Here is a 144,179-nt window from a genome sequence, read left to right on the forward strand (position 1 = left end):
ATTTATTTATATATTTATTAAAACGTGTGTAAATCTTGAATTAAGATGTGTAAGATGTTTGTACAAATGTATGTATGTAGACATTTTATTAACAGACAATCTGATTATATAAAGTCTTAACATAATTAGTTGTTATTCTGCATTTGCTTGTGATGATCGTCGGTAAACAACGTGTAATAGTAAAGTTTGCTGGCGAAAGTGGACTTTACATTTGCATTCAAGCATCCATGTGTTGACGAGAATCGTAGATGCAATGCAGATTAACTTTCGTTGCATCTACAATGCTCTTAGCTTCGTATATTGTCGGCGACCAACAATAAACTACACATAAACAGTATCTGTCATAGAATTACAGGCACCTCCATGTGTCACTCGCGAACTTTTTGTAAAAAGGAAATATTTTATAAAAGCGTCAGATTAATGGCATAATTAAGTAGGTGGGAACGTAATTGGGTCGGCATTTGTGTTAGTTAAATATTTAAGTATCCCATTATACTGCATAGGTTACGCATACACTCGTCTCGCACAGGTAACACTATATTTTGCATGCATACGTATATTCAGTGTTCAACATTTTGATTTAAAGACCGGGTTATTTAACATTGTGATTAGCATCGGAAAATGAGCAATGTTAAAGTTGCGTAACGCGTTTTATATTAGTGAAATTCTCCCGGTGCAAAATTCAAATTCCACTAAAATTTTAATAACTTTTTTTACTTATAATATACTGATTTTCCTAATTAAATTCTCAATTAAGCTCTCAATGAATGTTCATATAATGCGACAGGTTCCGCATTATTCATTCGCAATCACGTTGATAGCCATATATTTACATATAATGCGATTGTTAACGGATATTCAACGAATAGATTCATTGGCTATGGCACTGTCCAACCTTTTCATATGCATATATTCGATATATGATTATCTAGAGTGGTAATTAGCGGTTCGTGGTCTCATTATGACGATATATGCGTCGCCTATCAGCTGTTTCAAAGCTGCCAGATAGCAAAGCGTCCGCCCCCATCCGCCGCCGTCCGCAAATAATTAAGTCGAAACTCTGAAATAATGTCTCGCTCGTGGCGCATGAATATTTTATGTTTCGCCGAGTTGAGCACATGCTGCAACTCGCACATAGTACATGTAACCTAGGATCCGCAGCTTAGAGCGAAACGCTTTTTCTCGCTGAGCATACAGTTTTTCTCCGTTACAGAAAGCACAGCCGGATTTATGCCGCTGCATTCGCATACGCTGCGAATCATATGCGTAGTTCGTCTTATACATTCGTGCTTTTAATTATAAAAACGCAGTGGCGACGAAAACGAGAAAGCGTTTTACGGTGAGTGGATAAAAGATTGTAATCTTGTCTTGGTTAAGCGCGGAATATATTTGCGCGAGAACTTCCTTAAACGTCTTTAGCTACATATATATTAGTTTAAATAAGAGATTTAATTATTTTTTAAATAGAATCATTTATTATGAAAATTTTATATATATATCAGTTTATTTTGCGATAACGTACAGGATTTTTTCGCAAGATTGAAATTAAAAAAATTAATGTATTTTGCAAGATCTATTTAAATTGGAAGGAATCAATGTACAATATTTTGCTACGCACACAGAATTATCGTGATAATGTTCTTATACATGTTATTAGTTCTTAGTTACTTGCAACCTGTCGCGTTGTAAATGTTTTTAGCCCGTCAGACAGAGAAAAAGGAAATAGCGAGCGTATTCGCGATTCCCGGAAGCTGCCCGCGGAATATTCATGACGCGGCGACGTAATCCCGAGCGTGAAAGCCTGGGTGTATCCTCGAAGACTGTACTATGCATATTCCGGAGACGTTACGGCATTAGTCAGAGAGTTACGAGTAAAGGCGCGAGCCTGTTTATCCGCTTGTCCGTTACGGCGACAATTTCCCTGAAAACCGGAAGATCTCTGAAATCCGCCAGCGGAGGCAACTAACTTGCTACGTTAAGTAGCGCGAAACGAGATCGAAGGAGATCAGGAATGCCGTTCCCGTGGGGGGATACAGACGCGACTTGAGAAGCACGTACACCCCGCGATATATCGCTGATGATGCTAAGTAAGACTCCGAGGACTTTACACGAGGATGCGCGTGTAAAAGTGGACCCGCCATAAAAGTGCGGTGGTGGATGAAATCACAATTGCTTAATGAATTTGCGGGGGAAGGGCAGAGAGGGGCGGTGAGAGGGCACGGTGGAATTGGGGCCGGCGCCGCCTAAACTGCGCTCTCGCATTAGCTCGTTACCCCCGCTAGGAAAGGGGCTCTCTTGCTGTACGAAAAAGAGGGAGGGAGAAAGGGTAGGTCAAAGCGAGAAACGAGTGAGAGACCATTACACCGAATTCGCTCCGGAATTTGCATATATAGCGCGGGACCACGACGAGATCGAGGGTGGCCACTGTGGGACGAGGATAAGTGCTTGTCTTTGAGCGGCTCAAACCTTAGGATTATTCAATTAATGAATTCATTGAACCAACGAGGGCAGCACGCTCTGAATGGCTGCCTTTAGTATTTCGGGCTAGATTTTGCACATAATATGTTTTAATTCCGTCATATTTACTGCAGATGAAAGAGAACAAATTCCTTTGCTATATAAAAATTGAAAGATTTTAATTTAATTATTAACTTTGAAACATTTTGTAATATTTTATATTTTGTGCACGCTTTATCAACTTTCCGCCTGCTTATTAGTTTTTATTGAGTTTTATATTGGATAACGAAAAAGTAATGTAAAAAAATATTATTAAATTAATAGATGATAATGTGTTATCAAATAATGACTATACATACAATTTTGAGCATAATATAAAAATGAAATGAATAAATAATTCATCGTATATATAGAATAACGTACAAAACTAATTAGAAATAAATTATGAATTGATATATGATTAATTTATATTAATTAAATGAACACCAAGCAAATATCATTTAATATATTTCTCAGTATGATAATGCTTAGTTAATAATGGATTTGCATTAATGTGTAATCAACGTTCTGACAATTGATGAAAGTATCGCGCAACATATATACGTTAAGACTCGCTTATATCATTTGTCTAGTTTATGAATTGATATATTATTAATTTATATTAATTAAATGAACATCAAATAAATATTATTTAATATATTCCTCAACATGATAATGCTCAGTTAATAATGAATTTGCATTAACATTTAATCAAGGTTCTGGCAATTGACAACCCTCGCAACCTATACAGGTAAAGACTCGATTATCATTTACCTAGTACATTATTTCTATAAATTATTGAAATTTATTAATTATATCGGATATTATATATTTTACAATGTGATCAAAGGTACAACATGATGAATGTCATGAGCAGAAAGGCAGTTAAATTTGCAGCACCGTGTAGTTTTAAATTAATTATTTTATCGACTTAATAAAATTATTGCCATTATTTTTACATCCAGCATATAATCACATCCGTCTGTTATTTGTCAAGCAAACGGAAGCTTGCGTTTAAATGATAAATATGCGTCACGATATAACTCAACAAAAAAATGGTTTTTGTTGAACTCGTATTTTAAGCTTGCGAAGATAAATCTCGCGCAAACTATCACGTACACAACTTTTTTTTTCGTAAAAAGTAATGATCGATAACGTAAACTGGATATATATTTAATAATTTATTTCAAATGTCTGTCTAACCATACATTAAATCTGTATAATATTTTAATCGACATATGTGACGTAATACAATATACATATTACGAATCGTCAGTTCTTTTAATAGCGTCATTAACAATATCATATACAGAAATTGACACTTGTATTGCTTTTTACTGTTAATCCACGATTAATTTCATATACGAGTCTTTCTGTATTAATTTGTAAATCGTTATTTCCTTTTTAGAACATCTCTGCATCAAATGTGAATATAATAGATGCGTTTGATTGTCGAACAATGTATCGCGTGTATGTACGTGAAACCCGATAAACTGATAATTTCTTTTTTGGAATTGACATACATTTGAAGAGTTGGATGCTCTAACAATGCCAATGGGTAAATTAGCACGGTTACGCACATATCATAACCCGGTTATAAAAGCCGCGCGCCTCCACGAATACATTAATCGAACGGCCGCGGCGTGAGTGTTCATTCGACATTCCCCGTATCGCGAGACTTTTATCTGGTAATTACGCAAAAGAATATAATCGGTTGAAATAATCGTAGCGGCTAAATATCGATGCTTTTCGTGATGCACGGCTGGTAACGCAATATTTAATAATTATTCATTTTGTTGTTATTTTTTCAAGAGAAAAAAAATTTATCCGTCAAGCAACTATGACGTAAAATTCGAAAATTGTTTTAGTTTTATTTCTTTTTTACATAGCTTAGTATTAGTATTTGCATGCTATATTGATTCAATAACAATAAATGTATAAATTTTTTTTATTTTTTAAATAAAAAATGTAAAGGTCGTATTAGACGATCGATAAACCGCGATAAAAATGAAAACAAAATTCTATTTACAATTTTAATTTTACGCATTGCATGTCCTCTCTAAATTTGTGCGTTTTTTATTTTATGTGATATATAAAACAAAAAAGTATAAATAAAATTTTGTCTTGAAATTTTGTTGCAAATTTACAGATTTATATACATATACAAGATGGTTTTAACAACTATTTGAAATTTTATTGAATATTATATAGTGTAATATAACATTTATATATTATATATTATTTGTGTGCAATCTTCTGTTATTCAATAAATCATATGCGATGTAATAATCAATTTAGTTACACTTTAGATCGTTTCTTTAGATCTTCGCCTTTTCTATTACCATCTCTATGGGAGAATTTCACAACGAATATAAACCTCGGTATTTACCGCGCGACTCGGCCAGACGGTAATATCGTGATTGCTTCGGAAAAATTGGCTTACTCGCCGAGGGAACAGATTATGTACACAGATACACGACGGCGACGAGGAGACGGCGAGCGGGACGAAAACGGAGAAACCAATTAGCATTTAGACGGGTTTCGCAAAAAGCAGGAAGGATGGTAACCCGGAAGGAAGGGGACGCGGAAACCGCGTCTCTCGTTCTCTTCCGCGCGGCGTTAAAGCGGATCATCGAGAATCAACGAGACGATCCAGAAAGAAAATCTCCGGCGACCGCTCTCGCCACGAAAACCGATGGTCTTATCTCGTTCCTGCTTCGTGATATAACGGTGAATTACCCGCGGCAACGAAATGAGAATTCTCACGGCGACTCGGCACAGAATCAAAGGCGCAAAGCAAGCCAGTCACCCATGACAGTAATAAGTTGCACAGGCAATTAACTTTTAATCACTCAGATAGTTCGGCAAATGGTGCGGTATTGTACTTTGACTATAGTTTACGAGTTTCGTTTTATAGCTATTTTAAGTAGTACTGGCTGCGTAACTTCTTTTCAGACATGTTCTTATTTATCAGGGATTTAAAACACTCTATACGAGACTGTCGTCCTTGAAATTTTACAACTGATACGATAACATATTATGGTTAATGACATTTTTTATAAAGTTTTTAATATTAATGAGAAATATATACTGTAGATATAAAAATGTGCTCCATATTAAATAACTGGGACATAGCTTTTTTTCTTCTTACAAATTGAATGAGAAACTGGATTCAACGAAAAAATTAATTAAAGGAAATATAGTATTTTGCGAAATTAATTAATCGTAGAGTAATATCAAGGTTGAACGCTCGGGATATTTCTTAGCTTTGTTACGTGTTCGTCTAATTAATGAATAATGATAAAGAATTTGTAGAATTATTCGCAGCTGTAAATGTTAATTATATCGAGCGCGTATAAAGCACGTTGCGAACGTGATAAACTGGCTTGTCCGATGGTCATCTTAAAATTGACAAATGTTTCGGCATCGGCCATTAGATACGCGGTGCACGCGCGGCTAAAGTCGCCACAAAAAGCGATATCTGTTTAGCACCTACCGCGGCCGATACAGTACGCAAAATGGTGTGCAAAGTGCATTAACTTCCCCGGATGCAAATTCCCAGAACTATAAATTATAACGAAGTAATTTCTGTACTGACCGCGCCACGATAGCGGAAGCGCCTTGGGAGCGAAACAGGGTAATACGAATCTCGAATTCCGCGTGCGGATGCATGAAATGATTTGAATCGCGCGGCCGTCGCAGTTTATCGTTATTTCGCGCGGAGTTAATTATTCGTTATCAGAAGTTATTAGCATCTCTCGATTCACTGAACGAAGAAAATCGCGATGAATCGATTCGATCGCGTCTGCTCATTATCTTTCGTCGCGGTAATTTGTGCTAATCACATTCCGTAGTCCTCGGAGTCCGATAAGCGCGCGAGAAAGAAAGAGATTTTTTTTTTTCTATTATATTTATATTATTAGGGCCGAAGAGACGTCTCTCGGTAACGAGAGAAAAAACATATACATTTCGCACGCTCGTTCTTGTTTATAAAATCGTGCGCACAGCATCGTGTACATATGGCGAGTTCATAAATTATAGTGTAACCTAAACGAAAACGTGTTACAGTGGCAGACGCGTTTTCGCACCCGCATTTACGATTTCAGAAGGCGAGGAAGATGGCGATACGTGCCTTGCATTTAAACAGGAACAAGAAAATTATAGCGCTCGCGTAATGTCGCGAGGGGGTGTTGTCCTACTTTTGCTGTAAATACAATGTTTTCGTAAAATAGCCGGCCTCGAAATGGTCCTCCCGGAATCGTACGTTTTTCGAGGTTGCCGCTCGTAGATTGCTATGTAAATGTAGCGGTAAAATGTTCCCTCCCCTCCCCCCCCCCCTCAACTGTCAGACGAGTCGTAAATTCGCGAACAGACGGTGTCACGGTGCGCTCGCCCCACTTATCTCCCACCACCGTGTAAATCGAAAATTTGCGAGCGCGGTACCCGCGTAAATTTCGTCCGATCGAGATTGGATTGATTTGCTTGTTTTTCAAAAATGGCACATCCAGAGTTGTGTTGTTTGACAAGAGAGATGAACAAACTATGTGACATGTTTTATGGGACCTTTATTGCTCATCAAAAAATTAGATTCAACAACGAATAAAAACAAAAGATAAAAAAAAAAGCATTAAAAGCAAAATGCGAAGAAAAATCCATGAAGGGAACGTTCCCCTGTTTTTAAAGAGATAAATATAATTTTCTCTCACAGAAAGCTCTTTTATATATAAATCAAAGTGCGGCGCTCTTATGAAAATATAATATAATACGCATATAATAGGATGCAAGCGTTTTTTAATATCCGACAATTTTTAATTATTACGTTCAGCCGCGCGCGCGTTTCACGTCGTTTCCGGAAACTGGCGTAGGAACTCACTAATTGCAGCACGGAAATCTAGAGGATATTATGAAAACTGCGCCGTGAAAAATTGTACGGCAACTTTAACGGGGTACATACATTTAAATCGCACATGCGAGAACAGCGCATCGCGGAACCGTGCGTTTCATCCACGATAATCGGATATATATGGGACAAACAATCGAAACACCGACGCGATTCACGAAGGCATGCGTGGATATGTGCGATTCAGCACACGCGGTCGCAGCCGCACTCGACCCGAATATTTAGTTAATAAGCGACGCCCAATTGAAACTAAAGTGCCCGGGATACGAGTTGTTACGAGTACAATTATTCAGCGCATCGACACTATAAACCGTGCGTTTGTTGTTGTCTTCCCACTCGAACGAATCTGATTTCTGTTTGATCGACCGTCCGCTGCTCGAATCTCTCGTTTTGACAAGTCATTGGACGTAATTAAATGCCAGGAAAAAGGAAGAACGAAATAATTCTCATTAAAGGGGTTTGATTTTATCATTTATACAAATTTGCATGTCACGTGTTGTTGAAGCCTGAAAATTAGTTATTTGTTGAATAAAATTAAAGAGTTTTGTTCAATCTCTATTATGCAGCGAGACAAATTTCAACTTAAAATGTACACGTATGACATATCTGTGATTGCGAAAAAAATCGTACAAACTACACATATATATATATATAAAACTTGCTTTACAAATTATAAATCACAACACGACATTAAAAATTTTTTCTCTACTACATATCTCTTCTACTTTTTATGTATCTCCATATAATTTTGATTATTACGAAATAAATTTATATGGATTACCTCACAAAAAACACGAGAGAAGATATTTTGACTGCGAAAAAAATAGTATGAAAGGACTACATAAAACTTGCTTTACAAATTACTAATATTAGTCACAATACGATATTTACAATTTTTTTCTATCATATATATCTCTTCTTATTTTTACACCGTTTTACATCCGTTTTAGTTTTTATTATTATTATTTTTATTATTATTAAATAAATTTGTATAAATTATCTCACAAAATACGAGAAAATATATATTTTTAGGAGGACCGGTTAAATTGTTCCTACATACAAAATCTGTTTTTATCAAACTTTTTTTTATATTATACAAACAAAAAGAGTTGTGTTTTTCATTGAAATATTATATCTCAATTTGGATGCAACTCGCACACGGGCGTGATGTTTGAATGTACGTATGTCGAGAATGTTTTATTCAGCTGCATCAATGATGTATAACCGCATCAAAATTCCTATTTGTTTTTAATGCGACAAAATTATATATATATATATATATATATATATATATATATATATATTGGACGGAATTAACATGGCGGTTATTCATTATCTCTTGCTAATTATCACACAGTTCCTGAGTGCTTAAAAATTGTTATTGTAAGCACTCGTACTCGATCGATGAAACGTTGGATTTATCGTCGGACTCATCGCTATTCGTACTACTTGAGATCAAATTTTCGAATGACATTTCTCACATTATTAAAACAAGAAGATAAATAACAACCAGAACTCGTTCAAGTTTATCAAATTTATTCACAATATTATACTTGTTCAAATGTTATATTGAAAAGAAATTTGCCAACATCTAATTGTTTATCAAACCGGAACAAGAGCGCAGAAAAGTGAGAGAAAGCATACATCGAAATACTTGGGCGATGTAAACGAGAGTGCGGAACGAGCTCCCGTTATACTAGAATCATAATCATGGCCTTAATTAAAAGAGCATTAATTAAAAGCGTGCGCCGCCGCGAGTCTGCAATTAATAATGGTCCAATTTGTTCTCGTTACCCGACAACGCGCGGTCCAGCGACACAGTTTACTCCTCTCGCTTTTACAATGACAACGCGCTGAATACGCATAAATGTTACGAAAAATCTCATGTATTTTTTTTCTCAAAAATGTTTTTTGTGTTGTTCACATGTAGACATCTTTTTTGGTTTGCGATAATACTACGATTATACTGTCGCAAAAATTCAATGATAACGGAATTCAATTAAATGTCAAAATTTCCGAGATACGAATATAATTTAACGCACGAAAGAAACTACTTAGCGTACATTCGCAAGAACTCTGTATGTTTCTATTTGTTAACCTGGAAAACTGGCGATCCATCGTTAACAGGAAGGAGGGAAAAGGAGGCAGATATAGTATAATATTGACATAACATTAATATGCGGGCATCGGGCTATTGTTAACAATACAATAGGCGGTTTATATTCATGTGAGATAATCTCATGCTGATAATTACCGATGAAGCCGTATTGCGATATGGAAGCGAGATTATAAATAATAGAGCAATGAACAATTTGTTATAATCAACGATATTTATTATGTCGATTCGCTGCCTGTATAATGTACGTGTGCATTCTTTCACGAACAATTGCAATGTCATCGATGATGTGATGATTCAATGGCCATGCATGTTTTCAAATACCACAATGTATAAAACAGCGACATTGATTTCGTTATAGAAAGTCTGAAGGGAATCATTAATATTTTGCGGCTGATAACGGACGATAATCGATATCAATTGATGCGGTTAAAATTAATTCAGCATAATTTAAATGTCGAATACAAGTATTATCTTATATTCTTATACTTTACTATTTAAAAAATGAGCGGTAATAATTTTTGTATTTACTTATTTACTATTTAATTTGTAATTACATAAATTGTATATATACGTTTCAAAATATATATCATTTATCACTATAAATAATCGAAAGATGCATAAAAAAATCTGAAAAATTTATAAAAGATACTTAAAATAAGAAATTTTTTTCCACCTAATTGCCGTGTACATTTAAGCACTTATCGTTACATAAAATGCGTCTTAAGATCCACTTTTAAAGTACCGTACATCCAACTTTTTGAACCACGATAAGATACCTTCTTGAAGCTCTTCGTCGATCCAAAACTGTTATCCACTCAAAGTAAACTTGAGGAAGAGATAAAAAATAAAAATCAGAGGACCAAGTCCGGCAAGTACGGCGGATGATCCTTATCGTGTATACAGCTTCACGATCAGCTATGAATTTCTCTACCTTCGAACACGCAACATGTATCGAGCATAACATTTCTACTATAAACTTGCTATAAACGTTCGTGAATTTAAGTGCACAAACAATTTTCAGCTTCTAAAAAAACGAATAACGGTACACACTTCACAATTTCGTTAACGCGAATGGCAACTCTACCTTCGTCTTTCACTGAATTCGTAATTGTTGACTATTTCACTTGGTTTTTTTTTTCTACAAACTTGTACAATTCTACCAAACATACACTGCTAGTGTCGCATCAGTATTGCCACAAGCGAAGAAAATATAGTGACAATGACTTTTAAAACGTTCCTATATAAATAAATAAATAAATAAATAAATAAATAAATAAATAAATAAATAAATAAATATATATATATATATATATATATTAAATATATTAAATAAACTGTAATTTATGTTTTTAATTATAAATAAAATCATATTATCTACATATCAATTTATTATGTTACGATCTTTTTAGCAATCTAAAATTAGAATATTAAATTTTAAATTAATAGCATTTTTAATTAAATTATCTGTAATTTTATGAGAAGTACAATTTTCCGGTGAATATTTCGCGGAGATTCGTAGAAATTTGAGTGACGAAGACGCAGCTGGATCATAAATTCGGTACGTTCATTTCGAAGGAAACCCTAACATCTGCCTAACTAAGTGCAGCTTTATCTCTGTTGAACGCTTGATTTTCTCGCAAGAATCTCGCACGATTCTTAAAATTAATACTCATCCGTATCCGTGTGTATAATTGTTTGATGTCTCATCTAATCCCTCTTTTATTACGTCACGTTGGCGAAATATAAATGACATTCCAAAACATTAAATTCTCATTTTAAATTAGCTTGCGTCAAATATTATATTGTAATATAGCGGTTTTTTGGATTTAATTCAAGATAACTAAATCAAATTTTGTATAATAAACAAAATCAGTTATATTTAATTATTCAAACAATCCTATTTATCTCTTAATTGTAGGGGAAAGGAATTTACACGCGTGACATTGATTCTCTTTATATTTTAAGTTTAGTTAAGTATACGTGAAATTGTGTATTTTCTAATTTACCTTATAATTTACATATATTATACGCGTCTCTGAATTATAGACAACGTATGAAACGTTAATGCTTGCGGAAGGAACTAGAAATTGTGTTGATCACTCGTTTTAATAATTCACATCGTGTAGAGTTATAGAAACTTACCTTTTATGTATTATAATATTTATATTTTTAAATATTTCCCTCTTCAAATATTATGGACTTATGTCGCTTTTTACGAGACACACGCGTGAAAGATAATATTTTGTTGCATCCTTCAAGAAGCCGCAAGACAAACGATACGTCTTTTCACGACAGTCGGCGGTCGGGTTGCTACTACAGAGCATTGCCACTGCAATCAGCTGGAACGGGTGACTGTAACCGCGGATCCGAGCAGAATACGCCGCGAAGAGAAGTCGCTGTAGGAAAAAAAATAGAAAAAAAAGAAAAATCCATCGTGTAGCCGCATGTAAATGGATTGTTTTAATAACTTTGAAAGCCGCGACGCGCATCGAAGCGTTGCCATCAGAGTAAAATGGTTTTACGCAACAAGCGTGAACGTGAAGGGCATTTTGTAGCTTCTGAGAGAGTAAGAGAGCCACCCTTGCAAGGGAGAGGAAAACAAACAGCCATCTCATTGACGAGGTTCGCTCGCAAAGAATGAAACTTTGTCTACGTATGTTCGGAAAAATCTTCATTAATCTTTGATAATTAATGTATCGCAATTTCCCACCGTAACTTTCAACAACTTTCAACAAACCCCCAGATATGCAAACTATACAAACAAGTCGCGCAAACAATCATGCATGTACATACTTTTTTTACATTTGCAATATAAAAGATAAAAGAAAATAAAAATATAAACGTGAAACTTTCCGCAAGAGATATTTATAAACTTTCCTCTTTCGATTTTAATAAAACCTAATGATGTATTTATAGAAAGAAAATCTGAGACTTGTTCTTTTAATAAATAAAGATCATGACATGGAAAAAGAAGAAGGAAAAAAGTGACCGATTCAATGATTGAATGATGTCTAGAATTTAATGATGTAGTAGAGTACAAATGATTTAAGACAAACGATAATTAATGCAAATGTATGCAACCATTAACTATATTTTGTACAACAAAGTAAATGTTTAAAAAAAGGGAGATTCTGTCAATTGTAAATGCATTATATATATATATATATATATGTGTGTATGCATGATGTTTCACAAGTTTAGGCACTCCGCTTTCTGAAGCGGTTCAACGGGCTTACCACGGTTTAATGGCAGTCGAGTGTCCCGTGTACGGTCCACTTTGCAATATCGCGTGTTCAGCTGTGATAATTAAGTGTTACGGTTCTTGGTTCGTTATCCACTTAGTCGCCGCAATTACACGCCGGATTACGCCGCACATTCGGTAAGCAAAGTAGCAATTTGTTCCAAAGCACTGGCAATCCGGATGAAATATGACACTGAATGCGGCTCTGTTACTTGATTTTAAGACTGTTATTATCTAAGATTCATTATTTCTCCTTTCACTGAAAATATTTGCAAAGATGTTTCTACAATATTGATACGTCATGTATTAACGAAATAAATTATAAAAATTCAATTTATATACATAAAGAAAAGAGAGAAGGTAAACTTGTGACATATAGGTGCGTACGCATGCATGTGCGGATATATGTATATTAAGCAAAACGCTTAAAAAACAAAAAAAATGTATATAATTTTTTTTATATTGAAAAGAGGAACACTCTTATGTATGAAAATATGTAAGATATTTTTTTAAAAATTTATAAAATATTACATGTTAAGAAAAATAGAGGATATATAGAGTATGTGGATGTGAACGTGTGGAATATTAAGAAATAAGGTAATAAGAAATGCAAGAGGACTATACAGAAGAATATTTTCTATTTAATGTATACAGATCGAAGATATAAAATATTTGATAGACAATAGACAGCTTTAACGATTACTGTATAATATTCAAGAATAGAGATTAGCCTTCTTTTTTATTCTCTCTCTTTCTTGTGAACAATAAAGTTATCAACTATTTAGTTTATCAATGGCTTATAAACATGTACAACATTAAAATCCTGATTGAATTAAAGACAACAGCGAGATTTTATATATATTATATATATAATATATAATATGTATAAATATATATATATGTAAATATATATATACATATATATATATATATATATATATATATTTATATATATATTTTTATATTTGTTATATTATATTTATAACAGCTAAGGTTTCAACTTTCGTGCTATCTATGATATTATAATTCTCTTCTTTGATTTAATAATTGAATGAATTTTTGATTCTGTCCGGGAGGGGGGAACAAGAGTAGCAATAATATAGTCATGATAATAATTACTTACACTATATGTCAAAAAAGTATTGAGGAAGTGGCGAACGTTGCTGTTGCACAAAATTGATTTTTTTATAATAATTTTGTTTTATAAGATATTTCATGTTAAAAATCAATCCATAACCAGGCTTTAATTACATAAAATATCAAGATACTTATGTACAATATTTAAGAGAAACATTCATCGACAGATCATCTTGAAGAATAATTATAATATTTAGCGTAATGTACATTTGCAAAAATCAAGCTTATTCAACAGTCACCGCCGCGCACTTGAATCTCTATATTAGTATGATTGATACTTAGTTAACATTTACTCACAACCAGCTGATGATTTGTGATCGATTAGTATTTGGCTTACTTTAGTCAAAGGAACATCATTGCACACTTACAAGTATATGTCAACACGCAATTTTATCCTTACACGCTCATTTTACATAGCCACTTACACGATAATGACAATATTTCCTTGAACAGATATTAGCGATAATTGCTAACCATAAAAGAGAAACCAAGCACTCTTTTATAAAGATTTCAATTGGAAAATTCGGAAATAAATCCGCAAAATCGCGTGCAAGAAAAACAGAAGAAAAAAAAATCACATTGAAATTGTATGCGCATTCGAGCTATTAAAAATGTAAAATAAGTTGCTTTTCAAATATTTTGCTTTTGAGTGTTTGAACATTTGAAATTTTGCATACAGAATTAAAGATTTTAAATGTAATTATTATTTTCTCTTTAAAAAAATCAATACAAATTCCCAATAGATATTTTTTTATGTTATACATATTTTTTTTTAAATAATTTGTATCTCTCCTCTAATTACATCATTGGAACAAGGAAAAGTAAAAAGTTCGCAAAGTAAAATATATATCAGATATCAAGATATTCTCTTAAGAAGTTACGATTAGAGATATGCACGCAAAGATTTTCAAGTGAGAAAAGAAGGAGAATTACGGATTTTAAAGCGCTCTATGCGTTCTCTTTTAACAATACACTTCTCATGCGTACTACTTTGAGTGCTACTCAAAAAATAGAATAGCAGAAACTTTTTACTCTTGCGGTATTTCCCTACCGAAAATCCTTTCTATCGTGAATCTCTCTAAGCTTTCGTAGCACTTTTAACACGTAAGCACTTTTAACCCGTACAATCGGAAATATACGAAAAAGAATCCGCAAGGTATATATGTGAACGTAATACAGAGTGTTTCAAAACATACGATTTTATTTGTGTGCGAGGATGCGTGATTTCTCAATGTTTTTTCTGTTTTAATATCTCTAAGAGATATCTTTAAGAAATAACTCTGTAATTGATTACAAAGAATTTTAAACAAATTGCTTAAATAATTACAATATTTTTGGTAGAATTATAAAATTAAGAAATTTCTGTAAAATTAATGTACTCAACTTGGCGTGTGCATTTCCATCATTATTTTGTACATAATTAAAAAATAACTATGGAAAATTGTCACAAGTCTTATTCTCTTCTGTATTACGCTTACGTTTACCGATGAGTAATTCTTTTATCTTTTTAGTCTTGCGAAAGAAAATATAGATCTTATCGTATTAAAAGATATTTTGAAATATATTTGTAAAATCTTTTAACTATGTGCTATCGCAATTGGCGACTGATTCAGACTGATTAGTTCTCATTGCGAGATAATTTTAATCCAGACGAAGTAAATAACACAAAAAATAACATAGACAATTATTAATATAGACATATATATATATATATATATATATATATATATATATGTATATATGTATAGTGCCGCATCGATATTAAGGAATGAGGTAACTTTGGTTAGACGATACTTTACAGTATCCGCAATTAGTCGTAATGATTACATCCTAGTTTTTATAATGACAAATTACATTTACGGAAGTTGAAAGATCGTAATTTGTGTGACTAAAGTACAATAAATGTTCTCTGCGTATTATTTTAATGTTTAGTTTGACTAATTCTACGTTCAGATTAATGTTCATATCATACAAAGATATTGCGATTTGCTTTCTGAGTTGATAATTTTAAAGCGATGTTTTTATTCAAACATCCTCTTTAAAATATTCATGCAGGATACAAGGATCGATATTTCTATTTTTAACATTGAATCGTACCTTCAATTATTAATGTAACTTTTTTACAATTGTACGGATATGACAAACGTGTTAGCCGCGTTTCCATTTAAAGACCTTTCATCAAATATGAATCAAGCCGTTGTTATTCCTTTTTGCATTATAAATCACAGCAAAACTTGGATTGCCGTGAAGAATTCGAGAGTGCTAGATAAATCACTGATTAATGAAATTTCATTCGAGAATTTGCACCTGCATGAAAATTAAGAAGAGTCTAGAAATTTTGTATCGGTAATTACGAGTGTCAATTATGCTGTATTTTTTTTTTGCACACACATACAGCGGTTAAAACGAAAGTCTCGATGGAGACGCCATTCGATAAACTGTTGTCTTATGATTATAGCTTATTTCTCGATAGCTTAAAAGTACAGTTGTAGATAAGAGAAATACCATAAATTATACTAAAAATAAAATATATTAAATAGGTACTTAAATAGGTGAGTACCGCGTTTTTGCACTGATTCCGAGATCTTAACCTCCCACTCGTCGTTTTTTGGATACAATAAAGTGACATATCTTATTCGTATGTACGCAATAATGCAATGTTACATTTGCGCGTTTTATTACATTAATAGTAATCGCATCGATCGATAATCATCATCCTCCGTATAGTGAGATCTATCAACAACGATAATGGCTGCCTAGTGCAACGCATGTTCAATATGTAACTAGAATTATATACAAGGAAGTGTATGTGACACATATCGATATCTATTACGGCGCTTACGTGAATGTCACAGTATGCCACGTAAATATGTATATGTATATATCTATAATAATATGTGCGCTAATGAAATCTTCAACTTTTATCTCTAAACGAGATCATTCAGAATGCTTGAAGGTACTTGGAGCACGATTGCCGGAACAGAAGAATTACTAACTTTATTGGCACTTTTTGACAAGAAAAGAACGTGTTTGTTATGTAATTGCATGATACATGACATGATACATGACACATTAGTAATTACAGTTAAATTATATCAATTATGCAATTTAATAATTAAACCAGCAAGTTATTTCTAGATTGTTACATAAAATTCTGTAACACATGCATGTTTGTTAATTACTTTAATAACATTAAGAAATATGAAAATTCCGCGAAATAAGATAAATTTTCCGTGAAAAAAAAGAGTAAATTGTTAAATGTGTATAATGGCCAATTGGATTATATGTATTTGAAGGATGACCAAGAATTGTTATAATAACAATTCGTAGAAAATGTTAGCCGATCGTTAATTCTAACTTTGTTATAACATACCCTAACACACCTTAGAATTAGAAAATATTCTTCCATGTTATACGACAGAGTTTTGCGAGCGAACAAATAGAAGACGAGGAAAAGAGAAATGCAAGCTCGCAAACGGTTAGATAAGAAACTCTGCGGCATTATTTATGGCAATCGGATACACGTTGAAGTATTCTGAATTTAACAGATCTTTTTTTCAAGTATACGAGACATCTCAGAATTGGTTGCATTGGCTATTATGTATTAACGCTATTCATAATCTTAAAATTTGTTTTTTTTTAACGTTATCGTAATTTAGACTATGATCTAAAAAAGGAATTTCTAATTAGTTGTTCTAATAAAAATTGCCGATTCAGTCGACTCTCATTTATCGCGTAATCTTCTCTTACATTGGCACACGACTTTGATAAAAAGTAGATAATCTCTTCAATGACCAACAACTTTAGAAGCTATCTCGTGAATTACGCAAATGTTCAATAAAATTAGAACAGAAATCTAATTTAAAATTTGAAATTTTATTTTACAAATTTATTAAAATGAAATTGTGTCTTGATATAAAATAACTCTCTCTAATTTATTAAAGTAACTTTAAAAAATTTATTAAATTTGTTTAACATATAACATATGCAAAAATGCAATTATATATTTTATATATTGCAAATCATTAATATTTATCTAATGTTTTTATTTTAATAAATCATAGTATGACTACTATAAATATATTCATTCTATGGGTTAGGATGATTAGATTTTGTTTAGTAGAAGGGGCTTTGCGTTCCTCACTCTTGGTTTGGATCGTACGCGACGATGCAATGATGCAGTCATAAGAGGAACTGACATTAAAATCACAGAGAAGACAGCGACAATGCGCGGTCGGAATAAAATCGCGGGAACGCGAATTGCATAAATTTTAATATTTCACAAATACAATTATGTTATATCAATGTCGAAAGAGCGATGAGTTTTGAAGAGCCAGATATTTTTCGAATTTATGTATTTTTACATTCATATAAATTCGAAGAAACTTGTCCCGAAGCACATAATTATGTGAAATAATTTAAATTGCACGAGTTTTTGCATAATGCATTTTAAAAACGGTTTTATGATCGAATCAGATCAATCATCGATCTTTATCGAGAAGAATTATCACATGCAGTATCTCGAAATTTATAGCCGCTTGAGCGAATACACACACGCAGAAATACTTGGATCCTAAAGGGCATTAATAATTATTACGATATTGATTGTGACAGTGATATGCTCCGTCTAATTGTAAAATTATCCGCAAACGGATTCGCGAATTCTGTTTCTCTACCTTTCTCTTCTTCCTACCGTACCTTTGAACTTTCAATAGGGAATACTTGTCTTCTCATTGGACGCTTTGTAGTTATCAAAAGAATCTACACATGAACACAAGATTCTGGAATAATTTTCCCTGTTACAACGAACGTTTAACGTTGCTTGCGCAACATGCGTTTAATTACGTTAATTAAAACATTGGTGGATTCTGCAAGTAAGTCGCAATTTACACGGTTAACTCGTTCTCAAATTACTACAAGCAAAAAATTTTGCGCTAAAAGAAGAATATTATTTTGTTCAAATTTGAATTAGTCAATCTAATTAACGCAAAATTATTAGGAGATTAATTAATCGTGCAAATTGAGAATTATTTCCATTTCCGTATATTCTACGTCTATAGATAATAATATATCACATACTGAAAAATGAGACTGAATGTGCAAATCATTATAAGCGATATTTTCCGAAGACGTAAGATGCACACATGATCTGCGGATCACACCCGGAGATTATAGTCGCATCGACTTTTAACGATTTAATTTGATAAGAATAACGGGAGGAGGAAGTTTGATATATTTACAATTAATTGGTCGCACGTCGTCTTCGAGCGCAGGCGTAAAGGCAATGACACAAAAAGTCGCGAAAGGACATAGGTACTGGGTTTTTATCATTTCGATGAAATGACACCCAACTGCCATATATTACAGGATTTACTCCGAATGCTTTGAGAATAAACTCTGATTGCTTACGTACCGTACGTGTGTTCTAACATCACCTCTGCATGGCACGTTGCCTTAAAATATATTATACTTGCGCTACTACTTGTGTGTACTACTTGCACGTTGAAGATGTAAATGCGAGCAATTTGGATTTTGCTCATCGCCTTTTCGAAGAGCGGCACTTCGAAGAAAACCTTTCATCATGCACTTAATTATAAGTGTGTGGTCCGCGCGCGATATATGTATGGTTTCCATATTCGGGCTCAAAAGGACCGTATACACCTCGCACGACGGGAATGTCAAGTATGCTGATGCAGAAACGCATCCAAAAGTCTTTTAATAAACGTAAAGTTAAAAATATATATAGAGAGATGTGTGTATATATATATAATATATGTATATATAAATTTTTTCGCGCTTAAGATTTTTTTCTCGCCTCCTTTTTTTTTTTTAGTGCACCTTAACGAAGAGAATGCCAGTTTGCAAACTACCTGGTCATACATATTTTTTACTATACATATATATGTATATGTCGAATAAAAAAAATAGAGGCGGGCGAGAGAAACATTGATTTCGAATTATATTAGATATAGTTGATATGTGTGTACCCCTCTGTGTATACAAGACATTTACCTCGGTTGGCAAACAGAGAAAATCTCTTGTAGAGATGCATTTGTAAATATTATTTTAGCGATAAATGCTTACAAAATCGAAATATATATAACTGAAAATTTAATATTATGAAATGTTGGTAATGTGGATTAATAAAAATATGAGATATAATAATATGATTAATAAAATATAGAATTGTTTCTCGAAAATAATAATTGAGATGATTAAAAAATTGGTTTTCAAGATGCTGGACAAACTGACGAGTTTTTTTTTTCTTTTGCTTCGATACTCGTAACGACAATTAAAATTAGAAACGGAAAACACAGCGATATCTTTATGCTATTGATTGTCAAAATACAATCTCCGTTCACCTCTCATGCTTCTCATCTATTTTCTTAAAAATATTCGTTTGAACTGTTTATGTACTCCTCGCGTAATAATACTGGCTCGATTGAACTGGGTTAAACTTAAAATTACTGATGACTTTTTGTTGTTTTAGAAATAATTCTATCAATGTTAACGACAGCTTTTATGTTGTAAAAAATTCAGATATTCTTTGAAATATGCGTTTTCTAGAGAACAGATCAAACTGATCACATTTCTGAGCGCTTTGAATCATTTATTCGTGAATCAACAATATGGAAAGAGAGGAGAGCGAGAGCGAGAGCGAGAGAGAGAGAGAGAGAGAGAGAGAGAGAGAGAGAGAGAGAGAGAGAGGGAGAAAGAGAACATTAAGCATAATTATGCATAAGAAAGTCTCTTTCATCGCTCGTTACTAATCTTGTACTGTTATCATCAGCAGATTTTACAGCCACGCCGTATTCAATCTTCTGAAATCTATACTCGTATTACTATTATATTTTATTACTATTAAATTCTTACTAAAATCTACGATTTTCTTTTTTTTCAATATCTTCCCATGCAACTTTGGATTACGATAGAGAGAGAGAGAGAGAGAGAGAGAGAGAGAGAGAGAGATAGCACTATCTCCCTTAAAAATTTAAAAACAACATTAGAATAATTAAAAGATGGAAGAGATAGCAATTCTAGTAACATAGAATATATTTTGTCGAAATCTAATCAGTTTTGCTATGTTTCAATTGCTCTATGCCTATCAAACAATTCCGATAAGTTTCCTTCCGCGAATAAAGAGGCCGATTCTGTGTAACGATGAGATCATTGTTGAGCTTACTTATCTAATGTTTACGCAAATATCTTGTAAAATGTGAAACGCAAATGATAACGGAAATGGACGTCGAACGTTACGTTATAAGCGGAAGTGGACAGAAATAATGGACGGGGCTGTGAAAAACGCGACAAGTCGCATTTGCGATCGTCCTAAGGATCGATCGCTTACAACAGAGAATTAACTCTTTTGAAATTTCAGTATTTCTTGATCGCTCATTAAAAAATAAAGTTGAATTGCTTTGCGAGAGACAAAATTCACTTCGTAGATGTGTGGCTGACCGAAAGGGGCAGACCGATTATAGTAGAACTACTCAACCTGGACTGTCTGGGCTCGATCTCCAAGGACATGCGATACAAGTCTTTTTCGTTCAGTAAGAGTGACGTATCCAATAAATAGTTGGTTACCTTAGAGATTAATTCGATCTTGTAAGGGGTTTGCTGGAAATGTCGTATCTCGCGAATAACATGAGAGATCTGAAAATACACGTCATTTCATTCAATAACATAGATAGTATAAAATAATTAATTAACAATAATAAGTGACATCATTAAATTTAAAAATGCTTTTTTTTAATTGTGCTTTGAATTTTTTTTTTAAATAAACAGATTTTCTTTCTGTTTTATTTTTTTTCTATTTTTTTATTTCTAATGTCAAAAAGATTTATAAAGTTGAAAATAAATTTATTTCTCTTAAAAAGTGATTTGAAGAAATATCACTTACCATTCGCATTTTTGAGAAATTTAAAAGACCATCGTCGGTAATATTATTAGTGCCCTCTTCAATAAATGAGAGATCGGTGAGATAAACTCCTAAATAAGGGATACATGGTGGATCACATCGATGTAAAGCGTCCCGCAAATTTCTGAAGCGACCATCCGATGAGACGATATGTTGTAACCTGTCTATCGTCTGCTTTGTCTGGAAATTAATATAATAATTAAGTAATAATTTGATCGTACCATTATCAGTTAATTACAATACTTTATTATCGACGTAATGGAAAGCTATGATGAAAATCTATTTATCAGTCATTTATCAATGGCTTTTACTTGTTTGAGAGATGATTTTATAATTATTCAAGAATTCTAGCTTACCGTTTTGGGAACTTTCTCCCAGGTTTTCTTCAGCCTGTATACGCTGCTATTTGTGAACGCTGCGCAAATTTGTAGCACGCCATTGTAGTTATGCAAAACCCTGTTAATATCGGCGACCGCGGTCCATTTCTCGATAGCCGCAACCCTGGCCGACATGTTGGAACGACGAATAATTTCAGAAACGACTAATTGCGATACCTCGTTGAATCGTTTCGTCATAAGAAGGATATGAGGCGCCCGAGTTGCCTTATCCGTCTTCATCCACGCTTGTCCAAGAAATTCCCTGAGAAGTAAATTATGTATTGAAATAGCAGCAATATATATACGATTTAATAATTCGTTACTTACTCGCTGGTGATCGAGACGAATATCTGATAATCCAGATATGTCATCTGTTCTGCAATCTCGAGCGCAGATAGCGTCTCGATGCTCTCCTTACTCTGAATCTGAAAATAATTCGTAATCGAATTTAAATATATGGATGTGCACGTCTACCTTTCCTAAATAGGTTTTATTAAATTAAATATTACATTATTATATTATAAATTAAATTTATAGTACCTATTTTCCAAATAATAACAAACCTCATAGAATAAAATATCTTTCTAATATGTATTTATAATTCATAAATTTTTTTTATTATATATTTTATTGGACGAATAGAAAGAAAGAGATGATTATTCGTTACTTACTGACGGCGGAGTTAATAATTTCTTCAAATCGACCTTATTGGTATCGGATTCTTCCTTAGTAATTAATCTCAACAGTTGACTAGCCGCCTTGTATTCCGCTGGCAGCAGATTCGGGGTGTAATTGATGTCATCCAAGAACTCAATGGTCATACTTTTTAATTTCTGATCCATCTCGAAATCCTGGGCGTGCTTGGATACCCAATGTCTTAGAACGTTTAGTACTCTCATCGTCGCGGCGGTTGACATCACCGACTCCTTCCTTCTACCTTTGTCCCGGTTACGATTATTCGCGTCGGTCATGGGTCCTTTGTCCGGTGGATTGCTCGAAGCAGAAGTCGCGATGGCAAATGCGGTTGCCGCCGTAGATGTGCTACTCCTAAATTCAGGATCAATTTTAGTAACATGTCGACGATTATATTGAATGTGAATAAAAATTGCGAGTCTCTTTCGTGAATTAATTTTCATCTCGATGATCTACGCGTCCATTCTAGGCTCTACGGTTTAATTTGTGAATTCATTCGCGATGCATCTCTCAAATCGCTGTCGTGCTGAAGGAAGACAAAAGATTGAGGAAAGAATTTAACACACGATTATCATGTCTTTTTATGATAATTATATTTGATTATGTTTTATGTCATCATATAATACGCATCGTGAATGATTTAAGCGAATAATATCCAATGTGCATATCGATTCGCAAAAGAAATTCTACTATATTGGCAAGTCAGCGGTGTAGAGTCTTTGATTTATTATTTTCACTATTGTGCCGCTATACAAAGTACTAAGTATTGGAAACAGGTATTGCAACTGACGATTTAGGTGAATTCCAACGTTGACGCTATCAAATAAAATATGCATCAATAAGAACGCTAATTGTCATATTTTCAATGTCGTGAAAAAATAAAGAGATAGCATCGAAATCCGAATTCACCAAAATTATATTGTTGATTTCAATATGTATATCTGGCATATTTAGCACTATTAAGCATATATATCAAGTGAGACAAGGCGGCTATCGGGTAAAAACTATTTCTATTTCGTTTGATCCATTCACTCGTTTGCTTTGAAGTGCATTAATAAACGATCAAATAGACCGAATGAGATGTCGTGTGAGCAACAGTTTCATCATTTTAATGTAATTAAATGGCAAGGAAAGAGCGATGCGTGTGAGGATTACGTGAGCTTTGGAGTCAATAGTTCTAAGAGTTTAAACAGAGAGAAATCTTTCTAATAATAGAATAGAACACACAAAGCGGATATTTCAAGCTTGTTTTAACGATGTTGCAAGCAGAAAAAGGATAGCCATGCCACACGTAATAAGTGGATAATGACGCTTTCAAAATGAGCCCACTTACCAGATAGGTTCAGGTCCAATGCTATGAATGACACAAAACAATACATGAAATACAGTTGAGTAGAAACAGCAGGAATATCTTTCTAATTTAAGGGATCACTTTAGTTCGATCTTGAAGATGGTGATAAGAATATAATTTATCGGACAAAATGGAAAAAATTTTAAATAGGGCGGTAATTTTTTGCATTATCATTGTTGTTAACATTTTACTTATTAAAAATAAAATAAATCAAGGTATTAAGATATTTACAAATTATTCAAAAAATATATATCATATATAAATGAATTTTAGATTATTTATAAAATGGCTTTTAAAGGAGACGGACATAATTTAACATATTTACAATATATTTACAATTTTTGAAATACAGAAAGATACTTGCTTATGACTAGAAATTTTCAGATTGGGTTTTAAAAAATAAATTTTTGCAGAGCAAGGAATTATGTTAGAAATTTATCTATTTTACGGATTAGACTATCAAAAATACTATAGACTATAGACTATTTCTATTTCTCTTTAAATTCCTTTTCTCCAAAAAATGAATTTAACTGTGAATCTGGTAAATGAAACATGATATCGAGAAGAAGCTCTCATGCGTTAGAAAGCGAAAGTCGCCATCTGTGGCACTCAACATTCAGCTAAAACGAAATAGAGATAACTTTTATCGATATACAAACGTCTTTAAATTTAGAGACACGATAAAATGCAGACACGATAAAATAAAACCATATTTAAACGAACCTTCGATGACTCTGGCGGAAGCTAGTTATTACCACACCGGCTTTACTGGATACTTGTTGAACGTCATGTTGATAATTGCTATGCTGAGATGATACCTCTTCATGCATCGATCGCCTGCTTGCCCAATAATTCTGCAAAATTACGGACATTTATTAAATCACACAAAAATCTTTCGATTATTCTACAAATGAATATAGAGCCACTTTGAAAATTTTATGTACGTTTAATATACATTTAATAAATTAAAAAAAAATTGATTGAATAAATTTACTAAATTTATGAAGAGAAATTTTCAGATTTTATTATCACACATACCCCAGTTATGGTGGAGATCGAGCCGCTCCTTGCGGTACCTGGTGGAGCAGAAGCGATCGATGCCCTATGCTCCGGATATTGCTGTTGTTGACTCTGCTGCGTCGATTGTTTAAAAGGGCTTACACTTTCGTCGTCGCTCGGAGTAGACTGTTCCTCTTTGCTCGTTTTAGTTTCCTTGCTCGGTGGAGAAGTAGGCGTTTTCTTTGGCGTATTCGGCTTGGCAGACTCGGCTGATTGTGATGGTCGTGGTATGTTGTCATAAGTAAATTGTACTTCTATAATTATTATTTATTTTATGATATATCCTAATTAAATGATTTGTAAAAAAAATGTTTTGAATTCTAATTTATCCGTACTCAATTGAAACACTTTTTCTTTTAACAAAAGAGCGAATTTCTCTTTTCCTATTAATATTTTGCAGGGTTTAGTTATACCTCTTGCATCCTCTACCATTGCGACAGGTGTATCGATTTCTGAGACACGACGTGAGTAAGTACCTGCCTCTTGGGGACTTGGATCTGATCCGGATCCGGATCCGGATTCTGTCGAACCCACCAGCGTTACAGAGCTCAAGTTACTGGGTGAGGACGGTGCGCTAATCACTGTAACATCTTATATTACAGGTCTTTTATATATTAGCAATATTATAATTTTATTTAGTAAAATTTTTATATAATATTTTTTCGTACAATTATAAGTATTAAAAACCGTGTCCTTAAATATTTTATTTGCATTACATTATTAATTATTTTTTATGTTAATATATAATCTTATGTTCCGGACGCGTAGCTTTGCAAGTTTGAATATCAATTCTTAGCTATACCTGTGAGTGTTTCGGAGCTGGACGACACTGCTATTACTTTCGGTATCGTCAGGTGACATCCGTCATCCTCAGCATCCTTGTTATCCACGCGAATACTGATTTTTCGCGGTGTGGCCGGAGATTGCGTACCAGATGGACTTGATGCTTGTGACGTTGGACTACGTTTTATAATCGGCGTTTCGGAAATGAGCCCAAGCGGTTGTTCTTCTTCCACTAAATATAAGAAAGTCTTTCAAATCGCATTTCGATACGCAATCATTTTGATATGAATTATTTAATGATTTTATTTCTTAATTTAATGTTTCAGTTAAATTATTACATTTTATTATAAATCTGATATATATATAAAAAAAAATACTTACACTTTTTGTAACCAGATCGCCAGTGACTCTTTGAATTATGACCACTCATGTTGGCATCAAAAGAGCCATGGGACCTCGCATCACCTCGGCTATCGCTTATTTCTGATCCGTATCCTACGTACAAAACACAAGGTGCTATTAACAAAGGTCACAATTAATTTGAATTATTCTTAATATATTGTCAATCGCTAACAATAAGACTGCGTTCCGTTTGGACATTCATGTGCTCAAAGTATTATTCTATTTTTCTTCGACATATAGTGAAAAACAAAGATGAAATGCTTTCAGAACATTCAAAGGAAACGCAGCCTGAATCTTGTTAACAAAGCTTATAATGAATTAAATACCTGATACAGAGCTTGCGCCGCTAGTTCGTCTTGGTGAAAAGCTACTTCTTCTTCGTTCTTCTGAGTGCAATTGTGTTTCGCTTGCATTTGCTCCTAACACGTCTAAAGACCTAGAGTATAAATATAAAATCTCTATAAAGATGTCAAAAATAGTTAGCAGTAAACATTTTTTATACAAAGCAATTCTAATTATATAATAATCGCGAAAAAAACTCTTTTATTATGTACAACGACCAAATTTTCTTAATAGTTTGATAAATCATATTTAATTCTTAAAATTGCAAAACTAAATCTATTTTAAATAAACAATTTTTATCACTCTTCATGATATTTACATGAGAGATCCAGTGGGCATTTGCGCGTCAGGCGGCTCAGCTTCGTAAAAAACTTTCTTGAGGGCCTCCAGTACTGTGACACCGTCAGTGAACACCCGATACGTCAGCAAAAATGTGTTGAGAAAATCGATACTGAGGAATCTGAGGTCGGTTAATCGCTGCAACAGACGTTCCGGCGTCGCAGAACGGATCTGCGGTATCTTGCAAGAGTTCAAAGTACGACTGAACCTGATGTCCACATCATCCTTGAACAGCTTCGGGTCATTTCGGATGGACTGCGGCATCGTGACGGAACTGGTGTCCGACAACGATCCGTGAAGCAGATCGTTAAAGCGAACGTTGTCCATGCACTGGCTGATATCGCTGACCCACGCTGCTTTTTCCTATAAGAAATTCGATGATATGTCAATGTCGTATTATAACACTTGTATGATTATAGTAAAAAACGAAAATGTTTGACAAATCTTAATTCTATAATTCTTACTTTTTTTACAGTTTAATTATAAGAATACGACTTCGGTTTATAATATATAGTATATTAATATTATAGTAATGATATGATAAAATTGTCTGTTTTAATACATAATGTGGTATACGTACTTGCATAGTAGGCGCCACTAAATGAACGGTCACCTGTGGCCCACCGGATTTTACATCGAGCAAGATCTTGAAGTCCCGATTCTGCAACTGTGAAGTCGCGCTACCGCTGCCGCTTCCGCTACTTTCGCTAATGCCGCTTGACATCGAACATACTGACAATCCTAAAATCAGTTGACGGTTGCTACTCCAGTAGCGCTGAATAAATTTTCACGAATAAAATACGACTCGCGATGTAACTCTCACAATTCTCTCCATGACGCAGACAATAATTTACAATAGAATTTGATTGCAATAAATAAAACAATAGTATGTAAAATGAGAAAGACATTGTGTTATGACATATGACGTTATTTGAAAAATTACTACTGTAAATCTCTCTTTCTGTCTCTTACCATTTTTTCATATTCTTTATCCATTAATAACTTGATGCTAATTTTTAATTTTTAAACAAAAATTTGTGCATCCTCAAGTTAAGATCTTGAAGGAAACTAATGAAATAGATTATTAACCCGTTAAATAAACGAATAATTACCATCATCATCCACAGCACCCTGCTCGCTCGGATCTTCAATCAACACTGCGTCGGAAAGAGGTATCTTGCCGATTTGCGGGACTAGACTTAAACGGCCGTCATCATCGGACTGACGCGTTGTGAGCAGCAGATGATTCGAGAAGAGAAAGCACTGCCTGGCAACCTCCTTGTCAGCGGATTTGCCGCCGAAAGTAGCGCTTAATCTGCTTCGCGCACCGCGCGGTTTTTCTATGAGTTGTACAAGCGTACCTGAAACATGGACATTAAATTCATGCAATTGAATATGAATATCCGTCAGCGCGTCGTCTCTTATTGAGTTGGAGAAATCCGAGAAAATAACCAGCCATGTCGGTAAAAATAACTACATCTCTCTCGCGTGACAGCTTCGATACCGGTGACCCGCGCGCTTTCTCAAAATAATCGATACAATTAAGGGAGGCCACCGACGTGCGTTTAAAAATAGCATGGCAAACATGTTACTGCGATGAATGCGATATTTGCAATATTGTGCCTAAAGCATTTCATCAAGGCTATTGATGACGTTAATACAAAGGCTAAATTCAGCTTTTATCTCACCAATTTAGCTTTCGATATTACAAATGTAATATTGCGAAAATTATAATATATTCTCGAAATCATAAATTCAGATCTGAGAACCGAATATCTGTGAAAACCGATTACAATCCGTACATTAATTTTTCCCTGAAGTGAAAAAATCTATATAAGGTCAGACAGTAAGAAGATAGAAAATGAATGTTACGTACAAACGTAAGAGTTTATGTCAAACGCTTAATTAATTATAATAACTGATCAAATATACATACGTATATTCTTGCTTTTTATCTCTTTTTTAAAATGTAATATCACATATTCACATTTCTACAGGTAAATCAAACCATCTCATACTTTTTCGAGAAAAGCAATTTTACGGTTGTCTAATCAATGTAGTTGATTGAGCGTGCAGAATTTGTTATTTATTTGTAAAGTTCTTCAACTGTGAAATTGCCTTTCAATGTCATCTGAAACGATGGGCCACAGGCATACCTTATTTTAACAGTCGAGCCTAATGATCCTTCGCCGGTGTCTATGTCCACTTATTGTTAGATGAAATGCTATTCTTAGATTCCTGATTACCCTTGGTCCCTGATACCAGCGTCACGTACACTGCTTGGTCCCTCTTTACTCACTATCGAAACTACATTATCGAACTCGCGCAACACGTCGCAAAACTCCCATGATTCTCACGCACGTCGAAATGCGCCGGATTAATGAATCGACAAAATGGCAACGGCACGGATTGGCCGCCGCTTGTTTTCGTCCGTTCGTCGACCTCCAGTCCCGCAAAACCGCTTAACATCCCCCGCATCACAAGCAAATCTCGAACGAATTCTAGCTCATTCTAACCCCTCGAACAGAGCGTGCTGTCACGTGGGGGTTAATTTTCCCCGCGACAAAAAGCCAAAAGAGAGGATTGTTTGCGGGAGGGACTACTCTGCTGTTGGCGATCGAGAGACGTTTGCGATACCACCATGTGATGCGGCGTCAAGCACGAGGGGCGCCAGGGTCGTGTCGAGGTGTTTACTGGTCTGACTTGCAAGACTTTTACTACTTAAAGTGGTCTTATTCTACTTGATCTTTTAATGCTTTCAGCAAAAGTATCTCTTAGATTATGAATATAATATTTCCTTTATTTAAGCTTATTTTTTATTTTTTTTACATGTTCTTTTTTACTTTAAACAATAATTTTAATTGTATAAATGTATATACAATTTTTTTGATTTAAATATTTTAATTAAGCGGTTTGTTTTAATTATATACTTATTATCGAACATTTTGAATTTTTTTTTTTTAATTTGAATTTTTCTATCAAACTGTAGTCGTTTTTCAATATTTAAAATTGCAACTATAAAAAAAGCTACTTTATCGAAATTAATTAAATTTAGAGTAACTAAAACTGTATGATATTTTGCTTGTCATTTATTATCTAGTCGTACAATGAAACAAGGACGGTTTGCTAACAAATTCTGGTAGTAGTACAATAATACGTCGGCCCTGAAAGAACATATTGCGCAGGATCGAGGCGAAACCGAGTGCGAAAATATGTCGACGCCACCAAGTCGCGTCATCGATTCCGAAAATGTAACCGTGCGTTTGCGCTCTTTAACCTGCGTTTCCGCTTTGCCCTCCCGCACTTCTAACGATGGCAAAGCTTTTCGGATTTTACCGACAGCGATCAAGTCTAGATTCGAGTTTCCCAGCCAAGGATAAGCCGTGCAACATGTCAGCTGGTATTTTCAATTTTATCTTTGGCGAGATATATTAAAGCCTTTCCTTCCAAAGTACCTTATTTTTTTTATAATGTACAAAATAATTTCTATTTTGCTTTTCGTGCAAATTTATCGTGCTTTAGCCCATATAAATTAAATAATTTAAAACTGAAGATATAAGTTTTATTTTAAAAGAGGCTTTGAGGCTTAAGTTTTCACGAAAGAGATTATAAGAGAGAGAGAGAGAGAGAGAGAGTATTAATAATATACTTATATTAATATAATATAAGTATATTATTAATATAATAATGTAATATTAATATACTTACCCTGTCGTACGAACACTTGATTGACGTCTAGCAAAATATCGCATCCTTCGATGATCATCCGTTCCACAGCTAAATTCTTCCTTAGATTCTCAGTTTCGCTGACCTGAAAAACAAGAGAAAAGGATTTGAATTAATTACAAAATTAAGACAAAAGGCAATGCTAATATAGATTCGATTGACAAATACCTCATCATGCATTTGTCTCGAGAGATCCTCCAGCTGTTGCCTGGCATTCTGAAGGCTCTTACGTTCCACGTGATCGTATGGCGTGTGCGCCAATAACTCGTGCAAAGTAATTATATACCTTGGAATCTAAACGAACAAAGTAAATAACTGGAATTAAGGAATTTCCGCTCAAGTTTCACTAAAATTAAAAAAAGAGAAAGAAAATAGGAAGTTATATATAATTATGCTTTTAGAAGTTTATAAAACAAGTTTTAATCAATTGTCTGAAGGAGAGAGAAAGAGAAAAGAGAACATACAAAGATATGAATTACAAATTAATTATTGACGAAATGTAATATTTAGATTGCAGAGGTAATAATATTCTTATACACGCGCATTATTTGCATGTACGTATATATGAAACAGCAATAAATTAAATTTCGTCTATCAAATTCTACAAGAATTTCCTATGTTATGCGGAATTTCCAGAAAAGTGCGATGGAATGTATATTTTCTGCGCTATCGAGACCTATCATTTTACAAGCTCGTCAGATCTCATGCAATATTCATGGAAGCTCTCAAACTATTTCATACAATCGATCGTCCCTGAAGAGGTATTCTCGTATCACCGAGATAATCTCTTCACTTTTCTATTTTCTTTTTTGCGTGAAAATTTGATTTCTTGCGGGAATAACAACGCGAAGAACGTCTCGCATCGAAAAACTTTATACTTTTCCCTTTCTCTCTCAGCAATAATGTAATGTAAAGCAAATACTTAGATAGGATTCTAGAAAAGTTTGTATTTTTCTCTATCCTGGGTAGGAAAATTGGGCCAATTTTTATCCACGCAATTGGAAATTTTACGAGACTTTTACCTGATGCATGGGATACGTTAAAAAGGTCTCCAGGGATCGTCCGTGGCAGGCAGTCTTGGTCTCCAACCTATTGAGCAATGCTACGAACGGGGGTGACGATTGTTTGCACTCAGTCAACACTTGAAGGCTATAGTGGTGATTACGCACGTACTCTTGATATATCGATAACATCGGTAGCAGCATGTCGAACAAGTCACCTGTGTCACATTCGATACATTATGATTAATCAATATACAATCTTACAAAATTACATATTTTTATAAAAATATTTTGTAAAAATTTTATATACACTTATAAATTTATAAAATTTTATAAACTTTTTGTCATACATTCTTTAAAAAATATATAAATTAATATTGTAAAAAAGAGAAATACCGTTAGAAATTTTTTAAAATCAAATTTGACTTGCTCTTTGATTTATCCAATATATTATAAAAACACAGACGACTCGACATCTATACATAAGTTCATATGTATACATTCAAGTGTTCATACCTAAAACTAAAGTGGGCCAGCTCTCCATACGAGAAGTAAGACCCTTCAGGAAGATCTGGTGAAGAAACAGCACGGTCTCGCTATTCAAAAATATGCTATTCACATCCTCGTGACTACATGGGGGTTTCTTTGAACTGGCAGCCATCTTGAAAGGCCTCAGAAAACAGCTTACTAAAATCTCCATCTGCTCTGTGTACTCCTCCTCGGCCTCTACCATTTGAAATACCAGACTGGAATAGTAAGATGTATGTTTAATATACCAACTACGGCACAAATGAAATAAACCAATAACCGTTGATTTTATGTCATATCGTGAATGAAAGGAATATCGGCCATCCTGATTAGAATAAAATCTTTCAATGGCAGAAGAGAACAAGAATCGAAAATTCTATTCAAATAAAAATATTTCTCGGAATTATATTCTACATAACAGACAAATTACGTAATTTTATTTTGTAATAAATCGTAATAATATCGTTTAAAATATTAAATCGCTTAAAATTAGTCTTTGAAATTTTTAACGTCGTTTTATGCTCCGTTATTGCCGTACCGTGCAAAATATAATTGTAAGATTCGTTAAAATATGACAAACCGCATTTTTTAATCGGAAAATGAAATTCCGCGAACAAGTTAGACGTCATCGTGCGTTACGGTTACCTGTTTCGCTTGCGCATGCTTTCGGCATGCGGACTCTTGATATACTGTTCAACGATCTGTTTCCAACGCCGGCGGCACAGCCAGCCCCTGAAAAAGCTTTGGACTTTCTTGATTTTCTGCATTTCAATAGAGCCCTCCGCGATACCATGTAATCCAGGTGCTTCGACGTACACGCATCCGACGGGATCAAAAACACCGAAAGATTGGGTTCCGCTATATAAACTTCCGGTACCTTGAGACATGGTTCTTTGAACCCCCGGCCGACTACGGTATACGGTTGCTATAGAGGGCCTTAACTCCTTTTTCAGGGCGCACAGCTGTAACGATAACCATAACGAAATCCGTACTTTCATATGAAGAGAATAATCCTGAACAAACGTCTTCCTGTATTTCTCAAGTAAACCAAGCGAGGATGCTCAACGAAGCTTGGATTAAATATTGAACGAATACTAATATCAAATATATTTTCCATTTTTATAATGTAACACTTTTAATAATTTTATTATATTATACCTAATTTAACTATTAACTAAAACGTTACAAAATTTATTGATTGGATTAAAGCTCAATGACGAATTTAAAATAAAAAGCTCCAATAAAATTTCAATTTTTAAAACGCCCGAGGATATTTTGATATTTGTTACCGATACAAATTAAAACTGATAAATCGAAAATATGACAAGCTATTCTATTAGTAACATTTTATATGAAAAAAGAGTATATTACAAAAACAGAGTACATTTTAAAAAATACAATACAAGCTGCGCATGTGAGGAATATTAAAATAAATCTTTAATTAATTTCCGAGAAAATAATAGAAGAAAGCTTTATTCGCATACGTATTATATTATTATTTCTGAAAAGTGAGTTATTAAAATATGAAAAGATTTTCCCGTGCGGTAGATAGGAGATTTTCAGGAAATTGGTCTACTTATGGGCAGTGGTAATAAAATAATGTGGTAATAAAATAATTGAATGAAATAAAGATAAGCGCAGAATAGAATTACAAGAGAGAAAACAAATATGCATAGTGGTACACGGTTAATATGACTGACCTCCGCTCGGAGTTTTTTTATTTCCGACGCCAATTCTTCACATTGCTGAGTGTACTGCCACTTAGCCGTTTTCTCGCTCTCGACGATTTGCAACAGGTGCAGGTGCTTCTGTTCGAGCTCCTCTTTTTGCAGTAACAATTTGTTGAAGCTAGAATCAATATCCAAGAAAAAGAAAGTCATGTTAGCGATTTGGCGCGTCTGTATTCCTCCATGTGCCGCAGTTAAAATTGTTATTTAAACGGGGAACCGTTATACAAAGAAAAATAAAGCGCTAGATATCGTACGTGGCCTGGAAAAATGCACAAAGTGCACATTCCGGGAATTTCGCACTGACAATGAAATGAAATTACGACCTTTTTGTCTGCAGTCACGAAACGATTGAGAAAGAGAATTTCAAAATATTTTGTACGGTTTAAACTAACAAAACAAAAGTATACAGTATTCAATATACAATTCTAAATTTGTTATATTTTTTAAACTTTTTTTGTAAGAAAAAAAATAACTTTTTCAATTATTAGAGAATTTTACAAATAAAAGCAAATATAGAAAAATCTAATTCCGAATATAACGCTCACATATTTTTGATTTTTTATTGTGTTTTCTCTTTTCTCTAAAAAAAATTTATACTCTTATAAATAAAACTGTTAAATTTAATACGTCAAATAGATCGATGATTTTCATTAGAATTTCTCTCGTTGGCTCGTGTAAATTATTACATCTACATCTTATCAACATAATCTTGACGAAGGATGTAGGATTTCCCACTGAGTCGAGTATTCATATCGCTTCGAAAGTAAAGCGATACGAGTGATGAAATCCGAGACAAGGAATAAGGCATATATTTCTCCGAAAAGAAAATATATTACGAAAGGTGATACATCACGTGCATATTTTTTCATGCTAAAAATATTACTACTAAAATTTGAAATCCAATATTATAAGGAATTAATATTCTAATCTATATCTTATTAATATTCTAATCTATAAGATGTATGTTGCTTCATTTTTTAAAACATTTGTACAACCTCTTTCTTTTTATTTTATATATATATATATATATATATATATACACATATATATTGTACATCTTGTAGATTAGAATATTGATAATATTCCTTATAATATTGGATCTCAAATTTTAGTAGCAATATTTTTAGCACGAAAGAAATCTACACGCATTATATAATCTTTTTCTATTATATATATATAAGTATATATATATTTTGCAAATTTTTTAAAAATTTAGACTAAAATTGTGCGACTTGACTCAAATTTTAATTACATTGTTTTATCTACAATGTAAAAACCGCGCAATTTGTTCATAGTTCGCAATGTTTTGAGAAGCTCTGCTTGAATTTACACAAAACAAGCAATGCGTGGTATAAAAAAGTTATCGCAACTATCGATCGACCTTCTGCACGACATGAGATACTCGAAAAAGTATCAACTCTATATTTTTGAATGTACACGGCAAAATTGCTGAAGTAATACGGATATCATTATCTATGCATATTACGGTGCAGCATAGTAATCTGAGAAGATATAACCGCTTCACCTGGATGCAAACGTGTATAAGTCGGCTTAAAATGACTACGGAAGGAAGAAGTATAGTTTCTTATATCGTGAAATATTTAAAGGAAGAAACAGGTTTCGTGTAAACATATTCTCTGTGATGTCTTATATTAAGTTAATGTTTAAAGAAATAAATATGACTTGATTTTCGCCACAAATTTGTGTATCTTATTTGAAAAATAATATAATATAATAGCATGCAATAATTTTTTCCAAATTATATACTAAATAAATGAATTTAAAAAATATTGATTAATTAAGAAGAAATTTCAAATTTCAATTAAAACTATTAAAATAATTAAATGTAAAAAGGTATTTGAAAAGGACGCAAACGATGAGCTATAAATCTGATCGACAGTGGATTGAAATATAAATATCCTCTAGTAATTCGAGAAATATCAAGTGAAAATACGGATCTGTGACTATCTTTTTTTTTTCGCGTAATGATATCACGTGCGTAGCACGATGATGAAACATTAGAACGACATTTGATGCGTGTGCGAGCATCAATGTAACGATCACGTTCTTTATGAGAAACACCTGCGACAGAAAAATATCGATAAAATGGGTTTGTTTGGGTAACCAATATAAACAGAGCTAACTATGAAATTATTAGCGGAGAAAATTTGAGATCCTTCGTTTTATTGAAAAAAATAAAAAAGAACAGAGAAGAATAGAAACTTTTTTAAATAATCATATTCTTGTGGAATTTATCGTTTTAAACAGATGTTTTATATTAATCACTAATATGTATCACTAATGTATATTTTAATTATGGTAAAATATATTTGCATTTTACACGTCCTCGCGCATTTCTATTTCCCTGCAATCTAGTTAGTCTATTGCCTCTTAAAGCACGTTTGATAGCATGACGAAGATTATTTCGGCATTAATGTGAGAAAGTTATAGGACCGAGATTAATAGAGAAGATAGTGGCTCAGACGGCCCGATGTTAATGTAATGCTCGTAAACGTATTTATTAGCGCGAAATTAAGGGAATTCACCTGAATAATAGACGAACGGTAGAATCTACAGTAAAGTGCGGATAAAATAGAGTCATGGTAATTATTGCGGAAACAAAGTTAATTATTGCACCACAAATTCTATTATACATTGGAGAGTTATTCTATTATCTTGTGCTCTCTTAAATAAAATCAGTTTATTATCACTTATAAACAGCATTTCAGTTATAACATTGTAAACAATAGAATCTCACTGATAAAAGTTTGTAGTGACTATTTTAATCAATGATATATTTTATAAGAAATACATCTTATAATATTTTATATATATATATATATATATATATATAAATATATATATATATATATATAAATATATATATATATATATATATATATATATATATATATATACATATAATAGAATTCTGTATGTTCCCTATAAACTCTCTGACCGATCTGGACCACAAATTTTGCAGTTACTCTCTAAAACCCTGCGGGAAGTGTAGATTACCATAAAATTTGGACAGCCTACTTTTTCCCCCTGACACTTTTATTCCCTTGACATTTTGTGATAATTTAACAAAGTCTATGCTCTTTCCTCTTTCCTAGTCAACTATATATTGTTTGCTCTACAGTGAATACACCAAACATTTATACATTTTCGCCCCGAAGGGAAAAACCAAAAATATTGTGTATCGCGAAACATTGAATTAATAAAGTCATGTACAATAATACATTATGTTGTTAGTATAGTATAGCAGAACAAAGTGTTGCACTAAATGAATTTATATTATTATGTAAATTATATTATTATGAATTAATTTCAATGTTATTGTTCGCGATTTCTACAAATGTTAGTAAAATATAAGAAGCTTGGAGGAGAACGTCAGATAGTTTAAGCTATTATGGTATGAAATAAAATAGCAATATACTTTGTTAAAGAAATATTTGAATTTGAAATCAAGAATTTTGTTTATTTGTTTTGTGAGTTTATCATGTCTTAAGAGTAAAGAAATGTAAAATTTATATAATTCAGAATTTATAATTCAGAATTTGAATACTAATTACATACAAAATATTACTATCATAAAAAATTAGTAAAACATAAGACGGAGATACGTGACTGTTTACGCTAAAAACAGATCAGTGAAAATAGTCAAGCTTTATTTCTCTGTCAGTAAAATATTCGCTGCTTTAATCAATGGCATTTTCACTGATTTAATTTAAGAAAACACATTTCTCTTTTTGTTCCATAAAATAAACGTATATAAATTTACCGAGCAATTTGAGATTAATTCCATTTCTGATACTAATTATAGTTATTAAAGATATATATAAAATTCCAAACACGTGAGATAAAAGAATCGCGAAAGTACATTCGCTTTTATATGCTGGATCCATGAAAAATTTTTTTTCTATCGTTGTATAGTACCGGAAAATTATATATAAATCACTTAGAATTTAGTCGATGCTTTTATAACGCATATGCTTTTACTAAAGCTTATACATATTTAAATTCGCGCCGGCTCGAGAATCGGTAACGAATATTAAATATTTTCTCTTCGCGTGGCTTATAGATTTAATCTCTGATATTGATTTAAATCAGAAAAAAGATTTAACGAAGAGAAGGGAACACGATAGAAAGTTCAGGCACGCCGAAATCAATTCGTTTGTAACTATCGCGTTGTAAAATCCACAGAGATATAGTTTTTTTCGCGATTTTCGCAAATGAAAGTAATCGGCGGCCGTGTGACGGAGACCGTCGCAGTTCGGTCGCGAATTTAATTGGAGCTTCAAATTTAAACGCGGTCCGTTACACTCGGTCATTGGAATGATCGTAGTGATTTACGGGATCGCACAGTTGGCAATCTCCATAAATCAGGGCGACGCGTGCGTCGTTTTAATCGGCCCAATCTTCGATTTGGCCGCGAACCTTTGTTACCTAGCTTCTCGTATCGCATCGATCCATGTTTTGCAGTCCGTCTCTGTGGCCGCTTTTAGCTCGTATTGCCGTTGGTTCTCTCTCCTGTACGATATCGCGAAACAGTGCTGCAACAGAGGAACGATAAAAAATTCAGTTATCTGCAGTGTGGAACGGATGACGACGACGGACGGGGCCGACAAAAAGCGCGATTCCGCTGTCGTTCGATTTGCGTATTGTATGCGTGGAAAAATGCCGTAGGGAAGCAAATCGACGGCGCTTTAAAGAGGAGATCGCGATCGAGAATCGTTCTCTCCAATTCTTCTCTCTTGGTCGCATTCAGTTCCCATACAGTTCAGTTACGCTATATTTATATACACGTACAAATCCGGAAACCTGCTCTCGGATTTCATTTAACTGCTCCGCAAGTTCGCATAAATCAAAAAGCTTAGAACTGCTTTTATTCTCTACGACAGTATTATTTCTGTTTTATCCGCGGATTTTATTTGTGCGATAGCTCTTACGGAAGTATTAACTATGCAAATCCTTATCAAGATTTCATTTAGCTACGTGGCGCTTTGAAACTCATGTAAATCAAAACTATGTGACACAAACATCGACTGTATTCTGTGTATGATCTTTCACAGCAGTTTTCAAATGCATATATAAGCATATATATGCTAAATCAAACACTAATACTATTTCGCAAATCTAGGAGCAAATTTAATAAGATATAAAGTAACAAATAATTCTTGTCAAATCTTTCTTCTTTTGTGTGTAAAGAAATAATTAAAAAGAAAAAGTAACATTTACACGTCGTGAAAGCGTTACATGACTATTTAAATGCCAGAATGCAACGTACGCCGCGTGCATTACGAGCAGCTTCCTCTATCCGGTTGCTCGTTTGTATCCGACAACATTCCACGAGGAAAATACGCAGAAGAGGGAAGGTCTTTCCTGAGGGAATCTCACTTTACGTTCTCAAAGAAAATTCTCAGGTCATTTTTATCTATTCACGAAGCGCGTTTGGTTCGCGCATCCACGCGAACGTTCTTTCTTTCATGCCTCAAGCATTCGCGTTTTAAAAAAGGCGCGACGAAATATCTTTTCCCACCTTCTTAGCGTATAACAAGATGGATATTGCATACCAGATCAGTCATGCATAAAATTTACCATCTTAGTAAACATGAAATAATTCTCTGAACACAGAAGAGGTACGATAAATTATTATGTTTTAAATTTGCAGTCATGATTTTGCAGTTTAGAAAGAAAAACGATTAAAGCGTTCTGCATATTATTGTATGCAAACTAACTAGCTGGAAAATTGTAACTGCACGAAAGTGCGCTATTTTCCTGTGTGTTATATATGAGTTTAATTAAAGGAGAAACGTGGTTTTCTCTAAATTAAAACGTAAATATATTTAAACGTTAATTGATTGAAGCGTTAACTTTGTCTTTCAAAATGAGTTGCAATCATTTTCTTTGTGATTATTTGTTATGATAACGTGGAGTATTTCTCTTAAATTCATATTTTGCGTAAAATAAATTAATACGTGGATTTTGATAGATCCTATACTAAAATAAAAGCATCTGTTACATGTCTCTTTTGCAACGCAGCGTATATTAACTAATTTTCGTTTGCGGTTTATACCGGTTTCGGACGCAGCTTATAACACAAACTAATATATTAATTAATTAAATTTGAGATGACAAAGTAAAATAGAAGCGTTAATTAAATACGCGTGACGCATTAGAATGTGGTAAAGATAACAGATTTCTCCGGGCAATCGGATTATGCGTCGGTTTTCGATCGATAGAATGCTCAGATTGAATATTTGCGATACTAGCATGAGCTTGTCGCATATTGAGGCCGTAATCACAATTATTAGTTATACTCAGTTTGCTTCTTGCCCTAAAGAATCGCATTAATTAACAAATAAAAGGAAATTTAGAAAAATTCTCAAATAAAAATGCATTAAATTGAATATTTAAATTAATAATTAATAAATCGATCAAATTTTATAACTTTAGCAAATCTTTTACATTTGTTTCCGTTTTCCACGTTTCAGTTTTATACGTAAAAAAAATCCCAAATTAAAATTAAAAAAAGAAACGTCTTCTTGAAGTATGAAAAATTGACGTAAAATAATAATATTAAATTACACAAATAGTTTCTTGATTAAACTAACAATAAGATAAATTATATTTTTTTAAAATAAACGTTAGACTTTATATGCGATATTGGATCAAGCATTAAAATTAACTTAAAATAATAGAAAACGCAGAAAATATTTAGCATAAATTTATAATACTAAAAAATATGGAAAATTTCAAAACAATAACAAAATAATTATAACACATTATTTGAATATTTTTCTTATTCTTAGAATATTATTAAAATACTTGGTCGTTTTGTAGTTATTCAAACGAAGATAATAAATAGTGAGAAATGCTTCGTCTAATTGTTGAATTCTTTTTCAAAATGCAATCGCAACAAGTATTATGAAATAATTTACCATAATCATTATAAATCATATTAGTAATCAGCTTTCGGTAAATAAATACGTAATTATATCATGATAATAGGCTTTATCAAAGCGCGTATTTCTCGCAGTTTATTCCTTTATTATTCAAGTATAAATCGAAATAAGACAAGAATAAAAATTATAAATTATTATTTTGTTGCGATCTTTACAAACAATAATATTTGTTTAATAATGTTTGTATGGAATTAAATATATTTCAACACTTTACATTTTTTGCCAAACTAAAAGTAATTGTAAAAATGTTATTCGAATTAAACTCATGTAATAAAATTTGCAAGATCGGGTAAAGTAAAGTAAGTAATTAAAATAATAAAAAATAGTAATATATCAATAGCTTAATTAATAATTAATTAATAATTAACACTTAATCTTAATTAATTAAAATTAGAAAAAAATATTTCTAAATATTTTGTATTGCGTTATATAATATTTTGCGACAATAAATTAAACAATAAATTAATTTTTATTTAGCGTTTATTTTCTTACAATGTATAATATACTGCAGTTGATCGCGAGATTTATTTAATCGAAATCTGTCGCGTAAATAATTCGCAAATCTAATTATATTCTCGAATATTGTAATCCGTGAATATTTATCTTTAATTCTGATTTGTATATTTGTGTTAAAATGCAATATCTATAAATATAATCTCTCAATTATAAAATAAATTATAAATTATATATATCTCGCATTACAAAATTATATAATATAACCTTAGTATCTGGAAGATTTATGCCAAAAGGAAAGCTAAGTTCGATAATGCAAAAAAACCCAAACTTGATAATATTTTTACAGCATTAAATAATTCATATGTAATAAGCGTATTTCATGCATATTAATGCGTTAGTTTTCAGTATGTGATGTTTTCATATGATATTTTGATTTCGCTCCGATAAACGATTCAGTTTACATTCGTTAAAATTCGATCAATTACTCGATAAGAGCAGGGAGACACGTCTTTGTTTAATTCCGTCTCGTCTCTTGTTTCATGCACCATATCAAATCTTCATACAAACACCACGGCCTCCTTTTTTATTACATTTTGAAAACCTACATGCGCTCTGACATGAGACAAACGTCAATCTCATCGATTTCGTATTCTTTCGCTTCAGGTTTAACTTTTGCGTAAAGTTACTTCGTCAACTTAAAGTGCGATTCTTGCGTAAAACGTGATATTGCTTCGCTATTGCAGAATTTGGGAATGTCATGCAAAGTATTCTTCTTTATCAAGAGTTTCCTACAAAATGTCATGCCTTCAAATGCGAGAGTGTCATTCAAAATGTCGTGCCTTAAAGTGCGGGAATGTCGTGCAAAGTGTCACGCATAATAAACTGTATAAACTTTTCTCAAGTAAATTTTACAAACTGTGTGCACTTTTTGCGAATGCAACATATGAGTCAACGAATTTTGACGATCCTGACGACTCTGATAATCTGAGAAGAGGAAGAGGCCTAGCAGAGGCACTTATTATTTATATGTATTAGCTGTCATACAAATTGCGTACGCATATTAATTTAATTCGTTTGAACGATTAAAGCAATAATAAAAACTTCGAAACTCACGAAAGGAATTGATACAGAGTATCAATTAACATACTTTTGAACAAACCGTGATAAAAAAGCACGACTTAATGAAATATTAACTAATCAATAAGGTTGTGCTTCAAACTTACTTCTCTTACACCGCATTAGCTTTCTATAATATCATTAGGAGCATAATTGGTGTGCGTGTGTCTAAGTGCTTAAGAGAGATGCGGCTAATTAAAGCGCATTGATATTACTTAAGCTTCGTTAACTGGTTCTGCGCTACAATACTGGTCAGTGGGGCGTACATTTTGTCTGCATTGATTGTGACGTCCTATTGTAACTGGCGACAAAAGGCTCGCGCGATACATTGTCAGTCCGTATGTGCACGCGACATGAGCAACGGGCCAATTGTAAGTGAAATCAGGTGTAATAACAATGACTATCCGAGTGAGAATATTCATGACCCATATAGCCGAGAAGGACTAAGTCCAAGTGGACTAAGTGGTTTCTATGATATTACTTTGAATACACGGAACACAGTCGGAGAACAGTATCAATTATCGAAACGCCATTAGTTAGCATTATCGATTTTCGATGTCTAAAGATATCGGTCATTCAGATAATCCATTATATATTCGAGACAGGGAATATTTTATCAATTCTCAGCAGAAATAAATGAATATTAAGAACGATTTTATCTTTTACCATTATATTACTAATCTAATGTCTGCGATATAAGCGAGAAGATTCGATCAAAACCGCTTGTTTTATTGTTTTCTTATTACTCGAGACGAATAAAAATAAAACCTATTCCATTCATAGATTTTTTCATAATAGATACGTTACACATATACTTTGTTAATATTAAGAATATTGCTAATATTGAGGAAACAAAAATGAGAATTTAAGTATAAATACGCTGTATGTTGATTAACGTTCAATCAGAAAGGAAACATAGATATATCTTGTCTAAAATAAAAGATTCGTATAAAGAGAAATTTATAAAAATATGATGATCAAAAAATTATAAATAAAATATTACGATTTAAAGAAATATTATGATCAAAGATACATGTAATTATCGATAAGATCAATATATAAATTCACATACTGATATCTTACTTGAGAATTTAAGATGAATGTTTTATGCATATCATGAAAGTTTTCACGTCAAATTCATAATAAATTAACTGTAGCGCTATATTACAAGAATGTGTAGAGAAGAGTTAGCAAAATATATATTCTAAGTTTCCGGCCGTATTTTTTTTCCTTGCATTGCGATAGTGCTTTCGCATATAACTCCACGTTACGGTGTACTCTAAACACCGTTTTTGCATCTATGGATATATACTTTTCTAGAATTTGGTCATAAAAATTTATAATAAACTGCAAAACTGATTCTCGCAACGCGAGAGATTCCTTGTAGACTTTAAAATTTATGAATATATATGTATGCATGTATGTTTGTTAATACATGTATATGTATGGGTAAAGATAAATATTCCCGACCATATCATTTTTAAGACGAATGATTACTCTTGATGGAACAGCAATTGTATGTAAATCACATTGCCTAATTAAATATTATTATAATCGGGCAAATACATATAAATTAATGTATTTTCGAGAATGTTAATTAAATTATATGTAAATTATTTTCAGGCTATTATTTCTGATAAATTATTGGGACGTGGCATAGATTATATAATTACAAAATGTTAAATTTCGTTTTCTCGCTTAAATTTATAATATTTAAAATTTTTAATTTTTGATTGCAGTATTTTTTTGCCGCTTTTCAACTTTAAAAGCCTAATTTATTATACAAACTCAAATTTAATTTGAACTCATTAATACTGTTTTAATAATACCACGTAAAAAGATGACAATATTGAAGACATAATGACTAAGAAGTCATTGTGTTGCCTTTTCTTTCATCCCGTGAGAAGAACGTCGTAATCGATCAAGGTGACTCTTTGCTCGGGTAACTTTCTTTTCTGCTTTCTAAAAGACGTGAGGATTTAACGGTGATACGAGAACTCCGGAAAAAGCAGCACGTTTGAAAGAAGGTCCCTTGAGGACACGAAAATAACGATAGGGCTGTAAATGTACTGTAATTCCCATGTGTATTTGACGAGCTCTTTACTCTCAAAACTATCACATAGAAAAAGTTTATCTCTGCGTTTCTGACAACCGCGTGGCTCATTCGAGTAAAATTTATTTGACGCTATTACACTAATGTTTACGAAATGCTGCTTTTGACTTTCTAATGTAACACACCAGCTTTAATACTGTTTCCTTTGGGCATTCCACGCGAAGTGATTATACCAGGATTAACACGAGTCGCTCTAAATATTAATTTCAAAGTTGCAAATTTAAACATATAAATTATTTTAAAAAATTTAAGAAATTTCTTACATTCATTAACTTTATAACTATTCATTCAAATTACAGATCTTAGAAACTTTTCAGACGTTAAAAAGAAAGTTTTGAAAAATTGTCATTAATTAGTACACATTTTTATACATAATAAAATTACTGATAAATAATGAATAAATTATAAAATAATTTATTCATTTATTTATTCATTATCAGTAGTATTTATCAGTATTTATTTTATTTTATAATTAAAGAATAAATTATTTTATACATAAGGAAATATCCGCTTGAACAAATTTATTTTATAAAAAATGATTAAAAAAGTCACACGTACACGTACTAGCTATTATCCAAGACATCTTCAGATTATCTAACGTTCACATTATTAAAGTTAATAATAAGGAGGAAACATTCAAATTACCGCCTTGGCTATGCACAGTAAGCCATCGCTAAGCTGGCAATCTATCATACGACCGGCGGCTGTCAGAAATTATGGGGAGTTTACTACTCGGTCACATATTCGCTGTTACTTAAGGACAATTTCTGTCAAGATCCTATACAGAGAAAGTGTCTTGCTCTGATAAATTTATCCGACGATGACACAGGATCCTCTTACCAGTTACTATCTATCTCTCTTATCAAGATGAAGTTGGTATCAACTTGCGTTCAGATTAGACGGCGCATAATAGATTCTACCTGGTTTTGTTTATACATAAAATTCTAACTAACTAGCTCCATTTAACAAAGGTGCTACATCATTCATTTGAATATTACACATCCAAAATTTCCGGGACATCAGTTAGTCTCTCTGCTGCATTGCTTTTTGTAGTAAATTATATTAAGAGATGATGAGAAGGATATGATTGTATAATGTGCAGCAATCCTCAAAGAGAGCCTTCAACATATATTTGGTTTATGTTAAGATCGAGTTGATTTAATCTAAAATTACATAGAACATTACGGCCGTGTTATAACGTAAATTTACGAATCATAAATTGTTACTTTTTGGCACGGTGCATTAGCTGCAAATTATCTGCTATTTGAAAGAAATCGTGCGTTAATAGTGTTCTCGATTAAGAGCTTAATACCCGTTTAATAAGCAGCCATTTAGTTGGCTCGTTTTGAATTCAGATAAAATCCACAGAAAAAACATTATTCTGCACTAAAATATATATGTGTATGTATATATATATATATATATGTACATATAAATATGTATACAAATCCTTGCACCTTATTATATTCAGTTTCCCAATTCTCGAAGCATACAAATGAATTTAATGCCTGCAAATGAAATGCCATAATTGGCTATCAGGCCTTGTTAAATCATTATAAGCTGAAATGATCAACGAGAGAAAAATATCAAATTCTCTTTGATGAAATATCCTATAGGTATTGAAGTGAAATACAGATATTTAGACATTTGATATAGTGTAGAATTCAAAAAGGGACTCAAATGAATTGTTTTATCAATATAGCCCAAAGAAATTATATAAATAAATGATTTTATTATAAAATGGTCAAAATAGATTCAATAAAAGAAAGCATTTCACATTTGTTTTCCATTATATTGATATATATATTTATACATTTATAAAAATTGAGATATTTTTGTCAAAAATTACACATATTTTACAAAAGGTCTTTGCATTAAACAGCAAACCGAGTTAAATTTGACCCACTTTTGATAGCCTCAGGATACTATGGTAACCTGTGGTTTAAATCTAAAATAATTTCAACAAATTCAATTTTTTCGGAAGATAGATTACGGATACAATTTGTCGATTGTTGTGTTCCGTTCTCACGAGTAAATAAAAAATATTTTTTGTACCTATAAAGTATCAATATTACATTGTATGAATCCCTGCTGAAAGGTTCGTGTTTGAGCTTCTGAATTTTTAAGTGAAACCAGCTATTCGAGGGTCACCCGACCGTCTCTTAAAACAAATTTTACATATCGTGCACGTGTGAAAAACCGGAATTAAGTTTAAAATAGTAAAAAAAGAAACGAATACATGAGGTATCTCCTCGTAGGCGAATGAAAGGAACCAACACCGCGAAATGGAAGGTGAATATACGAAAACCGTATAAAGAAAAATTATACACGAAAAAAAAATAACTGCTGTTTTTGAAATTCAAACTAAGCAGGAGAAACAAAAGTTCATCCACATCAAAGACAAAAGCGATGCCCTTTAATGTTGCTCACTGTAAATTAGAGAATTCATAATGAAGAAAAAACGTATAAATACACATTATCATTTTTACAAGTCAAATATTTTCTATTCTTTGTGACGAAATAAAAATTATCTAATAATCTTGCTAATAATTTCACAAATTATTTTCTTTCAAAGCAAAAGACTCCTACGTGAAATTGAAAATGATTAATAACGAGTCATATAACTCACATTCCTTAAGCTCAACGGATTTCTCATATAATGTTACAAATGATCACGTATAACAAGATTTTCCAGAAATTTCACATAATATTACGAACTATCGCGAAACCGCAAAGCATGATTTGCAGCACATGTTTGGGTTATTTTATAGATTTTCGTACGTGAGATGGGTCCTCAATAAAATCATTCTCGTCAGAACATTGCGATATCTCCCGATATTTCCGCTACTCGCCTCTGTCGACATGCAGGTGCATTGCAATTCGAACAACACCGTTTTCCGATATATTTCACCTCGTCAATCAGAAATTCAATAGACGTTTCCTGCGAAAGAGAGAGAGAGAGAGAGAGAGAAAGAGAGAGAGAGAGAGAGAGAGAGAGAGAGAGAGAGAGAGAGAGAAAGCTCAAAATTACTATTACTAAACAATATTTATGCTTTTGATCAAAGTATTGCATAATTTGATAAATGATAATAAAATATTTGGAATGAAATAAAAATCGCAAAATGTACTTATTACTGTAATTATAATGTAAAGTAAAGACCGAGAAAAGTAATGAACAAAAACAGAGAGTTATATATCTCGGGAATAACATTGTGAGACACTTAATCAACTTTTTCAAATTCACCATTCTGGCCTTGCACATAATAAAGGTAAATTGCGCGTACCAGCATTCGTGATCCCTCGGTCAGAGAGAAATTGAGATGAATGCTGTAGGTAAATATTTGACAAGAGAAAAGGAGAAAATAATATATTCTTTTCTTCCTCCCTCTAGATCACAAAGTTGCTTCTGTCTATTGATCAATATACATATACACGCCAACATAAAGTTATGCACGCAATAATCATATATACGCGATTAATTGTTAGCTCTCGTAGCGGTTTCACGTTGTCGCGCTTTTTATTTAAATTAAATATAATGAAAATTTTAATTTGTGAAAATATTCACGAGTTATTGAATTACATATATGCATAGATGAATATATTAACGTAAAAATAATAAAAATACTGAAATATTATATTATGTGGTCGTCCATACATATGTCTCTAACCGAGTTAATGAATACGCAATGCACGTGCAAAAGAAATGAGATGTTTTTTCAGCGCAAAGCAAGAAATACTCGCTACGGAAAATTGGATAAAAAATACATAAATAATAAATTAAGAAACCAAATGACAATTTACAGCAGACATTAATTAATTTAATCGTACAAGTCACTCACATCTATTCCACGTTGCCGAACATTTCCTTGTCGCAACGTAAAATTCATGCGAAAACTCCCCTCTATTAATTAACGATATTTGTATTTATAAAAAAGACACATGCAACAATATTGTAAAAAATATTTTTATAAATAAAAAAATGGTAAAAATATATATCAAGCACATGAAGGAATTTGAAATTGTGTATAACGAATACAAATTAAAAAAAAATAAAACTGTTAATAACAGTTAAAAAATTAGTTGTTCAAAAGCAAATATAATATCAATCAATGCAATTGGCTAAATATTTAGTTGTGTAATTATCAATTTATAATTGACGTTAAGCGCTATGACCCCTAAATTAGCATATCCAGGACATATTAAGATGTGTACGTTTCTGTGTAAATCAATATATAGATCATAGACCTATATATATATATCATAGACCAATATATAGATCATAGACCTATATTATATAGATTACATTCAATGTTTTCTCTAATATACATATAACAATACTTTGTAAATATCTTGATTTAGAGAAATAAATCTTGAATTCTATTTTGAATAATATTATAAAATCTTAAAATAATAAAAAAATAAAAATAAATATGCATTTGTAAATTGCAATTTTATGACATTTATTTTTTGTATAAAACTCTTTAAACATATTATATATATATATATATATATATATATATATATATATATATATAATACATATATAATATATATATTATATGGAATAATCTTTCTATTATTTTACTTGATGTAAATAAATCTCATATAAAAACAAATTATAAAACAGTTGCAATACAGTATATAATCTATGCACATCTATAATACGATTACAATGTAAATATAGAGTCTTTTATATTGATAAAATATAAATAATTTTACATTTTAGAGTAAATATATTTTACGATTGTAATACATATTACAAAAAATAAATATTATTATAAAGTAGCCGTATCATAATTAATATTTTCAAAATATCAAATTGCTAAATAAAATCTGATCTTTACATTAGTATATTATAACACGTCATTCAAATTATTACATAATTGCAATACTCTGCTGACAAGCATAAATGTTGGAAAACGTTTATGTATAACTGTAATATATATAACATTATTCCTGTACTGTGTAATAATAATATTTATATTTAATTATATTTAATAATTATATTTGACTCATTTATAATGCGATATATTTGAATTCTTTGTTAATGCTTTGAGAATAAATTAAAAATATAAGATCAGAATTTCATAAACATTAAAGCAAAAAGTTATTTCGCGATTTTAATTTTATATAATTATATGACATTATTGTTTTTATTGTAATTATATTATATTATTGTCTTTGCAATTATAAATACATCTGCAGAAATTTTAGAATTGATTGCACTAATCAAGATATGAATAATAAATTGCTTTACGTTTACAAAAAGACAGTTCTTGCTAAATATTTCTTCTATAGAGAAAGATATTTATCAAAATATTCTTTAAACACTTGTAAAATAATAGTCAATATTATAATTAAAGAAGAAATATCCTAGCAACGCTATTAGCTATATAATAAGGAAGCCTCATGCACTTGAAAAAGAGCACGAGAGTCTGCTTCTGTTGAAGACATTGTTTAAATTCTCGCAATTCATTTCACCCCAACGCGACCGACACTCACCTATGACCCACATCTCGCCCGCCGTTCATCTTAACTACAATACATCTAGCTGAGGTATTTTCGCTTGAAATCATCTAATTGACGAGCGTTTGAGCTCTCAACGGATCTCCGATGTATTGTTGCCGAATGGTCGGGCATTGTGCACCTTCTGTCAATCTCTGCACAATGCACCAGCGCTATCGGATATATTTCCGTAATGAATACAAATTAATGTCCTCCCGGGAAAACCGGATGCAGTTGATCCTACTGTTCATAGCATCATGAAAGAACGATAGAGACAGATTAAGAGAAACGTTTATCGCCATTCTGGACTAAAGAGGGTGGATAAGAAAAGAGTATATTATATTAATAGGCAAATAAAATTAGCATGTAAAAACGTAAAAAGAATAAAATATAATTAGAGGTAATTGAACGGATATTTGCAATGTAAAATTCAATTTCTAAATTTTTTAAATTAAATATAAATTATTAAAGAATAATAAAGAAATAATTAATAATTAACGATATGCCGAGAAAATATGGTTAGGTAAAATATACAATTAATAATAATAATTATCACGTACATGTGTAATTTCTTTAATTTAATATTTAATTTATAGATAGAGAAAGAATTAATTGCATATGTCAATACTGACACATAAATATTATTTCAATCTTTTAGAAGCTTATTTTGATTATTATTTATTTTATTTTTATTTTTAATTTTTTTTTTATAAAATTTTTATATTTTTTTATTTTAAATTTTTTAAAACTCTTTTAATGCTATAATTTTTTGTTGGCAACAGTCGGGAGTTCTTCATTTTTCTTTAAATTTATTATTTCATTTTTTTAAAAACTGTGTATGTGTGTACAGTAAATAAAGTATTAACAAGTGATAATTACATATGTATATACCTCACAAAAATAAGAATATGTACAAAAAGTAAATTTTAAACAATAAATAAGTTTTAACTTTTAAATTATTATTTAATTATTTAATAATGAACCTATTAATATACAATTATGTAATTATATACATACATTTATATACAATTATAGACATATAATTATATATATAAATAATCTTTTCCTGCGTAGTTATAATTATAGCTACGCAAAAGTTTATATGTTTTACAATTTAGATACTAAGGAATTATATATATATATATATATATATATATATATATATATATATATATTATAATTGTTTAGTATTTAAATTGTAAAATATATAAACTTTTGCGTAGCTATAATTATAACTACGCAGAAAAAGATTATCTATATATGTATATAATTATATGTATATAAATGTATGTATATAATTATATAATTGTATATGTATATATATATATATATATATATATATATATATATATATACAATTATATAATTATATACATACATTTATATACATATAATTATATACATATATAGGTAATCTTTTTCTGCGTAGTCATAATTGTGGCTACGCAGCAGTTTATATATTTTACAATATATATATAGATCACTCGGCAATCAGTGAGAGAATTTGTAGACAAAATAATATTATTTTTCTACTTTTTATTACTTCCGACTGCTGCCAATCCAAAGTTGGCAAAAAGACAAAGGGAATATGTGTTTCACCGAGCTCGGATCGGTTTTTACTTTAATTCTCGATAACTACAATATAGTTTGATCTTATCTTTTGCACATAAATTTCTTATTAACCAAGGAAGGTTTAAAGTGCATAATTATCAGTATTTATTCTATTAAAAAACCGATCCGAGCTCGGTGAAACGCATACTCCCTGCGTCTTTTTGCCAACCTTGGGTTGGCAGCAGTCGGGAGTAAAAATGGCCTGTGACATATAATTAACGACACGCCGAGAAAATGACAGAACGTTGGTTACATACGGTATCATGCTAAATCACAAGAAAATGCCTGTAAATTTGATTTTAAATTCCAGGTAAATCCGCAAAAATGTAATTAACGCAGATGAAAAGAACGAGAAGTAGGAAGAAGGAGGGATGGTGGAAGATAAGAGATAAGCGGTGTGGATGCTGCTCCGCGCGAGGTAAGCTCCCATGAGAAGCTTATTTTTAGCTGGAAACAGAATCGATTCATCCCTTCTGATGCTATGCCAGTTGCCGCGATGGTACCAGCAACATCGAGCCCAAAGCAGCGCGGCAACTGAAGAGGGAGGAAGGGCGAGAGTGAGAATAAGGCCGTGGGAGGGACACACGAAGGTTAGTGGTTGACGCTTATGCGAAAGAGAAAGGGAGAACGAGAGAGGATGAAAAGATAAAAAGAAGCAGATGGAGCATGGGGTGTATATATATATATATATATATATATATATATATATATATATATATATATATACACCGACTTGTGCTTGTGTGACTGTACACATGAAACGCAGCAACAGGCGACGTCGGTCTCAGATAAAGCTCCCTAGCTCTCTCTATCCTTCTCTCGTATTATGCCCCTCTGACCCTCTTTCGCCGGAGTATCCTGTCACCTTTACCTCGTGGCCCTATTCCGCGCGTGTCCATGCAACAGCACAGTCAGAAAGACCAATGTAAAATTCAAATACTTCGGTTCAGCATCCGGGTCGTTTTATCTATTCTCAGAATACGCCCTTCTACTTTGATCGTAAATCCCTCACCGACAAATCAAAACTCTGTTGATTGCCAATCGTATTAAACTTCTAAAAAGATTTTTATAAATTGCGTATTACTTTTGCATAAATAAACAGTATTGGTTTTTAGAAAAGTTACATTATTAGAGTATCTTGTGAAGTAATACATAAATGCTATAAATCCTAGAATAGGAATTCTAGAATTTTAAATGAAAATTAGTATATAAATACAAACAAAATTTAAATTTCGATAATTGACTAAATTCTAAACATCAACTATTTGAATATAATTTTCTATTTTAATATATAAATTTAATTTCAGATGGTGTAGTACTCAATTAAAAAGAATGCAAATAGTATCGATCTTTGGACGAAGTACTTGATAACGTCGTTGCATATTAGTGAATGCCGTTCGGATAGTTGTTGTCCATTAATCTTCGTGGTTGGTGATGGATTCATTCAAGAGTATCGCGAAGCATCATTGATAGATCTGATATACATCGGAACAGACTGTCAATACTTGGCGAAATCGATGTGATTTCATCGTACCTGATATCGGGTATCGAGAGTGGACAATTGTTAATTCGCAAAAGTTAATTAACATGTGAAACCTTGTCGACGGCGCGCGGTATAAATATCAAATCTCATAATTATATTTAATGTAATATATTTTAAATTATATCTCTCTCTTTCAGCAATTACAGTCAATTTTATGTAATTTCTCGAATAATCGGACTTGTGATACTAATAACTACATATGAAGCTAAAACACAATTGGCTTTTACATTCTCATGAAATGAAATACTTGCAGTAAGGCATACAGTACAAAATGAGCGTGTTCGTCTCTCGTGTATAATATAATCGCTGCATAAACAAACTGATTCGAATATTTGTGGATGCATCCGGGAAATATTTGTACACGTCAAACGCAGCTCTTTGACAGAGATGCACGAAAATGTGTGGAGAAAAAACATTCGAATTACACTCTTGACTTCAGACTCGAGAGAGCGTCTGAGTTTTCTGACGCCGGCGCGTTTCGAATTTAATGTGTTATATACCTATATATCTATTCACAAGAATGAATTTAATTTCACAGTGACGCGGGGAAAGGGGGAGAAGGAATGGAGGTAATATGGATGACAATTATCGGCGTGCGACGCGATAAGAACAGATGGGACAAGAGCGACGTGTATGCAACTACTATGTCGCAACGCGCGACCCTTCGAGCCCTTTCCTGCGGCACCTGTTCAATTGTCATCGCGCGCCTGGCATGGCAATCGTCGAATTAAAGCGCCACAAATGCAACGAATACATTTACACTGATACGTGCCTTGCATGCGCATTACTATTTGTACGCAAAACCGTCGATTTTCGGTCCCTACAGAACATCAGGACGATTGTTACGGGGCTTCTCTTCGAAAATCAATTAACGTACAATTTACTGCAACCTGCTATGGTGATTACATTGTGTCAAATGGTTATGCACAAATCGTATTATGTAAATCGTGTCGTATTTTGTGCATTTTAACGCGAGATTTTGACTTGAAAATATTAACAGAAAGAAATTATTGCATTTGTTAAAAGTTAATTATTTTTTTTTCAGATATTTGATAACACGAAATGAGTTTTCACAATATCTTTAAATCGTTTTTTCTAATTATTTATTAAAAATTATATTCCATATTTTGCTGTAATATTAAAATAAAATTTCATTAAATCTACGTAATCGACTTTTTGTACGACAATTTTGCTTTCGTATTTAGGTACATATTTTAACAATAAGAACAATTACAGAGAGAAAAAGGAATACTGATTGTCCAACCAGATCCATTTTCGAAATCTTACAAGGGTGAAAAACTACTCTCACAATCAGTGATCTTTCGCGTAAAATTGCGATTCCATGAAGAAGGGAAGTTAATTTCCCGATAAAATATATGTGAAAATCTCACGACATAGCATATATATGCGGCCGTCAATAGATTTCGTTCGTTTTTCACCGTCTTCCGGCTATGGTTATTCTTTGCCTTGTTTTATTTCCTCCCTAAAGCCGAGCGAAGCTCGTTCGATTATATCGCCACTCGAGTCGACGAGGAAAGCTGGCTATGAATTTACAGCATTCAAGTTTCGAGCACTCAACAAAGCCAAATCGTAACGACGAGCGAAAAAAACGATATGTGGTTTATTATGGCTTTATTGCGCTTGACATACAGAACGGAATGGCATTGTCGTTCCAAGTTAATTTTTCGCGTTGCGCTTTTATGGCTGTATCGATTATCCTTCAACCTGCGTTCGGCATCGTTATTAATGTTAACGCGCCAATATTAATTACATTGCGATATTAATTAGCAAACTTTGGTTACTGCGCATTATGGTTAGGAAATAATTCATTATATTACATGGAATTAAAACAGGAAGCGTATAATGAGAACGATGTGTACGCGAACTCGAAACATATACATAAAACGATTGCAATTGAGATCCTCAATTGAAATTATAAATTAGTTATGTATAAATTGAGAATTTTTCAAAGTAATAGACAAGTACTTTTGAATAAATATGAGTACTGACTTTATAGAAATTAAACTTTCATTAAAAATAAAATATCATCGGCCATTAGAGAAATTCTATACCAGAGTTTTCTATCAAAAAGCACAACACTGACTTTGTAATAAAACTGTGAGCTTTCGAAAAATGATAGGTAATTGAAACTTTTGTGTAAGTAAAGAAATCCAATAATAATTTTTTGATAGCATACGTAATAGATAGAAAGTAAGATACGCTTTAATTATACGAGAAAAATTAATTAAGTACAAATTCGTTTATTTTCATCTTTTCAAATCTCTTTGTAAATACATATTTAATCGATTTCATAAACATTAATTCTCTGTTAATTAAATTAATAAGCGATATTAAACTTTAAACACATGTACACTCATATATTATAATAATAAATAAACATAATTAAAAGACTAATATTAATTCTTATTGCGCAGTTGTATTATAGGTCTTGTTATTGAAAAAGAAAAGGACTAAAATTAGAAAAGAGCTTAGTCCTCATATAAGACTATAGGAGATAGAAGCTACCTCCTGATATTCTCCGACATCCATTAATGTACACCATGTTTCCAGGGTACGTAAGAGGATAAGTGTCAGGTCATATACGATAATAATTGCAATTTTAATTATGTGCATGCAGATTACAATTATCGAAAATACATTAAACATGGAGGCATTTTCCGGATCTCTTTCAGGACAACAAGTGTTTCGAGAAAAAAAAGTGTGTGTGTGTGTGTGTGTGTGTGTGTGTGTATGGTTGGATAGATAGATGTATGTATGTGGTGGTTTGTTTTTCTAGCCATAAAGAAATATATATATATTTTTTTCCTATTTATATTGTTAAAAACTTTTTAAATATTAATTTTTTTAATATGATACATTTATAATAAAACCAAAACAAGTTAGAGGACAATATAATTGTCTTTATCAGTATATGTAAATTATTGGCAAAATATTCCTGAATCGTAAAAGAACATGCAGGTGACGTTAAAAATTTATTTGAAAATAAAAAAACAATGGTTACGTTATTTATGCAATTAAAAATGAGTTGTAACGCTAAAATATGTATTTCTGCATTTTTATATATAGAAGCATGTGCAAAAGTGAAGCTCGATTAAGAATCGTCAGATTTAACTTTCACGCTTTAACTTTAACACTCGTCTCGATATAACGTCACCATCCTTGACCTCGTCGCAAGCATGAACGAATAAAGAGCATCACGGCTACTACTGCGCCACAGTGGGAAATATAATTTATTAAAAGCTATTTTTCAGCTGTTGTATGTTTGTGTGTGTTTGTACTTGTAGAATGTAACTTGGATATATTCTATCATGGTAATCAAAAAGTGGAGCTTTTAAAATAAAACGATAACTGCTAAGTTACTTCGATGCTCCTCGCAAATGCGAGCGCCCGAATAATTAATCAAGATACTATTACTTTCCCCTTTATCGTATTACAAACTTATTACCAAATGGCTGTCCTGATTAGAAGTTAATCGCAAAATCCATTAATATAAGGGAGACATTGAAGAAAATTGAACATTGAACAAACCGATGGTTTAATGATGACGAACAACCGAGTCTTTTTTACAAGAGAAAAATGTCTTGTTTGTTGAACAAACGACAATGTTCGATAATGCAGGAAAACCAAAACGGTTGCCTGAGGCAAGGATATAGAATATTCCAGCACGGCTTTCTAGATAGCAAGATCCACATTTGTCTACGTTCTAAGGTCGCGACAGCGCACAAGATAATACAAAACTTAAAAAAAGGATAGAATATACATATATATAACAATTTTTGAAAATTTCTCAAAGTCTTTAAAATAATTATACAGCTACTTTTAAAATAAAATAATTCAGAAACGAGTAGTTCATTGAAATTATTATAAAATAATAGTTGACTTTGTCACAGACAAATAAATTAATAATTTATAATAATAACATATACTATAATAATAATAATATACTATTGCAATTAATATACAGTTTGCAAATCCTTAATAATCTTTCCACATGGCAAAGAAAAATTATTTCGTAAAATTTCAAATTCAAATATACATTTTACTTATACAACTTGAAGCGGTGGATTGCGGAAATGCGTCCTCCACATAGCAATGCGCTGAAACTACGGCGCATCTGGACGATTATTCATTCCATCAACTGGCGCTTTGTACTTTCATAATTTTCCCATTTTCCCGAAATTTAATTTAAACAGCCACATTACCTCAAGACTAGCCAACCTGAAATGAGAAACTCATTCAACGCGAGAATATTCCCAGAATAATTTGAATATGCCAATCGTTTAATATGTTGTCCGCGTAATTTAGTGATTCGCGTTATCATCAGTTACCATGTTTGACAAATTGAAATATTATGCAATGGGACTGTGCGTAAAATAGTTGGGGAAGAGCTGGATAAATATGCAGTTAATAGACCGTCGACATTCAATCTCTCTCTTTCTCTCTCTCTCTCCCTCCCTCCCCCCCCCCTCTCTCTCTCTCTCTCTCAAATGGAACTACAATATACATGCATTCGCTCAGTTATCGCATTCGACAATCGCCGAAGAGTTCAATATTTTAGGAAAGCATATTTTTTACGGTTCCATTATTTACGCAGCGCGTATTTATCCAAATCCTGTTGTTTTGTGACAAATCTAACAACTTTTTACGAAACGAAAAACATTTTTACGCTACTTTTATGGAATAACGTAAAAAATATTTTTGCTACTCTTTGATCCATACGGTTCACGCATCACGAACTGTTATTCGTGCTGGATAAAATTTGGACGGGCAATATTGGAATAATATTTTTACATACATACATACATACACACACATATATATATATATATATATGTATATGTATGTATGTATGTGTGTGTGTATACAAAATTAAAATATTATCATCTAATATTAAATGCTAATGATTAATTTGACATTCATCTGTACTTAAAGCATGCTTGAAGCAGATGGGAAATGATTGAGTCGGTATTATATATGTCGATATTGTATACCAAAGCGGCAATAAATAGGCATTCCATGTAAAAGTCACTCAAATATAACTCGTGTAACAAATGGATTACAGTTTATCAATACTTTGAGAAGTATAATACATTTTAGAAGATAAATAAGCTACATTCTTAAGACGCAGCAAGTTTCGGTCGAGAACGAGAAAATCATGAAGTGACGCGCGGCGTATCAAAGTATCGGATAATTTCATTTTATTGTGACCCGGGACGTGTGTCACTTTGCTCGTAAACGGCCACCGAGGTCTTTAAATAATTTACGTTTGCCGAGTAAACACATTTTCCACTGCACCAGCTGCGAGAAAGATGTGCGGCAGGGAGAGACGTAGTCTTTCGCGTCACGTCTTTAGAAAACAGACACATAACAGGTCCGCGTCGTTGCATCCAGTAGGAGGCTCACAACGCCACCGACAATCACAATAGGGTTGTAAAATGGGACGAGTATACTCGGACACACAAGAAGAACGACGTCCTTGCGACGGCCACTACGTGACGCGACATCGTCAAGGCTGGTGTTGATTTCGTACTTACTCTCGCTGAGAAAAGAACCGCAAGTCAATTTTGATTTTACGAGTTACCCACTGAACCGAAAAATTGACTGTATCTAGTTTAACTAATTTAAAAAGAGGCATTTATGCATGTGTGCATTTTTTAAAAATAATTTAATTTAATATTATATTAAAATGTTTATCTCAAGTATATATTTTTTATGTCAAACACGCATGATAATATTAAAACATTTTATCTTATAAAAATTTTAATTGGAACAAATTATTTTTAAAAACAAAAAAGATATATATATATAAATAGATATATATATGAAAATTATGAATTTTTGTTAAATGTCGCACCTACGCATCGAAGCGTCATTAAAAACAGATTTTAAAGCGAATTGAAAACTAAACCATATAAAATATAAATTCTACGAACCAGTGAAATATTCAGTATGCTTTGCAGTTCTCATCAACGATAATTGCGATACTAAACGAAGTCATGTCGTTAAAGCGACTGGAGTTACAGCCTCGCATTATTTTTCGCAGCAGGCGCGTGCAATCGATTTATCGGCCGCAACGAAAGTGGAAATAAGGAAAAAAACAGCTTCCTCCTTGTCTAGGAGACCAAAAGAAAATACTAAACGGCCGATATATCTTTAGAAAAAGTGGGAAAGCCAACGAGCATCACGTGACCTTTGCAGAAATCGATACGTTCTCTCTATCCCTATTATCTCACGCATCCACATATCGTCGATGAACCCCTTAATTACTCGGCGCATTTTGGATTTAGTTAGTCTCTCCTAAAGTTTGTATACACGAGAATTTGGCAAGGAATATTTCATCCACAGTAATAATTAAGGATTTGTGATGCTAAAAGTTTGCAAAACGATTAGACACACTGTTTTGCTTCCTGCGTTCATAAATTCAAAAGATTCACCGTACATTTTGCGTTAAATATAGTCGTCTGAGTCTCATCGATATCTTCAATATTTAAAATGGCATCTTTATATTAATTAAAAGGAATACGAAATTAAGTGACCGCATTTCGCGTTAATTATCGCATTTGTGTAGTAAAGAGAATATCAAATCGTGATATTCGAGAGTTTTTACGTTACAAATTGGAGTTAATTTTGTCGTATCGCTAAAAATCGCATATCGAAAAACCTGTGAAAACTTTTAAATGCGATATACAAATTGAATATCACGAAAAAGAAAACACACCAGGACTGACATCTCTTTCGAGTATTAGAAGCAGCAAATATACATTTTTAAATTAACACGTGCTTTTTTGTGCGTACAAATGACACACATTAGCCTTTGACATTAAATACATTATGATAAAGTAAAGATTTTTTAATTGTGTATTATATCCCTTTGAATACATCATCACACGAAAATGGCTAGAAATTACATTATTTTAAGTATTATTATATAATTTCGTGAAAATTTTTACAACATGATATTAATCATGTAGAAAAAAATAATTAAAATTTATATATATCAAACACTTTTTTTCTTCTTCACATATACAACCTATATATTGGAACACAATTTTTTCTTAGATTTTACTAAAATGTAATTGTTGCGATGTAACACTTCATGTCTGCGAAAGCTTAAAAGCATGGCATTTTACGAACTTTCGATAACTCGACGGTCATTGCGTATGCAATGCAATTCTTATTGACACATTTATAGCGCTAAAGTGGAACACACGTGTAACGTTGAAACGGAAGTGGAAGCGGGACACTCTCAATTTGCTAAAGTTCCCCATTTTCGTCACGTATAGGGGTTGAGGATGAGGGATAACTTCTTGCACCGGACTTTATAGTAGCGAATAACGGAAGTTGTTGCGTATACCGCCTAGCTAGCTTACACGCGCATACCGAGACACATACCTGTTTATCCGGCTCTTTGCCTTTGGCGGTGATGAGTCGATCGCAATAACAGCCTTCCAGCAGAACGACGCCACTGGGTCGTGAACAGTTCTCGCTCTCGTAATAGAATAGCAAATTCTGTAACAGACATCACATCCGCCTAGGATGAGCTCGCTTTTCTCGCGAGGAAAACGTGAGAAAATAAACAGCTGTAGTTTTTTTCTTATATTCTCTTTGTGGAAATATAATGATATCGTGATATTTATAATGTGCCATACCTGGGTAAGGCAATCGTATTACATCATTCCTACAATTTTCGTATGAAAATAAATTTAAATATTTTAACGATCGATATATAATTTAGGTATATGTTTTTAATTCAAGTATGCAGATTAAGTTTCTATTATTAAATTTTTGACATGTAATATTTCTAGCGTTAGAAGGCAGGAATATGCCCGACCATATTCAGACTGCTTCTACTGAAAGACTGCGGTCCTCAGACGCGGCATAAAATATTACACAAAGCAATCTTCCGTATACAGTAAGAAATTTCTATCAAAGGTATTTAGAAGTAATTAAATCTTAATTATTTAAAAATGCACACATACACACACACACACACACACACACACACGTATATCATACACACATAAAATTTATGTCATCACTTTATGGTTATATTGTGAACGCAATGCTTGTTAAAACTTAATGTAATTACATCTTTCATTTGAAATAATAGCTTGTAATGTTTGTAGCAACAGAAAGCAGAAGTTGCACATTACGCTCTTAACTACAAAATAATAATTTACACAAATTCACTTGCCATTATTAGAAAAGAATTGTATAAAATATTATTATCTGGTTTACGTTAAGCTAAATTGTGTTTGCGTTGTTGGTGGAAAATTCACGGAATGAATATCGCAATTCGACACATGCTCTCATATTTCACAAACCCAGTTACATTCCAGATAATACACTGAATGAAATTCACATCGCTGATAAGTAATACAATTCTAAAAGAATTTTTCTATTATCATAACAAGACGTTATCAACAAGATATCTAAAATTGTTGGATCGTCATTTTAAATAACTATTTATAATATCTAACAAAAATTCCATTCGCTTACTTTGTAACACATATCTTGACCAATTGCACCCAGATCGTGGTCCGGGTTTCAAATCGATCTGTGTGCCGGTAAATTTTGCAGAAAAGGTCGACTAAATTATTAAATGGGATGCTGTATATCTGTCGATAAAATAAAAAGTAATTTGTGACGATGACACTCAGGGTACGCAATAAAGTTTTATGAAATGAACTTCGTAAAGAAAAGAAGAGACTACACTCTCGAAGAAAAACCCCGGAGTACAAATCTTAGATTAATTTAACTTCTGTCTCGGAAGTGGCGTGTACATTTTTATCGCGTGCGACGAGAGTTTCATTTCTTTACTAGTTTTCTCCTTTTATAAGAATATGTAAGCGTTCTCGCATAAAGATCGATTACAACCGACCGAAGTTTTTGATCTTCCATAATTCAAGATAGGTGCATTAAGTATAACAAGCTTGAAAAGTGCATAAGAGAGCTCAAGTTCTATTATCCAATGACTCGACTGGAAAGTCTCGACAAAAGAGACACGATTATCGCGGGCCATGTAAAAGTTTCGACGAGTAACGAGCAAAAACGCAACTCTACCGCGCTTCGATAGCTTCGTTTTGACAAACTTTCTCAAATAACGAGGTATCGCAATTTATTAATTATTTCACTTTTTCCTGTTTTTTTCGATCGTATCGAAACAGAACAATGATATACTTCCTATATTTATTTGATCCTAGCTATATTATCTTGCGGTGTATAAGCTATCCTGGGCTTTTATAAGATACTAAAAGTAAGTGTGGAAATCCCAGGGTACTCGGTAGATTGTTTTTCTTCGAAACTAAAATTAGTTAAACGCTTGGATGATACGGTAATGTAACTTTTGTTGAAAAAGTTCAAACTCATTTGCGATGCGATGACACGACTCTCGTCTTTAATAGAATAATTACAAGTTTTGCGACTACACCATTGCCGTCATAATTGAGCAGCTTCATGATCGCAAAAACTATACGAGATGATTCACCTGTGACTTAAGGGATTATAAGAATGAAGGAAAAAAAAAACGGAAAAGGAAAGGATAGAGATGATCCAAATTCTTGGCATAAATACTTTCAGAATGACGAGGTATCTGTCGTAAACTTGTCGTAAACTCTTTTCTTAATTACATTAGTTGGTTAGCCCGAAATGCCGCGAGAGTTAATGAGGCCTTTTCGAAGTTTGTGACTATCACGAGGAAACAATATCCCCGTGAGCAGTAAAGAAATTTCCGCGAATCGCGAGGAAGGCGCGTGCTTTATACAAGTTTCCATAAACTTGAATACTATCGTTATTTTATTTTAATAGCTATTAATAGTTGGAAATATCACGTTGTTTTAAAGTAATGCCAACAAATAATGATAACTTCCCGTCAAGCAAACTTCCTGAGAAAAGTCTCTCGTAATTAATGTTGGAAAATTACAAATTTTATGCATTATAATTAAAATAATTTTTTTTGTAATTAATAAAAGATAAGAGGTATCTTCCGAGAAAAACATGAAGATAAATGTAAATTTAAATTCAAATTCAAATTCAAGTGTCAGATTCTCTCAAATTGAACACATGAATTATATTACTTTTTCTCTCTCCCTTTCCGTCTCGTTTTTTCTTCCTCTTCTTTTCTCTGCAGTGCAGATAAAAGTAAATCGTGCGCAATCTTTGACAACATAGCAAACAATTTACTGACCTGGTAGAGAACGAACCATCGTTGTTGCCATTTAGTGGAGTCAGCTGTCCGTTTGTGCAAATATCCCGACAGCGAATGATCGTAATGGGCTTTCTCCGAAAGCATGACTAGTTGAGCGTCATTTACCCTCACTGTAACACATCGCAGACACGTAACACGTGTGAATTAAAATCAACGTGTATATAGCAGCCACTCAAATTTAGGCAATAGATGCGCAAGTAATGCGGCGCACGCAATTGCGCGAATTTCCACAAACACTTTCACGAAATGAAATTTGCACGAAGGATTTGTGAATTTTTACCAAAATAAACTTTTTTTTGTCCACTTAAAAAAATATTTTGATATCAAAATTATTTTAATTGATCGCCTACTCTTTATAACATATATATGAGTGTTTGAAATGCATGTATAATATTTACCAGTTTTATACTACCTCGCGACTTTTGCGAGAATATATTAATCGTGCAAATAGAGATATATTGTATTTACAAATTCGGTATACAACACCGATATACATATACAAACACATTCGAATTGCAAAATTACATACAGGACATATCTACCGCGTTTACCGCACGATACATAATGCAATGTGCTGCATTACAATTATGCGTCGAACAGTTATACTATTCCAAAATAATAGTATTCAAAGTACAGAAGCGAATCTTGCTTATCGCGTCATATAAATGTAAATATTAATAATCCGCCGACGACAAGCGTGCTAGCAAACAATATTGTTCAAAGCCGCCGTTTGTTCGTACAATATAAATCAACGTCCAATAAATTACAAGATACTCGTAATTAAAAACGCACGTTAGAAGAAGAAGAAGCGTAGTGACAAATTTCGCGCAGACAATATAATTCTCGATTAAAAAATTACGTATTCTTGCATGTAATACAATCACGATCGAACGTGATATGTCAAAACTAATATTTGTATAGTCGCGATACCGAGATGCCGTTCAACGCGCACACTCTATCTCAGTTCATTTCCGAGATTTCAATCTCCAATGACGATCTGTGGTTCTCAGTTCAGTCAGTGCAAGAACAACTTTGGCTTAACTGTAGCTTCTGCAGAACGAAAACGCAAAAGTTGTCTGCTCGATCGACCAACACGTGTGTGACGTAAATTGTGAGAAGTCGTCGCGTCGCAATTCGCGGTTATAACGGTTCGTAAGTCGCAAACTTTCGTGATCGTACGTTAACTTTAACGCGGAGATACACGCGACTTTTAAGAAACTTTATTCCGCACGAATAAATCGAACTCGAAGTTTCTCACGGATAGGCGACGAAATTCGCAAATTTGCCCGCATACTTGCCGCATTGTCGTCGTGCGTTGCGCGAAAAATGGAGCGAAACATATGAAACACTATTAAAACCGATAGATGTCATATCTAATATACATATATCTCTAATATGAATAAAAAATCTAATTTCGATATTGTATGGAAAGGTATAAAACACTATCAAAACCAATAGATATTATATTATATCTAATATATATATCTTTAATATGAATAAAAACTCTCATCTCGATATTGCATGGAAAATTTTCTATGCAAATAATGAATTTGTATAAAACGAGAACAGTTCAATGAGTGGAAGCAAGCTTTTTTTAACGTAAATACCATAGTATCATTAAACTTTTTGGATATGCGCAATTTTAGTATAAATACTATTGTTCGTTGAAACAAGAAAACCAAAAAATTAGTCTATACCTTGTTTAATTTAGTATAATAATTTGGACCACTTTTTTCTTATATTAATTAAATAAATTTCCATTAATATTTACCATACTTTCCAACGTATATTTCTAAAATATTAATTTATAAATTGTGTTCGCATTTAAATTTCATTCTATAGTGATGTTATATATTCAAAATATCAATGATATACTTATAATAATGATCATCAAAGAATTATCTTTTAGATACATGAATTTATAAATAATATTTTTCCGCGAAATTTCAATTCCATTTATTAAATTAATATTAATTAATGTGCGTATTCAAAATAAATATTATAAAATAATAATCATGAAATCGAAAAAAAATACCTGCGAAAATCTAAATCTCTCTTATTTACCCTGCATTATTCATTATTTTATACACTATTTTATTAAGCGTAAAGCTGACAAAAAACATAAAATATATCTTACCAGTTTTTTGCATCTTGGGACTGAGCATGATCACAGATCATTAGCAGAAGGGTGTTTCCCTAATGTTGATCTTCACAGCGGTGATTGATTGTCCAGATTACCTTGTTTAGGTTTCAATAGTGTAGAAAATAACACCTTGTGTGCTAAAGTTAAGTGTCAAGGATGTATCTCGATCGGTTCCGAAGACACCAGCTTTTACGTGGATTTATCGAAAGCCACGATGTAGCATCTGCAAACATGAAAGAAAATTTCTTTGATAAGTAACGCAACTTTCGTGCGCGAGAGAATATGTATTAATAAAATTGTTATAGCTTCAAGCAGCAACCACCGTGTTCGCGACTGATAGAGATAAATCTTATTGGCAGATATTGATATTTGGTAATATGTTTATATTGTTACGAAAACATATTGACGTTCAATCCAGTTGTTTATTTTTATTAGAACATGTTATTGAGCTTCAACGAGGGGATGTTTTGATAATGTTAACTCGTATAAATCAGATAAATCATTAATTGAGTAAATATTATTATCAAGTCAATTCAACATAACCGAAATCATTCATATATCTAAATACATAACGAAAGTTTGCCATATGGTTGCCGCGATGTATTTACATAAATATGCTAAAACGCATTGGTGTAATAATGTCGTTTCACGGTAATTGAATCAAAACCGTATGAAATCAAAACTAATTTTCTAACTGCGTTTGCATTAATTCGAAATCTCGACATCGCTGATTTTCTGTTAGTCAACAGTTTATTTTATTATTTTTTTATAGAATTAATATTTGTAAAAAGTTTTAGTTACGTTAAAAACAAGTGTGAATGCTGCTAAAAGTAGAAAATTAAAGAGGTGACACACACGCGAATCTCGGAAATAAGATGTTAAACTATTTACGATGAAAATCGATATTCTCGAGTATTAATTTTAATGAAAGCACGAATCTAATGATAGCCGTCTTCCATTCCGATTGCTCTCAATCAAACTGATTGCGAATGTAACTTTGACGACTTGTGTACATATCTAAATATCACATATTAACCTTTATTATGAGCTATCAATCCGCGCATTAATTCGTCAATTGTACTATTATATTATATTAAGCTAAAATAAAATTAATTCGTAATTTTTGACAAAAAAAGATTGTTTCTGTGTGAAACGCCTAGAAACGCATTAATAAAAAGTATTATATTATCGCTTTATTAGGTATCGTTTTAAGCGTATAATTTGTAATATAAATAAAATATTCCCAATAATTCAAAAATTAATATGTAATTAACTCGATAATTAATTAAAACTGGTCAATGTTTTATAGTTTACAAGTACATTTATATCGTTATAATGAAAAAAGATTAAAATAAAAAAAGATTTGCAATCTGTTTACAAGAAATATTTGTGTGCTTACGTTATACGATAACTTTATTTAAAGCTTGTGAGCCACGCGTAGCGGAGTTTTCCGATACGCATAGCGATACGATCCATTTTTTTTTTATAACACTCGCCGTATGCATCGTTTTAAAAATATCCTCATTTTCCAATTATATAGTTAATTACTTCGTTTTGTATTTGTTTTATAATATTTGTTATTAAAATTGTAATTATTATACGTTTGCATTTACTCCAAAGTTATTAGAAAAGATAATCAATCAATTAATCATCTAATCTCGAAGTTAGGAAGCGAATAAGTGGAAAAAATGCAGCTCGTGTCTTTGTATAATTTAAATTTGCTTTTTCCTATCATTTACATTGCAAACGAACGGATTAACAATTTTTTCCCGTCGATATCTGAAAAAAAAATCATCAATCCTTCCAAGATATCGACAAAGATCCAAGACCAAAAACACAGAGAATTATTTAGCGAGAGGAATGAAATAGAAGAAAGACGACAGGCAGAAGAAAATCTTCCAGGACAGAGAATTTTCCAGAGATGGGAACGAGAGATCATTTTTGTTTCCTCCATAGAAATAATCAGTCTTCCAAAATTTCAATAGCGAAGAGTCGAGGGGAGAAAAAGAAGAGAGAGAAGAAAATTCAAAGTATCTCATATCTTTTTCACAATACCTGTTACTCCTGCGTGCGTATCTCGTCGCACGCGTCATTTGCCTCCTCCCTCCTTCTCATCCACCCTCTCTTCCGCCAGCTTCCGTCAAGTCTTCCGCGAGTGATCTCGCCTCGCCACCTGTTCGTGCCTACTCTCAAGACTGCATGCCGTATAACATCACCCTCTCTCTCAATCTCTCTCTCTCTCTCTCTCTCTCTCTCTCTCTCTCTCTCTTAATTTCTCTACTGAACTATTGAGATATATATATGTATATATTTCTCCTTCTCTCTCCTTTTCTTTTTTTTGCGGCCGCGAGGTCGCACCGGAGGAGAAGATCCACCGGGGCGCGTGTCACGATTTTTATCCGTTAGTTCTTCTTGTGAGGATTTCTCGTGATAGCGGTGACAACGATAAACAAACAGCTTTCGCAAACGTCGGGTTTTATTTCAGGCACAACCGGGACGTTGATATAGATGACGATGTTGGCGGAAACGACGTCCCGTAGTGACGGTCGGTGGTGACGGCACCCGACGCTCCTCTTCTCATGGTCGGAAGACGCGCCGACGACCTGCGATGTTGCGACGTTGGGGGTTGCGACGTGCCTGACGCGTGGGGACGACCGACCACCGACCGACAAGCTCCGTCCTCCGCTTATACCGCGACACGCGCGCGTCCACCGCCCCGCGAAAGGATCCCGGAGGCTGCGCCGGATGGGCCCGCAAGTGCGCAAGCTCGCAAATTCACCCTCGTACGCGCCTCGCCTTGTCGGCAATCCCTGAGAGCGAGAAAGAGAGAAAAAGGAGGAGGCAGAGAGGAAGGAGGAGAGAGAGAGAGAGAGAGAGAGATCTACCTGTGTTTGCCTGCGTACCTGCGTGGCCTTTGCAGAAGAGCCGTCTTGGATTTTCAACATCGCCAACACCCTCGTTGGCTAATTCAGGTTAAATCAAGCTGAATTGCCCAGACCATGGCAGTAGAAAGCGTTAATTTAGCAAAATGCTTTGAAAAACAGGAAACATACAAAACTTAAAATAGATGCATAGATAAGTAAACAAAAAAAAAATACAGGAAATGAGCAAAATATAAGTAAGATTATGATTGTATATTTGTATACGCGTGTATGTGTGTGTGCGCGCGGATATACAGGCAAAGATGCTGCGAGGGAAAACCCGCGACTGCGTGTGCCTTATCCGTGAAAATTAATAATGCATCGCCCCTTGACAAGGGCCACATTAACCATGACCCCGACTATCCGATGGAGTCAATCGTGGGAGTTAAAATTTTTTTTTTTTTTTTACATATTTATATAGGCCTTAGAAAGTATTAATAAAAGTAAAAATAAAAGAAAATATTTTAAATATTTAATTTAACAAATTATGTTAAATATTTAACAAATATGTTAAAAATTTAAATGTAACAAATTTTATTAAAAGCTATTGGGAAAAGAGTTATATATGTATATTTTATGTAAAAAAAAAAATATATAAATCGAGGACAACTTAAAATTTAAAAAAAAAAAGTAAGATTTTGATTTTTTTTATTTGCATCTCTCATGCTTGATTTTTCAATTTTTAATTGCTTATAATGTAACATAAAACAAAGTTGAAGGTTTGACATATTTGTTAAAGATTCTTGTTTTAAAAGAACCTATTATCAAACTTATTATTAATCTTTCTTTGTCATCAATGTTCGAAGCGCATCAATAATTGTTACAATATGTACCTAGATAAACGTTATGTAGATAAGGTAATAATGACGGGTGCAAAACGTAATTATGTAACGGGAGTTATGCGTAAACAGTCGCACAGTCCTCGCAAAGCGAAATTATAGATACGCCCTTTTGTTATAACCGGGTTATAATCGAGTTGTCGACGCAAACACTGGAATATCGCAACAGGCGCATATGCACCCGACGCTTCGTGCATTAGGAGCGACGGTAAACTCCTGCATGTTGTAAGAACAGAATGCAATTTACCGTCTTCGGATTTACGGAAACACGGCATATGTCACGCGTATGCGTGTATAAAGAAATATTTTCTCTTCAATGCCAAGTTGTTTTCGGAATGATCAAAGCATTTTATCAGTGCCCGTAACACAACTAGGGTATCATGCACCGCAGATTTGCATTACGGTGAAAGTTCAATTGTAAGTCCTGCATAGCCCAGTTTTTTTGTTCAACTTCCTCTTCTTTAGAATAAATGATCGTAAACACATTTTGTTACGAATATATGTTAAGTTGTTTAATTATATAGACACATTATTATTGGTAAAAAATTCGTTATAAGAATAGAGAAAGACTCTTTCTTGTTTTATATGTGTAGACATTTATTACAAAGTCCATTTTTTAAATACATGTTTCTTACGAATGATGTAACATGGATATAACTTTAATTAGACAAAGAGTAACAGCATACATAGGTAAAACGTTAAAAAAATTATATGTATACATATATACGAAGAAAAAAGTAAGTAAAAAGTAATATTCTCAATTGGATCTGATTTTATAAAGTACATAGTTAATATTTGTGCGCGCGGATAACGAAATAGAATAATAGTAAAAAAATGATAAAATATTTCGTGCTTTATATCCGTTTTGCGCTTGAAAATCTCTCTGTATTACGAAATACCATTTTATTCGCCGATATCAGCGAGCATTGTTCAATTTGTGATGTATGCTACATTGATAGATGAATTTCTCTCTCTGCCAATCAAGCTGCAACGTATTATTTCACATGTGGGTTCGAACGCAATAATATACGTAATGTTATAATTTAATAATTATCATGCACTTACGGTTCTGTCTATTGTAGGTTTAGACGATTCTATATTTTCTGTTTGTTTCTTCCCAACATCGGAAAATCTGAATTGTCATTGCAAAACGTATATATTATTAATAAGCTCTATTAAAATTAATATATGCACATGTATATGTTTAAATAAATTTATATACAAAATATATTACCTATGTTTCTGGGTGAAATCACGAGAATATAATTCTGTTATAGTAATTTCCTCATTATTTTCTGTATTCAGATTTTCGGAAATAATTTCATTTTTACTTGTTTTTCTATTTAAAGACAACCTATTCTCTCTCGTGTATTGCTTATGTAAAGTGAATTTATTATAAAACTTATGTTGTTCGGAATTATCCTGAGATTTATAATGATTCCTAGTCTCGGTATGTGTAATGTTTGATTCAGTATTCTCAGCTGCGTGTGAACTCAGAATATTGATTCGATTATGTAGTTCTGTCAGTTCCTTCAAATTCAGTGACTAAAAATGACGATTGATAAACCCATCAAAAATTATGTATTAATTAAATTATTAATTATTCATTGATTGTTGCATACACGCATACCTGTAACCAACTCTCCGCGTCAAACGGGTTTCTCTCGATTTTCATGATATCTTCGAATCTCATCTGCAATCTTTCAACGTTCTCGTTATGCCTCTTATGAAAAGCGTTCAAACTGCTGTCATATTTTTTCTTCAACAACGTCAATTTATTCTGATACTCTTCTACCTGGCACTGTTAGATCGAAATTACAGTATTTATAAGTTATTTTCTTTCTCGAAAGAAAAATGTTACAAAAAGAAAAAAATATTATAGTACGTACTTTAACTTTAGTTTGTAAATCGTTCTTTTCCTGCAACAGATAGGTAATGCACTCTTGAAGATTCTTTATTTCGTAATCCCTCAGCTTTACGTCATCTATCAAATTTTTAATTTCATGCAGTTTGTTCTCGTATTGTCCTTCGAGGAATCTTAGCTTGTGCACAGCATTCTCAGTATTACAATCTACTTCTTGAGCGATCGAAACTAATTCATCATGCGTGCCTTGACTTGTATAAAATTCACCATCTTGTTGACAAGACTTGAAGAAAATTCATTGTTCAGATTGACGTGATGTTAATTAAATAGTCATTGCAAAAAAAAAAGAAACAATAAAATTTATTTTTATTTACCTTATCAGTATATATTTTCGTCTGTTGCTTTTCTTTTTCATGTTCTAAAATTTCTTTATTTTGACATTGTTCAGGCACATTCTCTATCTCTTTGTCGTCTTCTTTCATTTCCGCTCGAAGGCGTATGATTTTCTCATAAATTTTTCCAGGAAGTGTGTCTAATATATTTTTCAAAGATTGTTTGATCATGTCTTCGTGTGTGTGCAACAATTGATCGTTAGTATTTTTAACAGTGTCTATATCAGTTTGCAATATCTCATTTCTCTGCGATAACGTTCGTAGTTCATTTTCGATATTCGCTGTGGAACTTTGACAACTCGCTATCTCGCTGCTCAGATAGTCCACTTTTGCCAATAGCTTCTCTTTATCCATGTCTAAATTCGACAGATTCGCCTGCAGGACATTTATCACGGCCATATTGTCGCTCTCTCTTCTCACTAATGAAATCGTGTCATTGCTCCGAGCTAGTTGAATTACAACTTTGCTCAACTGGTCGCTCAACGATTGATTCTCGTCTTGCAGTTTCACGATATCGCTCTGCTGTTGTGTTATCATGGCATTGTATCTGATGCTTTCATGCGTCAAAGCCATTCTATTCTTTTCATCCTTACATTCCAGATCCGCTATAATTTCATCGTTCTTAGAAATAATCTCGTTAGCTTGTGTAAGTTTACTTTGAAGATCATTATTCTTCATCTGCAGTTCTATCAATCTGCCGAATCGATAAATATCGATTTTAAAAAAGCTCGATCGAATATTTTTAATAATAAAAATAACAAAGATACTAACTTTTTTTTCATATCGTCCATATCATTTGTTTTCTCCTTCAACATATTGACGGTGTGCTGTAGGCCATCTATCTGTTGATTTAATTTGCGCATCTGTTCTCTCTGTGCTCTTAATTCCTCGTTTTGCGCGGTGTTCATATCGAGAAGATCAACGTTTTCGCTTTCTAACACGAGAAGATCTTTGTGCAGCCTCTCAATCTCCAAGTCTCTCTTATTTATTACAGCTTCCAACACCTTCTCCTTCTCCAACATTCTTTTCCTTATCTGCTCTTGAATCAAACAATCTCCTTCACCTCTCTGCAACATATGCTCTGCTACTTTTTGTTTTAATTTCGTAATCTCAAGATCTTTCTTTTGCAGCTCCTGCTGTTGCTTCGTAAACTCTTTAACGATCTGCACATGATAATCTCCGGCTCCTTAACGAATTTGTATAATTGTCAATGAAAACGTGTCACGAAGAAACTGCTTTATATGTTATACCTTGAAGAACTGTAGATATCTCGTGTATCTTGTTGATGGAGCGTTTGATATGCGTCGCGAGGGCATGATCGATTTCTTCGTACGAAATGACTTCGTTCAATTCCACCTTTTCCGATTCTTCGGAACACATCGCACTAGAGTCAATATCATCCGACTGAATCTGAACGTTAACTAATTCTTTCGATGAATGACAATCGCCGCAATTAGTCGACGTGGAGTCTTCTGTAATATCGAACCTTATTAGAATCTGTGCACAGGTATTACAGATTATCTATCAATACGCAATCGTATATCGATCCATATGTCAACATGTAATAAGATATAATCTGGGTTCAATGTCCGAATTATTTCCTATGCATGTCCTATTATTATTTAACTTATGCCTAGGAATATACCTGCAGCCGGCTGGATCGATCCGTGTCCGGTATCAAAATCTGTGTTTGTAATCTCGCTGACGGACTCTTGGCTGTAACAAGCCACATAAGCCTTTAAGTTATCTATTTCCCGCAGACGATTACGTCGTTCTAGTTTACACTCCTCCAACTCGGCTATGAACGCTTTTAAAGCGGACAACGCGCTCTGGACATCTAAGCAAGTATCGTGCTCGCACTTGGTGTACTCGCAAATCCCCTCATACGCTATCTTAGACTCGTCCAAATTGTTCAAACTATTTTTCAGCATGTTAGTCAGATTACCAACTTCCCGCTCCATGCAAATTAGCTGCATTTCGCACTGCGAGATCTTCTCGTTTTTGACCTGAATCTCATTTTTCAAGTTGGCCACTACATCATTCATCTCTACCTGATCGTGAACACAATTTTACTATGTATCTATTTATACACTTCTCCGTAAAATCAATTTAAGGTTTAGAATTAGAACTGATTATGATGCGTATCACAGGCATCTAGTAATCGATATAACATATATTATACCTAATTATTTTTACAAAACGCGATATTGTTAATCCTTTTATATATTTACTATATTTTATATATTGCTTGTAAAATTTATTTTTAGACCTGTGAAAAAAAAGAAAGTCTTTCATTAAAACATTATCTCTATATTTTCTTACAATCTCTTCTTTTTTTTTTGTATTTAAAACTGTAACTCTCTGTGTACCTTCAATAATCGATAAGTCTGTACAAATGATAAAATTTAATTATGTATATTTTTATAGCTTAAGGTAACGTGTGACGTACTGATTACGTACATTTTCAAAAAAAAAATCTATTTCCTGTTATTAATTGACTTGACATTAAAATTGTAAAAATATAATGTGATACACGAAACCAAATGACGCACCTCACGAGTATCGGCCGTAACAGACATTTGCTTTATCAACGTCAATAGTCGTTTTATTTCGTCTTCTCTGTCCGCCAACGTGCAACTTTGCTCACGATATTGCTTCTGAAGCATATCCCGCTCCCGCCAAACATTTTTCACTTGCTCTAAAGCAATACCGCAGCTTTCCGCCTCTTTTGATAAATGCTCCATCTCTTTCACCTTCCGCTAATTTATCAGAATTTTATATACATATTAATCGTTTTTTATACACATTAAATCGTAGTCGAATTCAATTTCTCTAAACGATTATATGACGTAATATATGCTACGTCTCACGTACTAACCGCAAGAGATTCGTTTTCTACGGAAAGTAATTCTGCTTGTTTAACTTCTTGTCTAAGTTTTTGGATTTCCTGCGATTGGATATAACAAACTTGACATTTTCTACCTAATTCCATCTTCAACTGATCCACCAGACACTCGGAAGAGGAAAGCTAAGTAGTGGGTGGATAGTATAAAACTTAGTTAAAAATAACGATAGTAAAAAAAAACAATAGTAAAATCTCAGTTAAAATAAACATGTATGATTATATAAAAAATAATTTGTATAAAAATTTTATTCGAGAAATACTATATATATTACTTTTACACTTAAATTTTCCACTTCGATATTCCGCTTGTCGTTTATTATTTTCAACTTTTCTTGCAAGATCTACGATATAAGATTTAAATAATTATACAAATTTTGAATTAACGTAGTTAACAATAAATATTGATTTACATTAAAATTACGTCTCAAAATATTTGCATTTTCGTCTTCTTCTTTTAACAATGTTTGTAAATGTTTATTCAATTCTCGTAGCTCTTCTAGCTCATCTTCCTTCATCTAAAAAGTAAAGATGAGTAAAGCTCTGTGTATAAATATATTTGTTACAAAATCTTGTTTTGATAAAAATTTCATTCAATCAATATTGTTTCGTACACCAAGTTCGTTCTTCAAAACGATAATTTCCGAATCTTTTTGAATAATTACTCCCTTATGATTTTTCTCACAAACTTCGGAATCCAAGTTTATTCTTAACTCGCTTTCAGACGTGGATACGCTTTCGGTACTTTCACAGTATTGACTAGAGGACGAGTCGACGTTAGATTGTCCATCGTAAACGTCATTTTTATACTTGTCCGTTTGTACACCTATTTCACAAACATCTTGCATCACTTGGGAGGATGCGTCAACATACTCGATACAAGTACTCGTTTGATCACTATACTCTGCAAAATTTATTACAATTCAAAGTGCAAAGTATAGATTACTCTTCAATTTTTAAAACTATTTCGTAAAAAGGATTAATTCTACATTTTAATCCTTATAAAATAACTTTTTATTACGAGTGAAATTTTTTTACCTCGCGCACATCTCGCTTCGGTTAATATATCACAAGATGTTACACGCGATACGAGATAAGTATTATTTTTCGATAATGGTTTCTCGTTCAAATTCTCTCTCAAAACGTGCGTATTAGTTAGTAAAAGATTGTGGATTCCTCCATCGTATCGAAATCTCCTGGGGTGAAAATACATCGATAGATACGTGTCGGAACGTTGCAAAGCAGCAATCTTATTTGCGTTAAATGATCCACGTCCTTCCTGAGAAAGCGGTCTTATTATAGCTTCAACTTTCATTTCTTCTGTCTCATTAATTACGGTGGCAACTTCGTCCTACAACGGAAAGGACTGTTGTCACTCGACTAGAAATAGCGCATTTTAACATGCGCTTAATTTATTCAAGAAGCTTACGAAATTTTCCAGATATTTCTGTTGTTCCGAAGTAAGTTTCAAGGATTTATATTTTCGCAGTTCTCGCCGCACAACGCGAAGCTCATTTTGAGCTTGAGCCGTAAGTCCTATCATGTTTTCCATTATCACATTAAATGGTATCACTCTTCCTGGCTGTATAAAAAGGAATGAGATAATACACGTTCTCTGTTTTTCTCTAACATGATTAATTTAATAAATATGCATGTATACTGAATATAATGCATATTGAATAATATGCTAAATAACATATGCATGCTGTAAATATCTAGAAATATAAACTCAGAATATAAATATAAAATATAAACATGAAATATAAACGTAAAATATAAATATGAAAGATAAATAAAAAGCATTTCACTTATTCTTTTCCATAATAAATAACAGTCCATATTTCAAAATTATTCATTTAAAAATTCCTGAATTTCTTATGTAGAAATAATTACGTTATATATATGTATTGTGTCTGTGTGTGTAAAGTATATTTATATCTAATAAATAACGCGGTTCGTATTCGGAAAGAATGAAGACATTCGCAATTAAAACAAACCGCAGGATCATGTTCGTTGAGCTCGCGAAAGTAACGCGTACTCTCTAAGGTGTTTGGACTCCAAGCTCGGACGTCCGTACACGAATTGTACAGCTTCAAACGACCTTCCGATCTTTTTTTCGGTAAGACGTAATCCCCATAAATCAAGGGTACACCACTGCTTGGTCTGCCCGCCAAAAAGATGCGCGGTCCATGCTCGGCGTAAGACATGCTGTTTGGTGTTTTAAATTCTTCTTACGATCGGATGTGTACAAGATTTTCGCCGCTCCCTTAAGCTTAATAAATGACCGTTAAGCGCCTAATTTTTACAAAAATCATGACCCATGTAAGGTTACAGATTTTGGTGTTGACTGTACCATATTTTATTTATACACCATAGTAACGGCAAAACGGGACGAGAAGACATTTCGGATTTCGATACGCAAGATAATTAGAGGAACATGGAATTTTATATGAAATTAGGTGAGTAAATAATAGGGTAAATTAGAAAATACAATAAAATATCTTTATTTTATAAGCTGCCATTAAGAATTACAGCGTTAATAAGTACTTTCGTCCTCGTAATGTATTAACTATCTCATTCATATTAAGAATTACACGACTATTGCGTAAAATATATCTCTAATTTCATCTCATGAAGACTAATTTAGCACTGGCATCCCTCCACATAACAACTACGGCTCAATAAAGCGCTAAGTACAGATGAAAAAGAAACTTCTTACAAATGTTCGCACTCTATTTGGTTAAGTACAAAAATGATCTCTCATTTAGAGCAACGATAATACATACAGATTAAATCTAAAATCATCTTAATCCTCTAAGTCATTCTTTCATTGAGAAAAACCACTCTCTCTCTCTCTCTCTCTCTCTCTCTTTGACTCGCATATCATAACTATTTTTCTTAAGAAAAACATCTCTTTTAAATATTATACATGATCTGTGACACATGAATGTTCGACCTAAGATAAGAACACTCGAGAATTAAAAAAAAACATGCAAAATATATATTAGCGATATATTCGACGGAATCGATAATACGATTAATAATTTGGCAACCGATAAGATCGTTAAAACTTATCGCGGAAGTCCAAGTGATATCTTGCGATTGCGAAGAACTAACTCAATACAGAATAATCTAGGAGAGATATTATATATATATATATATATATATATATATATATATATATATAAATATATATATATATATCTATATATACACACACACACACACATACACACACATACGCTCGTTTTTCCGAATTAAGTAGAAAAAATGGGATCGAGTGCATATAAAAATAGATTCACGCATAACTATGGAGGCAGTATAGATTTCTTAGAATATTATCTCGCTCTCTTCTCTTTTCAATGATGTAAATATATAATTGGAATGTAATAATGTTTTCTAATATTAATTCCACTTTGATAAAGGCACACAAGATATACAAACAACAGTATTTTACACATGAAAATAGGATCGTTATTCTCCTGATGCTTCCATCGATACCGCCCTAAAACGTATTTTCTCAGTCTGCGATTAGATAACAGATAACAGATAAAAATGAAATTAAAATTCGAAAACTTTAACAGTCTAAACATGTGGTAGAGTAGACGGAGTACATGAATAGACATATAACTGCGTTATAAAAAACGGAACACTTATAGTTTTACATCATTTTTTAAAGCTGGAATGATGCATAATGTAAGGCCACTTTTTTGTTTTTTATATCGCCATCGCATCAGACAAAAAAGATTTATGTCTATATTTTCTCCAATAAGATAATTATCGATCATTATTTACATCAACATAAAGGCCTCTCTCACCCGAGACAAGTTGTTGAGTCCCATTTTCTGTGTATTATGTACAATCAAGTATCATTAGTGAGCATCTGGATGACAAACAGCATATTACTTCAATTTAAAAAATATCCATTATAAATAAAAATTATATCATCCATTTCATATTCATTTACTTTTAAGTACATAAATTAGTTTCAAATAACTAATTATTAAATGAGAAAATTATAATACTTTGAACACTACAATCAAATAATCTGTCGAATATATCAGATAAATAATACTTTAAAGGAATTCAATTTCAGACTTTTATATATAATTTTTTTGAAGATTACTCTTTCTTTGAGTATATAAAAAAAAATCTTATTTCTTCTCCTTTCTTTCAAAATGGATAATTTAATTATTCCTGATTAATATGAAAGAATGATTCTCGTAAATGTAAAGAAAATATTTTGATTAATGGAGCTATATGTCCAACTATCGAAACTTCAATGATTGATAAAAGCCACTAGAATACAAATATACTGTAAAAAATGTAACTGCTTTCTCTTTCTGTTCCTTTCTCTCTTTATAAGGTATAGTGTCATTAGAATAATAATAAAGTATAATACCAATGATTCTACAATTGATGCTTCTCATAATAATAAATACAATGCTCTTTTCCACGCACATTTTTTTAAATTCTGGAATTTGCATGAAATATATATTGTAATATTGATTCAAGCAATTTGCAATTTCTTTTATAATATAATATTTTAAAAATTATTTTCTTCTTTTCATTGTTATTTCTTTCATTTTTTATGTATCTATCTCGATACTTTATACTTCATTCGATGATTTTTACATGCAAAACATGACATTCATCTTTCAGACTCGAAGCCATAGAATAACATTAGTTGTTCCAAAGTATTGATTTTATAGTTCGAAGACGCATCTTATAACTGTGTAACCAATAAACTCTCTTCACATTAATCAACTTGTCTAAAAACTTCATAAAATTCCAAGATCAACGTGATTATTGTCGTGTATACATGTTTCTCTATAGAGCCTTATTCCTAGACAACTCTCGCGAGTAAATATTAGCGGACGCTATTAAATTGAGCATAATTTAATCCTCTGCCAGCAGATTCCGAGTCACTTATGACCTATATTTTAAGAATGTTTTATAACTCGTGCAAAATAAATATTTCATACGTGCATCATATAAAAATATCAATATATAATTCTTATTTTTAAAATATATTTTTCTTTTCTGTTTAAGCACACAGTATAGTATTTTAAGAAAAAAAATATATGTAAGATTCTACAATATATTATATATTCTATAATATATAATATATATTTAATATATATTTTATATATATATTTTTCTATGTATCTCAGATTAAAATCCATTAGAAAATTTTAATTTGGGTATGTATAAAAAAAATTTTGCTATAAGTCAAAAGTGACTCAGCTTGCCGTGCGCGGCTATCACGCCGTCCGTTAATCAATCAAACATAATCACCCTAGAGGTGTAGAACACCCTGATCGTGACTGTAAGTTTGGTGATGATGGTGATGGTGATAGTGATGGTGTTGAGTAGACGACGCCGAGGCGTCGTCCTGCATTGTCAAACCTGTAAGATCGACAATCTCATCCGCCTCCTCATCGCTACCAGCGCTTTGCGTGGACTGATGACTTCCCGAAGATAATTGGCTATTACGTGAGAACGAACCGCGACGAGGTGCAGCCAACGCTGCTCTCTGATTTGCCGGTTTGACAGTAATAATGAGATTAGAGGAATTTGCTATCATCATATCCGTCACCTATTTCACACATACATAAATAATCATATAAATAACCTTATAAACAAAAAAGAATGAATTACTATTTTGCTATATAAATATTTTATTTTTGTAAGATTATTTTTAATCAATGTAGAGAATATTTTAAATATGCTATTGCAGTGCTTTAATTGCTTTACTAGAATAGCAACAATTGAATATAAATAACAGTACAAGTGTCAGAGAAAAATATACTTTAAAATGCATTTTTTTCAAATAAATAATACTGCTTTGACAACTATGACGCTTATATTAATATTTAGTAATTTAATATATTTTTATGAAAAAAATTGTTTCTATAAAAAAAAATCTTACCTGATCAAGTGTTTTGCCTGCAACTTCTATACCGTTTACTTCCAGGACCTCATCATTTACAGCTAGAAGTCCTGTGCTCTCTGCTAAACCACCTGGTACTAATCTGCTGATAAACACTCCTGGAACTTTCTCAATTCCCCCTCCAGCTGACGATGGCAATATGCGGAAGCTTTCACCATCTTTAATATAAAATCCTAAAGGCTTATCGGAACCATGTTTCAAAAGACGTACACGTCGACAAGTTTCTGGCAGTATGTCGACATCAATAATTGCAGACACCTAAATGTAAGAATAATTATATGTTAGATTCAGTTGACTATAAAGTGTATTAAAGAATAATCAACTAAGTGTAAACTTACCTGCCTAAAATCATGTGGATTTGAAATAGCAATAGGTTTAGGCTTTCCTGGTGTGCCACCCAGAATACTGGATATCAGGTTTTTAGGTTTTATTGTCCCGTATCCATTGTCCCATGCTCCATCACCTATCATAATTATAATTAAATTAAATCTATATACATATACACAATATATGGAAAAATATATAGAAAATTGCGAATAATCTTACCTTTCCTCTGTATAAAAATTCTGAGCAGACACCTGGTGGCCAATAGAGCTCTAGCCAGATTGTTATCATTATTGATGGGAAGTAGATCACCGTCTGTATCCGTGTACCAAATTAAAAAGTTAAAATCTGCTCCTAAATCATGCCGTTGTGCCAACAATTTACCAAAATCTTCATAGCTCATAGGCTCGTTACGACTGATGGAGAATCTGATGATGTCGGCGTCAAACTACAAAACAATTTAAGCAATGCACTGTTCTCACGTTCAATGAGTGTTTCTTAAAGTCATTCTTTATTGGCGATATATATACGCACTTTACTCTTCACGGCGACGATGCCGTTGTCCACCTTGTCCTGTTTCTTGGACATAGCAACGTAGAGATTTAACAAGTATGGACACACTTTCGCGCTGTCGACACCTTTAATTTTTGGCAACGAGCTTGAATGGGCTTGAATCATTGAACTCATAGAGTTCAGTGTCTCGAGCAAACTTGAGTGTTCTTTTCAGTCTCCTCTCATAGGTAGCAGCAGTGTCGAGTGAAAATTGCAGTGCTCCAATGAAACCTGGAAGAGATAGCGACATCGAGTGTTTGTTCAAAAATCCTACTCGTAGGATAACGTAACGTTTAATTGACCAATCAGAACAAATGAAAATTTTGACCTGATTGGTCAATAAAATCCTACTCTAGCTCATGGGTAAGATTTTTGACACACCTTTTAGTGAAAAGTATATGTTGCTAACCTTGCTATGGACCATTCAACAATATCGGTTAGATGTTAGATTGATGTTTGATTGAATCGCTTTGGTATATTTTATCGATGATTGAATGTGACTAATATCGCTGATATATATTGTTCGGTATTGTGTCTGATTGTTACATATATTCTGTTAATTTCGCTGTGCTAGATTAATATAGAAAGGAACAGGATAAATGTAAGGAAATAATATTAGTTTAAAAAATGAAAATAAGTGATTGATAATTATAAGCCATTACGAAAACAAAAATAAACTTCATATTTATAATCTTATACTTGTATTATTTAATATATTTTAATATATAAAAATTGTGCATACATATATGTATGATTATATATAATTATTGTAAAAAAAGCAATATAATGTTTCTTTGTCTAGATGAATGATCAGGATCCAACAAGTGTTATCAATATGATAAAAGATTTACGTTCTGGAACAGAATCCTATCGCAAAAGTATTGGAGTACCAGTACGATTCTCAGGAGCTGGTTATATACGTTCAACTTTCAATGAAAGTGATAGCAGCATTATTTCACCAAAACGACAAAAACTAGATGAATCGGATACATCTATAGTTAACAAAACTCAATCAGATTCAGTCCCAGGTAGTCCTTGGGAATGGCGACGTATGAAAGGAGAGGTAAGATGGACATACATATAAAAAAATGGTACTTAATAATTATACAAATATATCAAACATTATTATAATAAAAAATGCATTATATAATTTAAATAAAATATATAATTTGAATAAATATGTGAAATATTTTAAAGGAAAATATATTCCCATACAGGTTATATCATTAAAGACTAGATTGACTCAACAAGAGGCGACTGTGCAACAACTACACAATATACGCAGACAGATGGAAGAAATTTTTGAGAAGGAGAAAGGTCTCTTACAAGTTCAAGTGGAACAGGATGCGCAAACCATTCAGCAGTTAGAAGTCCGACTTGATGTTGCACGACGGACAATCCAAGATGTAAAAGAAGCACAAGCTAATGCAGAGAAAGAATGGTCCCAAGTAATTATTTTATATGTTAATTTGTATATACTTTGTTCCATAAGATACTTTTACATTTTTTAATTATTATACATGCATTTTATTAGGCAAGAAACAGTTTAGAAAAGAAGATAGCATTATTGTATACTGAAAATGCAAAATTATCAAAGAGTTTGGTAAATGCTTCCCCAAAAGAAAAATCTCCTCCTCTTCAAACTACTAACGAATCAAGTGAATTACAATTAAAATTGGAAACTGCAGAGGCTAAAGCAGCAATGTTGGAGGAAAGGATGAAAGAACATCTCAAAATGCAACAGGATTATGAATTACAAAATGTAGAACTGCAGAATATGAAAATTAAGCTAGAAAAACTCGAGTCAGAAAGAGCATTATGGGAAGAGGGCAAGATGTTAGCAGGCAGAGCAGCCAGAGCGAATGATCTGGAAAAAGAGTTGAATGTAGCGAAAAAAACTATTGCAGTGCTAAAAGAGTCAGTCAGAGAGAAATTACTCCTAGAGGAACAAATGGCCAATATGACAAAAAGGTATTTTTCGCGCATTTATACACATTATCTTTATTTAACAATGAATGATTTTTTACAGGCTAGAGCACACTGAAAAAGTAGAGCAGCAAGTAGCGGTATTAGAGGCAAAGCGGTCCGAGCTTGCCCTTCGCTTGCAAGAATACGAAACGATTGGCATTACTGGCGGACCAACGGCGATGAAGCGAGAGCTAAACCGACTTCAACAAGCTGAGGTAGACTTGAAAGCGGAGGAAGGTCAACTCAGATCAAGATTGGATGCGGCTCTGCGAGAGTCACAGAACTTGTCAAAGAATTATGAGGATGCGAAGAAGTTGGCTACCGATGTGACATCATCAAAGGAGAAACTAAATAAGCTCGTAAGCAGACTGCAAAAGAAGATGATTCTTGTCACTAGAGAAAGAGACAGCTATAGACAACAATTAGACTTGTACGAGAAGGAAATGACGGTAGACAGCAACAACGCGATGACCGAGAGAATACCGGCTCTAGAACGTGCTATAGATGGATACAGGTATATTCATGTACTAGCGTGTATCAAATATTTGATCAAATTAAAAATTATTTTATAAAGAAGAAAATTTGTCAATGTTATTTCAGAGACTTAGTGAGTAAATTGGAAGCAGATCTTCAAGCGGCCGAGACTGGCACGCAGAAGAACGAGTGTAATAAATTAAGAGAAGAGATCGAGCAACTGAAAGGCGAGCTCGAGCATCGCGCGTTAAAGGGCGACTTCAACTGTAATGCTCGAGTTTTACATTTTACAATGAATCCTTCGGCAATAGCGGAGAAACAAGCCGAGGAAAAACAAGCGGCTTTATTACGAGAATTGGAAGAGCTTCGAGCCAAGGTGGGATCAGGAAATTATGGCGCGACTACATCATCATTAAAGACACAAGGTACATAGATAAATGATGGTTATTTGTCTTATTCTTTGCGTAAATATTAATTTTTTTTATATAATTTTTGTTTAATATAGAAATTGCAGAATTAAAGCAAACGCATGAAATAAAAATAGCGCGCTTGAAGGAGGCTTTTAAAGCATCATCACAGGAATATCGCCAAGCGTGTTATCAGCTATTTGGTTGGAGAGTAGATCGAACAAAAGAAGGTTATTATAAGCTGTCGAGTCAATATGCAGAATCACCGGAGGATTTTCTTTTCTTCCATATAGGAGAAGAAGGTGTGGAAATGTTAGAAACTGCTTTCTCCATAAACCTAAGTAGCCTAATTGAGCAGTATTTGCAAAGACAGCACAGTGTTCCTATGTTTCTTAATGCTGTACAATCTGATCTTTTCAGTCAACAAACTGTAACAAATGTCGTGACATAATATTGTTTTATATTTTTACGAAAAATCAGTATTTTTATTTATAAACTCCACTAGGCTGTAATATACATACTATATAATGTAACACTAGTTGAATTACATTTATCACTAGACACCTAATTTTTAAATTATCTTTTATAATTTTTATATAAATATTTCTATTGAAAACTTTCTGTTCACATACACATACATATTAGTTTATTAAAATGCTGAAATAATTTTAAATTAATTTTGAATATCATGAATATTACCCATAAATAACTATTATTTACTAATATATAACAATAATTTTCTAACGATTTTCACAATATCATTTCAAATCTATTCTATGTTGATAACTTTACTGTCTTCAGTTGCTCTAAAAATGATCTGTAATAATAATTTAGAATAAATTCTTGTAATTTTTATTTAATTTTTAATGTGAAATACGAATGAGAGGGTTTAAAAAAATTAAATTAAATTTTTCGATTAAAATATTCTGCAAAAAATATCGATATAGTAAATTGTATATATCAGGCATAATAAATATCTCAGATAAATGATCACATATATTCCATAAAACCTTATAAAGATATTTCAGAAGATAAAATCTTCGAAATATTGTACATAAAGTTTCGGAGACAATTTTAATAAAGTTAAATAATTTTTAAGGAAGATAAAAACGAGGAGGCGGAAAGCATAAAAAATAAAATTATTTCTTTCTATTTTATCTATTATATATTTTATTCATATCATATCATATATTTATATATATTTCTATTTTATCTGTCATATATTATAAAATTTCCAAAAATATTTTGTGTTTGTATAAAATGTATATGTAAAATATATAATATATCTAAATAATTTGTGTGTATAATATATATGTAAAATTATAATAAAGTTCGATTATATAGAGATTAAAACTCAAGTTTGATTAATTTTCGCTGCACTCATATCTGACCTCATATTAGTCGCAAGGACACGATGATAACTTGCCATAATTCTTCGATAAAAACTTACGTTGAAACAACTCACCAGACTCTTATCGTGTAAAAAAAATCTTGCGAGAGGACAACGTCAAAGTTGAAAATCGCGTCAGGCCATCCCAGCGGCCATCCCATGGGAAACGTTACCGCTCGACCATGCTCGTACGTGCCCAGAAAGGGAAGGTTTGTATGTCCCAGAAGAGCGATTTCCATTGCTTTGTTCGGTGAAGGAACTGTGACAGTGATCTTCATTAGTGACTAATAGGACTATCGCGTCCACTATTATATATATAGCAAATGCCCATCCAGATATTTCTAAAATTTAGCATTTATACATATATGTATGTGTGTATGCGCAATATATATATATATATATATATATATATATATATATATATATATATATGCATATATATCTGGGTGACCAAAAGCATTTCGTGATAACGAAGAGGAAGAGAGAGAGAGAGAGAGAGATAGGGGTGAGCAACCAGTCGTCTACACTATAGCTAACGACGGGAACTCGATATAACGGTGCCAGCTGCAAAGGGACTCGAGTCGACGGGAACTCCTGAGCTGAAACTCCATTATCCTTAATTATAATCGCGTTTAATCGCAAACTCATCCTGCGTTCTCCCTCGCATACGTGCCGCTCTCGCGCCTCGTAGATCCGCCTTCGTCCTTATCCTCGTCTACGTCGTCATCGTTTATATTTCCCCTTATCCCGCATCGCTAGCAGTTGCTGCCGCTGTCGGTTATCAATCCGGAATCAACGCATACGAGTGTTTCTCCGCAAAAACGGAAATGCAGCAGCGAATGACCTGAAGAAAATTATCCTCATCACCGGTGAAACAGAGAAAAAGATGATCCATTTTTCCTAGCCAAGCATGTGCGAAATGCATAAAGCGTATCACGACGATAGGTGAGAAACGATGGTTTAAATGCCCTAGAAGTGCCAAAAGACTTCGGGAAATATCGACGCGGGAGTCGCACGCAGGTGTATGATTAATGTGTGGCGGCGGTCGCCGAAATATCGCGCGTCCGGGGAAATTGATTCTAATAAGATCTCATGCGGAAGAGACCACCCGCCAGCTATTATTACTATCGATGCAAATTGTGCTCCTCGCGTTTTGATCTCGCTCGAATTTGGATCAGACGTTATTTACACGCAAGAAGTATCGTTTTAAATTAAAATTCACTGTAAATACGGTTTCGCTAATAAACGAAATAATAGAATTGTTTTAATCTCAGTCGAGATTAAAACAATTCTTAAACCTCACGTTATCTTACAAAAATATCTCTTTTAGGTTCTATTTAAATTCATATTTATTATTCATATATGCATTTTTATAAAACTTAATAATTAACTTTTAATAACTTTTAATAACTTTTACCAACTTTTAAACGAATAATTATTCAATTAAGGAAAAAATATGATGATTGAAACACCTATCTAATCATAATTAAATTTTTACTTGTAAAATGTGTATTTACTCTACAAGCATCGCGATAAAAATGAAATTGTTAAATTAAAACAAAAATTTTCGCGTTCTTTAACAGCATCAAGTTCTCACTAAAATGATATCAGTCTCGACGATTTGAATGTTCTATTTGGGAAAGAGATGTTCTCGATTTTTTATAAGAATTTTATTTATACGTTAATCTCTCATAGTCACGTACATCTTACCCGGCACAATGATTTATCACGATTTTGCGTGATGCTTTTTCCAAAACCTCCCCGAGTAACTTCCGCGAGATCACTGTTCAGCCATGTGAAAGAATACGAACGCATGTAGCTGCCATCGGTAGAGATCCTGCGGAGAAAGATAATCAATCGGGTTGTGCAGAGTAAACCGGTATCTTATCAAAGTTGGCCTATCTTCGCTAAACTTGCTCGCGTCTTCGTCTCCTAAAGCACGATAGAATGACGAGAGTCACACGAGTGCGAGAGAGGACTTTCGCCTGCGAAAAGGAAGGGAACAAAATCGTGTATGTGTGTGTGTATGTGTATGATATGCAATGGTGTTCATGAGGTGCAGGAGCGAGAAACAGAGGGTGAAAGGGTGAAGGAGGAACTGTCGCGGGGCGCTGTAGAAGGATGCTGGTAGACTTGGTGCTAACTTTTGCGTCCGTGTGCTCGCGGCACCGCCAGAAGGAACTTTGTCGATCAGAGTTGCGAAGGAGATTCTCAGTTATGTTGGCAGTGCCACCCTGTAGATATCTCTGGAGCAGAAAAGGGTGAATACATCGTCGGTGGGATAATGCGGGATGGCTCGCGCCGCGGGGTTATCTTCTTCGTGTTCTTCGTCGGAATCATTCCTGGTGATTCGATTGTCTCCATCAATACAATATAGCAATTTATCTTTTAATATTGAGAAATAGCAATTTCTATCAAGTTTCTCTAATACATAAGTTTATAATCAATTTTATAGCAGTAACTATTAGGAAACTTTCGCTATAATAAAATTTAATTAAGTTCACTTTATACAGCGTTATAAAATCTAAGATTTCATCTACATGGCGTCATTAAAAAAAAAAAGGAATAATTATAATTATCAGATGAAAAAAATAAAGTAGAAGGTTAAAAAATTAATTTTCAGATATGCAAGAAAGAAAAATATAATAAATGATATTTAATAAAAATATCAAAAGAATTGATATATTCACATTATAATTAATCATGTTATGTCATAATTCATCTTTCTGACATACTTAAGGTATATGAGACTTTTTATGAGTAGTACTTTTAGCATCGCTAAAGAACTTCGAGATGATCGTAAGAGTCAGCGAGGAAGCTAAGAAGTCGGAAGGTGCGAGCGCGAAATAGGTCAGAGAGAAGGATAATTATCTATTTCTCGGCTCTATTACACCTAAAGTACCGACTAAAGAGGAAAAAGCTAGTAAGGAGCACGGTAGACACGAAGAGGTAGCAAATCACTTTAATTTTCAAAATCGTTATAATCGTAACCCTCATGAAAGTTTTCAGTTGCACTCGCGTATGCTTTTAAGCAGCAGTACAAATTGTACGAAAGATTTTTCCATTCGCATCAAAACATGCGTACAAATTTAATGCCGTCTTCTTTCCGCATATTTCAAGCTTCTAATTTACAAAATACTAAAAAATATTTTAATACTGTAATATATATATATATATATATAAATTGTTTAAATTTTTCTATTTTTATTAATATAAAAATCTTGCAAAAATCAGAAATTTAAGTTCGAAGAAGGCTTCGATAAATCTAGAATTACGATTAATCGTTTGGATTTGTCGAAAGAAGAGACCGCGGAGCGTAAGTGGAAAATCTCACTCCCACGAATTTCGCTTTATTTGGCTTTTCATCTGATGTTGTAAGCGAGCACACGAGTAGCGGTAACGAAGAAATATTAACGCTAAGCCAGCGAATGAATACGAATCCGCACTTTATATCTCGGAAAGGTCGGACACACGACGGACGAGGTCAGGGACCGAAATAAAAGCTGATGCTTGGCTGGTCGCTCGGCGCGAGATGGTCAGAAGTTTGTAATTATCTGTTTCTCGGCTCCATTATACCTGAAGATCGAGGCGAATGGACACCACCGCGCGCTGCCGCGTGGCGAGAAAAGCGGAGAGGACTCCAACGCGGGTGGCGAACGTGACGGGAAATAAGAACAGGCCGAGTGGCAGCCGGAAATTACAGAGTCTACGAGTAGCAAGCACTGACAGTGAAACTGACAATATGTACGGAAGAGATCGGGAAATAGCCGGGCGGAAAAGAAGTTTCGTTGACTACTTCTGGACAATTGTTCCTCGGACATCCTCCGCGTCGGCAGTGAAAGATGGCAATCGATACTTTCTGAAGAACTTATCGCGATCGCGGCAATTTTTTTCACGCGGTTGATTATCGCGTTATAAATAATAATCAAATAACCGTCATTATATTCACCTCTGCTTTAAATTTAAATTAATAATTTGATATTTATAAATATCTATAAATATGTTTATGCACTCGACAATAAAATTAATTTACTTTTCCTATTTTAATATTATTCTAAAATTTTCTGTTGCAATTAACTATTATTTATTTATATTATAACTTGCACATGTTACATAATATATATATTTAGATATTAATTTTCTTTACCTTATAGTGCTGACGTTAGGTAAATGTGCAACATTGTAAGAATGGATAACGATGAAGAACGTATTTCCAGACACAATCGTGCTTCGTATTGGACGTGTCCACTCATCATTGTCACGAGTATGTTACGTTTCTTCGTAATGGCTACCAAGAAACTTCCGCTGCGGGCGTCTAACATCCGACAGACAATTTTCTGCGGACAATTCGGCCGCAACGTCGTCGTCGTCGTTGTCGTCGTCGTCGTCGCAGATACGGCGGGGACGAGACGCGGGGAAACGATAGTTGGCTCGCTAGCAAACTCCAATCTCCGGATGCCCTCTCGAGCACACCTCTATCAAGGGGGACGGGTAAAGCAGTGCTCCCCCTCTTCCTCCGCGTCCCGATCGTTTCATGATCCTAGTCTCTCGGTAAGGGCGAATCTGCCTCTAACGATGCTGCCACCGCCTTCCTTTTTGCCAGGGAAAGAGACTGGCGGCACTTTTCTTAAATGGCGAAAAACGGGTGGGTGGTCTTTTTGATGAATCGGCGCCGAACTGCGTCCGGCATACGTAAACCCCCCCGGAGGGAATCACGACGATCAGGATGAACGATGCGTCCGCGCTCGTGCGGCGAAGCGAGAAGAATGGCGAGAAGGAACGAGGACGACGCGACGACGGGGTGGAAACACTTGGAGGGAAAATTCCAACACTTCTGCCAGCAGATACGTCCAGTATAGGAAATTAACCCCCCGTCGCACGTTCTCTGCTTCCTGTATCTGGAGAAAAAAAAAAAAAAAAAGAAAAACTCTAAAATGATAGGCTGCAGGTGTGCCAGCAAACTTTCGCCAGTGACTCGTTTTACGATTTTCGTAGTCGTAATATAAATAAATAAGTAAATAAATATATAATAGAGTTATATATTCTTGGAATATATCCTCTGCATATATGTATGTTTAAATAGATATATTATTAAGAGACATATTTATTGAATAGATTACAACGTGCTTTAATTACCACGATATCAATATTGATCGAATTCAATTTTTGTACAATATCGCACGGGAAAAGGTACATCTTTAAAAAAAAAAAAAACGGACATAATTGTTTTTACCACTGAAATTGATTGTCACTTATTGCTTTCAATAACCAACTTATCGATCCTTAGTAATATCTCTTACGCCCGTAATAAATCAGGATATACAAGCAACGTTCGTTGCACGGGGTTAAAGTACAGAATCGAGCAGAAACGCCGACGATAGTGACGTTCTCGTTTTCTACGAGAAGAAATTAACGTCTAGCAACGAGAAACTTCATTTAGGTGACTCATCGCATCGTTGAACGGCACGGGCGATTGTTTCACGCGATGGAGCGCGCGCGCGCGCGATGATTGATTAAAAAGTTACTGATAGGCGGACGCGCGAACGGAACGTTATCGAAGCGACTGAAAAGCGACTGAAGGCGCGCGATCGCGAAATATTAACGACGCGCGTTTCCACCGAAGTTGCATGATTAAAGCTCTTAAAGACACTCCTCAGGAAGACAATCGCGTGCTAAGCGATCCTTATAGCCAGAGTCCTTATATTCCGCGTATACCGTTCCTTCGCATCTACCTTTCATCGTGAACTTCGTACCACCCCGTTTCGCCTCCCCCCCCCCCTCCCCTATCACCACCGACTACCCCTCGAGACCCCTGAAAGTTGAAAGGTGTCTTGTAGTCGATAGTTACACCACGCAATCACTTAGGGTAGATTTACGGCGAATGAGCAGTCGCCTGATATCCCCTTTGCCACCACTTAAAAAAAACTAAGAAGTTATTAAAGTGAGATCATTAGAGGAGAGGTTATTCTGGATGTGCGTGAAACTGATGAGAAATTTATCGTTTTTTTTTTTCCATACTCTCAAAATCGATAAGTATAAATTTTCGTTTCCATTCAAATATTCAAACTTTATATCTTCCTTTTTTTTATTTTTACACGACGAAAGATAATCTTACTTAATAAATTTTATTTAATACATTTTTATTATTTGCGTTTAAGAAATTTAATCATAGCAATTGCTGCATGCTTGAGCTATTAATTCGCTTTTGATCTTATCACGGTTTTTATTGCATACTCATATTATATCATCCATGGAAGAACGCTATTAATTAAGATAATAATATCGAAGCACATCCTCTCTCCTCCATCGTCTATATAACTCACAACATCCAGGCCGTAAGGTAGTCATCAAATATTTTGTTGCGGCAGGCGCGACCGCCGCTCTTAGGATCGTAACGTATATGCGAGCGTTCGCTGAAATATTATTCAGTAGTCGCGTCTCGAGGTGTGCGGCGCAGGACCACGAAAAATGGCATCTGAGAATTTCTGATGCGGACGGCTTTTAGGGCCAACGAGCGCGCGCTACGCGCGTAAAGAGGAAAACGCCGCCACCGCTGCCGCGACGAGAATATTACATTTGAGATACGAATGCAAAATATTTTCAAACACATGAAAGCGTCATTAAAGTATAAAGGGTACAACAATAACACGCCGAATTGGGACGCGAAATTTTAATGACCATGCTTTCACATCTTTTATCTCGTGGCGCGTTTGCGGATATAATGATCTCTGAGTCATAAGCTGCGCTTCTAATAAACGTAAATAAATAATCTGAAGAGAGTAGTGGCAACTTTCCAGTATTCCTTGAAGGAATTATTTGATTCACATTGCTCGCACGAGAAGCAGAGGTAAAAATATAAAACGTTACGACACCGGCAAAATTGATGTAGAACATAAAGAGATATGATAAACATAATTGTTGAATTTATTCTTATTCTAGTAATTATAATATAATTCATATAAGAGCAAAATATAGTTTAAACAAAATGAAACAATTAATTTTATTTCCAAAGGATTCCACAAGTATCTTTAATGTAAATTAATTTAGCATAAATAAAAATTGTCAATCAATCACCAAGGATTATCCATCTCTAGCTTTACGTCATCCCTTTGAATATAATTTAATAGATATAAATAAATAATCAAACAGATAGACGGAAACCTTTCAAGACCCTTGAACGTAAAAGCGAGCGGCCGCAGATAAGAGGTGCTTTTAAAGATATAAAATACAGTGACACACGTAAAAGACCAGCCAGCGCGCGACCCTCGCCGTTTACGTCCAGAATGTTACTCTCCTCTTCCCGAGAGATTCGTAAGATCCTCGTAAAAGCCACGTACAGGATCGATCCGAGATATACGCTCGATCGCTCATATATCGCGAATATATAGCAAGAACGCGACGCTTTCTTATTAAGCTCGCGCACTTATTCACGTGTGGGAACGCATATAGGTTTAAAGATATGTATATACGTACACGGCACTTATGTACGTATAACGAGGGAAAAAAAATTCAGGATATCGAAACACAGCAGCGGGACTCAAGTTACGCGAGTACGTCGTTAACGCCAGTGCCTTGTTAGTGCACTCGCGTGAGTTCTGGGCCGCGTCGAGCAAAACCTCTCGTAATTCTCGGTCGGCTCGAGGAGAGCAAACCGGGTGAGCAAGTCGAAAACGCTGCGGCGTGAGTCGTAATCGACCTGTTTAATTTCAGAATTACGTCGTCCTTCGAAATGCATTTTCTCTCACTTAGGAATCAGCGGGAAAGTAATTATTATTAATTAAAAAGCAGGAGAAAAAAATGATTTTTGCATCGAGTGTACCGCCGCCAAGGGGTGGAGAAAAACGCTCGAATTGACAAGGGATGCGAGATTTCAGGTTGCTTTCGCAAACGTACACATATGTATATTTAATTACCGCGAATACATATATCCTAGAACTCAGCAGCGCAAAACATTTGCCGGAATGAAATTTACTTACGGGGTGAGAGGACTCGACTCCCCTTGCGACCCTCCCAGGCGGGAAGTGCTCGCGGGCGCTTTCTCCATTCACGCTAAATTAAGCGTCGTCAAGAGGGGAGAAAAAAATTAATCCCTCGGTGGTGGAGATCAGGCGAGTCGATATGCTTTTTTCACGGGTCAGGTCGTCCAAACGAGGGACGAAATTGGGGGTGGACGAGACGCTAGGAGGCCACGTCTCGGATGCTAGGATAGAAGTTCTGTCAAGATAGGGGCGCATCCGGATCTCGAATGGGCTACATTAAATATAAATAACTATGCGCAGAAGAACGAGACGAAGAGCGGAATGGGGGTGAGATGAAACAACCTTCTCTTCTTATCCGAGTCCCATGGCACCTTCCTTACGTGGAATTCCTTACAGGGTGGCTTTTCCAACCGGTCGATGGACAAATTTCAATGCTCCCTTCTATTTTATTTCTCACTTCGGTCTTTTCTTCTCTAACAAACGCTTCGGTAATTTTGCTTCGCGCACCTGATATTCCCCTGCAATCTTTTTGAAAAATCTTTTTTAATATAGATTTAATTTGACTTTATTACATATTTTCTTGTCTTCTCAAGGAGAATTTTTGACAAAAGATTTTTTTGACGAGAAGAAAAAGATGTTATATCTTAAATAATAATATTTATTTTCATTATTTTTTTATTGTTATAATATTGTTCGAGATGCGTTTAAGAGTTTGCGTTTATTGTAGTTATAAATAAAAAAAAGTACATATTATGACAATAACAGTAGATCATAAAACATATAGTTAATACGTTATTTTATAGCTCAATATAAAATATAGAGACTTTAAAGTATCTATATATTTTTCTTTTTATTTTATCTCTATAATTTTTAACGCAATGTCACATGTCGCGCGCAATGTGCAATTATTTCATTTGAAAAATGTACAAAATTAAACGTAATCACAAAAATGAGAAACTATTCTCGGAAAGAATATGTGAAAAATATCGACATGTAGCATTTTGGTTTTTTTTTTTTTTTTTTTTGACACTCTAATCTCTCTGAATTAAAAGCTTTAAAATACAAAGTAATTTAAGCATAGTTGAAAACGCTTTTCAATATTAAAGATTTAAATGCTGTCGACAGAGATGAAAAATTTTATAGTGAATCAATTTCAATTTTCACAAAGCTGCATTTAAAAATCGCGCGCATAATTAAAAGAACATAAACATTTGCTCGATAGTTGTGTCTCAAACGTAATTTACAGCACAAAAATTAATTTTTTTCATTGTCATTAATTAATTATATATAATTTGCTTTTAACATAAATTAGAAAATTTAAGAAATTACTGTGGTGTTTATTTGATCAAACAATGTAGGAAAAATTATATTAATAGCAAAAAAGGGAAAAAAAGAAAGTTCAATTCAGTGTAGATCGTCTCTATAAAATTCTTTAGCCAACAACTTTTCAGGCGAGATCACAGAGGAGTGTCACCCTTTTTAACTCTCACCTTTTTGCATGTAACAGTCCTGGATCGTGAAATAATTTTCCCTTTTCGAAGGTCTTTGACGTTGTCATGGAACAACGCTTTTATCACCTTTGTAAGCAACTCTATGCTTTATTTTTTTTTTTTTATTCGTGACAAGAATCGTGACCGCAAAGTTATCTGTCAAAAGATCTCTTTAAATTTAAAACATTTATGATTTTTTGATTAAAATTAATAAATCTTTTATCAATTAAAATATCTATTTATAATATTCGGAATTCAAAGAATAATGTAATACTAATGTAACGCTATGTTTAATTCATTATTCATAATTTTTGCAGTTATTTTTCAAATAAAGTTAAATTTGTATTATTTTATAATAATTTTTGTAATAAATTATATTACTATTAATATTTTTCTAATGTTGCGTCTACATTCTGCACTGTAATCATCCTATGATGTATTTGCCAGTCGTACCTGATCATTGAAAGATAATTCTAAAACCTCTTGGATTATAAAAATATACTTTATCGTCTAAAAGTGACTATACTTCCTTTCGGAAGTATATCCCGCGTATGTACTCTCGATTCTCTCTCGCGCACCTGCGCTTTGACCTAATCCCGCGGCTTCTTGGTCTCTTTAGGCGCATTACAAGGTTTGGCTTCTTCGCTGCACCGCTGGATGTCACCGTCCTATATATATATATATATACAATATACCGAGGTAGCGGCTGGTACTATAGGACTGCCTAGTAAAACCGACGTTTCACGATCACTCTTTTCCGCTATTTAACCCTTCGCTACCCCGTCTCTATCACGGTTTACTATCCTCCAGCAAAGAATTTAAAATAGAACTTTGAACAAAATAAAAGAGAAAAAACTTATATTGAAATTCAGTGCATCGAGAGATGCACTTTATATAATGAGATGAGAGATGCAAATTTTATATAAGCAGCAAATTAATTGATTCCTCGCAATTGGAAAGAAGAGTAAAATTCTACTTTCTTGCTTTTAACATTTCTCTCGCAAGATAAAATAATTATATATTAAAATACAGTCATTTTAACAAACTATTCACTATGTGCGTGTTCTAATATTTCTATTTCGCTTATATCTTATTTGTTCAAAAGCGTACAGCTTACTTTCTTTTAACTCCGTAATGCAGACGTTGTCAAGACAAAATCTGAAAGGCATTTTAAAATTTTATAGTTACTCAAACGCGTGGCAGACGTCATATAAGTTTCATAAGTTTTTCTCGGTATATTATTTTTACAGCGCATTTGATCGTGCGGCGTGCGCAGAGCAAACAACAGGTCAAGTGCATCGCAAAACTCTCGCCGAGATTTAGCAGAGAGGATTTCGCCTGCGCGATTCGCGGATCGATCGAGCGAGCTGGTTCGTAAACTGCGAAAGAGTAAAGGCACGACGTATCGCACCCGGCTAGACTAAGGACTTTGAGCCGAGGTACCAGGCGAGGTATGGGCGTGAAAAAGAGGGTTGACGATTGGCCGACAACGATGGGATTGGTATCGAGGGTGGTTGGTTCGGTGGAACTCGCGGAGAGACGAAGTCCACCGGGGATCGAGAGGGTGGGAGAGGGTGGGAGAGGGTGGTAGGAATGGCTCGTTGAATATTTAAGCTCAGGGAGGAAAGATCTCTCTAAAACGTGCATTTTATGAATGATTGAGCGACCCTCCATGGGACCTTCGCAGCATCGCCGAGTATAGCTTTCATAGCTGGGAGAAAGGAGGTCGCAGGCAAGATGTAGAACGCCGACGGAAACTATAAGTGACTATTTGCTCCGACACGACGCGACACGCCTCGCGTTAAAAGATCGCGATCGCAACTCTCGATATTATGTGAAAATGACGTCGTAATGTGTGGCACTTTTAGCGCACGTGTACATTGTAAATAGGTTTAATCTATCCAACATAGATTTATCGCTTGACTTATATCTATGACAAAATTATTTTCTTTCTGAAAAATTAATAAGCATTACCTATCGCGCTATTATACATACTTTGCTAATCTCTGTTTTACACATTTTATCTTTATTACATTTTATTTAATATTTAATATTAAATGTTTATTTCATATTTAATTATTAAGTTTTAATCATTTTCTCTTTATGTGTAATATATTCCATCCTTTTCTCACTACGAAATATAGACTCTAAAATGCAGTGATATTCAGTAAGGAATGATAATACGTACATGGAGATAATCCGACAGTTTCTACATCTAATTTCTATGGCCCGGTACGGTTGATGCGCTATATCGCGAATATTAACATGGTATTAATAATCGTATGTATATTTGCGGTTGCGCAGAACTGGAGGTGCACATGTAAGCCGCTCGACTATTAATTGCATTCGCTCGTTAAATATTCCCTGTTAATTTAAATGCATTAAATACGAATATTACCTTGCCGCCCGCTTTGCCACGCGCCGATATACGTATATGAAATATTTATGTATACAAATTACGAGGCCGATTCCGCAATTAGCCGCGAGAGAGGCAGAAAGCAAGAGAGAGAGAGAGAGAGAACGGGGAAGCACTTTCCGTGTTTCCGGTTTGTTTCCGATCCAAGCGCGAATGTGCAAAGGAGACGAGACGCCCAGTTGCGGAATGAGGGAACGCTTTCGTGGCAAGACCCTGGGTCTCTCTGTTGATTATCCGGGTGGTGTGAGATCGGAACTCACACCGAGGATATATATTCAAGGATTGGATAAGGTCCTGCGGAACCCACAGGAAATTGCTATGCGGGCAACGGCTTCCGAGTGATTGGCAATGGCCATGGCGGCATTCCTAATCTTCACTCGTTCTACGGCACATCGCGATTCGCCATTTTCACGTTCGTCCTTTTTCATCTCCGTGTACCTCTTTTTTTTATTTTTCCACACGTCCTCGGATAATAGAATGCCATTCCGCATCCATACGCGCGATCACGATGGCGCGATCCTCGATCACGCCTCAGCATCCGTAAGTAACGTTCCTCTCGCTTGATTTCATAATCCGGCGCGAATTTTCCGCGCGATGCGAGCGATGGCGCTGAATTAATCATGAAGAGGTGTAATCGTTCGGACAATGTCGGACCAATGTCTTCTCCGTTCACGGACGCATGCTCGCGTGCGCATATCAACGCCGTTCCATAATGGGGTTTGTTAAGAGCACTTTTCACAAACTGTATACATGAAACTCACGATGCATAATTAATGCAGTGATATATACGAAAAGCTAACATGGGTATTTTTAAATTTTTAATTCACTCTTTTCTTCTTCTTCTCTCTCTCTCTCTCTCTCTCTCTTCCTGAAGCGGCATGAAGAATTGCAAGACGGCACGAAATAAACATAAACGCTACTATCTGTTTTATGCCTCCTTCCATTTTCCAAAATATGCAAGAGTGATCAAATAATCATTTCACAAATATACAAATATCAAGCTAATGTTGAATATTGTCGATGAATACATAATGATGCTTTTACTTGAAATACAACTGAAATGTACGCATTAAAGGTATACGTTAATCCTACACGAAAACATATTATTATTATTATTACAAACATGATCGTATTTCTCTCTTTTCTTTTCTCTTTCTCGTTTTCTCTCTCTCTCTCTCTCTCTCTCTCTCTCTCTCTCTGAAAATTATTACTATAAATCTTAAGGTAAAAATAAATCTATCTATCTTTCTGACATATAGAGTTGTAGTCGTGCATAACAGAGTATAGCTTTTATTCATTTCTGATAACCCATCGGACTGCAGGATTGTACAGCCAGTCTGCATATCGTGCAGTTGTAGATCGTTACATAATTTATAAGCTCGACCTACTACGTTACTCCTCGACATACGCACAATTATACATGGCACTCTTACAGTAGCAACTCTTATTAGATTACACACATGCGAACGCATAACGCATTTTTTTCACACGACATAAAGTATTTCGTACGTTTCCTGCCACGCTAACGTCGACCTAGCCTTTGATTACCATTGTAGGGTTGGTTTTTTCTACTATGCGTTCATTCTGTAAGGATTATTCGAGTTTGTCGCTGCTTTTTCAAAATTATTTTCAGAATTGTGTTTCTCTAACAAATAGAGTGATAGTGTTGTGTATAAATTCTGTGTAATTATTTCACTAAAAATTTACAGAAAAATTATTAAATTTACTACGGATAATTTTGAAAGAAAAATTTTATGAAAATGATATATAAAATTTTACTTTTTTTTTAAATGAATTGTCAGTTAAGTTTTTATATAAACGATATTTTTATATTAAACTAATGATGCGTCGGTTTTATTTGAGTTGAAAAACATTTCTTCTAATAAAAATAATTAAATTATAATTGACAAAAGCATAGAAATAATTCATATTTACGGTGACTTATAAAATTGATCAAATATTTTAAAAACTTTAAAATCTTTTTTTTTTAATGTAATAAAGAGGAGAGAAGAAGAACAAAAATAGGAAAAAAGTATATGAAAGGCTAAATTATTATAACTTTTATGTTATTAGAATAATACGTATTTTAAAAAAATGTATTGTGTGCATATTTAAATAACTTTTCATATACGAAATGTTTTAAAAATATTTTATCAATTATGTAAGTCACTGTATTTTAGTAACACAGTAATTGACAAATAATATTACAAGTTGACATCTGATATAAAAGAAATTTGCTATTGCAAGTATCCCTAGCGGAATAATAGGATGCGATGCAAAATGTTGACTTTGTGTTTCCTCGGCGCTCAGCGCAACAGCCATCATTTTATCGAGAGAAAAGAGGATAAAAGTGTAAGACATAAAACGACTCTTGTCACGACAGTTACGTAGGTATGATATGACTGACGTGCTTTTCGGGTGGCGCGTTAACGAGAGGAAGAGAGGCCTTCCACGGATTATCGCGTGTCCGTATGCATTATTATTGCTGCATCGCCGCGCCCCGATTCACCCTCATCCACCCTCATACACCTCGGTACAGACCGGAGGTACCACCTCCTGTCACGCCCCTGTCATTAATTTTCATGCCCCGGCAGGACGATGCGTCGCGTTTGTTAGAATTTACGGGGTAACTCATCCTCTAGGACGAAGGGATCGGCGGGACGAGGTGGCGGCAAGAGGGTGGGCAGAAGCCGATCCCGAGGGAGTCGGGAACGATTAATTTTTCAAGGCAACACGTGGCGATATTTTGGGCTGTATTCGGTCGACGATGTTTCCGAAGTTGATTCTGTCGACATTCTATCACCCGAAATGAGTTGCCAAATTTTTTCCTGTCATCCTCGGCACTGTCACATGCTCGCCGCAAATCCTTTTCAATCAATGCTTAAATATATATAATGTTCCTGAAATTATCTTAAAAAATATTAAAATAAAAATATGAGATCAGAAGCTTATCCAGTGATAATTTAATTAAAAATTTTATAACGCGTTGTTATAAACACATAATTATGTTATAAAAAAAGATAATAAAAAAGATTGCATATTAAAAGAAATTGTGTATCAAAGAGGAAAGAATTCTATACTTTTCTTTTTACATTTAAATCTATACTTTAATTGAATATTTAAATTAAACGTCGCACGATTCGTGCGCTGTCATTAAAGCAATTGCGATTTATTTCTGCTGGAGAATGCTTCGATACCGTACCAAGGAAAAGAACAGAAGATAGGTTTTCCGGTAGCGGGAGAACAACAACAACGATTGTTACGATTGGCATACGAAATAGCGACAGTTCAATTTGGCGTACTGTCTTCGCGGTGGTCGTTACTTTTGGAACAGGAGTATTATCGTCGCGAGGGAGGACAAAATTTCTGGCGGCGATATCGACACGGCTTATCAGTATGCAGGCAACGAAACCGAAGACACTCCTCCGTTTTGTCCGTACCTTATTTTCTGTCCCTGCGATACGATCTCTCGCCTCGTTTTCTTTCTATCTCTCTCGATTTATCTCTCTTTCTTTTTCTTGCTCGGACAATAGCAGGCTGAGTTTAAAATTTCCCGCGGGGATGCCTATACAGTAAGGGAACGACAGTGCGAGGGACAGATAGATCGATGATGGGCAGGGGCGACAAAAAATATGGAACTTCGGGCTACATGCACGAGTTGCAAAGAGAGGGAGAGAGAGAGAGAGAGAGAGAGAGAGAGAGAGAGAGAGAGAGAGAGAGAGAGAAAGAGGACTTATTACAAATTTTATTTATCGTACGGAATTCCCATTTATCAGAATAATCTCGTATTAATTTTGTATCGTTATCAAGTATCATGTGTGTTATATGAATAAACCAGGAAATATTTGTAACTATATATGACGTTTATCTATAAAGGACATACGAAGGAACAATTCGAATGGTTCTATATAAGCGGAAAATAATGCCGAAAGTAATAAATCCTTTGATTACAATTGCATGAAACAGAAAGTCGATGATTGTCCAAGAGATGATTGAAAAAAAAGTGTCATCCCCATTTATAGGAAAGTATAATAAATTAAGAAAGGAACAAATAAAACAGTAACCTAGCCAATCAACAGAAATAAAAAAAAAACATCAAGGTCAATATAATATTTATTGGTAACACTTCAATAAAAACGATGCACAAATGAAATATGTACATACATACACACACACACACACACACATATATATATATATATATATATATATATATATATATATATATATGTGTGTGTGTGTGTAATCAGTTATGGAGATCTCATTTCAGCTTTTGAAACAGTTAATTTCAAAGAATGCTATAAAAGACAGAAAATGTCAATCTTCCCGGAAACATAGTCGTCTATGAAAAGGTTCTCCTATTTGAAAAACTTTGCTAACTCAATCATGGAATAACCGCGTAACTTTGGCACAAAAAGAGAGAGAGAGAGAGAGAGAGAGAATAGGTTTTGAAAACGGAGTTCTCATTCGAACTTGGCGGTTGGATAGAAAAAAATTCATTGAACTGCGCGACCGGAAAAGAGTTTTCCAGCTAGACGGTTTCGACGATAGAGATTCGATTATAGTTTTTGTTCCGGATCTGACCCCACGTCTTCCGCTACGCAGTTTTACCTTTCGCAGGATCGTGCGACATTCTTCTCCTATCACAGATGTTCGATCTGCGCCGCAGAATAAATACACGCGAGAACTAAGAAAACTTGCCAAGGAAGAATTAATCGTTGTAACTGAGCGCAGAGATTTTTCACTTAACGGTAAAATGCCACGAAAATTTATAATTGCAGAACCAAAAAATACTAATCGTAATTAAAACGATCAGAAATTATGCATTTCTGTTGGACACAATAGAATTTTTATCCCGCTTTATAGTAAACAAATTCAAAGGTTGCTTATACTTCAAATTTTTGTAAAATTTTTGTTGAGAAAAAATCAATTCTCTGTATTTCGAATAATTTGTTATCAGGATATGAACAGATCATCTAATATAAGAGAAATTCCACCGCGCACATTTCGCCGATTGCGTTTTCATATTTTTGTAGCTCTTGTATCTTTTTCAATTAGTTAGTTGTTTGAAACTCATGGTTGAAAATATACGAGTATCCGTAATTTTCTCGCGTCAGCTATATGTGCATCACCAATGCAAAGCAACCAGAGATAATTTTAATTCTAAAAAATGAAATCTGACGTATTCACATTCGCGAGTATATGAAAAGGAATAGATGAATACATATGTTCACATGAGAGAAAGAGAGAGAAAGAACAGAAGCGATAGACAGATAACAATGGTAAATAACAAAAAAGGAAATAAGATCGTGGATAAAATGAATATTCATTCGTCTATTTATTTTCTGATTCATAATCATATAATTTGATTCTCGAATCCCACCGAGAGTTCTATTTCAAGCATATTTCTCTTATCATTTAGTCATATCACTCCTGGCCAAATTTTTACAGTTTTCTTTCTGATGGAATATCAAAGGATTTTTTATTTTTTGCACGTCTATCTCGTTTTTTTGATGAACGGAGAGCGATTGTTTATTACTAGAAATAATAGGATAATAAAATTCCAAACAGTAGTCGAAACAGAAAGTGAATCAAGAATCTACTTTATTCATATCTATCTATTAATCATATAATACTGTGGTTTATATTTGATGGAAAATTTTTGAAAAGTTGCTTGCTGGATATAAGAGTAAAATAAAGTATTATTAAAAAATTAATTTGATTTTTTAAAGTTATAATACATATAACGAAGATTATAATAGTTATATATACACCTACATACATATATATATGTTTTTTTGAAAATTTGATTTTTCCTTTATTTTTTTATAACTTTTTATTGGTGTATTGTATATTTCAAATAAGGAAAGAAGTAGGGCATATGTTTTTATAAAGATGTTTCCAAGAGACAAGAATATACTTTCACAAAATGTCTCTCCTCATCAATAAATATTGATCTATGCCATTAACCTTTTTTTTTTTTTACTTTTCTGAGTGAGAGTTACTATATTATTACTATATTTTTTTCTTTCATGATTGGTTATATATCGAACACTAATAAATATAATAAATTGACGTTCTTTATATTACATCAAATCTGTTCAATTATAATAGCTACGACGATATATCGAGGCCAAGGCGTAATATATTGCTCCTTTAAAAAAAAGATCGATCGACATTGAACGAAATTACGATATGGAGCTTATAAAGACCGCCATCGTCGCCCTTCGCCAAGCTTGGCTCGACGGTTACACAAGACCAGAGGTGTGTAAAGGATACCAGAGAGACGTGATTGCCATGGTGGTTGCAGTAGTCGGTGGTAGAAACGAATAAGAATGTAGTATACATATATAGCTTCCTGACTGTGGCTGGTTGGCTGGCTGGCTGGCTGGCTGACTGGCTGACTGGCTGACTACCGGGACTTGCGACCTATCGTTTATTAATTAACCGGCTTAATTAATAATTCAATAACCGCTATCACCAACCTACTCTCCGAAACCCCCGCGTTACACCGCGTCGCTATTTCCACCACTATCAACCTCCGTGCCCTCGTTTAGACATGTACACGCTGCGCTGCGTACGAAGCTTGCCGAATCCGGCGAGCCAGCCTCGACAAACCCACCGTGTATATTGTTTAGCTCGTATACACGCATACGAAACATCGAAGTACATATACACATACAAACAGCGCCTACGTGTGTACACAGAATGTTCCGGAACCCCACCCTTTGCTCTTAACGACAGGTTTCACGATCAATGGCGTTTCCTTAGCAAAAATGATGTTGGACGGCGTCTCTACTATATAATAAGTTATCATAATTAATTATCGGAGACAACATTCTTTATTGAAAATCCTCTTAGAATCCAACTAGGTTTTATTCTCATTTTTCATCGATAAAATTTCACAATTTTTACATCGTTTAACAAAACTGACCCAAGAATTTAAGAAAAAGAATGAAGAACGTGCGGCAACTCTGTATATGCTACATAACAATGTGTATGTGTATATACGTTTAAAGCGTACGTACAATATACACAAACGCCGGCACACGCGTACGTGACTGCGTCGTACAACACGCGTGCACATATATGCGCGCGTGCACGAGGGGCACGTTCACGCTCGGTAGGGTGCCGTGACACGTGGCCAGTGTAAAACAAACGCGGGGGTGCTGTGCTCCCTCTGTAAACGTGTAAATGTGTATAATATAACACCCTGCAGGCCGCGCAGCCAAACCACTTTGTCGTTCAAATAACATTTTAGCGGAAGCACTGCCATTACTCCGCCACCGTGTATAGATCGACGCGAATTTTTCAAACAAACGAAAATATAGAGTCTAGAGACTCTCTTGAGAGGTATACTGTAGATATATAAAAAAGAAAAAGAAGAAAATATACCGGATATTGATAAGGCATCAAATTGAGAGACAGAGAGAGAGAGAGAGAGAGAGAATCGCGCTTCCGCTATTAAAAAATGCAAAAAAAAAATTAATAAAGATATACAATTTACGAAAAATATTTGTTAAAGTAAATTACTACGTAATATATAAATGATTATAATTATATTATACATATATAGTTATCATATATTTTATAAATACATATACATATATACACATAAAGGTCATGCGATGTAACACGAAAATTACGTTATAACGAAGCCGTAAAAATGAAATGAGATTTATTTGTACGTGAAATTATTTATCGCGCGTGATAAAATAATATTACAGAATACAGAATATTAAGTAATATATATATAATCGTGATAATTTGCCAGGTGAGCTAGTGCAACACGGCGCACACGAGCGCACCGCTCCGGTTATTTAATTTCAATATTGGGCTTTTACATCGCGCGGTTTGTAGTCCAGGGGCTTTTGGTGTGGTCAATATAAACGCGCGGTTCGATTTTCTACAATGCAGGATACATGCGTACGGTCATTATCCGCGAAATACGGGTAATAAAAATGCGCCTGGTTCCTGTTCGATTTCGATGTATTTAAACTTCGGAATGGCCAAAGTCCAATGCTGTCTATTACTCTGTGTGTGTGTGTGTGTGTCTACATCGGATGCAACGGAAAAAGAAACTTAGTGATTCGACGCGTTATTGCAATGTTCAATGTTTCGGTCAATAAACTCTCTAATCTAATGATACAACGCATATACATATAGTTACAATAAGATCTTAGTTACGCAACGTGATCGTAATTGGCTCTACGTGAATGCAATTCGATACGTGTAATTGCCAATTCGATTTATTAACATGATCTTTAGAGATTATTTATAGAAATCTGAAAATTTTATGGAAATTGTAGAATCATGTAAGTATGAAATAACAATTGCAAACTCCGCGGTTCCGAAAAATTACTATGCTTTCTCACTGGAGAGATATTTTGCAACGTCGGATTATACAATAAACAAATAACTTTTCAATGTTGAGAGCTGGACGAAATCGCATAGGTACTCTAGCTTTGCATCAACAGAACGTTTGACACGTGTTATTTTCGATTTATGTGATTAACGCGTTGCCGAGAGATATCGTGTAAAGCTAGATTCACGTAAATTGAACTCGCTCAAAAAAAAAAAAAAAAAAACAAGAACCATCTATATTTCACAAAAAGATAACGGATAACGATTATAATCGTTTTTCATGTATTAAACTTTGTTATATTCCACGTTTAACTGCGCAGAGAGAAAACCGTGTAGCGAACTTATTCCCGTTTAGAATCCAACTTTGCAGTTTTGGGAGTATTCAAATTTATATGCGGTAGAACAGTTATCGTAAAGGTTAGCCATTTGCATCCCGATTTGGTTGAGGTCGCTGACGAAATTTGCGTCGACGAGATTTTCAATTCGCGTCAACGAGGTTTTCAATTTGCGTGCTTCAGAGCCATATTTCGATCTAAACGACAAATTTTGAAGGTTAAAAAAATTAATCCCCTCGCGTGACTTTCTCTTATATTCTCTTATATATTCAATATTTTTTATTTAAAGCACAGGTGTTTGATAATTTTAATTACATTAAAATGTTACATATAATCTGAATAATTAAATAGCCCAATATAAAGATTTTGTTCAATATTATTGATAAAAATTTGTCTAAGAAGAGTCAAAGAAGCAGAATGGCACCGAACATAAAGTCAGGGATTTATCGTGAACGTGACATTTTTTCGTTTATTTTTTAGCGTCCGCGTCAATAATACCGCACGTATATACACAGACGATGGGAAACGCGCGGACAGTCGTATGTGGCGGAAAAATAATTCGCGCGAAGGTAACACAAATTGATCTCTCCCGCGTGGTCCATTAGTCCGCGTTACAGGGCTTTCCAGATTAGACGAAAGTACGCTCCCTTTGCAGAAGGGCAAAGCAAAGTAGTGATGGCATCGACAGTCTCGCTCGGTACGTTTGTAATCCTTCACGAGAATAAATGTCAACATATAAACATTCCAAAACTATTAGACATCTCTTTAATCACAAACTTAATTAGCAATAGAAAATATAGTATATAACATATATTGATGGGATCAATTATAAAATGGATATCAAAAAATATATGGTATTTAATTATTTTACGAAAAGAGAATTTAAATATTTTCAAGATACATCATATTAGCAATAATTGTGCAGTCTTCTTTATTTAGTTTGACTGAAATTCAAGCAAGATTGACAAACTTTGACATATGTTTAAAAACATAAAAGAAGCTATGATATTTCAAATTTAAAAATAGTTAAAAAAATAAAAAATGTTTAACTTTAATTTTTAATTTTCATAGCTTGTGTGACGCAATGGTCGGCGGGCGATCGCTACGTTGGTATCGCATACAGAAGGGAGTGGGAGAACGGATTAGGCTCGAGGGCAGAGACCTCGCACCGGGCTCGAATTTGAAGGCGTCTGCCAGACAGGAGCAACCACCGCAGCCAGGACTGCTTGCAGTATAAACGAGCTTTCGCGAAGGTGAGATGAGTCCGGAGAGACGAATGGGATCTTAAGACTGGCTCGACAGCATGGCACTTTTCGTCGTAGCTGGAACGATAACGATCGGGCAGTGCTGTTCCGAAAAATGCTTTCGTGAAATCACCGAGGAGAAAGTTGTCTCGACACATGACCGAGAAGAAAAATGCCAGATGCGAGCGATAACGTATTATATAGTTAAGCCCGGCTTGGGGCAAATCCGGATGAACGTTTATGTGTGCGAATTCCATTACGTTGCGAGTGAAGAACTAAACATGTACCCTTAAATTCAAATCGATTCTAAAGATAATCCTTTCGATTCAAAATCTGGATCGTTTCGAGAGTAATTAGAAAAAAATTGTAATAATTCGCGTTTAACATTAGAAATGTACTTAATATAAAAAAATAAACTATTATAATAAATAAGAAAATATATTAGAATCAATAAACGTTAGAAAAAGAGTTTAATGTCTCGCGCGCGATGATAATGCACTTGAGCGCGTACAGATGATTGTAAGTCTGCATAAGCGATCTGTAAATACAGCTTCTACTACTGGGATAATTGAGAAGCGTATTTCCTGAGCTTTTTCTGAGCAATCGGACGTTCGAGCAAAATCGATGGCACGATAAACAAGCCGAGACGGGCTTATGGATCCCGTTAATTTTCTCCCTTTTTCTCTTTTGTTCACGATTTTCGTATCCAATTTGTCAATAAAACGTACAATGAAAATTGCGCCCGAGTGTTGAATTAAAAATTTTCGAACAAACAAGGATAGATACGTGGCTTGTTCACCACCAGCTTGTCTACTATTCACGGCAGCTTTAATTGGATTCTCTAAAGTTAATATATACAGTGATTAAACAAAATATTGCAATTTTTGTTTCTTTCTATCCCAACAGTAGTGATCGATACAGGAAAATATATATTTATCTCCCTTTTCTCATAGCCTGTAAAAAATAAATGCTAATTCTATTTTATGGAAAGATTAAAAATATACGTTTTATTCAATTAAATTTACATTAGCGCAGCTTTCCTATTAAGCTGTATAAAATGGAAACGCAAGCACATGTTAAAGGTAGATAAAAGCGTCACAATCTATTTAGCATAGTTACGAAAGATTCACATTGTTGTAAAGCTACCAAAAGCTATGAAATCGCGTAGCACGTTATTGCGAAGTTACCAAAGCTATGAAATCGCATACTCGACGGGGCATGTAATTAGTATGTTAATTCATTCATCACAACAACTCGTATCCAGAATCCAGGCAGACATCCTGCAACGGGATACGACGTGTATTATGCAACAGATAATTCTCGAGCGTCATTCGCGGGACAGCGCGAATCATCGAATGTATGTAAACGCAACTGAATCGCGGGCGAGATCCGCTCGTTTTCCACGGCACGAGCAAATATAAATCGAGGCTCGCTATCTAGTCGATCCAGCATTCGCCGACAAATCGTTACGGGGAGAGGGGAGGGGGGGGGGGTCGAATCGGGGACGATGATCGGAATAAAATGACCGGCGTGGAGAATCGATCTCTCGCGTTCCATTGATTGAAATGTAACGCGAGCGTACTCGCGTATCGACGTTAACCGCTCGCGGTTAGCGGTAACCATGCGGCACAACTTGAAGGTTTTCGTTATTTACCGCCGACGAATCACACCGACCCAGCGACATCGAAATCCCGCGTCGCTCGGCATTGAGATCACGTTGGCGGGTGCGTCGGCATTTTAATTAATCGATCGCGCGCAATTAATTTATCGGCGCAATCGACGGCGGTCGGTTCTCGCCCACGATCCGTGCGACCCATAATAATGGGCCGCGAGAGCCCAGCGTAAAGAGCCCAGCGTAAAGAGCCCAGCGTTATTTTACGGGACACGACGGTTGCCGCTCCCCATCTACGCGCGCAGGGTCTCCTTATTTAAGCTAATTGATTTATTACGCAGCCCACTAGGAGCGCCTTTCTTTAATAATCCCTCATTGGACCCGGGGAATAAGGGACGACGCCATCGCGAAACTTATGCAAGCGGCGTCTGGACGTGCCGCGCTCTAATGCGGACGAGAGCGATGAATACATTTAACAAATTAAAACAGATCGTGACGGTCATCAGAATGCGCGATATCTCAGGCTTGATATGTGTGTATATGCACGTATATTTTCCTGTTATTTTATTCTTTATTAAATTAATCTCAATAAACGAGAATATGTTATTTTATTTTTCCATTTCAATATTGTCAATATTGCCTAATGTAATAACAGATTTTTCTCATTCAAAGTTCATGAAGCTTTTATAAAGGTTCCGAGAGCGTAATTTACTAATTTTAAAGATTATTATAAACTACTACGTTAAATAGCGTATTTCAATATAAAACCGCAAACGATGAGTTTTTATATTATATTAATTAGACATAAAAACAAGAAAAAAGAAGGTAGGAAATCCGCATAATCTCGTAAATCCATTGTTTCATTCTGACGAAGCAGATTCTTGTGATACCCCATACACGTGCCTTTCAATATGACGAGTCTCTATATGATTTTTGCTACGTCGAACAAAGGCGAGTCAAGTCGAAGACAGTTGCTAAAAGGATTCAGCGGTGTGTTCTCTGGATAGACGAGGGTCCGAATAGGTCACCCTTTGGCCAAGTTTATTACTCAAATTAATTGGTTTATAAATCACCCCATTCTGACGGGGACCACGTGCGGTTACATGGTGATCGGACCGAGATGGAAAGAGAAAACATGAAGGGAAGGAAAATTTAGAAGAGAAGAAGAAAGAAAGAAATAAACAGAGACCGAGACAGAGAGAGAGAGAGAGAGAGAGAGAGAGAGAGAGAGAGAGAGAGAGAGAGAGAGAGAGGAGGAAAATGATTTGAAAACGCAGTAAATAGGGGGATCACGCGAAAGTAGGAAGGGGGGAAAGCACGACGCGAGTAGGAAAGGAGAAAATAAGCAGTAGAAGGGGGATCACGATTCGAAGAGTGGTGGTAGAGCATGCGCGGGTGGGAGTGGCACCTTATTCGTCGTATCGCTCCCGCCAAGGGTTTCTGTCAACTACGAACTGCCGATGGTAAAGGTTCTCGGGAATACTTGTAATAATGCCGAAACTTACCCGCATGCGAATCCGCGGCATCATGTATGTTTATAAAAACTAATTTCGTCTTCTTAAATTCCTAGTGCGGAGAAGAAAGAAATATAATCGGAATATTGTGCGACATATCATTTTTTGATAAAACTTCTTTTATAAATAAAAAAAATTGCCTTAAAAAAAAGAGATTGATATAAACAAAGTGCGCAAACAGAATGTGAAATGTAAGTTTAAAACATAGTTTTGCAAGGTTTATATTCCTTAAGCTAAAAGATTTCATTCAAGAAGTCATTATCGAAATCGGTGAAGCGTGTACGTTTGAGAGTGATAGTGTGTTCGTGAGGATACGCATGAGAATCTACCGGTGAAAGGATATATAAGTGACGGTTGACGAACTCGATATACATATGTGCTCATTATAAGAATTAAAACGATAATCAAATGTGAAGAGTAGCGTTTGCGAAAGAAATATATCGCAACGAAGGAAGGTAGAGATGAACAATCGCAATCGCGACACGTGACTAGACGCGAAAGTGTCACGTGGATGGTGTTGCATCGCGTCCAAATTCGCGTCGAGACGCTTCATTCACGAATTTCTGCAAAAATTTGTAAATGTCAGAAGAAATTTTGATCTGTGGAAAAAAATCACGAAAAATTCATTAAACCGCAAAATTAACGAACGAAAATTTATAATCATTGATCTCCGACCATCCATTGTTATTTCTCTCACCATATATGTATATACATATAACAGGAAAACCTATATATATATATATATATAACAAGAAAAATAAAAAAGAATTCAGACGCACATCAACGAATGATTGCGGAAGCTGGATGAAATTTGCGAGAAGTTTTATGCTGCATCTTCGCGCGAAGACTTTCGCTTTGATATAACTAACGAGCTGCGGTTGACGAAGGAGACGGTTAATCAGCGATGAAAAACCATCAGTGAGAGAAAACATTTCGTTTGTTTTCATCTCGAGCGCGCTCGTTCGACTTTGGAAAAGGAAATGAAATCAACTCGATGCGAAGCCTGACTTCTCGAGACGCATAGACGTTTCCTCGTGCTTCGACGAGTAATTATTCCGCGTTAATTAATGCACACATCGAAGAAGACGGAGAGAATAGCGTTAATCCGCTCATCACGAAGATGGAACATATGAAGAGGAACGACGAGTGTCGTGAGGGGATGATCCCTTTGACAAGAATATATACGTGTGCTCCGTAGTGTGACGCACACCTGGGTAACGTCACACGCAAAAAAAAAAAAAAAAAAAGGAGACAAAGAAGACGCGCCGAGTCTTCGCGTAAAAAGTTCGCGAACGCGCCCGAGGGAGAGCCCAAAGCAAGTTGCGGAGGACAACGTTTATGGAGGAAGCAGCGCTCGCCATCCAACAACTAACGATAAAAGGGAGGATCGTTAAGCTCGAGAAGACCCCTGCGAAATGACCGAAGTAAGCTGGAGTAATAGCGAAATTGCTTTTGCGCGGATATACGAAAGCTGAGTGCGGTTATTGCTGTGGTTTGTTTCGAAAAACACGTGGCGCAGTCGAAAAACATTCCCTTGGTGAGAAATTCTTCGAGAGAGTTGCTTCCTTGATCAAATAAATCGCAAGAACAAGTCAGACAAGAAGTCTAGCGTGATAATTTAATTTTGATGAAACTCTCAAGTAATATAACAACTATTTTCTATCTAATATCGCCGTCAACTGATATGTACGATTTTCCCAAGAAGTAAAGTTAAAAAGATTAAGATCGTGAAAAAATAAATCCTTGCAAGAACAGCGAAAAATTCCTCGCGTTCCGTTAAATCCAAGAGCGCAAAGTAGAATTTTTTTCATGCTAAACGGCGCGATAGGTATTCTGAATCATTTTAAAAAGCACATAACTACAAAGAATATTTCTGCGAAAATTCGCAAACGCAGGAGAAACGTCGCGCGACAATAAAACGATGAACGCGAACAAATTTCATTAGTTCGATCGATTCATCAGCATTCGAATTCGGACGTTCGTCTTTTTCCAATGCATTAAAGAATCAGTGACTGAAGATTTTTTCGAAAAAAACAAACACGTGGCATTATCGTACTTTGAATGCGGAAATCAAAGAACATTGTGGACGTGATTAAAGTGAAAATTTCCGTCGGTGAAAATTTTAAGGTGCAGATTCTAACTGTCTTTTTTTTTCACGATACGAACGGCCACCATTATCCTCCTCTCTCTCCCCTCGCACGCAAATGTCAAGTGAACGATGAAGTACTCCAGGGTGCAGACGAAGAATTGGAGCGCCACTTCGCTCGACGAATCGTGCTCCAGGTGCGGCAAGTGTCTGACTAAAATGCAGTTCGTACTACTGTCGGTGCTATTCTGCTCTTCTCTGACGACAGGTAAGACAACTTTAATCTCAGCGGAAGAGCGATTTTCCATCGCCACCTTTCCCTTCACTACCCTCATTCGTTGCATAAATTTATTTTTTCTTACTACTTTAACATTCACAACTTATATGTTGCTCTTTGACCGCACAGTATGAAGCTTTAATCTTTTTAGATTTTCTGAACTTTTTTGTGGAATATAAATCTAAATTTTTTTTTACACATGATGCTGAGATTTCACTTTTAAATTACATCGAGATTCCGATATGATTTTTCGAATAGCCGCGAAATAGATTGGTTTTTTTACATCGCGAAAATAATGATAAATGTTGAAACGTCACAGCGATCGGGAAAAACCGAGAAAGATTTATCTACAACAGCACTGCGCGCAATTAACATAATGAATAATTGTGTCCCTCACCCGTGATATGTCATTCTACCGATAAGTACTTAATAGGTAAATTAACGTTGACAAAGTGACGTAATTAATCCGCTAACTAGTTATTAAAGTCATTGCGGATACGCCACGCACATCCCATCGCTATTACGGAAGTAAACCTCGTTTTATCGTAGGCTGAAAAGAGATTGAGATCATAAATATTCAGCGATGTTTAAAGCAAACCCCCGGCGGGAATTTTCACTTTGAAGGATATACAATATTATATATATATATATATATATATATATATATATATATATTATTGTGTATATGTATATATATATATATATATGTATAATATTTTATATACATATTTATATACATATGTATATACATATTTCGAGATCGCACAAGTGGGAGTAATTTAACAAGAACTTCGTGTCGACCTACGTAACGCGACAAACTTAGCGTAACCGATGCAATTCGCGCGCAAAGCGGGCTTTCATAGTACTCTGTGAATTCAGGACTATTACACGTCCCATCCGATTGGAATTGTTGAGAATATATACCACAGATTGCTTGCTAGTAATTAAGTTGTATTAATAACACGCAGAGTGGACAATTACTATAGCTATTAACGGTTATCGCTTTGTGTGCGTGAAATTCTATTTATAACTCGTAACACAAAATGATTTTACGTTGAATTGTAGAATTTTGTTAAATTTGTGAGCATCAAATTTCGCACAAAAGCATGCAACTACAGTTTAACTAACAGTTTTATATATGACATTTAATTGTCAATTATAATTTAATCTTTCTCTTTTATCAAATAATTTTATATTATAGAGGGAAACATTTTATACAGATTATTTTACACGGAATAGAATTTCTCTCCATGAAAAATATATCCAACTGAAGACCTATAAATTTCTCGAAACAAATATTTTTATTTCACGCTGTGGAAACAATCTTGCAATTTCAGTACGTCAGGAACAAACCTGGCAATTTTTACGACTGTGTGGAAATTTATTCAAATCGGCTACGTGCAAAACTCAAGGCGATCATAGTACGTCATTTGTTTTCTTATAAGAAAACGCCAACGCGATACGTAATACTTGTGATGTCACCGACGTCAAGTTCACATGAATGCAGTCCAATCTGCGGAAATTCAATCTGGATAAAAAATCATATAATAATTGAGACGATTCGTTCGCGACGATCATTCGTTTTGTGTTTACCACGGTTCGATCGAGCTTTTCAAAATGCACGAAAGTGGACGATTCGTCGTCATGATATTCGCTCGATCGACGAATATAAATCAAACGTGATCGTAGATTCTAAATTTTCCGCCAGAACGAACAAAGAAATTCAGTCGCTTTTTACGTATGGAGAATGTGCTTGGAAAAACGAAAGCGATCGCAGAGAAGCGAAGAAAGAGACGCCTAAGCAGGAATAGAGAATCAGCGAAAGAAAGGTGTGCGGATACGGATGCAACGCAGCGAGCAACGAAAGAGATTATGCAAACGGTAGGCAATTCGATTGGAGTGCACCGCAAATAACCGCAGTTTTAACCCATTCGACTAAGTGCACGAGAAAGACCGGCTGCCTGTCAGCCATTAGAATATCACGTTCAAACGTGTAATCTCAGAACATTGGTGTTTGTCGAAGAAAAGGACGGATTTTAGGCCAGGTTTTTCATTAAAATCTTACCATTCATTGACTCGTCATTCGATTCATGAAATCACTCTCATCGTCGATGGAACAATTAAATTCCTTTAACAGAAGCCTCCGAAATACTAAATAAATATCAGGATATTTTGTGTCTTCATTTACCTCTCTGAAATGATACAGATTATGTGCGATATATAAAAAATGTTCAATAATATAAAAACTTAATAAATACAAAAATTGAAAAATAATAAATTAAAAATTAATAAATGTGTCAAAATTGCCTATTTTATATTACCAAGATAATATTTTAAATAAATCAATTTTCAATATTATACCAATTTTATCCACAATTTTTTTTCATTCTCATATATATATAAATTAGTTATATAATTTTTATTTTTATCTGTGTAAATTTTATATTACATATGTATATTATATCTGTGTAAATTTTATATTACATATGTATATTATATATATATATATATATATATATATATATATATATATATATATACATATGTAATATAAAATTTACACAGATAAAAATAAAAATTGCATAACTAAATTACTAATATGTCGATTAAAACTTATCTGATTAAACAAATTAATAAGTTGTAATACTGACGTTTGCAGATAATATGTAACAAACATAAATGAAGCAGTTATGTAAAATCACACATAATGTTAACTGTAACTACATTTTATTCTCTGTTGAATATTGTATTTTTTTTCTATAAAGATAATCAATTAATTGTAAAATATCCACATGTATGTAAGATTATAAGAGTGCGTTACGTAATCTCACATAAACAACCTCTGAAAACGTCAGCTTATTATTTCTAAATTTAGTGCAGAACTTAAAATATAATGTCATCAATATCAATTTCTCAATCGAAGCTGTAACCTCATTTAATAACATTTTCAATATAGATTATGTTACTATCTCGCAGCATTTTTATGAGAGGTCGACCAATAGTCTCATCTGATTGCACTTTTTAGCGATAATAGTGCGCGAAATTCGAACTTATGCGAATTAAAATACAAATGAATGTAGTAGTGTAAATATTATCAAAAAACCGTTCAATGGCAAAAGTTGTTCCATCCTATTAAAAAATAAATGTAATCTTTTTCATACACATCCACATACGAGAGAAGGAGAGAGAGAGAGAGAGAGAGAGAGAGAAAACTGTAGATAAAGTATTATAAATAATAATGATAAAATAGTAATGTTTTACATTATATATATTTTTAATTTGTGAAAAAATTATGTATTATAAAAGATATTTATAACATTATACATAGACAATAATAATAAAATCATGAATTAAACTTTCATCGAATTAAAATATATATAAAATTCAGGTAATAAGCTTCTGTTATTTATTTACATTTATGCAGTTTAATTTGTTAAAATCTTTCTGATTAATGCTAAATATTTTGCTACAAGACAATATAATTTGCTACAAGAATATTTTTTGAAAAATGAATTCTAATCACATATTTCTTTACGGTTTAATATAAGAAGAATTAGATCAAAGCCATTTATTGAAATTGTAGAAAAAAATAATAAATTAGATTCAGCCAAAGTCAAGGTACAACGATTTTTTGCAACTTTCTGTGAACAGATAAGAAGAAATTGCCTGTAACTGCTGTGTGCCTGCGTAACGCGAATAAGATCACCCTAGCAAAGCTAGCATTATTACAGAATTAATTCTCTTATCACCACACTGCGATCAGTCGCTACGAGGGGTTGCCGTATTCCATTCGAATTATTATCATGCTTAATAACATTCCGTACACTGCGCATGCACGTAAGTGCGCAAGTATTACATACACCTGAAAGACAGAAAGGGAGAGGGTGATTTGCTTCAGCTCACCTATGATTGCTCACGTTTCACACAATATAGCCTAGTGCGTATAACATGCTTTCGTATATAGAGTTAAATACATTTATATACACGATACCATATTGTATATATAAATATACACAATATTTACATACACGAATAAACATCAAAACTGCTACCCACATTAACACCACAATCATAAATTAAATAATAATTAATTGTAATAATAATTAATTATAGATGGAAATATAACAGAATATACAGGTGCCTAAATAGATTGCCAAAATTTTATTAAAATTAAAAAGCATTATAATTAAAAAATGACAAAATTCGTGAAATGGCTTGTTTTATAATGTACAGCTTCTAGCTCAAGAGAAAAAAGCTGAAATTAAAAAATTTAATATTTTAAAAGAGCATCTATTTTTTTGTAAATTACCGCCCTACCTCTCTAAGGCAGATAGAACAGGTCAAACTAATATATATATATATATATATATATATATATATATATATATATATATATATATATATATTATTAATAGATAATATTAATTTTTTATATAATATAAATATAAGAGAAATTTAAACTTATATTATTAAATTATTATTTAATTATTACTATACTGAATTAACATTTGTAAATTACATTCTTCGAGAAACGAGCGTAACATGTAGGTATGCTGATGTTGGGCTGTTTATGTCTGTAATTTATATCTACACATATATTATTTTAGTCAGCTTTGTATTGCTTTTTACTTGTTTTTTCTAAAGATCAACGTTATCAAGCCTTGTCTAAGATAACGTTGTACGATAATTCGATATACAGTAATATATTATGTAATATATATTATGTAATAATAATGAATAAAAAAACATTGTACAACTGAAGATGAACAGTATCAAGTCTCTCTCGAAACATTTTGTGAAAGATAATTATTTAAAAAAATTGTATACTGCATCATATTTTCTCACTTTACCTATATTTTAATATTATATTTCCCAAATACAATCTTTTTGATGGCAGCTTCTAGGTATAAGAAATTAATTGATTTCAAGATAGTCTTTCGAATGGGAAAGGATAATAACAGCGAGTAGTAAGGGAGGGAAGGGCGTGCATAATGCGGGTCACTCCTGCGAGTCGGACCCTCATGTCCTCATGCAGTCGAATGCGTTTGAGAAGCAGAATACGCCGAGCTCGTCCGCTACGAAGTGCATCATTTTCATACGTAAACACGCGAGGAATAAAGAGGGACGAATGGCGCGCATCGGCAATAAGACAGATGGCTTCTCCGGATATCGCGGCATCAAGAGGTACCTTTCCAAGAACCTTACCTCGTTCAATCCAGCAAAACGATGTTTGCATCTAAAATAATTCCCTGGTAGCGAAAAGTAAATCTAATGTTTAATTTAAAAAAGATTTTAAAAAATAGTCTAGCTAAAATAATTGTTCTCTCTTCAAACATAACATTTACAAAAATAATACTAACCAAAACAATGCCAGTACTTTACGAAAAAATGGCATTAAAAAATATATAAATATTTCAAAATTATTTTTCCCTAGAGTACGCAGGCAACAAGTTGTGTCAGAAATATAAATTACAGACATAAACAGCCCAACATCAGCATACCTACATGTTACGCTCGTTTCTCGAAGAATGTAATTTACAAATGTTAATTTAGTGCAGTAATAATTAAATAATAATTTAATAATATAAGTTTAAATTTCTCTTATATTTACATTATATAAAAAATTAATATTATCTATTAATAATATATATATTAGTTTGACCTGCTCTACCTGCCTTAGAGAGGTAGGGCGGTAATTACCGGACACCCTGTATATCTTTTTGAAATTAACGAGATGGAAGAATGGAAAGGAATGAGAGTGCATCTCTTGATCTTGCACCGACGATTAATTCGAGAGAGTCACTGAGTGAGTTTAAAGCGGTTTTCTACTTAATATCCGCGGTTGCACATCGAGGTGACAGTTTAAGATCTGCCATGACGGGATGATCAGTTCTCGCGCAACGTGCCTTCAACCCCAGCACTCCAACTGTCGTTAGAGCAGTCTTATATAAAATCACACCCGCATTACCTTGAAGGATACATAATGTGTGTTCATACATCATTAAGCGTCTTACTATTTGCCTTACCTACGAACCAATGATGTATTATAACGAATACCATATGCCATAATTTCCGAAAGATAGGGAAAGAGGAAAAGAATAATATAGACGTTGTTTATACACAAGATGTCATTTTAAAAGCAGTTTTCAAACGATATCGTTGCTTCGTCTGTTACGAAATAAACATCGCGATCAAAGTTGTCAGATTGATAAAGATCATCCGGAAATTTTTGTAAAAAGAGTTGCATATATAATATTGTATAATATATCAAACACATATACGCGTGATTAGCTGTAAAATAAATATTATAATCAGGAACATTAAATCATAACGTATATACAGGATGTATCGTAATTACTAAAAATCCTTTATGTAGGCGGACTCTCTGACCAATTTTTCTCAACGAAAATGTTGAGGCATCAATAATTTTCAAGGTATAAACGATTGAGAAAGAAAGGTTTTTCGCAAACTAAACTAATACTTTGTGGAAGTAAAAGATTAGCATAATTACATTCTTCAGTTAATTTCAGATGCATTGTTTTAATAAAATTTTAATTTAAGGCTTAGTTATAAAGATATATATTGGCAAAAATTAAAAGTTTTTAAAAAATGATGACCTCTTTCGACATTTTGCGAGGGAAAATCGTCTCCAAATTGGCCAGAGAATCCATCTATATAAACAATATTTAGTAATCATGATACACCTTATATGTAATCAAACAAATTTAAATAGCTCTCAAACGGCCGAGATTTTTTCTTTTGCCCAAAGAAAAAACTCCTTATGAAAACTAGAGATCTGACAGTTTTAATTGACAACTTTAACTGACAATGTAGAGCAATTCAATTCAATATTGTATCATACAATAACGCGTTCTCTCTGTCGCATGCTTTTCTGCATTGTCTCTCTATGTCTACATATTTCGTAATATGCAACCGATCTAAAATTTAGGACATCAACGTCGCGGACGTTGGAATACTTGATTTCTCGACACAATGGCCACCATTAATAATTACAGCCGTAATACCTGTGCAAGTCGATACCGAAATTATTGGTCAGTATTATACACAAATGTACATATACATACACACATATATGTAGATATACTGATTTATACTCTCGTACATTGCGTGCGGTTAATGACGCACCGTGAGACCGTTTTATGACAGAGACAAGCATAAGTATTAATTTCATATTTGTCTCCGTAAATTGTCTCCGTTAATTGCTGTAATCGGTTGCATTGCGAGCCGTCTATCGATCATTCTGCGCGTCCATCCTACTTAATTACGTTTCGTGAATCGCAGCAATTGCAGTAATCGAGACGAGTGCACTTGTGTTACGTCGCTCGGGAACTCTTGAACTTCATGTTCTGTCGCGTATCAATCCTGAACCGAATAAAACGCTTCGAGATGAAGCAAACTGAAGCACATATTTAGAAACTGACGTGAAATATTTTTTAATCCAGTATCACAATAGAGGAATAATTAATTCCAAAAACAGAATAATAAATAATAATAAAGACAAAAATTAAATATATAAAAACCTGATAATATTTTATATATTAATTATACATGCTAATCAGGTCGGAAAGTAATGTGTCACCATCTCCAAAAATATTTTTATCCTAAAATAAAGGGAGCATTAGGATCCATCGCATTTCCACAAGATTTCAACGAGTGGTCTCTTCCTGAAAGCGACGCTGTATTATTGCCTAGGCACAACAGCACAGAAGCACTCGAAACACGATCCACGATGTAGAGGCTGCCGACGCGTTAATGAAGATCTGGGCGTTCGTGTCATAATCGCGTGTACGCCCGTGTGACGTTAATCGAGTGGCTTTCTGAAGCATAATCGAGACAAAACAATAAGCGAGGAAAAAGAATCGCGACGGAGGAGACGACAAGTTTTCTCTCTCTCTCTTTCTCCCTCTTCCTCTCTCTTTCTTTCTATCTCTGCGGCAGCGGCGCGACGCGTAATTGACAAGGGTGGAGAGAGGTAATGGAGGAATTCCGTTTTGGTTCGTACATTCGATCGCCATTGTCCACGGCCGAACTGGATCTCTATGAGTGGAGAGAGAAAGAGCGAGAGCGAGAGTGAGAGTAAGGGAAGATCGCATTTATTATTCGGCTGCGTGCTCGACGTCGTTCGCAGAAACAATGGGAAAACGAGAGTCACGATGCGGGCCCGGCTGGAGCACCACTTTCGGCTGTCGATCTCGCATTCGCTTAAAAGCCTCCTCCGTCCGATCAGGCATGCATATACTGGCTGTATACATGGCCATTGCATTTTGGCACATTCGCGTGCGAGCGATAATCCACAAGGGGAAACAGCCGTGTCACGTGAATGTTTTGCGACGTACTCAGATTGGCAAAGTTGAAGATACGATATTCCTGTCACACTTCTATTATCGTATTTTCATCTACCCTTACATCTTATTGTTCGGATAAAATTTAATAAACGCATTTTGCGTTTTGGAGATAAAAATATGATATTCTATATTTATATAAGATATTTTTTCTATATATGTATGTAAAATAAAAAAATAAGAATTTTTAAAATAAGTTGAAATAAATAAATAGTTTAAGTACATAATAGTTATTATTATTGTTTTACTTTCATTAATTATGAATAACAATAGATATTCTAATTCATCATCACAGACAAATATTCAATACATTTTATTTGGTATCATAGAACTTTGAATTGTTTAGACTCTTGAATGCCGAAAACACATTTATCTTCACAAATGTCTGATTCAAAACATCTCTGTGCTATCAGTTTTCCAATTCTGCAATTTTTTGGGCCACAGATCCCCTCAAATCCAACGCACATCATGCACTCTAGCTCTTTTAAAAACAAAATATTTAATTTTCGTATCCGTAAACATCACACGTGCAACGTGCTGTATCTAATACTATAGGAGAAATAAAAAACGCGTTTTCCACCGTTTTGTAGAGCGCCCAAGCGGTCCGCGTAATTTAACAGGGCGTCACTAATTCGATTGGTACCTGGTCGATGATTGATTATTAAATTAATAATCGAATTACAGCTCGCCCATGGGCGCGCAAACGCACACACACGCCCGACACACACTATGCCCGTGAGCTCGCCTATGCATTACGTTTTGAGTACGCGTTGCGGTCGACGGCCGAGAGCTTTCGCTCAAACGCTCTTTCGCGAGAAATACGCGTTTACGGATTTCTACGCATTGCTTCTAGTACACGCGCACGTGTGTATGGCATACGGAGCAAGAAGCAGTTGACCTAGATCGCCCGTTAACGATGCTTTTCGAAACCGTCGCGACGAAAACAGCGTCCGTATCAAATAGCTCTCGGTATTCGACAGCCAAAAGCTCTCTCTCTCTCTCTCTCTCTCTCTCTCTCTCTCTCTCTCTCTCTCGCTACTATCGAATATTGAATTAATGAACCGGTCATCGTCGTCATCGTCGTCGTCGGGACACGTTGCTTCTATAAAAGAGACGGCGAAGGAAAAAACAGGGGGAGATTAGCCAGCTAAGAAGGGGCCCGGCGAGTCGTGCTTCCGCCGCAATAACATTATAATTGCGACCCGGCACGTAACGACGGGGTTAAAGTCCCCCTCCCCCCCCCTCCCGCTTACCTCGCTTATTATCCATTATAATAAAGAGAGCAGAATCAAATCTCGAGGTAACTCTCGCACGCATGACGCTTTGCGGCCAACGCAGGTTGCGTCCCACGCAATTAGACAGAATATACAGAACGCGACATGCGAGGAATTAAAAGAGAAAAACTGGAAAAGTATAGGAACATTCTCGCGACTGTGCGCGAGAACTCATAGTAAAAAAATCCGCGAGAGAGAAAGGGAACGAGAGAGAAAGCTAATATTACATCGCGATGAAATCTCCACGCCGACCACACGAAACGATGGTACAATCGCAGCGAAGTTTTCTCTCTCGTTGCGAATTTGAGTGGTTATGGTCGGCGAGCTCTCGGTGCGGGTTCGCTGGAATTCATAGAGAATGATCATGTCACGAGCGCACTAATTGTATATACTCCGTCGTCCCGATGAGACTTTATTATCTTGCCGATGTCGAGTACCGTCGCCACGAAAGAGAAAAAAAAAGTCTGGATTGGGGACAAAAGGACATGATGGAAGGCGCAATTAAAAATCATGGGCTGACGCGAAAATGAGATAAGCGCGGTGAGTGCTCGTGTTGCGCGAAATTAAAAAGATAACGCAAAATCATTCTTAAAAATATCATTGTCGATTCCAAAAATAGATGTTTAATCTTTAACCGTACAGAAAATAATTTTTTTTTTTTTTTTTTTTGGTAGAGAGAAAGAGAGAGAAATTAAAAAAATAATATATTTAAAATTATTGCAGAAATATTTAGAAACGTTCGCCACGACATATATTTTTATTATCTTTTTATTTTTCATTTGGTGTATTATGTATTTTATGATTTTTATTTTATTGTACTCGAGTTTATCAGTTACGCTCAATTTTGTTTATACGTCTTAGTTACTTCCGCTACGATTAGATTCACGTTTATATTGCGATTCGACATTTTAATTTTATTGTAGTTTTTTTCTGACTTTGGATTAAATAATTTTATTATAATTTAAATTATACGTGTTTGGCTCATTCACGCCTTTGTACCACATTTTCCGAAATATTTAGAGTTTCAGGAAAAGAAATAATTAAAAATAAAACTAAAATTAAAATTCAATACAATTAATTAAGATTCAAATTTATACAAATTAGTTTTTTTAGATACCAAAACTAGCTCCAGAAGCTTCATTTCCTGCGATAGCTCCTTAGTAAAAGCATGATTTGAATATTTTAACACGAAAAATATTGTGAGAAGCGTAAAGTAACTGCTGTGTAACTGCTTAAAATGCATCTTAAAATAAAGTACAGTAGAAAGTCTAAGTATAACCAACACATGCGATTTATTCACGTGACAGTTTCTTATCAACTATGTAGATTGGTGTGCTCAACATCATTACGACAATAAACAAATTGCGCGAAAGTTTACGTAACAAACGAACGAACGACGACAGTTCCATTCTGAGCGCCTAAAGTTTGACATATACACGAATAGCCATATTTCGAAAGCATCAAGCTTCGTCCAATTCCGGAGCTTCGCGAACGCGCACAGCATTAATTAGGGGACTCAAAGGCCCCCTCCTCGCCGTATATATATATATATATATCTCTTTCGCCGCAACCGCGATTGCTATCATCGGCAATCTCGTTATATGAAACTAGGCAACAGCGGATACGGTTATTCCTCTATTGTCGTGATTACTATCCTTCGCCCACATTGTCATTCCGCAGTCTGATGCGCTGCTATTGAGCACCCCTTCACGATCAGAAAAGTATACATTTCGAAGAGTAATGGTAATTTTAAAACAATTGTGATTAAATATAAAAAAAAAATCTCGTTTTGGAGAAATCTTTGAATCTCTGTTCAAAACTGTTACAAACTAATAACAAATTCTCTTGGGTTTTATTAGTGCGCACTGGTGTACGTAAAGGTTATTTCACATAAATTTATATTGACATGAGTAATTAAAAATGTAAGAAAAATTAATATTAAGAACTAAATATTATTATATTCAATATGAATAGTGATAATAATAATTCATATTATCATTATCTTAAAATTTTCATTACTTATATTGTAAACATAAATTTGATTACTTATTATTACTGTTTATATTGTACATATTTATTATTGTAATTTATTTGTGTACAATTACCTTTAATATGCATCAGTGCAGCAACTGAATTCGCTGGTAAGATTCATCTTAATTCCTTTTTGCTTCATTCTACATTGTCTACATCTTCCTACAAGTTTACATCTTCGCGAGTTTATTCTCAAAATATATTATTTATATTCGATATTCGCGATTTAATATTATTATTACTGTAACAAAAATACTCTTGTAAAATTAGAAGTTAGAAAGTACTCTGATAAATTGCTTAATTATAAGACAATCACATACAATGTTATAAATAGTTGTAAAGGTTACCTCACTCTGGTTACAAATTGAACGCAGAAGTACTTGCTCGCGAATCTTAATCAAATACGCGGAACAAACGCGAGCGAGATAGCCATCATTTGAAATGTCTTTAAAGAAAGATAGCGCACAGAGTACAGCACGAAGTCGTGTGGGACCACGCGACCGAAAGATTAATTAGACAGATTTAATTACGTATCCTTTTGCTACAACTTACTTTGCTACGGTTTCATTACCGTAAATTTGCTTTACCTCTGTTCCCGTAGCTGCTTACTTTGCGTGGTAGTAGGACAACAATGCCGGTATATAATGCCGTATTGCGTTTCTTGCATCTGCATCGTGTTGCCACAGCTGCAGAGGACAAATTTGCGAGAATAGCGGAGATCATTGTACTGCGTTCGCGTATAGACGAAACAGGAAAAACATCAGAGTTTGCGCTCTTTTTCCGAATTCACCGTATCTCGTTATCATTTATGCAAGTTTATTCGCCGTTTGCTCGAGTATCAGTTTTTATTCGACATTGTTCCAACGGGCGATAGTGTACTTACAATGTTATATTCAAAATATCGCATCGAGGAATATTAAATTTAACGATTATTAATAGAGACAAAGAAAGCATATTGTTTCTTCAACAAAATGTATCGAGAAAGAAAATGAATCGCCTTTAAATTAATCGAAAAATATCGGTAAAAATGAAGATAAAAATCTTCGGGATATATTGTGGTAAAAAGGAAGAATTTGTATCGTTATTAAAATTTATTATATAAAATTTAAATATTTCAATGCCATTAGATAGTGAAATGCAAATGTGCGAATCATATCTTCCCTAATGCTTTGCAATGTGGTTATGCAGTGTGTAAGAGACACCATAAATACCGTTCCGCATCCGATGGTTAATTTACACGGAGGATGACAAAGGTCTCTCCTCGACTGCGGCGTCCCTCGTACTGCCTCGGGGGACACTCGACACTGGGGATTCGCGCACCTGCACCGCCGGTCGACCGACGGCGACGGCGACAGCGACGCAGCTGCAGGCCGAGAAACGGGAGAGTAGTGACCGTACGGGTGACCACCGTGCGCTGTCAGTATCACGGCGACAGCGGTTGGGCAAGAAAGCGTAGGTACGTGGGGGTCAGCGCGCGCGCTGCCGGGCTAAATTCGTAAGCAATTATCCGAACTTGGAGGAACGGGCGCACGACGGACGCGGTGGTAGTAGCTCTCGAGTCCCTCCCATAAAGGCGCATTCCTTACTCCTCCCGCGGGATCGTTCCCGAATTAATGCATAGCCCGTGGTCGGAATACCGGTGGTTCCGCTGAAAATGAGAGCGACGAGGAGAGGAGATGATAGCTCGGCTTCGAGAACCAATTATCGGACCGTTACTTTTCTCGCTTGTCTCTCCCTTTCTCTCTTTCTATACACACACACACACGCACACATATAATTCGAAACTAACGACATTGGACGCGATAAGCAGAAGAGAGAAAAAAGATATATATATATCTTTTTCCTCTCTTCTGCTTATCGCGTCTAATGTCGTTAGTTCCGAATTAAATCTCGTTCAGGTTTTTCGTGTCGACAAGCACTGTCTAAGTAATATCTCGTCGCGTATACGTATGTACTCTAGTTTTTTCTTTTCGATATATCAATATTACTCGATGCTATTTTTTTGTGCGTAACGACCGACTAGCAATTAACGAATAAAAATGTTAATATCAATTATTAATTTTTCATTATATCCTCTCTGTTTTGTACTCTTTCAATTATGAAAGTTTCTGATAAATTATAAATAATCTTTTAGTTAATGAGGTATTTTTTTGGTTTTGCTTTTCTACAGTTTATGAGCAAAATATATCCGGCTTCATTTTCGAATAAGCATTTAGTTTCCATTGTAGAAAGAGAGAGAGAGAGAGAGAGAGAGAGAGAGAGAGAGAGAGAGAGAGAGAGAGAGAGAGCGAGCTTCCGTTCGATTTCTGCTAGTTTAATCGAAACGATGTTATACGGTGCCCAATATATAGTAAACGCTGGGTCCTCGTTTGAGTACTTAGCGAGTACTTAGAAAGAGAGAATGTACCTATTCGCCACGATCTCCTCGTCATTTTACGGGAAAACAGTTTCACATTGGTCCGAACTAACTCCGCGCATATATGTACGAGGCAATTGGCATATTGCCCAAAGACCTTTGGGCGATCATAATCATTCGATCATGATATATATAGAATATTGAAACATGAAATATCACTTTACAGAAATTTGAGATAAATATTAATACAAATTTGATTATATATTTGAATATAACACAAGTAATTTCATGCATTATAATATGTTTATATTATTAATAATTTTATATATTTTTTATATGTATATATATATATATATATATATATATATAAAATATAAAAAATATATATTATATAATAATAATATATAATAATTTGTGTATAATAATTAAATATTTTTTGTAAATCTTTCTCTTTCTTTCTTTTGCTCTGTCTTTTATAAACATCAGAATCAGAAAGAACTTAATTATAAAGAATTGAAGATTTATATAATTCTTTTCAAATTATATCATAATCGCCAAGTACATAAATAATACGTCTCTCAAACTTTTGTATCTTGAAGCACACTCAAAGACTGCAAATAAGGCATTCACAAAGAAGATGCTGAACAATACTTAAATGTCACTCGAACTGCAGCGCTTTTTAATGTATATCAATAAGACACTCCATCTCCTGGCTGACGGCTGGCGACAGTTATGGAACGAGTATATCGTAAAGAAAGTTCCTTTGTGATGATTAAAGAGGCAATTACAGACGGAGAGTAAACTGAACAATGTCGTCACTAATTTAGCCAATTGCGGCTGCACATGTTTCGTTTACAATGTCCACTAACGTGCGCGTGTGCAATCCGAAACGGAATGCGTGTGCGTGCGCTCGGCTACGAGACAGCGAGTGAATTACGCGTTTAAGCGTACTTGCAACACGATAATTATTATAAGAGAAATTATTACGTTCCAGGAAGGAAGGTATACGCATTGACTTTGTAGAGCTCGATGGTGAGGTAACCGCAATAAACAATAATACTAATTAAAACTATCCATTATAATGTTAACTACATCCGCGTTCTTAATATCTATATCTCGATTGTCAACCGAGGAAGAAAGAGTATATTAAAAATATATTTCTTCTCTAACAAAGGATTAATATATAACAGTTGTAAAAGTGACAATAAGAGTGACAAGAGTGTCTAAAAAATAAAAAATTTAAATTCTTTTCTGAATTTATCAAATATTTAATTTTTTTTCTTAAATAATATGTAACAACACACATACATATCTGGCAAAATGAATGCGTTTATTACATGACACATCGTATAAATACGTGATGTTTCATATAATCACTTAGATATTCATTTTGCACATAGCACGAAAGCTTTAATATACATGCTTATCACGTGCAGTGAATATGCATAGCGATAAGCTCAGCGCCGACGTTTAAGACTATCTAAACTGATTGCGAGAGTAGCGTTGTAGTTCGAAGCACTCTCGAATGCCTTGCACGCGTGTGTGAACACGGAAGGGGACGTCGCTTGCATTATGAAATGTGCGTGTGTGAGTTACTTAAGCACAACGCTTGACGAAGCAACGGACGTCTTCTCCGCTGTAAAACTCGCGTTAGCGCGACTGACCATTTGACTCCTCGACCCGCCCACATCTCGTAAAATGGTTCACTCGGTCTTCCCACAGCCGTTCTCGAATTTTCGAGCAATTCGTATCAATCAAGCCTGTAGCCCTCCCGTCTCTTCCTCTCGAGAAAAATCTACCCACGAGACGTCGGGCAACGAGTGAGAATGATTTGTTTTAATGCCTTCAGAAACGGGACTACATGCGAAATTGTTAGTCTTCGTGTATATAATCTCTGTATTACGTGGTAAATAGATTTTAATCTCTTTATGCTTTTTTTACACAATATTGAACGACACATTTGCAATAACATTTAAAAATATTCGTAAAAAAGCAAACGTAAAAAAAAATTGACAAAGTTGCGCTCTTTTTGTTAAAATAATTTACATTATTTTATAAAAAATAATAATAATTGTTACATTTGAAAGTGTTGAACATGTTACGTTTAATCCGAATACAAAACAAAATTGAAAAGGGATTACTAATTGCAGTGTAATAATTGAATACATGGTAATTACAAACGCTATGTTGTTTTTAAATTTCATCGCTGTTATTTTCCCTGCAGTCACTGATTGTAGTAATTAAAAATGCAACAAACGATCGATTTTCATGAATAAATGAACAATCGAAATTAAATGCAAGCAATTAACGACAATACGTATCGTGGTTTTACGTTCCATGTTCATATTATGCAAATTTTTCATCCTGCCAATTTAAATACATTTCTATATTAATTATATAATTACTATTATATAAGCAATGTATACCCATACTGTATTAGTATAAAATATTTTTTAGGTTCGTCTAACTCGTACCGATTAATGTTACTGATAATGTGGTTAATTCATCTAAATTTAAGAATATATATATATATATATATATATAAGCAATATGGTTTAAATTGCCGAGAACGATGTGTCTTAGAATTTAATAACATCAATTGTCTCATTATATGTGTGTGTGAAAGAATAAACGACTAGAATTATGAGCTGGAAAATCTACCACTATTTTACCTCTCGCATAAATAAATAATTTACGTTAAAACGAATCGTTTCGAAATCGAACAAAACGAGAGAGAACCTGAATTAATTCGCAACGGATGCACCTGCTGTTAACATCGCGCAAGAAATTTCCCAAAATTGAGTGTTTTACTGCGCCGCGGGGCGAAACCAGGCGCGCCCCGGAGAGTTTTCATAAATCGCGACGCACACATAAGTTCGTTTAACCAGAAATTTATTCCCTCAACTTTCCCGACCGTGTAATAGCGCTGTTTTTCCAGGAGACCGATGGAGAGGGATGCAGAGATAGCGCGAGAAAACGAGCGCGTACAAATGCGACCGTTGGTCATTCTCTATGTGTATATATGTACATACGGCAAAAAAGAATGAAGCGAGCAAAGCGTATCGACGTGTCGTGCGTCGACGTGTGGCGAACGAGCAAATAAACGCGCCGCGAACCCGAATTTATCGCGCGCGCTTAATTAGCGGGCAAATAACGCGATTAACGCGCGGCCGACCGCTGGCTCCGACGCGGGGTGCGACGGTTTGTCACGTTTACCGCACGACTCGCGCGAATCGGAAAGCTTGTATATACTGTGCCCCCGGAAACTGTTGCTCGCGACAGCCAGAAATGCAGCCGGTGTCCCGCGACCGGAGAAAAACGAAAGGCACAAAGGCACGAACAATAACGCGTCCGCCGTGACTAATGCACCGGTTATTACGCCAGGCTATTTATTTTCGACACTTGAAATATTGCGGCGTTATATGTGATTACGTTATTGTGGATATTATGTGAAAATGATATTTCAATTAATAGAATATTATATGTATTCCCCCAATTTATTACTAGACTTGCACATATAATATATATATATATATATATATGTATGTATTTTTATATACTCTCTATTTATTACGAGAAATATATTCTTATTGTCCTATCTCTGCGTTGTTGCTTTTAGAAATATATTATTTAAAAGTTTACGAGACATTATCGATGAACTATTGTGAAATATAAAAGACAGAATAACAGCGAGAATCGTATTTTCGCCATTACTTGCGAAGGACCGGGAATGAATCGACGAAAGTTTTTACCCGTGGTGTAAAACGCGCGGAATGGAATGGAAGTCGAAGTATTGGCTTTGCATTTGATCAACCGTGCAATGAATAAGGAAAACTTGGTCGCGTTCTATGCATCGGAATCTGTTGCGTTCGTAAGCTTAAATTGTAAGCCCGTACAGCTGCGGGCGAGAAGGTGCATACTGAGAAATAATATCATACGAGAAATATAAATGGTATTTCGAATCATAAATTATTCATAATAAATACGCCACTTCTCTCTGAAAACCGCCTTCAGCTTTTCCCCGTGCAATCTTTGGAAAATCGTGATGTATTATATAAAGATCAATTTTTATGAAATTTATTTAAATAGTATAAAAATATAAAATATTATATACACATACATATGTATGCGGTTTTGCGAAAAAAACACTTTAAAATACTTTTCATTTCTGCCTAAAAGTAATTAAGAAAAAAACCGAAACGAGGAAAATATGTAAAATCACCACATTATGTTTATATCTATTATAGAATTTTATATGAGAACGGTAAAATAATTTCGAAATAATTTATTTCTAATAATTGACATGTGATGATAAATTTATTATCGGAAAAATAGAAAAAGAGATAAAATTTTATAAAGCCTTTCCGGATACGGAACGAAATAAAATTTAAAGTATCGACTTTGATCAGCGAACACGACGAATAAGGAAGCCCTGTATCTTGTCATATCCGAATCTGCGACGAGGCAAGTCAATCCTCGAACTTCAAAGGAATCCCGTCGCTCTGATCCTTCGGGATTCCCTGATACGCGTGGGAGTCTTTAATCAGAGAAACGCGAGTCGACGGCCCTCGACGGAACGTCGACCTTAAAATGGGCTTGCTCGCCTATTGTCTTCAGAATCGGTCCGTCCGGCCTGTCGCGTGGCATATTAATTATTTCACTAATTATTAAACTAATTGCCGGTTTAATTGGCTCGCGAGAGGAGCCAACCATGCTCACACAAACAAGGAACAAAGACTCTAAGAAAAAGATACAGACTGCTTGATTGTGCGTCACGATACGTACCTTCAGGGACATGCGAATCCATGCTTGCTAACCAGACCACGGTATCTCGTCTTGTTTCCATTAAAAATCCACATTAACTAATGCTGCATTAGCAATTGTTTCTTTTTCCAAGTCTCATATCTGTAATTAAACAATTAATCTAAAATTAACGATCACGTATTTTTCGATTGCTTCAATTTATATATCTAATGTTATGATAATTAACAAACTATAGATTATACATATCTATATATGATAAATAATATTTTTAGATCTATGCACGCCACTAAATTCGATCATATTATGTTCATATTTGTTTGTCTTTTACAATTCACAGTTTTGCATGTTTGTGAATTCGACACACTATTCAATATTTATGTTTTCAGTATGTAGAGCACGTCAGAAGCATTCGTATCCCAATACATACACTTTATTCAATGCAAAGCGAGTACTTCGTATCAGAGGCACGCGCGAGAACCGCGGTTTCGCGTCCTGGGAGTTTGCACTCCGAAACCAACCGTACCAGAGTAGCTAGCCGACCCTGCATATCCTGCGGACTAACAGGACAGGGTCAAAGAGGTCTATTGTGTTCTCGCTTAACTACTGCTTACTGCAACACAAAGCTCTGAAAAGCCGACAAATTATTTAAAAAGACTCGTTATTGTTCAGCGAAGGGAATGGTCAAACTGCCGCAAAACCACTTGCTAGCTAGGCGGAAACTTTTTCGATGTAAAGAAAAAAACAGTTACACGCATAGAAAAATGAGACTTTTACATTATATTAATGAAAACTATTAAAGAAATAACAATAAAAAAAGAGAAAGAATGAGAATTAGACGTACATTTATTACGATGTAAAACATTATACTATCAAGATTTTCGACATGTTGATTTCATAGTTTGTTTAACAAAAAAAAAATACGTAGCAATATTTAAAATGACATAAAATATCGACACATTGTAAAACTGGGCTTTGTGTCAAAATAAATCAATAAACGCTATGTTGCGGTGTAACTACAACTCTGTGTATGTTGAGATATATGAAAATATAAAAATTAAATAGATTTTATTTTTCTAACTGTTCTCCAATATTTTGCCAATATACTGTATTGTCTTAAATAAAGCTACATATTCACAAAATCTCATGTTTAAAATAAAACAGTTTTCTATATTTTATGATATTGATAATAAAATTGCCATTATCGTCTACTCTAAAATATTGTGAAACAATAATAAATATATATAACATACGAAACACACAAATAGTAAATAATATATTAAATCTATATCGATAAAATCTATCAGTTATATACGATATAGCGAGCAACTTGATAGATGCTTTGAATATCATTGCAAGTAATCGTTATTAATTTTTAACTTGCACTAGTTATATGAAAAAAGTCGCAAGTAATCTTAGATTGTATATTTATCTCCTTGTCATTACATATATTATCATTTAATGAAAATGCAACACACAAAATAACTATTTTGCTGAAATGATTGTAGATTTGACAAAGGCAAATGTGCCAAAAATAAAAATTACAAGAAAAACTGCTTCTATAAACAATTATTATTTATTTGAAAATAGTATAATAAAAATATTTTCTAAATTAATTTTGAAAGATAGTATAGTTGCAATTCTTTTCATCTGTCTCTTTTTAAGTTAATGTTCGAAATTCTTCTGCAACCATTTTCCTAACCTAACCATTACAAGTTGTGTGTCAAATACAGTGTAAAATATTGTGTAAAAAATACAGATGAAAAAATTTTTTTCTGCAGGAACTGTCACAATAATTATTGATTCTCATTTCAAACTTAACCCTCTTTGGAATACTCGACTGCGTTCGGTCGATCGAATATTTTTAATTACCGCATCGTATTTGTCCCGAACGTCCTGTGGTTGCGTGATATAAAACACGCGTCGAGCATTACAAAGCCATTATCATTATTTTCTCCTGTTGGAATTTTCATTGCACGACTGAAATTTTTCACTAATAACTGTATTTTTATAAAATTTTTTAAATTTTCAGTGTCGATTTTTAAAATTATTAATTGTTCTACAGTCACATCATAGCAGAAAAAATTAGAGAAAAATATTTTATATCAGTATTTTATTTAATATGAATAATTATATATAATTATAATAATTAGAATTATATTAAATTATATTATTTAATTATTATCGTGACAGCTTCTTCAGAAAAAAATTTTTCCATCTGTATATTTTTTATATAATAATAGATACACAATTTGTAATGGTTACAGAAGAATTTCGAACACTTAAAAAGGGGCACAAAAAGAATCTAATTATTGTATATTGAAAATTCTATTAATAATTTTTTTTAATATTCACTCATATATATCTATTTAAGTTTTGTAGCTAAATAATTTTATCTAAAATCTAAGTTACATCGATAGTACACCCTTAAATGAATGGAATAAGCAAATTGTTTGCGCTTTTTATTGTTACACAGGTGCCACGCTGAAAATACTCAGACTGGATGTACCCAGCATCGTTGATCCAAGATCGGAGAAAGTGTCACTCAAATGCGAATATGATCTCGGCGGCAAGGACTTGTATTCGGTGACGTGGCTTAAAGACGGTCAGGAAATATTCAGATACATGCCGGGAGGATTGATGCCTAAGCGAGTCCAGAATATTACTGACTTGTACATCGACCTTAGTCGTAGTGACAGCAAGCAAGTGACACTTCTGGGTCCGAACACTCATAAAGGTGCGCGACATAAATTTACTAATTAGAAAACGTCACACATCTGTGTCTCTCTCGTGTTAAAGACGAATCTCTTATGTAAATTCAATTACTTTTTTTTATAGGAAATCATTAATTTATAATTATCAGAAAAAAAGTTTAAATATCGAAGTTAGAATATCGAAGAATTAAAATTGAATCTGTTTTTCAAAACTATTTCGTTTTATTGTCACTTATATGATTTTTAATATATTTGTAAAAGAAGATTTTTTCAAATTTTTAACTTATCTCTAATCTTTTTTTCTCTAAATTGATAACGAAGGTGAGATGAACTTGGCGGGAGCTTACGGCTGCGAAGTATCGTCAGAAGGACCGAATTTCCAAACAGACTACAGAGAGGCGAACATGAGCGTGGCTATACCGCCCAAGAGACCCCCGATACTTGACGGGATGCGACCATCTTACAAGATCGGCGAGATCCTCGAAGCGGAGTGCACGTCGGGATTGAGTTACCCCCCGGCAGTTTTAACGTTCATCTTGAACGGTAAAGAGGTGAGTTGATGAGCGGCCGCATGCGTTCCACCAGTTAAACTTTCGAGAGGTCGCAGAAGGGTTCGAAGAAGAGTTGATCAGCACCTGACAACTTTTTTTCGAGATTTTATATATTATATGCAAAGGCATTGTATCTTTAATTTTTTGCTCATTTCTCGCGAATAATTTACATTAAATGAAGACTAATTTTTCATTAATCATTATCCAATTGAGTCTGCCAATTTTAAATTATTTCTTTAAATATATCATTCGGTTTTTAATATAATTTATAACTTAAAAATTAATAATGTCTTAATATTTTTATTAAGCAAGATACCTATTGCAAATTGGTGCAAAAAATTCATTTGAAATATTACTCGACAACTTTAGAATATCTCTGTACAGCCGATATGAAATAAGGAAAAAAAAATTATAATTAATCGTGAAGTGTAATTAATCTTCAAAAAGCTCGTTTCCGTGGCTGTTACGCAAGCATGACGAACTAGAGAACCACATAACTTCCATTATTCAATGCTGCGCTCTGTGCGTGTCATTCGTGAGAAGATACTACTCGGTTTATTTAACGACAATTTGTCAAGTCAGGCCACTTTGCGTGGACGTTTTTATTTCGCTTGGTCGACCGGTTACACATTCACGTTCTCGACAAATATAAAGCTACGTGCCGCAAATTAATTCCTCGAGAATAAACTCGCGAAAACGCATCGCGGATTGCGATGCTAGTAAAAATATTCTATTTGTGCAATAAAAGCACGAAAGCTTGAAAAAATTGATAGATACAGTGTTTTAAAACTTTTGCTATTTCTCTTTTAGAGAATTTTGCAATTAATATAAAGTCAAAAATTAAATCCGTCTTTGTAGCTTTTATTTAACTTTTAATGTTATGAATATTTGTACTTTTAAGATTATAGTCTGCTATTTCATTAAAGTTGTTAAAGATATAGACTTTAAATTACATAGATTTTTGAATTCAAACTTTGATTGGTTCAACAGGTGAACAGAGCTTTAACCAAAGACTTGCGGGCTAGTAGCATAGATGGAAGTGTGGTTTCTACAACACGATTGGGTCTAACGTTACGTCTGGAACGGCATCATTTTTCCGAGGGCAGGCTAACAGTGACCTGTCAATCGACACTACCAGGAGTGGCCAAAGGTCTGGTCTTCCAAACTATCGAAATCGCGACTCTTGCCGCCAGTAACCAACGTCTCGCCCAAGAACCTCCTAAATCAGGAGTTTCAAGGTCGAATGTTGAAATGTTTCATACGTTTCTGATTTGCTGGATAGTAGCTACGATAATCCATTGCAACAGTCTCAGATTTCTACGCGTTTAATGATCGATACGAACGCTAGTTTTTGATCAACGACACGAAAATCGACGACGCCAATATCTTTATTAAATTCGTGTTTAATTAGTGAATATACGTCTCTATTTGTTCACGCAATTTCGGAAAATGTCGTATATCGTTGTCAATAGGGTTTCTCCCTATATGTTAATCGACGATCGCGGATGACGCCGGATGTATGTATGTAATCTTTAGGGCGTGACACTCCAAATGTGTCGATACACATTTCGATGTCCCGAATCTTCGCGCATTCCGTACACGTTCAATCACATGTATACACAGTGTTAGAACACCCCGTATATCTCGTATATAGCGGATAACTCGGAGAGACATGACGATAGTAATACAACACTACGTAAAGTAGGTCGAAACGCGGGCGCCCAATGTTGTACATAGTGTATAATTGTGGATTAGCATTACAAATTATCGTGTATAATTAACTGGACGGGAAAGCGAACGATGATGAAGAACACGATGAAAGTAACATGAGATGCATCGGGATTCGTAAAAACACGTGCGCGGGAAAACGCGAGTGCAATTTTTCATGGGAAAAATTATACATCGCATCTCCGAGAAATATCTATCATTCACATTCAGACCAGAAATATAGTTTAATAAATATAAATATAAATGTGTACACGCGCCAATCGTAATAAGTACTAAATACGGCTCGACGTCGACGTATAGTATAAATAATGTGTGGTTAATTCGACTATATTCCCACATCCGATCTTCCTCAGTGACGTGTGCGAGGTTCTTCTACGTGTGAAGTAAGAAATATGACGCTTTCGTTCCACTACAATTTTACATGAACCAAATCGTTATTATCGAAACGATTACAGTAATAAAATGATGATTTAATCAATTTAATTGGTATATCTTTCGCGAACCAGAATATCCTCTTCAACGTAATGATTTTATTGAGTTAATTATACATTTAATTTGTGATTTATAGAAAAAAGTGTATAAGATAATAATTTTTATTTAAGTATTAAACTAAAACGTTTTATATATTAATGCTCAACGGGAGTTGCAATCGCTGTCGTATCAAGGAACAAGTCAATAAATACTAAAGAATAATTTGGTTATCCGAGACTCTTGTAATTCGATTGCTTCCTTTGCTGACGTTTGTACAAAGAAGAAAAGAGCTATCACAACCCGATACATAATTTGTGTAAGTAATAAAGGCCGGTGAGATAAGAGAAGTTTGAGATAGGGAAGGGAAGTTAAGTCAAGGTGGGATAAACAATAAAAGGAGAAATTAGCGAGAGAGTGATCTTAGAAGAAAACCGGTCAAAAGAGAGGATAGTCACATAAACCGTCTCGGATTCACCAAACGGATTCACCACCGCCCGCACCCTTCGATCCGATCTATCGGCACGTCGACTTTGCGACTCTCTCCTTCCTCTCCTAGATTCGATTTCCAGATTAATTAAGGATCGCTGGTCTGAAAGGACGCCCTCGAGATCCTTTCAATAGGGTCGAGTGTCCGTTCGTCCCGGGGGCGGCGTAACGAGCGCCGATTCGAATCGGTTTCACGAGACACCGAGCCCGATAATGGATGGAAAAGCTGATTTTCCCTCGGCTCAGGTAAGTCTATCTTACGATTCCACGCTTGCTTACTGATTACGAGCGCTTTCGATGAAATCCCCAATTTAATAGCTCGCGCAACATATACGTGAGAAGGTTTTCGCGACCATCTCGACAACGGCAGGCAATGTGTTTTATCGTATATATATATATATACCTATATTGCAAACTTAATATTTAAATGTTAAAAAAATATAAAAGCTCTATTTATATCTTAAAAGTTATTTTACGCCCTAATTCGCATCCTTATTTAATATTTGCTTTATTAATTATAATCTATGATATTTTTACAACTTAATAATTTGCGGGGAAAGATATACGATTGAGCCGACACGACCTACATAGTTCAACCGAGGACAATAGTTGAGCACCAAACTCACAGCTGAATTGTAGACGACACGACGTTAGGGTGGCTTTAGGGCGCCCGAAGTCGAAGGTAGAGTCTCACCATTACCCTCTCGCTATTACTCCCTCTCCACTTTGCTTTATCGCCTTCTCCCTAGTAGAGAGTGAGAGAGACAAGAGAGACAGAGAGAGAATGTACAGTCTTCGTATGATATATGCCCTCGTATGAACACGTACGATAGGTGCACGTCTGTGACGTAGCACGACGATACATACGCACGTGCATACAAGCACGCGCGCGCGCGCGCGCGCGTACGAGTACAGCTGTATCCCGGAAGAGATGCCAGGAACTGATACGAAATCGATAGAACCCAGTTTCCGGCGACGTGACGTGTTGGCGTTTATACCATTCGCCCAACAGCAGCATCAACCGGCGATAGGAACAACACTGTACCAGCGATCTTCCAAGCGATTCGCGCGTCATTGGAGCACGTTTTGACTAGAGAGATAGATAGGTAGGTAGATAGATAGATAGTTCTCGTTCTCAAAAAGAGAAAATCGATGAGATTCCGGGTCAATATGATAAGTTTCCTAAGAGACTTTGACACAGAAATCGCGATAGTGTATTTTGCATATATATAGAGCATGACTTCCGCGAATAAAAAGCTCAACATATGTAATATACAATGTATAATTATATGATAAAATCAATAAGAATAGAAAAAAATAAACTAATATAAATTTAATTAAAATATAGCTTTATAAAATTCTATCGAAAAAAATTTAAATAGTACACAGTATGTTAATATGGTTTAAAGTTTTGTGGAACGTACTATAACAACTAATTATATATTTTTGTGTATTTAAGAGAGATATGTCAGATATATTGTTCGATGATAAAGATATTTTATTCATATTCAAACGAACAAATCGCTCATGATTGATTCGCAAGTGTATAATACGCAAGTGTATAATACGCATACATTTATGTATATATGGAAACCAGATAAAACGAAATTGTTAATCACGAAGGATAAAAGACAATTGCTCGAAATTAATATCGTGCCTCGTATTTTCTTTCAATTAGTCCTCTCGCGAATACAAATCACGAGCCATAAATAATAACCAAATGCTGTTAATCGCGAATATTTATTATAAAGCTTCAAAATTGAATAATCGGTTTCATTCACAAGTATGAAACGGATATCCTGTCTAATGTAGAAAAATTATTATAGGATACATAAATTTTATGAAACAATTTTTCATATTTTACAAGAGCAATTACATTAATTTCACTTGTCTAAAGAGAAGTAATATAATACAATTAAATTAATCACCATTTTATCGATATCAATTTCGTCGAGTCTGCATATCAGAAATTTATCTCGACAAGTTCAAATCGATCACGATAATACCTGCGTGATTCTCTTCCGATGACAAACTTAGAAGCACGATTGGCAAACAGAAAACCCGCATACCGAGGAATCATGATGACGGTACATTGCGGCTGATCGTAAGCGATTTCCAAAGGCAAACTTTGCTGAAAATATCACCACTAGTTTCTTTTCTTCTATTTCAGCATATGCAGATAGACATTTCTTTATTTGCAATAAAATTCTTTAAGACAAAGGCAATTGCTATTTTTTATATTTTTATAATACATTGTCAAGTAATTTGTACTTTATGCATAAATAATTGTTAACAATATCTCAAATTTATTATATTTTTCGAAAAAATAATACGACTTATGCTACATAATTTATAATTATTTAAAGAATCTTTAAACCTCTTTTAGAGAGATCAAAAATATATTCTAAAATTTTATCTTGGTTATATCAAAACTTTTGAAAAGTACTTAGAAAGATTTTGTTGAAAGAGTCAGTATAGCCCAATTTCTTTTAAGATGGTAGTTTGCCCTTGATGAAAAACTACGAGAAAGCAATTCTCGAAAAATTGTCAACACGGAAGAAAATTCCAAGTTTTTAATCTATAGCGTAGCAATGTTGCAAGTCCATAAAAGACTTTATCAAACAGCTGAAACCACTCACTTTCACATTAAAAGGGATACGAGTTTTATAGAAATTGGCAAAAGAGACATTGGTTAGAGAGATTAAAGGAAAAAACTTCACGATAATTCAACTTTACTCTTCCGACTTTTCTTTTCCATTGTATTTATTCTCGCAAACGCAATTGACAAGATTGGAATATCGTATACTCATCAATTTACAAATATTTTTTCTTTTTGCTGATTAGTCTAAACAAACTAAACTTAATAAAAATAAATAAAATTAAGTTGCAATTTGCATAAAGTATTTATATAAGAACTTTATCACTTTACTTCGTTACTTGCAATATTTAATACTAATATAAATTTAATAAATGATAAGAAAAGAAAACTGCACAACATAATCTAAAAATTTAATGCAAGAGAGGTAAAATAGCTTGTATATATGTTAATCGATACACAGATACGAGTATACATACATATATATATATATATATATATATATATATATATATATATATATATATATGCGTATATATCTATGTATAAAAAGCATCAGCTAAATTTTATTATAAATGAAAATGGGATTGAAATTATTTTAGCAACAAAATAGTAGAAAGTTGTCATACACATTTCAGAGCGCCTTGTATATCTCCCGCAGAAAGAATGACATAGCTTTCTGAATTCTGACAGGCAATGGAAAGCAAATCCGCGGAATCTGAATACACAACTAGATTCTGTATAAACCAACCTCCCACGATCTACGTTTCCTCGTTTCCTTTCTAGTGAAATATCTTCAGGTAGCTCGCTGTTATGCCAGAAGAGCAATATGAACGCAAAAATAATAAAAGCAGAACTGTCGGCTTAGTTATTTGTATCAAACCATTAAACTACGTGGCTATTTAAATTAGATTTGTTTCAATATCTTTTGCTGATATTTTTATCCTTTTTCCATCATTCTATTTTGTATCAAAAATTTGCGATATCTTGTTTACTATTTATTCGTACTCAAAGAATAGTGTGTATTTTTTTAATATTAATATAAGTTTTATAAAAAGGAAAGAGAAAACAAAAAGTGAAAACAAGGTAGGTACACGTAAAACGTACTTTCACAAAGCTCGTGTAGATTGGCACTTGACGAAAGTCACATTGCGCTCCAGCAGTCCCAGAAAATGTTTTTTAGAAAGGATCTCCTTAAAAAGGATTCTGAGCGAGACCAGAAAGCACCGAAGTTTTCGAGTAATCGCGGTTATTACTCGAAGTGCAGTTGTAAGAAGTTCCACGGTAAATAACGAGCGAATTAGAATTATTGTCGAAAGAAAGTAGAGGATACTTTGTGCGAAATTTCACAAAGTTCCGGATAGTCCGCCTTCCAATAATGTACTCTGTTTCCATCTTACGTGTCACGCGGTTTTCACGAATTGTCTCCGGGAAAACTGAGAAAGAACATCCTTTCTTTATAATGAAAATAATATCAATCACAAAGAAATTTGTTTGTTGTATCTTATGAATATATTATTATCACCTTTTATATAGAATACCATACGCTTATTATTTAAATCCAAAATAATAAATGTATAAAAAATATTACATCAATAAATATGTTACATTATTTTCATGTTTATATTTATATTTAAATATCATATATATACTTATACATATCAAAGCTATATACTTTTACATGATCAATTAACACAATTGACCAAAAAGCTCCTTATTTCGCGATATTATTATATCATCAATGAAATAATCGTGACATTAAAATATAGCATGTTTCAACGCAGTATCTCCTCTTTTAGGTCCATGTCGAAAGATCGTTTTACCATTATGATAAAGAATGATCCCTCATTCTTTGATATCTTCACCAACAAGGAATAGCCTCGACAGTAAGAACTTATCGTATCCGCAAAATCTCTCCCATCGTCATCTAAAGAGTAAGAAAACTTATCAGATCGCTCGTAAAAAGTTATTTTCCGAAAATGAACTCGCCGGCCGACAATCTCTACCAGCGTGAACAATACCCTATAGAGTTCCGGAACGGAAGATACCCTACCAGATGATTCTGTCAACTGGCGCATTGATCGAATCGATAACTCTTATAAAGACGACCAACAGGAACATACACTCTATACTTACAGTCTATATTTCACATACTCAGTTCTCTTTCGTAATATGCTTATTTTCGTCTAGTTTTATGAAAAAAAAAAAAAAAAGTAGAACATAGAAAACTTAGAGAAGAATTTTAAATTCATGAGACAATGCCTTTGGGAAATACATGTATTTAACTATTTTGCATAAAGAAAGAAAGCGCGCGCGCTCGTGTGTGTGTGTGTGTGTATGTACATACGTACCGAGTGTTCAGTTATTAAAATAATATCAATCATGTGCGTATGTGTAATATATATTACCAGATGTTTCTTAAATTCGTCTTTATCCTTAGAATATTATCGAGATACATGAAATATCATAAATTTAAAGGAGAAATATTTTATTTTTCGCTCGTTTATAATCTCATCATTTTGATGTTTATTCGCACCCCGAGGCTTTCGGGCCAACCCTCAAGAATCAGAATTGTGGAGTCGAATCTTTGCAAATCTCACATGATTTCTCGTGAAACAAAAAGATTACAGAAGGATTCTGCGCATAAAGACGAGGTTGTGAAATTTCGCGAGGATATGGAAGAGAAATAGGTAGCGAGCGTAGACAATGATGAAATGACTATTTCGTTTTACGAGGAAAGATAAACTCAAGCTTATTAAGTTGAAGCTTATTGAGTTCGAACGTTTCGTGAGACAATTTTTTGAATCCGTAATCTTTTCCAAATGTCTACGGCGATTCTGCTTCTCCTATTTCCACTTTCTCGCCACATAGTGTAGGAAATGATATAGAACGGATTGAAAGGACTACCCACGTAAAGTGTCTTATCCCACAAAGCCACGATAGCCATACAAGAGCAAAGCTATCCTTGTCTCTAAAAGCGTTCGTCCCGTCGAAAGCAATGCGAAGTGCGGTTTTATTTGCCAAGAAAACACTTTGTGAGACGTAATATCATGCGGCAACAAGATAGTGTACTCATCTTTTCGCGCTTGTTTCTCGTCGAAAAAGTTTATACTGAAACATTTCTAGCGAGGAAAGATTCAATTTTGCGCACGAATTAAACATCGAATAAGAGACTCGGCGAATATAATAACGTCGGCCGTTCTACCGCGAAAAATAGGAGAAATGTTCAATCTCCGGCGAGGGTAATTCCCGAAAATCGCGTGGCCGCATGCGCGATTTTGCGTAATCATCCGAAATCGTCGTCGCGGGAAATTGCGGCGGATTAGACGCCTTATTTCGCCCCAGGGGCGACGTCGACCTCTCGCTCGACTTTATTCTAATTAGTCACCGGAAAGCTTGGGGAAACGCGATACTTTCCTAGAGTGTCGAGGTGGGAGGGTTCTCGTTAAAGCGAAAAGAAAACTCGAGAGAGCGAGAAAGACGAAGGAGTGGCCGGAAGTGGTCGAGCTTTCTACCGCGTATTCGTCGTGTCTTATACGAATAATTCTCAGGGCGAATAATGGAGTGGACCCGTTCAAAAGTCCCATAAATTTCACGAAACGCGCTGCGGTGGAGACGGCGCGCCGACTTGATGGCATTCTTGAATATATATCGGTGTAACGTTATGTTAACGGAATAAGAAGGAAAGATAACAAGAGAGAGAGAGAGAGAGAGAGAGAG

The 144,179-nt window shown here is 34.1% G+C and overlaps 5 protein-coding genes across 11 annotated transcripts; 2 read left to right on the forward strand and 3 right to left on the reverse strand.

Moving 5' to 3' along the window:
• Positions 1-13,375: 13,375 nt before the first annotated feature.
• Positions 13,376-68,534, reverse strand: LOC140665017 (ras-specific guanine nucleotide-releasing factor 2). Of its 7 annotated transcripts, none has more exons than XM_072890679.1 (26): positions 67,881-68,534; positions 65,820-66,048; positions 63,662-63,792; positions 60,868-60,984; positions 38,592-38,698; positions 34,113-34,260; positions 33,058-33,374; positions 32,401-32,630; positions 31,906-32,102; positions 31,052-31,177; positions 30,866-30,968; positions 28,270-28,518; positions 27,738-27,889; positions 27,138-27,520; positions 26,803-26,912; positions 26,456-26,569; positions 26,094-26,306; positions 25,705-25,881; positions 25,271-25,545; positions 24,956-25,086; positions 24,215-24,235; positions 22,860-23,235; positions 22,516-22,613; positions 22,168-22,450; positions 21,794-21,991; positions 13,376-21,546 (listed from the first exon to the last, which is right to left on the reverse strand). In XM_072890679.1, the coding sequence occupies exons 2-26, from the start codon at positions 65,845-65,847 to the stop codon at positions 21,328-21,330; spliced, it is 4,503 nt and encodes a 1,500-aa protein (XP_072746780.1). In that variant the 5' UTR covers positions 65,848-66,048; positions 67,881-68,534; the 3' UTR covers positions 13,376-21,327. The 7 variants fall into 7 exon arrangements, with proteins under 7 accessions (XP_072746780.1, XP_072746784.1, XP_072746783.1 ...); XM_072890683.1 differs by having other exon boundaries at positions 25,271-25,500; positions 25,768-25,881; positions 27,738-27,898; XM_072890682.1 differs by having other exon boundaries at positions 25,768-25,881; positions 27,738-27,898.
• Positions 68,535-70,461: 1,927 nt separating this feature from the next.
• On the reverse strand, positions 70,462-77,465 carry LOC140665463 (uncharacterized). Its single transcript, XM_072891618.1, has 17 exons — positions 76,741-77,465; positions 76,173-76,325; positions 75,782-76,094; positions 75,358-75,647; positions 75,157-75,261; positions 75,019-75,087; positions 74,720-74,869; positions 74,394-74,600; positions 73,487-73,892; positions 73,092-73,313; positions 72,613-73,027; positions 71,824-72,535; positions 71,475-71,732; positions 71,216-71,386; positions 70,820-71,130; positions 70,651-70,717; positions 70,462-70,570 (listed from the first exon to the last, which is right to left on the reverse strand). The coding sequence occupies exons 1-17, from the start codon at positions 76,948-76,950 to the stop codon at positions 70,502-70,504; spliced, it is 4,128 nt and encodes a 1,375-aa protein (XP_072747719.1). The 5' UTR covers positions 76,951-77,465; the 3' UTR covers positions 70,462-70,501.
• Positions 77,466-77,601: 136 nt separating this feature from the next.
• On the reverse strand, positions 77,602-81,734 carry Par-6 (partitioning defective protein 6). Its single transcript, XM_072891620.1, has 5 exons — positions 81,555-81,734; positions 81,243-81,468; positions 81,035-81,159; positions 80,676-80,954; positions 77,602-80,342 (listed from the first exon to the last, which is right to left on the reverse strand). The coding sequence occupies exons 1-5, from the start codon at positions 81,705-81,707 to the stop codon at positions 80,043-80,045; spliced, it is 1,083 nt and encodes a 360-aa protein (XP_072747721.1). The 5' UTR covers positions 81,708-81,734; the 3' UTR covers positions 77,602-80,042.
• Positions 81,735-81,979: 245 nt separating this feature from the next.
• Positions 81,980-85,561, forward strand: Mad1 (Mitotic arrest-deficient 1). The gene is made up of 7 exons (XM_072891619.1): positions 81,980-82,173; positions 82,375-82,635; positions 82,790-83,020; positions 83,107-83,543; positions 83,602-84,054; positions 84,141-84,439; positions 84,520-85,561. The coding sequence occupies exons 2-7, from the start codon at positions 82,375-82,377 to the stop codon at positions 84,870-84,872; spliced, it is 2,034 nt and encodes a 677-aa protein (XP_072747720.1). The 5' UTR covers positions 81,980-82,173; the 3' UTR covers positions 84,873-85,561.
• A 25,132-nt stretch (positions 85,562-110,693) lies between these two features.
• LOC140665466 (uncharacterized) lies at positions 110,694-138,240 on the forward strand. The gene is made up of 4 exons (XM_072891622.1): positions 110,694-113,119; positions 134,390-134,650; positions 134,949-135,178; positions 136,169-138,240. The coding sequence occupies exons 1-4, from the start codon at positions 112,984-112,986 to the stop codon at positions 136,505-136,507; spliced, it is 966 nt and encodes a 321-aa protein (XP_072747723.1). The 5' UTR covers positions 110,694-112,983; the 3' UTR covers positions 136,508-138,240.
• Positions 138,241-144,179: the final 5,939 nt, after the last annotated feature.

The sequence above is a fragment of the Anoplolepis gracilipes genome, chromosome 4, assembly GCF_047496725.1.
Source record: "Anoplolepis gracilipes chromosome 4, ASM4749672v1, whole genome shotgun sequence".
NCBI classification, from domain to species: Eukaryota; Metazoa; Arthropoda; class Insecta; order Hymenoptera; family Formicidae; genus Anoplolepis; species Anoplolepis gracilipes.

Coding starts and splice junctions, on each gene's coding strand:
- LOC140665463 (XM_072891618.1), bottom strand. CDS start 76,950: ATGTCTTACGCCGAGCATGGACCGCGCATCTTTTTGGCGGGCAGACCA. Junction 75,262..75,357: donor TTTTGAAGAACGAACTTGGT/GTACGAAACAAT, acceptor TTTACTTTTTAG/ATGAAGGAAGATGAGCTAGA. Junction 74,870..75,018: donor TGGAAAATTTAAGTGTAAAA/GTAATATATATA, acceptor CCCACTACTTAG/CTTTCCTCTTCCGAGTGTCT.
- Mad1 (XM_072891619.1), top strand. CDS start 82,375: ATGAATGATCAGGATCCAACAAGTGTTATCAATATGATAAAAGATTTA. Junction 82,636..82,789: donor GGCGACGTATGAAAGGAGAG/GTAAGATGGACA, acceptor ATTCCCATACAG/GTTATATCATTAAAGACTAG. Junction 84,440..84,519: donor ATCATCATTAAAGACACAAG/GTACATAGATAA, acceptor TGTTTAATATAG/AAATTGCAGAATTAAAGCAA.
- LOC140665017 (XM_072890678.1), bottom strand. CDS start 65,847: ATGCTCAGTCCCAAGATGCAAAAAACTG. Junction 34,261..38,591: donor GATGCGATACGAGAAGCTAG/GTAACAAAGGTT, acceptor TATTGATTCTAG/CTTCAACAAATTGTTACTGC. Junction 22,614..22,859: donor AATTATTAACTCCGCCGTCA/GTAAGTAACGAA, acceptor AATTATTTTCAG/ATTCAGAGTAAGGAGAGCAT.
- LOC140665466 (XM_072891622.1), top strand. CDS start 112,984: ATGAAGTACTCCAGGGTGCAGACGAAGAATTGGAGCGCCACTTCGCTC. Junction 134,651..134,948: donor GGGTCCGAACACTCATAAAG/GTGCGCGACATA, acceptor TTGATAACGAAG/GTGAGATGAACTTGGCGGGA. Junction 135,179..136,168: donor TCATCTTGAACGGTAAAGAG/GTGAGTTGATGA, acceptor TTGGTTCAACAG/GTGAACAGAGCTTTAACCAA.
- Par-6 (XM_072891620.1), bottom strand. CDS start 81,707: ATGAGTTCAATGATTCAAGCCCATTCAAGCTCGTTGCCAAAAATTAAA. Junction 81,160..81,242: donor AATTTTTATACAGAGGAAAG/GTAAGATTATTC, acceptor TAATTATGATAG/GTGATGGAGCATGGGACAAT. Junction 80,343..80,675: donor CAGGCAAAACACTTGATCAG/GTAAGATTTTTT, acceptor TGTGTGAAATAG/GTGACGGATATGATGATAGC.